Source organism: Xyrauchen texanus, chromosome 12 (assembly GCF_025860055.1).
Source record: "Xyrauchen texanus isolate HMW12.3.18 chromosome 12, RBS_HiC_50CHRs, whole genome shotgun sequence".
In the NCBI taxonomy this organism is placed as follows: Eukaryota; Metazoa; Chordata; class Actinopteri; order Cypriniformes; family Catostomidae; genus Xyrauchen; species Xyrauchen texanus.
The window spans coordinates 746,095-890,273 of NC_068287.1; the positions used below are offsets into that span (position 1 = coordinate 746,095).

The 144,179-nt window shown below is 42.1% G+C and overlaps 1 long non-coding RNA gene across 1 annotated transcript; it reads left to right on the forward strand.

Annotated features, from left to right (window-relative positions):
• Positions 1–50,409: 50,409 nt before the first annotated feature.
• On the forward strand, positions 50,410–51,689 carry LOC127653395 (uncharacterized). The gene is made up of 4 exons (XR_007971799.1): positions 50,410–50,533; positions 50,642–50,704; positions 51,089–51,194; positions 51,400–51,689. It is a non-coding gene; the product is annotated as an uncharacterized LOC127653395 (long non-coding RNA).
• Positions 51,690–144,179: the final 92,490 nt, after the last annotated feature.

Genomic DNA, 144,179 nt, shown 5'->3' on the forward strand with positions numbered 1-144,179 from the left:
GGTTTATACAACCCATCTATAAGAGTCTCTCTGTTGTGAAAAACTAGATGTTGATGCGTAGAAACATCACACTGCCCACAGTAACGGGGTTTTGGGAAACAGTCCTTGCACCTGATGACTGCTTCTTTCAAGCTGCAGTGATCACATGGACCATAATGCACACAGTCTGAAGCAAGCAAACTGTTAAGGAGTTTTGGCCTTGCTTCCTGCCAGCGTTCTTCAGACAAGGCTCGCCTCAATGCCCAATCATGAGATGCTGCTGATCTGGGTTCATCACAGTCCATTGCATTTTGGAGTAGCTGTAGTTTAAATTTAAATTACATTACAATTCCTTACATGTTACAAGCTTGTAAACCAAGAGCACAAACTCAGTTTATGTTGTTTAAAAAGACATTAAACAAGTAATCTCTCGGAAATTTGTACATTTAACATTTATCAAAAAAAGATTAAAAAAAATAATTATTCACTTTTATTCATTCAGAGGGACTTCATGAAGACAGTCAGTGATAAAGTTCCGATGGGTAAAAACATTTGAGATAAACTTACCAATAATCCGTTGTGCATCTACATCTCCAAACTGTTGTTTGGTAGTTGAGGCTTCAGGTGTGCTTGCAGTTCCTAGAATTAGACAATTTTAATGCAGTATCATGCATTCAAACAACAGAACAGATGCAAATCAACATGCAATGGGATGAAGTAAGGAATGAAGAGAGGGGAACTCTTTTCAACTGTTCAGCAGCTCATATGAACATGTATTTTACAAAATTACCTGTCTGTAAGTATAGACAGATTTCAGAGTATAAAAGTCAAAGATATGTAATAGAAATACAGTATTTGGTTGAACACACTCGTACATGAAATCAACAAAAACAATTGCTTACCGAGCTCAACTTCTTGAGGGTTACTTGCAGAGGCAATGGTTGAGGCCACTGGTCTTCCAGATCGGTCTAGAGTAAAGTAAATGGAAAAAAAATATTTGATTTACACAATACTTAGTGAAAAATCAAAGGATCTAAAACATAAAATAAAAATAAAAACATATCTGTCTTTGGTTTGCGCTTCTCATAGACCAAGAATCCTTCTTGGTCTCTTTTTTTCCACTTAAGCTTTAGATCAATCTTCTTTCTTTTTCGTTTTTTAGGTGGTGTTTTGACTGCCTCCTCACTCTGTATTACTCAAACATAAGAGGTAGAACAATGACTTTGAAATATATAAATTTTTAAGAGGTAGAACAATAACATGATTCAGAATATAATTTATGGAAGTTGCAAAAAATACAAACAGTGGTAGTACCAAATTCCAATGATTCATTTATTTTCACACATTAGTGAAATACTGCTTGATGCAGAATGCGTGCTACATACTTAATTTTATACAAATGACCTGTATCTCCTCCAAATCAGCCATTATTTCCTCAAGATCACAGTTCAATTCCTCCTCCATATTTTTCAAAGGTTTAGGCCGATCAGATGACTTTCTCAGTCATTTATTTTTTTACACCTGAGGGCCATACAAAACAAAGTACACATAAAAACAAATGAAAATATGTGGGTAGTGGTTTACATACAACTTCCTGAAGGATTTAACGTCCATGGTTACGGTGGGAAACATCATGGATGAGGTTTCTTTTCCTACCCAGGAAGGCAGTGCTTAGATAAATGTTTTCAATGCTGGGTAATTGGGTGCCGGTCATTCGTTGGTGATGCAAGTTTTTAAGGTCCGAAGCGGAGCAACCAACTAGCATTAATCAATTCACTTGTCTGCATTATACTGCAAAAGGCAGAGAGATAGTGAGATTACAGATTATCTATTTTAGCAAGGGAACTGTAACCATATTGCTATATAAACCATAGAAACTCCTGGCAAAGTAAGCTCACAAAGCCAAGAGCAACAATTTAGAGCTTGTTGCGCTTGGCTAGCGTTGCTTGGAAAGCGGAAACATCTAACTACATTAAAGCTGCTACATTAAAATGCATGTACAATACATAAATAAATTTAGTAATACACATTCATATGCAATCATGGCTATGGCACAAGTTGGTGCTACATGGAAAGACTAACCTGCTGTTCCTTGATAGGCTAAAAAAAACGTCATTCTTCTTCCTCTAATTGATGTGGCTGGTACCTGCTGCAAGCACATGTAAAATTGTTTGGTTATGTAAGGCAATTGGCTACACGGAAATGTAGTTTCTTACTGTACAAAAAAAATAAATAAATAACACCATGTTGTACATAAAAAATACACGTTTGTACACGCCGTATTATGGCAACACGAACTTAATTGGTCGACAGTTTCATGGGATCTGTAGTTCTTAAGGTATAGACGCAGATTAAGCTTATCTACATTGAAAGTAATGCAATATATCTGCATTTGTTTGCACATATTTGTTGAATGTGTGTATGTGCAAATATATATCGTTCAGACAGTAGGCCTACAGGGTTAAGTTATCTCACTAACGTTATCCACCTAACGTTAACTACAAAAGATACGTAATTGAAGGGCATTGGTTTCATCGAGAGTGCTCACACATGATTCTAACGTCACATTTACAATTACAGCAAACGTATCACTAAAAAATAACGTAGCAAGCGCTAGTTCACTAGCCACCTAGCTGGCTACAAACGTACTTTGCCGGGATTCTGGAGATGTATGCGGATGTAACTTTATGAATTTCAGCTATATCACCCAGGCATTCGCTTATCTGTCCTACTGACGTCATGAGCACTAACGTTAACATGATTTTAACGTTACATTAACCATTACAGCAAACATGATTCAGTAAAACACGTACCACTTAACATTTATCACTAAAATAACACAGTTTTCAAGGATAATGGGATATACTAGTACGTACCTCTGACTGTCACTGTTTCAAGATACTAGTACACGCTGTCGATCACAATGTCACATACAGTCCTTCTCTTTAGCGACCCCAGTGGACATTTGCATTTCGAAACTGAAGCAATACATACCAAGTGGTACATATTTGTGGCGCTGCAAAAAAGTGTGGTGAGGTACGTATTTCCTATGAGACCAGGTTGCCCATCTCTAACCTTCTTTTGCTCTCTAAGGTATTAGAAAGAGTTGTTGCCTCTCAGCTGCAAGCTCATCTATCTGCTATCAGTCTTTATGAACCATTGCAGTCTGGTTTCCATTCTCAAGACAGTAGGGAAACGGCATTACTTAGGGTACTAAATGATCTCCTGCTCTCTGCTGATTTAGGTGCACTCTAATCCTTCTGGACATTGGCTCTGCATTTGACACTGTTTCTCACCATATACCTCTTACCTGCCTTTCAGAAATAGGTATCACTGGAAGAAAACCTGAACACATTACTCCTGTTCTGCAGCAACTACACTGGCTGCCTATCACTTATTGTATACAGTATAAGATCCTCATAGTTTTACTCTCCGGTAAGTTCTTTGATATGAAGGTAAATCTCTTGATCTTGAGAGCTTGTAGATTTGAATTTGAATTTGTACTATAAATATTTTTACTTGTGTTATGCAAATGAATCTCACAGCAACAATGTGAAAACTTGTCAAATACAAATCTGAAGTTGAATGCTGCAATCTTCTCTCATAGACAATAATCAAACTTTTGTACTTTAATTCAGTTTCGCAGTACAATCACAAATCGGTAGTTACAACCTCTCAAATTTGCCACTGAAACTTCAAAACTTTCCACCTTGACTTTTACAACAACTTTTGTGAAAAACCTGTAGCAAATCTCACTTGTTCACAAGCCAGCCGGCAGTGCTTCACTTTTGGTTAATAATGCGAGTTAACACGCCCACTTTGCTTTGCTCTGGCTGCGTGGATGACAGCCTACATTCCAAGTTTCCATTGTTTAGTTTTGCTTTCAGAACAAAACATGATGTAATAAGGAAAACACCACTATTAATCCTTGAGATTTTGCATACAGGTACACCCTCCTTAAACCATGGTCACACTCAAAATTTCATTAAAGAGGCCCTATTATGCTTGTTGGGATTTTACCTTTCCTTTAGTGTGTAATATAGCTGTTTGTGCATTTAAAATGTCTGCAAAGTTACAAAGCACAAAGTCCATGCAAAAGGGAGTTATTCTCTCCCTGTAACGGTTACCCTCTCTTGTCCCTCTGTTGCCCTTTGTTTGTGATTTTGTCACTTTTGGTATTTCTTAGTTTTCACTTTAGTCCCTTATTTAACTCCACAGTCCTCTGTTAGCGTTCGTGTTCACTGTTCATTGTTTACACCTGCCCTTGTTAATTTGCCTTTGGTTTCTGTTAATCACCTCGTTATCTTGTTTGAGTTCTGTTCTTTCATTGGCCCCTTTTCCCATGTTTTGTGTATTTATACCCCATGTCTTTGTTCAGTCTTTGTCGATCGTTGTTTGATGTTTGCCTTATGTTTGCGTCTCTCCCTTGTTCCCTGTTTGTCTCTACCGTGGTTACCTTATCTAGTTTATGTTTCTTTTCCCCATTGTGGGTTGTTCTTTTGTTCATTTAGTGTTTTTGTGATCAAATAAAGTCAAACTGCGTTTGGATCCGCATCTCCTCGTCAGCCTCATTATTCAAACGTTACAGAACGATCGACCCAAACAATGGATCCAGCAGTTTTTCGGGCGAACTACGAGCTGCTCAGCCTGAAGCAAGGGGACCGACCTATAGAAGACCACATCCACGACTTTCTGGTTCTGGCAAACGTTTCAGACTTCCCTAATTACTCCCTCGTGGTCTTCTTCCGAGGCAACCTGAATGACGGGCTGAAGGAGCGGCTGCACGCTTCATGCGGTTCGTTGAGGAGACCCTACAGATCTGCGGTTCTCATTTAACAGTGGACATCATCGAGGAGAACCCCGTAGCGCCTCCCGCAGAATTGACCCTCCATTCGCCCGTGGTTCGTCCTTTCGCGCCGGTCAACGAGCCAGCGCGGTCCTCTTCGTCTGCCCGGAGAAGGAGGAGAAGACAAGCTTCCGCCTCCCGGCCCATGCCGGCCCCGGTCTGCGAGCCAGTGCCTGTAGCCCCAGACGTCAGTGAGCCAGTGCCGATGGCCTCAAGCATCAATGAGCCAGCGCCGCTAGCCTCAAACGTCAATGAGCCAGCGCCTGTAGCCTCGACCGTCCCTGAGCCAGCGCCTGTAGCCTCGACCGTCCCCGAGCCAGCGCCTGTAGCCTCGACCGTCCCTGAGCCAGCGCCTGTAGCCTCGACCGTCCCTGAGCCAGCGCCTGTAGCCTCGACCGTCCCTGAGCCAGCGCCTGTAGCCTCGACCGTCCCCGAGCCAGCGCCTGTAGCCTCGACCGTCCAAGAGCCAGTGCCAGTAGCCATGACCGTCCAAGAGCCAGTGCCAGTAGCCATGACCGTCCAAGAGCCAACGCCAGTGGTCGTGCCCATCCTAGAGCCAGCACCTCTCGAGCCTTCCAGGGCTCCTCCTCCCAAGTCTCTCAAGTCTCTCGAGTCTTCTAGGGCTCCTCCTCCCGAGCTTTCCAGAGCTCAGCCATCCGAGTTTCCCGAGCATTCCAGAGCTCAGCCATCCGAGTTTCCCGAGCTTTCCAGAGCTCAGCCATCCGAGTTTCCCGAACTTTCCAGAGCTCAGCCATCCGAGTTTCCCGAGCTTTCCAGAGCTCAGCCATCCGAGTTTCCCGAGCTTTCCAGAGCTCAGCCATCCGAGTTTCCCGAGCTTTCCAGAGCTCCGCCATCCGAGTTTCCCGAGCTTTCCAGAGCTCAGCCATCCGAGTTTCCCGAGCTTTCCAGAGCTCAGCCATCCGAGTTTCCCGAGCTTTCCAGAGCTCAGCCATCCGAGTTTCCCGAGCTTTCCAGAGCTCAGCCATCCGAGTTTCCCGAGCTTTCCAGAGCTCCGCCTCCCGAGCTTTCCAGAGCTCCGCCTCCCGAGCTTTCCAGAGCTCCGCCTCTCGAGCCTACCAGGGCTCCGCCTCTCAAGCCTCTCGAGCCTACCAGGGGTCCGCCCCTCAAGCCTCTCGAGCCTCCTAGGGCTCCGCCTCTCAAGTCTCTCGAGTCTTCCAGGGCTCCGTCTCTCAAGCCTCCCGAGCTTTCCAGAGCTCCGCCTCCCGAGCTTTCCAGGGCTCCGCCTCTCGAGCCTTCCAGGGCTCCGCCTCTCAAGCCTCTCGAGCCTACCAGGGGTCCGCCCCTCAAGCCTCTCGAGCCTCCTAGGGCTCCGCCTCTCAAGTCTCTCGAGTCTTCCAGGGCTCCGTCTCTCAAGCCTCCTGAGCTTTCCAGAGCTCCGCCCTCCGAGCTTCCCAGAGCTCTGCCTCTCAAGCCTCTCGAGCCTTCCAGGGCTCCGCCTCTCAGCCCTCTTGAGCCTACCAGGGCTCCGCCCCTCAAGTCCCTCGAGCCTTCCAGGGCTCCGCCCCTCAAGCCTCTCGAGCCTGCCAGGGCTCCGCCCCTCAAGCCTCTCGAGCCTGCCAGGGCTCCGCCCCTCGAACCTCTCGAGCCTGCCAGGGCTCCGCCCCTCGAACCTCTCGAGCCTGCCAGGGCTCCGCCTCCTGAACCTCTCGAGCCTTCCAGGGCTCCGCCCCCCGAGTCTCCTACGGCTCCGCCCCCAGAGCCTCTTGAGTCTCCTACGGCTCCGCCCCCAGAGCCTCTCGAGCCTCCTGCAGCTCTGCCTACGGGGCCTCCTACGGCTCCGCCCCCAGAGCCTCTTGAGCCTCCTACGGCTCCGCCTCTCGAGCCACTCAAGCCTTCGACGGCTCCGCCCTCAGAGCCTCCTGAGCCTCCTATGGCTCCGCCTCCCGAGACTCCTCCGGCTTCGCCTCTCGAGCCACTCAAGCCTTCGATGGCACCGCCTCCCGAGCCTCCTACGGCTCCACCACTCGAGCCACTCAAGCCTTCGACGGCTCCGCCCTCAGAGCCTCCTATGGCTCCGCCTCCCGAGCCTCCTCCGGCACCGCCTCTCAAGCCACTCAAGCCTTTGGCGGCTCCACCCTCAGAGCCTCCTACGTCTCTACCCCCAGAGACTCCAGAGTCTTCCTGGTCTCCGCTCCTAGAGCCTCCCACGGTGCCGCCTACCTCGGCTCCGCATCCTGAGCCTCTTTCAGCTCCACCTCCTGAGCCTCCCGAGCCTCTCCCGGCTCCGCCTCCGAAGACTCCATTGGCTCCGTCTTCAGAGCCTTCATCGCCCTCGCCTCCTTCGGCTCCGCCTCCTGAACCTCCTTCAATTCCTCCTCCGGAGCCTCCCGAGCCTCTCTCGGCTCCGCCTCCGAAGCCTCCATTGGCTCCGTCTTCAGAGCCTTCTTCGCCCACGCCACCTTCGGCTCCACCTCCAGTGGCTCCGCCTTCTGAGCCTTCTACACCATCGCCTCCCTTGGCTCCGCCCAACACTGTTCCGCCTCCTGACCTGCCCAAGGCCTTACCACTTGAGTCTGCCATGGCCCTGCCTAAGCCTCCTTTGGCGCCGCCTCCTAAGTCTTCTATGGCTCCGCCTCCGAAGTCCTCCTTGGCTCCGCCTCACACGGCTCTGCCAGCCTCTGTCCTGTGGCCTCTCCCCAGACCTCCTGACCTAGTCCCAGTCCCGTGGCCTCTTCCCAGGCCCCCTGACCCAGTCCCTGTCCGGTGGCCTCCACCCAGGCCTCCTGACCCTGTTCCCGTCCTGAGGCCTTCCCCCAGGCCTCCTGACCCAGCTCCCAGACCACTGAAACCTGTCCCCGCCCGGTCGATACCACCCCGGCCTCCCAAACCTGTCCCTTTGTGCCCCCATGGACTGCCTGGTTGTCCCTTGTGCCCCCGTGGACTGTCTCATCTCCCTTTGTGCCCCCCGTGGACTGTCGCATCTCCCTTTGCGCCCCCGTGGACTGTCTCATTTCCCCTCGTGGCCCCCCCGGACTTCCTGCCTGCCCTCTGTGCCCCTTGGACTGCCTCCTTGTTCTTGTGCCCCCCTGGTCTGCCTGTCTGCCCCCGGACTTCCTGCCTGCCCAGTGTTCCCCCCTGGTCTGCCTGTCTACCCATGTGCCCACTTGTACTGTCTGTTAGCCCCTGGTGCCCTCATGTTGTTCTAATGGACTTTTGTTGTTGTGTGTTATTTAGGATCGTCTGGTATCCGATCTTTAAAGGGGGGCTATGTAACGGTTACCCTCTCTTGTCCCTCTGTTGCCCTTTGTTTGTGATTTTGTCACTTTTGGTATTTCTTAGTTTTCACTTTAGTCCCTTATTTAACTCCACAGTCCTCTGTTAGCGTTCGTGTTCACTGTTCATTGTTTACACCTGCCCTTGTTAATTTGCCTTTGGTTTCTGTTAATCACCTCGTTATCTTGTTTGAGTTCTGTTCTTTCATTGGCCCCTTTTCCCATGTTTTGTGTATTTATACCCCATGTCTTTGTTCAGTCTTTGTCGATCGTTGTTTGATGTTTGCCTGATGTTTGCGTCTCTCCCTTGTTCCCTGTTTGTCTCTACCGTGGTTACCTTATCTAGTTTATGTTTCTTTTCCCCATCGTGGGTTGTTCTTTTGTTCATTTAGTGTTTTTGTGATCAAATAAACTCAAACTGCGTTTGGATCCGCATCTCCTCGTCAGCCTCATTATTCAAACGTTACACTCCCATAGACAACACTGCTCCTGAACGACATGAAACACCTGGTTTGTTTTGTTAGGTTCACAATAATCAACAGTGTACTTTTAAGAAAGCTACAAAATTAAAACTTACCATTGCGAAACATCCTGCTCAAGTCGTGCTTGCGAAGGTGGTTTGGGTCGATCAGCTTGTTCTACCAAACTTTATTATTGGACTCGGGCTCGAACTGGTGTGGCAAAAACTGACGCCACTGTTACCGTAGTTATAAGACTGATTACAGCTGCTCAGGAAGCCTGAAACTTGGTTATGGTAAGATGCCGTTACATTTCCGACACATGTGCTAAGCGGTTGACCAATCAGAGCAGTTTGGGTGTCAGCACAGCCATTGACCAGGAAAAAAGCCAAAATGGTTGCCGACCCCTGCCGTATATTTATTATTATTAATATTAGTGAGGAATATCTGGTTGAATCGTGATCCGAAGTGATCCGCACTGTGCTATCTCATCTCTGGAGCATGTTGGTGTGCATTGCGGTGGTTTCCACGAAACCATGCGTCAATCACTCAGATGGAAAGCATTTTTTGTGCATATAATTGGTTGAATGCAAGATGAAAATAATTATCAGCAGCTCAACATTCACCACATTTTCAATACAGGAAAAAACCCTGAAAACATCACCTGTCAAAGTGGCTACTAATAGTGACAGACATACACACCACAGCCATGTTCTACCTGCATTTGATATATAGGATTGTTTTTATTTATTGGTTTTATAATTGCAGCTGAATATGTAAAATATTTTAAAGGATGATTATTGGAGTATTATTTTTATGTAGGTGAGACAAGTGCTAGTTGTCATATGGGTACATTGTTATAAGGGCTATAGCTCAGTAACTATGAGGTTCTGAGTAAAAAGTCAAATTACACAAATGTGATTTCATCCACACTAAAACATAAATATCATCATATGTTTTGTAATAAGTCACATCATTTTTATTTGTATAGCACTTTTCATAATACAAATGGTTCAAAACAGCTTTATAGAAGGTAATGCATTAATGCCTCCAGTTAACAGCTTTATAGAAACTGTGCCCCCAGCGAGCAAGCCAAAGTCAAATGTGGCATTAAAAAAATGTCTCGGGTAACTTAAATGTAACCCCTGTTCCTGATAAAAGCAGAACGAGATGCTGCGCTGATTTAGTGCTTTGGGAACATCTTTAGGAGTGACCAGCTGTGAATATGTGTGCAACACGTCAATGAAATTGACCAGAATTTATAGCCTCTGCTGGTGACATCATTGGATGCACATGTAGCAGGGCTATAAATAGATGCATCACAGGTGCATCGTCAGGTATTTTGTATGAAGAGCAGTCCTGGGGCATCCTCAGTGCATCAATGAAGCGCAGCATCTCATTCCGCTTTTACATTTAAGTAACCCGAGACATGATAATAATAATCACCCACATCTAAACTATAAATCCCTCTCCACTGCCCCCAACACTCCACTCTTATATAGCTCACTGAACGTATTAACCTCCCTCACAATCCCCTCTGTCCAGCAGAAAGGGGACTTATTAATACATAACTTCAGGTTCGGCCATATGCTCGACGCAACATTTAAATAAATGTCTGAATTAAACACTCTGGACACTTTTGCCCATATTGCATGCAAATGCGAGAGAACAGTAATAACTTCTCCGATCAGTTTGATAAAAAAGGCATTGCAACGGCAAAATAGGGGCAAGAACGTCCTGTTCAATACAAAAACAGGGAGGGGCTCTCTCAGATCAAAGCAACGAATGAGCCAAATGTTTGAGACTATAGTATCAAATAGCTTGAAATAAGATATAGGTATATCTATAGGAGAGACTGTAACAGGTAATTGAATTTTGGAATACAATTCATTTTAATAGTAACCTTCACAATCATTAATAAATATAATGAAGCCCACCTGTCCACATTGCTCGAAAACTTTTTTATCCAAGGGTCAAAATGAATTCTAACTAAATCACACAAATTTGCTTGGAATAAAATACCCAAATACTTAATGCCCCTGGCTGAAAAGCCGCAGTATGCTGTCAGAGCCAAAGCTTTGGATTTAGACCAATTAACTCTGTATCCTGAGAATTTCGAAAATAAATTAATAATTTTGTGGAGGCAAGGCATCGATCTAGTAGGGTCAGAGACGTATAATAAAATATCATCTGCATAAAGCAAAAGCTTATATGCCACACCTCTGCTGCGTGCCGCTATCCAGAGTAAAATAATCTGAAATTAATCCATTTGTTTGTAACACCATTACCGGGTGTCTATAAAGTAACTTACTCCAACCAATAAAAGTATTCCCAAACCCATACATTTCCAAAATCTTAAAAAGATAATCCCTTTCTACCATATCAATAGCCTTTTCAGCATCAAGTGAGATGGCGGCAACTATGATATTGATGAAACGCCTAATGTTATCAGAAGATCTATGGCCCCGAATAAACCCCACCTGATCTATATGTATAAGAGTTGTCATAACTTTACTTAATCAGTTAGCCCAACTTTTTAACAATATATTAATCTCTATTGGAGCAGGGAAATTGGACGGTAACTCTTAAACTCGCTAGGATCTTTGTCCTTTTTAAGAATCAGAATGATCCGGGCTTGGGTCATGGTTGGCAGAAGCTTTCCATTCTATAATGATTCTGTATAAACATCTAGTAAATTTGGAGTAAATTCTGTAGCGAAAGATCTAAAAAAATTCAGTAGCAAAGCCACCTGGCCTCGGAGCCGTGCTGGTATGTAAAGCCTTAATTACATCCCCAAGCTCCTCCAAGCTTATCTCATAATTAAGAGAATTTTGTTGCTCAGCCGTCAGTTTACACAGTTCCACAAAGTTTCCAATTCCTCATAGATGAAGATATGGAACTATAGAGATCAAGATAGAATTCTTCAAAAGCATTATTAATATCAATGGCTGAGGTAAATATTTCACCACCAGCAGATTTCACTGAGGGATGGTAGAAAAAGACTCTCTCTGTTTTATATATCTAGACAGATGTTTTCTTGCTTTGTCCCCCGAGTCAAAGTATAACTTGTCTTGTCTTGAGGCCATTAGACGGCATTCAGCGCTTCAGCTCTGCTGCGGCAATTTTAACATTCCCTTCCAGTTCCATGACTTCTTGTGCTTTGGATTTTTTGGTGAATGCGGCTGTTGGAATTCAGGATTTTGCAAAAGGAATATATTAAAGTGCAAACTATATGATTTCCTTTTCTCCATATGTGGCAACACCTCTAAACACACCAGGTTGTGATCTGAGATAAAAATTTTTCCAATTGAGCAATCAACAACAGATGAAATGAGGGACTTCTATATTCTAGAATAAATCTTATGGACCCATGAAAAAAAAATTATTGTCCCTACCAGATGGGTTCAAAAGTCTCCAAATATCTGTAAGCCCAAGATTTCAATATTGCTCTAGGGGGCTTGCACACTTTTGCTTCACTATGATCAAGGACTGAGTCCATCAAAAAGATTGGACTCAGATGCGTGCAAGTAGTGTACAACACAACACAACACAATGCACTAGGGGTGCGCCGATCCGATATTCAGTATTGGTATAAGTCCCTGTTCGGTTGATAGGACAACGCTAGGTTCAATCTATCTTAAGGGCCAATGGTGGCTCAGCGGTTAAGGCTCTGGGTTACTGAGCAAAAGGTCTGGGGTTCAAGCTCCAGCACCACCAAGATACCACTGTTGGGCCCTTGACCCTATCTGCTCCAGGGGTGCTGTTTCATGGCTGACACTGCACTCTGACCCCTGCTTAGTTGAGATATGTGATAAGTTGAATCTTAATCTTAAACACTTTCGTGGCTCACACACAGGAGAGTCCTTCGCTGTAGCAACAGAGGAGATGTTAAATACATGGAAAATTGAGAAGAGTAAAGTCCATGTAATTTTAAGAGACAATGCTAGTAACGTAAAAAAGCAATGGATCGCCGTGGAGTTCCCAGTTTGGGATGCTTCGTGCATACCCTGCAACTTATTGTAAACGAGGGACTGCTAGCACAGCGCAGTATAAGTGATGCACTGGCTATCGGCTATCAAAAACTTGAGCTTTTACTGGGGCACAGCAGATTTATACTGGTGCCCGTTACATATTACATAAAACTGAGTGTTGCATTTTTAGCCTATATTAACATGTGTATGGTTCAATATTAATGTATGTACAGATAAATACTTTATGATGTTTACATTGCAAAGCATTACAATTATTTTTAAATTATGTACAGCAGGGGTCTGCAACCTTTCTGACATGAAGTGCCATTTTTATTTTTCCTTGTTAAACACTGCGCCTCACCGTTTCCAGATAGATAGATAGATGGATGGATGGATGGATAGATGACGCAATACATATAGTATATATGCACAAACAGATATTTAATACATCTGCACATGTGAAGACCACAATAAAGCACAGACTATGACATGAAATTAGACAAATGCCAACAAAGTATGTGCTGTCTGATAAGATGGATAGATTAAAGTTGTTTCTCTTTTGATAATTCAGAATTCAGAAATAGACTTCCAATAAATTGCAGACAGGAGAGCAATCAAGAGTCACAGATGCCACACTGAAAGAGTCTTTCATTCAGTCTCAGTAATATACAGTAATTGAATAAATGACTATACTAGTGGGGATGACCAGTGCGAGTGTTTGCAGATGGAAAGAACCCTGTAACTACACATTTACCATTTATCAGACTACATTCCTGTATTCATGACATTACATATAATCAAATCAAGAAGGCCTGGAATGTATTTTTCCACCCAAAATGTAATTTTGCTAATGTGAAAATGATGCCCCCTCTGCAACACGTTCAAGCCATCCAACAGGACTGAACCATACAATGAATATCTTTCACAGAACATCCTACTCGACAGATTTCAGTCTGGCTTCAAAAAAGGACACTCGATGGAGACTGCCTTATTGTCAGTAGCTGAAACCCTGCAACTGGCGAGAGCTAACTCTATATCATCTGTCCCTCCTTGACCTGTCAGCTGCTTCTGACACAGTAAACCGCCAGATTCTCCTGTCCACTTTCTCAGACTGGGGCATCACAGGAACTGCACTTGGTTTCATAAATGGTTTCTGTCATACCTCACAGGCAGATCCTTCAAGGTCACCTAAAGTGAGAGGTGTCCAAGTCACACCAGCTGAACACTGGTGTTACTCAGGGATCAGTGCTTGGACCCCTCCCCTTCTCGATCTACATTACATCACTTGGAATGATAATTAAGGGACATGGCCTTTCCTACCACTAACTACATTTCCATCCAAGGATTTTTTGCAAAAAAATTGTTTTAGCGTATCAAAATAAAGCTGATGGAAATGCACATTATCGCTAAAATGTCACAAATATCGACATCATATTTTTCCGTTTAACTCAAGTGCATAAACTCAAATGTCATGAAAAACTGGTTTGGAAACACTTTTGTCGATAAAATTGGCATTAACGCAAAAATGTAGTGTCATATGACTTTGACTTTGCCCCAATGGGTCGCCTGTGTTAATCATGACAACAGTATTGAAAGCCAATTTATTGTATGTGATTATGGATTGATCTTTATGGCATATAGAGCCGATGCTGCAAACTTGACACTTCCAGGAGTGCCAACACAAATAACTCATGCACACTGAACAAATGAATGGCCACTGTTTGCGATTAATTTAATCTTAGGAAAAAAATTAGGGACATCTGGGAGGCGAATTAGCGATAAACACACATTTCTGTATGGAAACGGCTTCAGGGCAGATTTCTTTTGCGCTAAACCAAAACTTATGCGACAAAGTGTTTTTTAGGCATGACGTCATCACATACACAATTGTTATCGATAAAAGGACATTTCAATGGTAACGGGTAGAAGCCGACAAATGTCGCAATTGTTTCCCCCGCATTTTCACTTTTTTCACAAAGGTGGATGGAAACTAGGCTACTGTTATGCAGGTGCTAGGAGGGCTGAATTGTAGGACAGGGATTACACTAAATTATCAAAATATCTCTACATTTGTATTAATTTCAATTTTCCAGAGTCTTTTCAGATAGATGAGCTTCCAACATTCAAGAACCAGCTGAAAACACATATGTTTAGAGAGCACTTAACCAATCCAAACTAAATGCACTTATTTAAAAGAAAATTAAATGTACGAGGAATTGCTTGCTATGTTCCTCATTTATAAGTTGTTTTGGATAAAAGTGTTTTCTAAAAGTAAATGTATACTTATTGTTAAAAAGGTTTGTTAGCTTATACCTATATTTAAAGTACCTACATGTAATTACAACTGTAATTACACTGTTCACTGTACCCATAACCATAATCCTAACCAACCTCAACCTCTGTATAGCAGCAAATGCAGATCTTGCGAGAGTTAATGCCTAACATAGTTAAAGATACCTAATATAAAGTGTGATCATAAGTTCCCTTTACAAAAAGCTTCACTATGATGCTGCGCTTTTGCTACGGGGAATAATCCTGCATTGTGAACAGCTGTGAATTTGTGTGTAACACGTCAATGAACATTGACCAGAATTTATAGCCTCGGCTTGTGATGATCATTAGATGCACCTGTGGCCAGGCTATAAAATAGAGGCATCACCAGCGTATCGTCAGATATTTTTCATTCAGAGCATACTGTGCTGTGTGTCTCACAAACCTGCTAAAAAACTTTCTTCCCTTTTGTTAGGAGTTAGAAATTGTTAGGCAGTGTGCAGAACTTTCTTTCCTTTCTCTCTCTGCTCTGAAAGAGATATATATATATATATATATATATATATATATATATATATATATATATATATATATATATATATAAAAGAGAATGGCGGAGAAACAGAGCAAACGATGCGTGTTTCCTTGTCAATGTTACATGACTGACAAGGACACGCATGAGTTTTGTTTTGTTTGTTTGGGGGAAGAGCACGCGGCTCTCGTGTTGGGGCAGGGCGGGTGTGCGCATTGTGACCTTCTTTCGGTCAGAATGCTTTGCGCTCGCCTCGCTTACGTCCGAGATCCAGCACCCGCACTTCATTCGTGGGGCTCTCGTATGGATCTGGCTGAGGAGCGAGAGACGGGTACGTCCCTTTCGCTCGCTCTCTCTCTCCCCAGATCCGGCTGGTCCTTCGCGTGATCTTGAAGTGCGCTCCGGCGCCTCTTCAGTTCAGGAGGGGGACCTCGATTCTCTTGGGTCTGCAGATTTCGAGTTATCCACATCCGAGCACTCAAAGCATGACACAAAATCCTCTGAAGAGTTACTTGATGTGGTTACTCGTGCAGTGGCCAGACTTCAATTAGACTGGCCACATGACCAAGAAACCCCCAAACGCTCCAAGTTAGAGGACAGATTTCTGTCTGGTGGCCAAGGGAAGGGAACACCTCATCAGTCCCTTCCCTTCTTTGATGACCTCCACGATGAGCTTGCTTGTTCGTGAAGGAAACCTTATACCTCGCGCGTTCATGTGCCCTCGACGTCGTTATATTCGACTATCGTGGGTGCTGAGGCGCGAGGGTATTCAAGGATGCCGCCGGTCGAAGAGACACTTGCGGGTTATCTCTCGCCAGGTTCAGCATCATCTTTGAAAAAACCTGCTCTCCCCTCTAAGCCATGCAGAACTACCTCCATGCTAGTGGGGAGGGCTTATCAAGCGGCAGGTTAGGCTGGTGCTGGGCTGCATACCATGGCTGTGTTACAGGCATACCAGGCTGACCTGCTAAAAGATCTGAGTGCGGGTGAAACTCTCGACGAAGAGGCCTTTTCAGAGCTTCGTCAAGCTACAGATTTGTCTCTCCGTGCGACCAAGCAGTCAGCCTGTGCCATTGGCCGGTCTATGTCCGCTTTGGTCAGTAGGGAGAGGCATTTATGGCTTAACCTTTCAGGCATCCGAGATAAAGACAGAGTTTTCTTTCTCGATGCCCCGGTTTCACCTTCTGGTCTCTTCGGAGACGCCATGAATACGGTTATCTCCAGATTCCAGGAGGCGAAAAGCCATGAGGAAGCCTTTAGGTAGTTTCTTCCTCGCCGCACTCAGGGGCCGTCGGCCACCCAGTCTTGCCCCGATTCTGCTAGGAGAGAGGCTCAAAAACAGAGTGTGGCGAGTCGTGCTCCCCCTCGTAGGGACTGGGGACGGGCTCGTCGCCCTCAACAGCCGCCACTCAACAGCCGCCCATGAAAGACCTCAGGGCTGTGATTTCTAAAAGAAAGAAACCCTGACGGTCTTGTACCCAACCTTGTGAGGGTAGTTCCCTTCAGGACGGGGCGTGTGTATCATCCACTTCGGCCCTCCCGATACCCTCACGAAACCTCTTCACTCCCGCCACCTTTGGTGTTTCGGGTGATAGAGGCTTCCAACAAAGAGTTGGGTGTACCGTTGCTTCCTGCCTTAATCCAGGACATGGAACACTCAACACCCCCTCAACAGGAAGTGTTGAAATTAGTACCCATCTCAGAGAACCTGGCAGTGTGGAAACTTCTGCAAGGTATTTCTATGTGGGTTCTAAAGACAGTAGAAAGAGGCTACAGAATTGAATTCGCTCGCTGCCCTCCACGTATCAACGGCGTGGTTCCCACTACCGTAAGACCGGAGCAGGCATGTCTACTGTGGAAAGAACTGCAAAATCTCTTGGCAAAAGGGGCCATAGAACATGTTCCCCTTCCAGAGAAAAAGTCAGGCTATTACAGCAGATACTTCCTGGTTCCCAAGAAGGGTGGGGGTTTGCGTCTGATTCTAGATCTTCGAGGCTTGAACCGCTCAGTCAGGGTGTTCAAGTTCAAGATGCTAACTGTCAAGTCGGTCGTGTCTCAGATCCAACATCACGATTGGCTGGTCACGATCCATCTCATGGATGCATATTTCCATATTGGAATTCTGCCACAGCACAGGAAGTTCCTGAGGTTTGCTTTCGGGGAAGAAGCCTTCCAGTATCGGGTTCTTCCATTCGGCCTAGCCCTATCACCCCGCACATTCACGAAATGCATGGATGCAGCACTGGCTCCTTTGCGACTCCAAGCCATCCGCATTCTGAATTATTTAGATGACTGGCTGATACTAGCACAATCTCAAGAACTGGCAGTTCAGCACAGAGATATCGTCTTGGCTCATCTAGGTTCTCTAGGTCTGAGACTCAACGTCCAAAAGAGCGTTCTTTCTCCAACCCAGGAAATTAAATATCTAGGGATTATATGGAACTCGATCATGATGTGGGCACAGTTGTCTCCCGCTCATGTCAGGTCCATCCAGAACTCCCTGAGCAATCTCAGGCTAGGTCAAAGTTGCACTGTTCGTCAGTATCAACAAATACTAGGTCTCATGGCATCTGCGTCCATGGTGATTCCTTTGGGCCTTCTCCAAATTAGACCATTTCAGCTGTGGCAAAAAGCCAGGGGATTTCATCCAAGGGCCAGTCCCCTAAGGCAAATAAGGGTTACGCGCCGAGCGCTTCATTCCCTTTCTATGTGGTTCAGACCCCGGTTCCTTACCTTGGGTCCCACTCTCGGTGTGTCATGTCGTCGCAGGATGCTAACGACAGACACCTCTCTGATGGGTTGGGTGCAGTCTTAAGTGGTCGTCCAGCCCAAGGGGAATGGGAGGGTCATCAGCTCGATTGGCACATCAACTGCCTCGAGCTGATGGTGGTATTTCTGGCCCTGAAATACTTCCTCCAACATCTGAGAGGCTGCCATGTCCTTGTGCGGGTGGACAACACAGCAGCAGTCTCCTACATAAACCATCAAGGAGGTCTATGTTCTCGCCACCTGAATTTGCTGGCACATCGGATTCTCCTTTGGGCCCAGGGCAAGCTCCTGTCACTCACGGCAATTTATATCCCTGGACACCTAAATGTGGGAGCAGATTTTCTGTCCAGACAAAACATACCGAGGGGCGAGTGGAAACTCCACCCCGAGGTAGTACAACAAATTTGGGAGTGATTTTACAGATCAGAAGTGGACCTCTTTGCCTCTCAAGAGACTGCGCAATGTCCCCTCTACTTCTCTCTGAGTCACCCAGCCCCCCTGGGTCTGGACGCGATGGCGCATACATGGCCCAGAATTGTCTGTATGCATTTCCCCTGGTTTTTCTGCTCCCGGGAGTCTTAGCCAGAGTTCGCCAGCAAGGGTCTTGCCTCTTACTGATAGCGCCTCACTGGCCGAACAGGATTTGGTTCTCAGAGATGATATCTCTCCTCGACGGCTCGCCTTGGGCGATTCCGGACAGGAGGGACCTTCTGTCTCAGGCACAGGGGACGATATTTCATCCCCGGCCCGAATTGTGGAAACTTCATGTTTGGCCCCTGAAGGGTACCAACTGAGGGACACAGGGCTGTCGCCTGAAGTTATCGAGACCATTCTTAGTGCTAGGGTTCCCTCCACCAGAAGAATCTACACCAATAAATGGGGTGTCTTCGAAAAGTGGTGCAGTTTACATGGTGCAGATCCAGTTAACTGCCAAATTGTTTCAGTTCTGGACTTTCTGCAGGAAAACTGTCAGCAGGCATATGCCCTGCTACTCTCAGGGTTTATGTGGCCGCCATTTCGGCTTGCCACGCCTTGATGGACTGGGTGCCTTTGGGGAGGCACCCTCTACTCGCTAGCTTCATTCTTGGAGCCAGGCGACTGAGGCCTCCTGTTAGGACCAGAACTCCCTCATGGGAATTAGCAATAGTCCTGGAGGGTCTGGTTGAGATCCCCTTTGAACCTCTAGAGTCAGCGTCTGACAGACTTCTGACTCTCAAGCTGGTTTTTCTTGTGGCGATTACCTCTCTTAAGAGAATCGGGGATCTACAGGCTCTGTCTGTTTTGCCGGCCTGTTTAGAGTTTGCCCCAGGTATGGCCAAAGCTATCCTGCATCCTCATCCTGACTACCTTCCTAAGGTGCCTTTTTCGACACTACACCCTGTCACTCTGGAAGCCTTCTGCTCCCTGCCGTTTTTAACGCCGGAGCAGGAAAGTCTTCACGGACTCTGCCCAGTCCGTGCCCTTCAGACTTATGTCCACCGCACTAGCCAGTGGCGTAAGTCAGGGCAATTATATGTCTGCTTTGGGGGCCGCAACAGGGGGGCGGCCGCTACCAAGCAGACTATGTCACATTGGGTGAGGGATGCTATTGCCCTGGCCTATGAGGCGCGCGGTCAAGCTTCGCCAGTAGGTGTCAGGGCTCACTCCACTAGAGGGGTCGCCACCTCTAAAGCCTTGGCTAGAGGGGTCCCTCTGCAGCAGGTTTGTGATGCGGCAGACTGGTGCTCACCGCACACATTCATCAGATTTTATAGTTTGGATGTTCATGCTACTCCGGGCTCTTATGTCCTTGAGTCGACATCCCAAGCTCATGCCTGAACAAGTTTGTGACACGGCAGGCTGGTCCTCTCCACACACATTCTTCAGTTTTTTATGGCAGGCTCATGCCTGAACACGTTCATGATGCGGCAGGCTGGTCCTTTCCGCACACGTTCATCAAACTTTATGGGCTAGATGTTTCTGCTACTACGGGCTCTTATGTCCTTGAGTCGACATCAAGCACATGTCTGAACAAGTTTGTGATGCGGCAGGCTGGTCCTCTCCACACACATTCATCAGATTTTATAGTTTGGATGTTCATGCTACTCCAGGCTCTTACGTCCTTGAGTCGACATCCCAAGCTCATGTCTGAACAAGTTTGTGACGCGGCAGGCTGGTCCTCTCCATGCACATTCATCAGTTTTTATGGCAGGCTCATGCCTGAACAAGTTCGTGATGTGGCAGGCTGGTCCTTTCCGCACACGTTCATCGAACTTTATGGGCTAGATGTTTCTGCTACTATGGGCTCTTACGTCCTTGAGTCGACATCAAGCTCATGTCTGAGACCTCTTGCGTTTTTGTGAGCACACTTCACAACCGTAGGGGTCCGGACAGCCCCAGTGCAGCGGCGTGGGTATTGTGTTCCCCGTAGCGCTTAGCAAAAGCGCAGCATCATAGTGAAGCTTTTTGTAAATGGAACGTCTCGGGTTACATGTGTCACCCTTGTTCCCTGAAAAAAGCGGAACGAGATGCTGCGCTTTTTTGCCAAACTGGGACGTCCCAGGACTGCTCTTCAGAAAAAGGTATTTGACGACACGCTGGTGACGCCTCTATTTTATAGCCTGGCCACAGGTGCATCTAATGATCATCACCAGCTGAGGCTATAAATTCCGGTCAATGTTCATTGATGTGTTACACACAAATTCACAGCTGTTCACAATGCAGGATTGTTCCCCGTAGCGCTTAGCAAAAGCGCAGCATCTCGTTCCGCTTTTTTCAGGGAACAAGGGTTACACATGTAACCCGAGATGTTTTATAGTTACCAATAATGCTGCCAGTGTACTTGACAATTTCAGGTTGCTGTCACTGTTACTAAATGCAGAAAACAATCAAAAATCTGTGTGGAAGGAGTAAAATTCATCCAGTGTCACTGCATTATACATCTGCTGATACTCAATGTTAATGTCAGTCCTCCTCTGAAACCCCATAACACAGCAGGTTCCTTTTCCTTCACAGAATGGATTCTGTGGAAGGTGCTGGAACAGTGTGAGGTGAAGAGGCCCGTTTCATCCCACTCCTGCACATCCTGTTTGTGAAGAGGTCCTTTTGAAACCCATCCTCTCACAGGTCCCATCATACACACACACACAATTTTGAATGACCACAGAGAGCCAGGACCTCGGTTTAACATCTCATCCAAAGTGCCTTTTTGCAATATAGTTGCCCCCTGCTGACAAAATGGCCATCAAACAACTTGATCAAATAAAATGTGATTTATATTTTGATCTAAAAATCAACATTTTAAGATAAAGCATTCTTATTTGGAATATTAGAATCGACATTATGTTTTAAGGGTGCCGCCTTGTGGTGGAATAATGCAAGGACATCACATATTGTGTCAGCGTGTTTGTGTTTGAATAATGAGTCGAACGAGTTCAATAATGTATAATGAAGGGATAAGATATTTCTCCTTATGTACAGAAGATGCATGGAGAAAAGGCTTAGATGGCTTGAGCATGAGGGGGAGATGTGGATAGGGGTGGGTGAGCGACTGATTTATGTTTATATTTACTGCCTAATTGGTTGAAGGTGGAGTTGATAGAGTGTCAGCTGACTAGCCAGCTGGCAACAACCGTGGTCTGCCTAAACTAATGCAAAAACTCCATGTAAGATAATTTTGTCATCCAATGTATTTAATTTATTTGTTGATCTGCAATCCCTGTCTCGATATGGCTCAGCTGAGGGAAGAAATAAATGACACAGACTCAATGGTATCAAATCCCTTCTTCCACGTTTATTGTTCCAGCATTCTGCTATATGGTCCAGAAAACCACATTCCACTGGACCCTCACAAATGAAATAGTTCTTTACCTTATATGGGGGTGACATACATGTTTGAACTACGTGTGAAACGTGAGAGAGAAAAAACACATTCCTTAGAACATCTTCAGAACAGGGAACAACTGCAGCTACCCAACAAAAGATGTTTAAAAGAGGACTTCATTATTCCACATTACATCACCAGAGAAGTTGTTGAGAAGCATTAATTATTCCACAATGCCCACTTTGATCCTGAAAGGATCACATATCCTTCTCAACCAACTTCAGTATTAGGTACATGCATATAATGGAGCATGGCGATATTATGCCTGTTTATCATCACATTCATCTTTTGCATTAGTAATTGTAGCAAACATGGGCCAAATAATAACATAAGTAGAATACATATTGCAATCAATATAATGGAAGATATCCAGGGTGCGAACCACCCAAACACATTGAAAAATGTCCCCATATTCCCTGATGTTATCAGCTAATTCTTTATTCAACTTATCCATTTCCATTCATACCTTCGTGAATTCACCATCATCATCAATGTGACCCAGGATGTATGTATAACATTTGTCACCAAATATTTTACATATTCCTCCTCCATCTTTAGCCAAGAGTTAATCCAAGCATTTAATACCTCTTGGCTGTCCAACACTGTCTAAGGCATCACATTCTATGTACATTCATTTCCAGGTGTTTACCCATACCTTCACGTACCCGTACCTTCATAACAGAAACATCTTCCTGTAACATTACCATAAAACATACACCATCATACATTATTTCTAGGAATTGGCATTACACTTGTGACTCCTTGCTGTTGTGTTGATACTGAATGGGCATAGGCAAGCATGACCACCTGCCATATGCAGAGTGTCAGTAGGAATGTTTTCATGTTGACTGTTCCGGGTCCATCCTCAGATCCTCCTAATTCTCAGATTCCCGGTTGGGCACTGGCGCTGCGTGTTCAGCTCCTCCAGTGCTTTCACCGTTCACCTTGAATCAGTAAGGCCTTCCTCTGGAGCAAGCTTCACACTGCTTGTGTGGATCCACTGTGGTTGAAGGTCAGTTAGCACCCCCGTTCTGGTCACCGGAAGTACAGTAGTTGGGCCCACTTTGGTTCACCTAACTTCGTTGGTTTCAGACACTTCACCAGAACCTGCTGATTCGGAACAAATGAGTAGGGATTTCTGTAGGCAGAGGGAGAGAGATATCATCATTTATGTCATTTAATATTTAATGAGGGAATCCACATATTCTGCAATCACCACCTCCTTGTCACCTGTGGAGAGAAAGCTAGCCCGGCCTTTGACCCCAAGGGGTCGGGAAAGGCTTACCCATTAGTATTTCAAAATGGAAAGATTAACAACAGAGGATGGTGACATTCTGAGCTCAGTCAGCCGAATCTCTGTATTATTTATTTTGCCAAATTTTCACCATTTTATAATTTTACCTCACACACAGGAAAGCTTCTGTCCGTTTAGAATGGCAGTTCCGAGTGTGGTAATGAGTCGTGCTTCGTAGGCTTGTGTCTGTTGTTCTGTGCGCACATTAGACAGAAGACATAAGACATACATTTTACTGCATTTTGTACCCCATTTATGCAATAAGTTTAATTTCACTTAATTTGAGGCCCAATGTTGTCAGATTCAGATGGATTTACCTGTAACAATTTAATGTAATTGTCTTTTACCAGTGTTGATTGTATCATGGAAAAAGTCTCTTCATCTTGATTCAGCTCTGGGCTTACCATAATTTCCCTTGCAGCCCACTTTGCTACCTCATCAGCATACTTCGAGTCTCTGTATATATTGATTGATTTAACTTTAGCCAAATGGCATGCTCTGATCAACGCAAACAACTCAGCAGCTTGTGCAGATTTATATGGGTGAATAAGCTTCAATAATTTGATTCGGAAGTTCCGTTACAGCATAACCAAACAGAACCCATCAACGTACCAATGGTTCCCCTCCTTGAGTAATTTGTAATGATAATGTCGGGCCATTAATGTACAGTGGAAGTTGGTTTAATGGTCAGATTAGCAGTAGCCAATAAAATAACTTCATACCCCGATCAATGTTGTGCTTGATTGTTCCTACATGTTGAGAGGTGTTCACAACTAATGGATGTGAGAGAACAATAAGTTCTGCATGTTGTACCATCAACGCCGCAGCAGTCACTGCTCACAAACATGCAGGGAGGCCTTTGGCGACTGCCTCTAAAATTTTGACAAGTACGCCACTGGTCTATATGTTCCGCCATGGGACTCAGCGAGGATCACTGCTGCTGTGCCTGTCGCCTTGTGCACATACAGATGAAAGGGTTCATCATGATTTGGTATCAATGTCCATTTCAGCAGTCCACTTGATAGGTTCCTCAGCCCTTGGGAGTGTTGCTTCTCTCAGGATTTTCTCATATTATGAGCAGTTTGGCACCCATGCTCGACAATAGTTCACTAAACCCAATAGGCTTTGCATTTGAGCCTTTTTTTAGGGTGTTGGATGGTATTAATCATCTTCACCCTGTCTGAGGAGAGACGTACTGTTCCTTTCTGTAGTTCATGACCCAGATTGATAGTTCAGTTCACCCATTGCATATTTTCTTTTGATGTCTTGAAGCCAGCCTTCGCTAATACATTGCACACAACAGTTGAAGCGGTTGTGCATGACTTGATGTCCAGGCCGGAAAGCAGAATGTCGTCAGCATATTGCAATAGACAGGTGGCAGCTTGGTGTTCTTCAAAGTAGCGTGCACTACAGCAGAGAACACAGCAGGCGAGTCTCTAAATTCTGTTACTATTGGCCTCCATATGTGAATGCGAACAGCGACTGTGTAATTGGCATAACTGACACTGAATTAACACAAATTAATAATAGTAAAATGAGTGTGGTCTGCTGGAATTTAGTTAATAGTAGTGCACACATCCGGCACCACTGGTGACAATAGCCATGTATTATTAGCTTTCTTCATAGGATTAATTGGTGATTTATTTGATGAGTGAATGTGTTTCAAAATACCTTGTTACAGGCAATGCTGTATTATTGGGCCAATGCCTTGTTCTTGTACTTGTAAGTTAAAGAGAGTTTGGCAATGTAAGAAATAGAAATGTTATTTCTACATCTCAGCTCTGTCCAAGAGAGATGCTGAGTTGCTGCATTCCTTTCTGTATGCATTATCAAACATCTGTTTCATATTGAGATGGAGCTGTGGAGGCCCCCTCCTCACTCTGTCTGAGCATACATCGACTGTTTGTGTACTTTATATGATTGTCTATGGCATGGTCCATCAGGCTCTCGTAGAGAGCAGCCTTTTCATATAGGTTTTGGGCTCTCAAGGTTTCGAAGGAGATTGTCATATGGAATTGTTATCTATGAGGTAATGTCTATTTCTATTGGTTTAGAGATGTGAACTCCCTTCAGTATTGTCATATATATATTTGTATGTTATCCAGGAGAAAGCGAGATGCATACTTTGCTCCCCAACGTTGGTTTCATTACTCTGTATTGATTCATTCACGACTCAATAAAAGACGGAGAGAAAAGGCACTGCTATCGTTTAGAAGACTTTTATTTCTAACAATTGGGGGCTCGTCATCGGGAATCTCCAAACGGTAAGAATCTAATCTAATTCTCCTTTTAATGAGGAGTTGATTCTTATTGTTTGTTGAGAAATTATTTTAAAGTATATGATTATAATGTTATGATAGTGCCGTATTGCGTTATTCTTCGTATTTTTAATTAATGCGGGAAGAGCGATAAAGGACATGATCAAGTTTATTTATCGTTAGTACGGTTTCCTCGTATTTTTGATAAATGCGGGAAGAGTTTTCCTCGTGTTTCTAATGAAATGCGGGAAGAACAAAGAAAGAGAAATGGATCCCCTCTTTTTTGTTATGTGAGTACCCTGTAAGTTTTTGATAAACTACGGGACGAACGTAAAGAAAACGTGATCAATTTTCTTCGTTGTGTGATTTCCTTACTTTTTTAAGAAGGATTGTTGCGAGATATTTCATAAGAAATCTCCGTCGTTTTTTGGGGGGTTTGTGAGTGAATCAATGCACAGTTTATTTAGATTTTTTTTGAATTTTTTTTTTTTTTCCTCTTTCTCTGTTCTTCTTCTTTCTTTGCTTCCTTGACTAAAATGCTTTACTAACAATTGACACTGCAGAATTTTTCTTCTTTTTTTTCTATTTTGATTATTTGAATTTTGTTTATTTTGGTTTAGAGGAGAACATTTTTGTGTGGTTTCAAAAATGGGAAATAAAATAAGTCCACCTTTATTTAATGAATCTCCGAAAGATTTTATGGATAGAAATAATCAAGCCTTTTTTTACGGAACCTTATCTATCAAATTTAGCTGGCTGGTCAGAGGACAAAATACAATTAGATGCATTTCCCCGTCAAGGATCTTTCAAAGATACAGACATGTCTGCAGCAAAAGACATGATTTATGGCAATTGGGGTGATCCAGAATGGGACTTTGATTATATGAAACAATCCTATAAAACTTGGGAAATGATGAAAAAGTACTGGGATCGCGGACCTGACATAGACAAAGCTGCTGGAAAAAATAAAAAAGATCTTAAATTTTCTACCCCGCGGGCTGATCTCAGAGCACAGTCTGACAGAGTGGTGAGTGTTACTCAGTCAGTCTCACAGCCTGAGGAGAAAGACAAAACTTTTTTGAGTTATGATTATCTTCAGGCTCCGTTAGTGTGTGAGCCCGTGAAAAATAAACTGTATCCTGATTTGAAAGCTGCGACTGCATTTCCGTTCGTGGAAACTGCAGAAGGATTTAAGGTTCATCCGTTGCCTTTTGCTGATGTTATAGCTATCACTATGAATAATTTTTTAACGATGTCAATTGATGACCTTGACAAGCGTTTACGTGAGCTTTCCTCTGCTGGAGCCTTTGCTTCCTCCAAAGGAAAAACTCTGATAATGTTACAAGTTGATGCTGCGGCTCAGAAACGTCCGTTCTTTCACACAAAAAAGCCTGTTAAATGCTACTGCTGCGGTCGCTTAGGACATGTTGCAAAGTTTTGCAGACAAAGGGCTCATCTCAGTGCACAGTCAGTCTCACAGCCGGAGGGGAGAGGAAAAAGGCAGCAGCTTAATACAAACCAGATGTGTAAACGCTCAAATGTCTATGACAAAACACCCCCTCCTTCGTTTTCTCCTACTCAGAGACAGAGTGTAACTGATTAAGGGAGATATCCAACTGAATGGAATCGCGCTTGACGGTGTGAGAGCAAAATAGTCTGAATTGTCACCACTTTCGATGCAATATCTAAATAAATCAAATGTTTTGCCATTCCTAGAATTAAATGTGGACCATAAACCATACATGTTTTTAATTGATAGCGGCGCGTCGGTGTCCTCGTTATCTTCCGATGTGTACTCAGCCTCCGTCACGGGAAAGCAAATTAATTCTGTAGGGATTAATAATGTTCCTGTGAAATGCAAATTGACGCCCACCTTACCAATTACTTCTAAGGATGTACCGACTTTGTTTAAAATGCATGCTTTTGCAATCATACCGAATTCTCCATTCTGCCTGTTAGGTAGAGACTTGATGCATAAACTTGGTATGAAATTGGATTTTGATTCTAACTCTTTGACACTTCTGTTTCCTTCAGTTTTTTCCATTACAACCGACACAGGAAGTGCTCTTGTTGAAGATTCGTCTGCAACTGTGCTGCTACCAGAAATTTCGGGAGTCAACCCTCAATTGTGGGCGGAACACAAGGATGACGTAGGGTTAATAGATATCCAGCCCTACAGGGCGAATTTGATAAATACTAAGCCTGTGTTTCAGAAACAATACCCGCTTTCGAAGGACAAAGAGGAGGGGCTTAAACCTCTCATTACTTGATTTTTGGAACAAGGCATTCTGGTTCGAACTCATTCACCTTATAATACACCAATCAATCCAATTAAGAAAGCTAATGGTACTTGGCGTTTAACGCAAGACCTGAAAAAATTAATGATTTGATCAAACCACTTGCTCCTATTGTACCAGAAGTTCAGGCTATAATTAATTTTATTCCTTCAGAACATAAATTTTATTCTGCTATTGATTTAAGCTCCGCATTTTTCAGTATTCCTGTTGATTATGAGACTCAGCCATTGTTTGCATTTTATTTTCAGAATTGTCAATACAGTTGGACACGTCTCCCTCAAGGGTTCAGAGATTCTCCAGCTGTTTTCTCCGCTGTAGTGCACGATACACTGAAAGATGTCAAACTTCCTCCAGACACCTGTCTGCTCCAATATGCTGACGACATTCTTGTCACTGGTGCCTCTGAGGACATGTGTGCTGCTGCCTCAAAGATTGTTTGCAATGTTCTTGCAGAACATGACATGGACATGAACTGTCACAAGGCCAATTTCGTCTGTATGCGGACAGGATCAAAGCCATCGCTACATTTAAGCATCCATCCACACGGAAGCAAATGCAAAGCTTCCTGGGACTGGTAAATTACTGCCGCCTGTGGGTGCCTAATTGCTCCATGTATGACAAAATCCTGCGAGAAGCTACGCTGGGTGACAAAGACGATATTACATGGACAAGTGAGATGAATCAAGCATTCAAACATTTGCAATCATCACTCTTAAGGCCGCCTGCCCTTGGCCTACCCTGTTACACACAAGACTTTCATCTATACGTGTACGAAAGTGGTGGCACAGCCGCAGCAATCCTGGCCCAAGAGCATGGGGGCACTTTCCGTCCAATAGCTTATTTATCTAAGACCCTTGATTCGGTCGCTAAGGGACTTCCGGCTTGTTTGCGTGCAGTGGCTGCCACAGCAATCATGATACAGGATGCTGAAAAGGTTGTTTTGTCACATCCTCTCATTGTACATGTTTCTCATCAGGTAGGAGCCATTATGCATAATATTTCGACTCAACACATGACTGCCCAACGCAGTTCCGGCTATGAGGCTATATTGTTAGCTACTGCTAATGTAACGTTGAAAGTAACTTCTGTTATTCATGGCCCTACTGTACATTTGCATAGGTTGCTGACACAAGGTGAATTTGAGAGCGACGACCACGACTGCCTGAACAGGATCCAAATTTCGACTGCTTGCAGGCCAGACGTTTCCACGTCTGTCCTGGAGGAGGGAATCCATTGGTATATTGATGTATCCTGCTTTAAGCCAAAGGACAGTACATATTTGTGTGGTTATGCTATTGTTGAATTGCCTAATAAAGTAATTGAAGCGTATTCACTGCCACATTAATCAGCACAAGTCGCAGAACTGATTGCTTTAACAAGAGCTTGTCAATTGGCAAAAGGTCAATGTAATATGACTCCAAATATGCGTATGGCGTAGTCCATGATTTTGCTAAATTGTGGGAGGAAAGAAATTTCAAAACCTCCGAAGGAAAACCAATTTCGCATCATAACATTGTGGCCGAGCTGATTAGTGCAGCACAGCAACCATCGAAGCTTGCTGTAATTAAAGTAGCTGGTCATAAAACAGGTGAATCTGACGAGGCCAAAGGAAACAGATTTGCGGACGAAGTAGCGAAATGGGCAGCAAAAGAAGCAATACGTAGTCCGCATGTAAATGAACAAAACAGTGAAGTGCCAATGATGAATTCATCGTTGATTAATGATTTGGATGTTAAAATCTTACAAGCGAATCCTACTCAACATGATTTGACTCATTGGGCAGCCAATGAAGTAAAACCAGATCAAGTTGGTTTTTTAAGAGATAAACAAGGTAGAATCGCGCTACCAGCATCTACTGTTGTAATGCTGTGTAGGCATTATCACGGTGTATCACATGTGTCAAAAGAGAAAGTGATACAAAATTTGAATCAATCATACTGCATTGCGAACGTTCGAAGAAATACTTTGTTGATATTGGATGCTTGCCTGGTGTGTGCACAAACAAACAGGCACAAGGCAATCAGCCATGATGCTTTACCGCATCCTGAACTTCCTTTCCAATATTTACAGATCGATTTTACACACATGCCTCCATGTGGAAATCACAAGTATTTGCTCGTGATTATTGATCGATTTACTAAGTGGCCTGAAGCTTTTCCGTGTGGAAAAGAAGATGCAAAGACAGTAGTGAAGGTTCTTGCCAAAGATATTATACCGCGTTTCGGTATTCCAACTGTTATAGCAAGCGACAATGTAACTCCATTTGCTTCTAAAGTAACACAATTATTAGCTAAAGAACTTAGTATTAATTGGCATTTTCATATCCCGTATCATCCTCAGTCTTCGTCAAACGTGGAACGTTTGAATAAAACGATAAAAGAACATCTTAATAAAGCGTGTCTAGACACGGGCAGAAATTGGGTTGATTTATTGCCTGCCGTACTGACGGAAATGAGAATGTCTCCGTCAGCCACTACAAAAATGTCTCCCTTTGAAATTCTCATGGGTAGACCTTTCCCGACCCCTTGGGTCAGAGGTCGCGCTGGCAATCTTTCCACAGGTGACACGGAGGTGATCATCGCGGATTATGTGGATTCCCTCATTAAAATATTAAATGACATAAATGATGATATCTCTCTCCCTCTGCCTGCAGAAAGCTCTACTCATTTGTTCCGAATCAGCAGGTTCTGTTGAAGTATCTGAAACCAACGAAGTTAGGTGAACCAAAGTGGGCCCAACTACTATACTGCCGGTGAACGGAGGTGCTGACTGATCTTCAACCACAGTGGATCCAGAGGAAGGCCTTACTGATTCAAGGTGAACGGTGAAAGCACTGGAGGAGCTGAACACGCAGCGCCAGTGCCCAACCGGAATCTTTGAATTAGGAGGACCTGAGGAGGGACCTGGAACAGTCAACATGAAAACACTCCTACTGACACTCTGCATATGGCAGGTGTTCATGCTTGCATATGCCTGTTCAGTATCAACACAACAGCAAGGAGTCACAAGTGTAATTCCAATTCCTAGAGATAATGTATGATGGTTTATGTTTTATGGTAATGTTAAAAAAAGATGTTTCTTTGTTATGAAGGTATGGGTAAACACCCGGAAACGAATGTACATAGAATGTGATGCCTCAAGTGACCCTGAAGTATATCTAGACAGTGTTGGACAGCCAAGAGGTATTAAATGTTTGGATTAATTCTTGGCTAAAGATGGAGTAGGAATATGTAAAATATTTGGTAACAAATGTTATACATACATCCTGGGTCACATTGATGATGATGATGGTGAATTCATGAAGGTATGAAAGGAAAGGGATAAGTTGAATAAAGAATTAGCTGATAACATCAGCTAATTACCCTGGATGTCTCCCATTATATCGATTGCTATATGCATTCTACTTATGTTATTATTTGGCCTATGTGTGCTACAATTACTAATGCAAAAGAGTGACTATTATGTTTGTACATATATACCAGAAAATGATGAAGATGGTCATATCATAGCTGATGGTATAAATAATATGACATAAATTGTTGATGAATTACAGAGAAGAGAAGTGGATGATAGAAATGGGTTTGGAGATTGGATTACAAGTTGGAAACAATTACTTGTATCTTCTTTAATACCAATTGGAGTTATACTGTTAATCCTTTCATTTATTGTTTGCTGTATTATTCCATTCATTAGGATGCTGATTTATCGTTCTATGAATACTTTTGTATCGTCTCAATATTCTTTAGCAAACAGAACTATCAAGTACTAATGACTTTGAAAGAAATATTTGATTGAAATATGTTTCATGTATCATTCTGTACTAATTGGACATGCTGAGAATAATGTAATGTGATAATTATGTTATAGTATAACTGTCATTATCAAAGGGGGCACTGTAAGAAATAGAAATGTTATTTCTACATCTCAGCTCTGTCCAAGAGAGATGCTGAGTTGCTGCATTCCTTTCTGTATGCATTATCAAACATCTGTTTCATATTGAGATGGAGCTGTGGAGGCCCCCTCCTTACTCTGTCTGAGCATACATCGACTGTTTGTGTACTTTATACGATTGTCTATGGCATGGTCCATCAGGCTCTCGTAGAGAGAAGCCTTTTCATATAGGTTTTGGGCTCTCAAGGTTTCGAAGGTGATTGTCATATGGAATTGTTATCTATGAGGTAATGTCTATTTCTATTGGTTTAGAGATGTGAACTCCCTTCGGTATTGTCATATATATATTTGTATGTTATCCAGGAGAAAGCGAGATGCATACTTTGCTCCCCAACGTTGGTTTCATTACTTTGTATTGATTCATTCACGACTCAATAAAAGACGGAGAGAAAAGGCACTGCTATCGTTTAGAAGACTTTTATTTCTAACAGGCAACATATGGTCTTAAGTCAATAAGGCCCGCCTCATCTTTGTGGGTGGCCCATAGTGCTGGGTCGACGTTGAGCATTTCCTGTTTTGCAGCAGAAGTGTTGTCAGACGTTGAGCTGCAAACTTCTCCGTAATGTCCTGTATACACAGACTGAAAATATACTGAGGGAAACAGCAATTGTAATGAGTTAGAATCATTGTTTTTTTTTTTTCAATTTTATGCATCGGATCACAGACGAGTCAGGCAAAATCATGCATTTTAAACAAGTTTGTGTTATCTGGAGATGTTACGGTTCATTTTGGTGTCATATTACACTTCACAGGAATGCCATTAATTCTCACAGATTTCAGAGTGCGTCCCGTAATAGAGCCCTCATAGCAATGCGCTGTAAATGAACTTTTAAATGCAACAGTTTCGATGATAAAGGTATGCGGTTTTTATATGGTAATTCTTTGCATATAGCCAGCGTCTCTGACAATGTTAGTGGAATGATTTTATATCCGTCTGGGCACTTGATAAAAAGGAAATGCAGATGTTGTATCTTTGCTCGTATTTTTTGTTTGAATCTGAATCGAATACATCTGCGGCTGCAGCGAATGAGTTACCCTTTAAATTGTGTTAAATCGGGATACAACAGTGCACATGGTGTCTTTGGGAGCTTAGGGGTTAAAGCTTTGTTCACGACAATATCATATTTAGGCAGCTTGTTTTGAAACAGAGACCGCTGCGTGCATTTGATTAGTCTCTTTTGTTCAGGACCTATGTCCCAGAATAGTTTTATTTTCTTCCACACCTCATATGACTCTTTTATGTATTTATAATCCCACAGAGGGTCCTTCCACCCTTTTTAACCATAGATTTTGATTCGCTCATGAATTGATCTAATTACGTTTTTCCTTTTTATTTTTTTCTCTCTTTTTCCTTTCTCCTTTCTCTGACCACCCAGCCACATTGCTGAAATATGGCTCAGTATTATAATCTTATTTATTGCAAAACATCCATTATTTTGGATTTTCCTTCGATAGAAGGCGGCTTATTTCCTGTCCCACAATTCCACACTCCATTTATCAAAAATACAATATTGTTCACTTCAACCAAAGCCAAAGTCAGGGGTTGAAAGAGTACTGAAAAATTATACTCAAGTAGAAGTACTGTTACTTCCCCAAAAAAATTGTGTGAATAGAGTAAAAGTAGCTGTCCTAAAAACTACTAATTTAAGACTAAAAGTGTAGCTCATTTAAAAGTACTCATGAGTAGTGTGTATTGAGTACCAAGTTGCAAAACCTATGCCCCATAATAATGAACAATATATGCCAACTTTTAAAATACATCACTTATCTATGATAAACACACATTAATCTAATTCCAAAAAATAAAAGAGAGACAACAGAAATGATAACAGAAATGAAAAGATTAAAAAGTTATTTTCAATACACTGATCACCATTTTAAATCGTAATGTATGTAACAATTACATTAAAATCAGTTTATGTGTGGGGACTAAATATCCCTTAATGCCAACAGAGCGTTATTGTTGTGCATAATACATGTTCAAACAATGAAAGGAATGCAAAACAAAAATGCTAAATAAGCAGGATAACTTGACACGTCATGTCCTGCACAATAGAGGAGGTAGAGCAGCGTTGGGAAAAGTTGTCATTTACTCACCCTAGTCATTTACTCACCCTCATGCCATCCTGGATGTATATGACTTTTTTCTGCAGCACACCAATTAAGATTTTTAGAAGAATATCTCAGCTCTTTTGGCCCACACAATGAAAGTGAATCAGTGCTAAAACATTGAAGCTCCAAAAATCACACATCAGAATAAAAGTAGTCTAATCCTTGTACCTCCTGTGGTTTAATCCATGTCTCTATATGATAGATGTGGTGATAAACAGATCAATATTTAATTCCTTTTTTACTATTAATTCTCCTCCCTGCTCAGTCCATCTCCACTTCAACTTTCACTCTCTTCTTGTGTTTTTGGTGATTCACTTTCTACATGCATATCACCACCTACTGGGCAGAGAGAAGAATTTCTAGCAAAAAGATTACTTCTTTTAACTTAAAACTTGATTTTGATCATTAAGTCTCCTCACATTCATTCTCTTAGTCACATTCCTTATTGATGGGCCCAGGGGAGGAATGTATGATTACATAAATATTTGTGATAGGTAATATGCGAGGAGGCGTGAACTATCAACACAAAAAGTGTCTTACAAAAGTTCAATTACTATATTGTTTTGTATGAATGAGTGATCAGGATGCTTTTCACATCATTTTGTAGCAAAAACTCTAGGCTACAAGATCCAGTTCTCAAAAGTCTTGTGGACAAATGTATAGTATGTGTTATTCAGCCTTATTTCAATGACTTAAAATTGTAGTTTTTTCAAAAACCACGCATAAACGTTATTTTGTAAAAAATACAAACCTGAACATACATGTTGCTCACATATTATTGTAGCCCAGTTTGTGCTGAATACAGTGTTGTCAGACTTTAGTCATTAATATGTTTTTAAGCAACTGACAAAAGCGCAAATGTCAAGGCATGTCAAAACTTCTCCAGGGCCCAAAACACCCAGAGGGTTAATGTGCTTTTTGGAGCATAAAACTTTTGACACCCCTTCACTTATATTGAATGGACCTACAGAGCTGAAATAGTCTTCAAAAAATGTGAATTTGTGTTCTGAAGAAAGAAAGTCATAGACAGATGGCACGAGGGTGAGTAAATGTTTTTGAATTTACATTTTTGTGTGAATTATTTCTTTAAGTAGCACATGGGGGGCCACATTGTCCTACTTTTGAGATACAATGTTCCAAATTGATTTAGTTCTTGTATCTTTTAAGCCAAGAATTAGTTGTGTTCTCATTTTAATGCATGATGCACACTTTTCTGAAGTTTGTGACTGGTGAAATGTTCTGCTGAAGTATTGCTCTGCAAATGTTGATAATTTTCTATCTTTATAAAGGCTGATCATAATTATAAATTATTATATAATCTCTACTTTCCTGGTAATTTATTATACCAATTAACACACTCTCTACATCAGGGGTCAGTATTAATAAAAAACAAACAATATTATTAAAATATATTATTATTAAAAATGTCACTGTTTTATTCTTAATATTAATTAATATTAATATTTTTAAAGCTACTCTAGTTATTCAGCCAAAAGTAGTGAGTGGTTTTCTCGTTTCCTTGTTGTTTGATTAATAGCCTTTATATGACATGGCCTACTAGACAGTGCTCAATTCGGTTTCTTGTTAACTAAAGTCCAACATTTTGATGCAAATATGCTTTTTGTCCCATGTTTAATTCATTTTAGACATAAACTACTGTGTTTACATTAAATCCTCACCAAGACGGGCACTGGCGGAATTATAAAAACGCATTAGCGCTCAAACATTAGCCGCCTGTCAATCAAACAGCATTCAGCTACAGATGTCAGGAAATAATAAGACAGTCTTTTATATTTAATCTAGATCAACCAAACAGTAGTGCTCTCGCTATTGTGATTGATGTAATGAACACCCCTGTTCTAGATGTAAAACATAGGCTAAATATAGAAAACTACTCAAAATCTGATCGAGGACATCTTTGTTTTGTCCGATAAATATCTAGATAATTTTATTGCCCAGCCCCAGCTTGAGGCATTCTCCACAGTTGGCGCCAGATCTGGAGCTGCTGTTAAAGTTTTTTATGTGTGATTTGATTTGACAGGAGTCACGAGACTCTCCATAGCCAATCATGTTGATAGATAAATATAAAATCAGGACAGGAAAATAGCAAACACAGACGGTGGGAAAATAGCACAGTAAAAGTACAGTTACAGCACTTAAAATGTACTCAAGGAAAAGTAAAAGTATAAAAAGTTTTAAACTACTTAAAGTAAAATTCATGGGAAAAAGTAGTTAATTACAGAAATGTGAGTATTTGTAATTCGTTACTTTACTCCACTGGCCAAAGTTAAGAAGCAAGTTCAACTTAATGCTTAATTGTCCCTTTAATTGAACTGTAAAAAAATTGAGTTTGAGTTTACAGGATATTCCTGGCTACTAGTTGCCAGATTTTCTAGAATTTATTACAATAATTCTACAATTTATTACAATTAAAAGACAACTGTATACTGTGACTTTGCTGTAAACAGGGACATAAATTTTTATTGCAGTGCTGTTAAAATCAATATTATCAAGTATTTTTATTTAATTACAATGTTTGTTAATTGTCACCATTGTTGAGTTTGTTTGATGTATGGCCATGGGCCCTATTTTAAGAGTGCAAGAATTATGCGCAAAGGAATACCTTAAGTTTGCACAGCTTGTGCTCGATTAGCACACAATTACCCAGGTCAGTTCGTTCAGTTTTGGAACAATGGATCCAGAGAGACATAAAGGAAGAGTTTGAGAACACCTGAGAGGAGGAGGAGGAAGAGCAGTAGGGAGTGGAGGAAGAGGTGAAGGAAGCGAAAGAATAGGAGGTGGAGGAGGAGTAGGGAGAAGAGGAGGAGTAGGGAGAGGAGGAGGAGGAAGAGGAGGTGGAGGACGATGAAGAGGAAGGGGCAGTGGAGGATGATGACAAGGAAGAGGATGGGGCAGTGGAGGAGGAGGAAGATGATGACGAGGAAGGGCAAGGGGGCAAGCAGTCTCGTTTGAAATTCGTGCCACTCTATTAGACCATGTCCTTGTCCATGGTATGACTATGACGGATGCTGGTGCAGAATTATTTTGTTGTTGTTTGGTGTATTGTACTGTACAGTACATTAAGTACATAAAAATGTGCAAATGTATACATTTATTGTGTCTTTTGTTGTGTTCATCATGTGAAAAGGTTTTTGAGGGGAGAACCAAAAGCAACATAAGTTATTACTGGATTTTGTAGTATTGTTTTGAATTTATCTCACCAGTGTGTAAGATTATGTTGTAGTGTGTGTGTTTTTGAGGGCTTGTGTGTCATATCTGAGGGCAAAGTTTGTTTTTTCAGCAAGATTGAATGGTTTTGAGTGGAGAGCTTCATTTTGACCTGAAAATAGGACGTTTGGGGAATTGGGTGAGAAGTTATGGATTTGTATTTAGAGTTTAGAGAAAAGGAGGCATCATTTCAAGAAATGTATTTAAGTTATCACATAAGTTACAGTCTTCTCTGACAACCTCTGGCAAAGTCCCTAAAGCGTGAAAAGTGTTATTTAAAAGAGCGAAGTACAAATGTACAGTGACTAGTACCCTGGAGGGTTTTACCCAGGCCCTGTAATAGTTCTTGGAGTCTCTGCTGGATTTCTGGATGATGGCTGGTGAACTTTTTTCTGGACCAAGTGGTCTCTGTGTGTCAACCTGAGCCCATGTGTCCATGAAGGCAGGCAATGAGAGGAGCCAGTTGGTTCAGAAGATCCTGGCCAATTAACAGTGGTTTGTCCGACAGGTTTGTGTGTGGGTGCCTAAGTAGTAGGGGGGATTTTTGACCATCCCACCAAGTTTGGTGTATCTGCGACTTACCGAGTTGTTTTTTAGTTGTAGCGCCCCCTATAGGCTAATTTTTCACAATTTTGTATGCAGACTCAAAATGTGCTGTTGTACATGTGTATCAAGTTTTGTAGCATTTGGCCTTTTTGTTTTGTAGTTCTTGGTGCAAGGAATTAGAGAAAAAAGTACTTTGAGATTATTTGTGAAAAAATAAATGTCCTTGTTATAGAACCTCAATGTGGCCAATTTTCATAAAACTTGGTACACAACCTCATTCTAACACTGTCTACAAATATCTACATTTTCGTAATCGTCGGCCATTCAGCTTTGATGTTATTAGCTGCTGAAATTTGATTGGCGGCTATGTTTTTTTTATTTGTCGGACTGATTGTAGGATATGTTAGCCTTTTGGCTCATACAAGATGCATACCAATTTTCAACTTCATTGATCATACGATTGCGGAGTTATTAGTGTTTTTTTTTGTAGCGCCACCTATTGGCGAAATTTGCGTGCATTCTCAGAATGTCCTGTTGTCCATGTTTATCAAGTTTCGTAACTTTTGTCCTTTTCGTTTGGTAGTTAATGGTAATACATGCAAAATGGACGACGACTGACCAATTTGTTGGCTTATATCTTCGTAATGATTTGACGAATCAAAATTCTTTTGCTAACTTTTTTAGGAGGGTTCTTAGTAGATAAACACTGATTTTTGTGAGAATTGGAAATAAGGCCTAGGAGGAGTTTTTCGAATTATGCAAATTACAGCGACAATTTTCACGACGGAAATTAAATCAGAGATATTCGTTTTGTAGAACTTGACTCAATGATTCAGTGGAAAAAAGAATTTTGATCCTAGCCCTTATGGTTCCAGAGTTCAGACCACAAATGTAAAGGTGCTTATCATAGCACCACCTAGTGTCTGACGGGTTTGTGTGTGGGTGCCTGAGTAGTGGGGGGGGGGGACTTCTGAGCATCCCACCAAGTTTGGTGTCTCTGCGACTTACGGTCACTGATGCCCAGACACTTTTAGGGCAGAATTTTTTTTAATAATTAATTTAGCAGCAAACAGCGATGTCGGGGTCAAGCCAATAATCAGCACTATGAGCAGCAAAAGAAGCTTTGCGACATGTTTTTGGTTAGAGTCCGATGAACAGTGTATGAGGAGTCATACAAAGTAAACTTTCAATCATAAAAAAAAAAACATTTATTTAAAAAAATAACAAAAACTTGCTATTTCACTTTTGTTCAGTATGTGGCACTTTTCTGAAACTGCTGAGGCACTATCTGGGCATGATGGTTATCACGCACGAAAGCGTTCAAGAGTTACAAGCCAAAATAGCTATTTTTCTATCTCCATACCAGTAAGAGACAGTTTGCCAAAACACTGTAGGTAGACTTTGGACTTAATGGTGATGGCACGTACAAAGTTTCATCCCAATCCCTTAAAGCATTGCAGAGATACAGCCTCAAGTTCAATTTTGCACATCAAGTCAAGTCAAGTCAAGTGGTTTTTATTGTCGTTTCAACCATATACAGTTAGTACAGTACACAGCAAAACGAGACAACGTTCCTCCAGGACCATGGTGCTACATAAAAACAACAAAGGACCAACACAGGACCACATGAGACAACACAACGAAATAAAATACCTATATAAAAAACCTATATATACCTATATAAAGTGCACGTGCAAACGTGCAAAAAGTAACGGGACAGTACAACAAATTTCTGACAATGAACAGGACAATAGACAGTGCAGCGCCGACCAGTACTCAGTAGTGCAAAAAGATGACAGTTTCTAAAATGTAAACATAACATACTATGAGATAGTGTTCTATGCACATAGCAGTTATTGAGGTAGCAGACAGTTATAAAGTGACAGTAATTAAAGTGCGACTCAGGACACGTGTGTGTCAAACCAGTCTCTGAGTATTGAGGAGTCTGATGGCTTGGGGAAGAAGCTGTTACACAGTCTGGCCGTGAGGGCCCGAATGCTTCGGTACCTCTTGCCAGACGGGAGGAGGGTAAAGAGTTTGTGTGAGGGGTGTGTGGGGTCGTCCACAATGCTGGTTGCTTTGCGGATACAGTGTTTTTTGTAAATGTCTTTGATGGAGGGAAGAGAGACCCCAATGATCTTCTCAGCTGTCCTCACTATCCTCTGCAGGGCTTTGCGGTCCGAAACGGTGCAAGTCCCAAACCAGGCAGTGATGCAGCTGCTCAGGATGCTCTCAATAGTCCCTCTATAGAATGTAGTGAGGATGGGGGTTGGGAGATGTGCTTTCCTCAGCCTTCGAAGAAAGTAGAGACGTTCATTCTATTCTACTACATTCTACTACATTCTTGGTAGAATGAATTGAAGCGTCATTTGAAACCGGTATTGTTTATCTAAATTTTGTGAATAATTATTTGTTGTGAGAGCCTCTAGATGATGCAGAACAATTTTTGTGCAAATCTGAGAAACAGTCTAGAAGGAGTTCGAAAAAGTAGCTTTTCAAAACATTTTAAGTGGCAGACAGGAAGTTAGCTTGATCATGACTTTATTGGTATCATTGTTCTCGGCATGAACAACAAAATCTATCAAGACCAGTCTCATTACAGTAGGCAAAAAGTCAATCGCTATAGCATTTATATAAATAGCATTATACATATTGACCACAAGGTGGTGCTGTTCCAAAACTTTTTCAGTCCCTTCAGAAGATGGTGCCAAAGACACATACCGAGTTTCGTAGCAATACACCAAGTCGTTGATAAAATACAGCATTTTATGACTTAATTCAAAATGGCCAATGTCCAAAATGTTTCACATTGTTGGACTCGCTATGCCCTACTGAATCTAATGAGAACAATTTGATGATTTTATGACAAACAGTTCAGAAGTTATAAGCAAAAATTTGCTTTTTTCATATCTCATGATCAGTTGGTAGCAGTGCAACAAAACTCTGCAGGTAACCTCAAGGCCTAATGCTGATGATGCATACCAAGTTTTGTCTCAATCCCTCAAAGAGTTACGGAGATACAGCCTCAAGTTCAATTTTGCGCATTCTTCGTCAAATTCTTTAAAGCGCCATTGGAAAATGGTTTATCAAAATTCTGTGAATAACATTTTGTCGTGTAAGTCTCTAAATGATTCAGGCCAATTTTCGTTCAAATCGGACAAGCGGCCTAGGTCGAGTTCGAAAAAGTATGTTTTTCAGAAAATTCGGGGCTTGACCGCTAATAATAAGAAAACTAACAGAAAAAATAGGGGTCTTTCGCCTCTTCGGGGCTTGACCCCTAATAAATATAGCTGATAGCAGCAATTAACGGGGTTCAAGCCTTTTAAGAACTTTTTTAAAGTATGCAAAAAATGAATGTATATGTATATGTATTTTGTAAGTTGCTGAATTTGCAAACTGGTGTTAAATATGACTGATGTCTTGTGTTCAACGATCCTGAAACAAGCTAATTGTTATGGTGGTAATTTTTTTTTTTTTAACTTTTTAACTGTTATAAAGCCACAAAGCACTCAATCTCCAAAAAGGTTTTAGAAGTTTGAATATTTTTTTTTAGGTATTATAAGCTTTTGTTTACACTTGTTCAAACCCACATGATAAATGCAACCACTAAATAACTAAATAAATAACTAAAGTTAAACTTTTCTTTCATAATTATTGACCTAGGGAGTCCTAGATGTAGTTCTTAATAACAGGTATCATTGGATAATATAAAATCATTTTAATCATTTAAAAACATTTTCGTCAGGGTAAACGATTACTTGACTCAAGTAAAACTTGATCCGACACTGAATGCTCAAGCACCATAATTTACACTAAGAAATTTCCTGATGTTGCTATAACAATACAAAAAGCACTTACCAATTTTCTTAAATTGAAAATTAGCCTCCTTTCCTGTTTAATTGATCAATCGCATCGATCATCATGCAGAACATCTCAGGTTTGTAAATCCATAAGGAGTTCTACCCAATGGCAATAACAGCAGTGACAGCCGACTCGTCAGCAAGATCTCACACTTTTCACTTTCAAATTACATCACTTAAAGCATGATTGTGTCACTCAAGGCATGGACTGGGACATATCCTAAAGACCACACCCATAAGAACAAATAAATAAGTCTGATTGGCTGATGAATCTGACAATCTGACTTTAGATGCCTATTCACTTACACTGTTGGGGGATTCTGTGTAATTCTGAAGGCCTGACGGGGAGAAGCTCAGACTCGCGCGAGGCTTCGGCTAAGGAGCATGGCTTTGGGAATGCGATTTGTGAAACAGTTGTCACACTTTGCTTGTAAGCATCGAGGAATAAATTCTGATTGGATAATTTTTTTTGTTTTTGCTATTCATTTATAGATTAATTAGGAGCCGAAAGCGATTGAAAATACAAAAATATCAATGAGAATGAAAGGATGAAAAAATATTTATTTATTCAGCATGTTATGCCAGCAGGGAAAAGCTTTGCTAGCCCTGAGAAATTGCCACTGGCCATATGTGAACAAATACAATAAGAGTTCATATATTTCAGCATTTATGTAGACATTTAAATTCCACAAGTGTTTAAAAGACATGCTACATATATGAAAATTTACATTTTTGTCATATTCTGTATATTGCATATATCTACTGTATATAATTGACATTTGTATATCAGTAAAAACATATATGAACACTTACATTCAGCATACAATTGTTCAGCACATATAGCCATTTTCAGATTCATAGCCTACTGTATTAATAGCACTTTCAATTCTAATCACATTTTATTACACAACTAATTGGGATTTTAAGTGAATGTTAGGGATTTTTTTTTGTCTCCTTGCAGCACGCAGAGGAAAGATTAAACGCGAGCTGTGATGTATTTGTGCTGCCTGCGGTTTAAAAGGATTTTGATAGTGAACACACAATGTGGAGGAGATGTTACACTGTTACTATGGATATTGTATTTAACAAGTATTTAAACCCCATGTCAATCACTGTCACCTGTCTTCTTCATTTGTGCTTGCTTCTGGTTTGTGCCGTAATTGGTATCATTGAAGCATTAATGTTTTGGTAAAGATTTAATCTTTCACCACATCAAACTCAAACACATCTCTCTTTGTCTGCCAGGAAATATCAGATTTGTTCTGATATTTAAACCAGGGATGCAAACTACTCACCTTTCAGCTAAAGTCACTTTTTCTGAAGCTAATTTGATCTAATTGTTTAGTAAAATTTCTAAATTGTCCTTATTAAAATCACTTTAAATTGTTAGATATAATACACATCAAATAAAAAATAGTAAAAGTTAGTAAATAAAATGTATATCAACAACTTTTAAATAGAAAATAAATATAGCCTACACAACCAGTCCAAGGAACACTGACTAAGTTTGTTTCTCATAATCTTAAAACCTTTTGATCTAAAGGCTTATGGTCTAATATATACATTTTACATGTACATTTATGCATTTGGTAGACGCTTTTATCCAAAGCAACTTACAGAGCCCTTATTACAGGGACAATCCCCCCCGGAGCAACCTGGAGTTAAGTGCCTTACTCAAGGACACAATGGTGGTGGCTGTGGATCAAACCGGTGACCTTCTGATTAACAGTTTACCAGTTATGTGGTTTAGACCACTACACCACCACCACTCCACAGGTGGGATGTAGGACTATGCAATTTCACAAACACCGTCAACACAAGTCGTGCCAGCTTCTAACAGAATTAAACGTATCCAGAGCTGAATACTGTAGCTGTTCACTTGCGCAAAAAATTGAATAGAAAATAAAGTATATATAGAATACATGATTAGACAAATATATATATATATATATATATATATATATATATATATATATATATATATATATGTGTATATGTGTGTGTGTGTGTATATATATATATCCATAATAAATTTTATTGGACCGACATTATTATTGAGCCAGGTAGCTCTCTTAGTGTTGTAGTTCGTTATATCATGTTAGCCACTAATGGGGTATTTTATTATGGATTGAGATACTGCTGTGCTTTCAGTTTAATTTTAGAGGTAGGAAGGACTATGGAAAAAAATTATCTTTTATGGTGGTAACAATGGCATTCTCTAAATTAGTTACTACCATGGTTTATTGCCTTCAAGCTAAGTTACAATAGTTTTCACTGTTTTTTTTATCTGATATGACTAGCAATCGTCATGTCTAATATCACTGTAGCCTAACTTTTGTAATGCTGTTTATTTTAAAACAATTGTTTTCTTTCAATAAAAAAACAGAGAAAGATACGCTACTTACCTGCTCATATGACATATTTGTTAATATCTGTCTTTTCTTCCTTTGTTATTTTTGTTGTCGTTAGTGGCATTCACTCTGATAAGATGATCAACTGTTACAATGGTTACAACGGTACTACTCAAACCATCAGATTCATCCATGGAGAAGAGCAGAGTCGAAGCCCAAATCAAGTAATTACCAAAACAATGTTCCTCTGCAAGTAAATTGCAGTTCCCCTTCTGTCGCTCTCTCCACGTTGTGTCGGAAAAGCAGTTCCGGCTGTCCTCCGGTCGCCGTGTTGTAGCAACTCCCCCTCGCTGAGACTGGATCTACCACCGCGCCACTTCCACGTGTCGCCTAAAAACACATGTGATGTATTCACCACCTTACCTCCCCAGCTGGGTAGGGGTGGTCTCCGCAGGGTCTTTTCCCCCTGAAAGAATAGGAAATTGGGTAAGTGCGTGTAAGGTGCGTGTAAGGGCCCTGGCTGTCTATTGCTCTATGCAAGAAACATATAGAGAAAAGAGGCCCAGCCAGGCTTGGCCCGTTCCCAGGTTGGCAAGCGTCGCCTTGTTCCGCTGTCAGGGTAAACAAAAGGATTCCGACGACTTTTGTGAGGCATTGGGGAAGGGTACGTGTAGTCTGATACAGCTGGTCATCTGGCAAGTAAAAAACACCTGCCCGCTCCTGTGTCAGACCACGTACACGGCTCAACGCATGGCATAATTTGAACCCCTAAACCCCTAGTGTCACTTCTCCAACACAATGTGGAGAGAGCGACATAAGGGGAATGTCTAGGTTACTAATGTAACCTCCGTTCCCCGATGGAGGGAACGAGATGTGGTGTCCTTCCCGGCCACGTCGCTGAGCCGAGCCGCTGTAGTGGCCGGACCATTTCCGGCTCCTCAGAAAAATCCTGAATGAACTCTAGTATTTGCCTCGCCTTTGTACCCGTATGTCCGGGGGTGGGGTATGCAAATACTAGCTGTCAACTTCTCATTGGCTTTTTTTCATAGATCAGAGGTATATTCAGTGCTCAAGAGAGACCCCTAGTGTTGCTTCTCCGACACAACATCTCGTTCCCTCCATCGGGGAACGGAGGTTACATTCGTAACCTAGACGTTTTATGCTTCAACTGCTAGAGAGCCAAAAGTTATATAGTTTAGTTTAAAAATACTTTATTGGTTAGTTTATGTAACCTAAGGTAATCAAGTTGATTTGGACATATTAAATGGTATTTTTGATTTGGGAAAAAATCTTTTAATTTATATGTTGCCACATGAAGCACATTTAATTTTTTATTTAACACAAGCCGACAAACATTCGGCTGAACGATCAAAAAAACTTTGAATCGGCAGGCTATTGAAAACAAAAAGAGCTCACTCTTGGATGGAAAATGTATAGGCTATCTCAAACCAAACATTAATAGCCTGCATTAACTTCTTGGCTAATTTTACAGAACTAATATTCAGTAAAAATATAACAGCAAAGAATGAGAATTCATGCATTATCTTATATCCAATGATTAGTAGAGTCTGCACTGAGAAGCATTGAGAAATGCACTTTTTTTTACCCCATATAATTTAACTTGTACCTGTCCATGTCATCTATATTGGGATATCGTCTATTTTGGCATGGACAACTCACACAATCGTCAAAGTGTGCAAATGACCTGGTATAATTTGGGACAGTTGTGTCACCCACGGACCCTGTTTTGGATGAAAAGCGCAAATTCACACAAAATCACAAGTGCTGAATGTTGCATATAATTAAAAGAAAGCTTCACTTCAAGATGCAAGCTATAATATCAAAATAATATCAAAGATCATCACCAAAAAAATATACCATAAGGGAACTTACATTACATGATGTCACAGTAAAAATTTGCAACTTGGGTGTGATGACTTGGTCACCAGGGAAACAACTGTATTTGATGAGATCATAGTTGAGCAGCTATCTTGTCTCTTATGATTTAACCCTCTGGGGTCTGAGGGTGTTTTGGGCCCTGGAGAAGTTTTGACATGCCAAACAATTTTGGTTTGACACTCAATTTTTGAGATGTGTTTCTGAAATATGCTCATGAACACAGAGACTGCTGAAAGCTCACCCTTTTTATTTTCTTTATTTTACAAAAGCACAAGGTTTTGTTGTTATTGTGAGTGTCACAAATAAAAGTAGACCCTTTATAGTCTTTAATGATGTCTTGCACTTATCTGTATACCCCAAAATTACAGAATATTTTATGTTGTTTCCGCTGTAATGACGAAAATATCCAGCAGGATGCGCCAGCGCGTCCGTCAACCCCAGAGGTTTAAACCAGTGTATTTTAAAGTGTTCATTTACACATCTACACTTTTGCTGTATGAAATGCACAACAACAAAAAAAAATTTGGTAGATGAAAAAGAAAAGGACTTTGATTTTATTAAAAAAGTTAGGGACGTGTCCCCTCATTCTCAGAAAGTACAATACGTCGAACCTTGATGCGGATGGGCCTACAATCTGTGTACCTCAGGAATAGAGATTCATCAGACCAGGCTATGTTTTTTTCCAGTTTTAACTGTCCAGTTTTGGTGAGCCTGTGCTCACTGCAGCCTCAGCTTTCTGTTCTTGCCTGACAGAAGTGGAAACCGATGTGGTCTTCTACTGTTGTAGCCCATTCACATCAAGTTTTGACATGTGTATTCTGAGATGCTATTCTGTTGCTATGTGCAAGGATTAAATATTTGATATACTCTCCTACTTCCAATCTCTAAATTATACACATATCCTTTAGAATAACAATTACTATGAAAAGTGGTGTGTGGTACTGCAACTCAAGTCAGTGGAGTGAGACGAGATACTGGGTACTGTGGCATTATAGTGCCTAATAGCTGATGGCACAAAATAACCTCCCAAGCGTTTAGAGGCACGTGGGATAAATCTGTGGCTCAACTTGCTCTTGAGCTGGCTAAACTCAGTATAAAGATGATGTGATGGATTGGCCGCAATGGCTTCTAGCTTTCTTCTCATTCTCTCCACCACATAGATTGCCTTCCTCACCAGCTTTCCCAATTTATTTACACCAATTCTCTGTGTGACCTCTCTCATCAACAAGGCATTTCTGTCCACAGAACTGCTGCTCACTAGATGTTTTTTTGTTTGTTTTTGGCACCATTCTGAGTAAATTCTAGAGACTGTTGTGTGTGAAAATCCCAGGAGATCAGCAGTTACAGAAATACTCAAACCAGCCCATCTGGTACCTAAAATCATGCCACGGTCGAAGTAACTGAGATCAACCATTCTGATGGTTGATGTGAACATTAACTGAAGCTTCTGACCCGTATTTTCATGATTTTATGCAATGCACTGCTGCCACATGATTCGCTTATTTATATTAGCATGAATATACAAGTGTACTGTTGTAGAAATTTTGATACTCATTGATCAGTGATAGTCATTGCAAGGGAATGCCCCTGTGTCTGAGGAATGCAGAGGGGGAGGATCTGCTTCTGTTAGAGACCTTGGATAAAAGAGGTATATAAAAACAAGTCAGCACTCCCCTTCAGCATCTTGCTCATGGCACAGAGTAACTCCTGTGTAATGACTGGGTCCTTCTTGCAAGAATAAATTCTTTTAAAAGACTGTTTGATTCCGAGTGTCTCTGACGCAGTGATAATGGTTGGTTAATAATTTTTTTGCCACAACAGTACCTAATAAAGTGGTCGGTGAGTGTACATATACAGTATATATACCAGGGCTGGGAAATTTTACAAGTAAATTTCTGCAATTAATAGTTGACTGTTGAACACATAAAAAAATTATGTAATTAATGGAGAATCCCTTTTTGACCCAACTCTTTTTTAATAAGCACTGCCATTTACTACTGTGCATGTATAACGAAACGCTGCTATTCGATTAAACCGTGCAGCTCGAGAGCAAATATGGACAGGACCTCCCGCGCAATGCAGATGATCCAGCTCTGCTCTCGCACTACACAGTCCCATGATAAACAGCGCAAGATATGAAAACCATAAAGGCTCTGTGCAAATCTCTTTGAAACCATATTAAACAACTCCGATAGTCTAAACATTAGTGACGAGGTAAACCGGAAAACAATGTTTCATTCACTAAGGTAATTACATTCCACACATCACCATTCTTATTATTGCATTGCAGTGAGAACCACTAACTGTTGAAATGTCTTGTTTATTCTGTTGGTTCATGTTTTTTCATGTCTTTTATTTTCAAGTTTAGTTCCTGTTCCTGTCATGTCATGCGATTTCCTGTTCCCTCATGTGATCTTGTCATGTTTTTCCCCTGTTCATGTGTTTTGTTTTCATTGGTTCATTGTTGGATTACTTTGTTATTAGTCTTGACTTTTCATTGGTAAAAGTTCATTTAGTCTTGCTATCTTGTTTATAGTTTAGTCTTGTGATTGGTTGTCTTATGTAAAACAGTTAAAGGATGGGCAAGGAGGAGGCGAGAACCGGCTTGTCAATATAAATCATAATTTAATGAAAACTCAAACCAAAAACACATAAACAAACACACATGATGGACATGCCCGTAATTCTCTCTCTCTCGAACAATCGTCACCGGGTGGGGGCACCCGCAATGAACATTTTAGAGTACATGCATGGTTTTGGTCACTTTTGAAAGGTGACACTCTGATTTTGAGTAATAGAAGTTTGAACACAATGAAATAGAAGTTTGTTTTTCCACCTGAATTTTGTTTTTGCATACAGATGCCTGCAGATGACTATAAATTGTAGCTATTAGCTTGAAAACATAATGGGATGACAGCATGAAGCCTTACCTTGTTCAAGTTCAAATTTCATAACAATACCACAAAAAATTTATATTTTACACATGTTTTTCTAAGGATACACCAGGCGTTTTACAAAAGTGCCTTTTGGATGCTCCAAAAGGACCCTTGGTAACCATGGCCATATACCTAAATAAAAAGGCTGCTACTTTTGAACGCTTCAACGTACAGTCATAATTTGGGCTCTAATGAAAGATGACACTTAGAGCTATCATATTCCATATCCAGATCCACTATTAGTTTTGCTGACACAGAGTAACTGATGCAAAAACACATTAGAGTGCCTTTTCCCTTCTTGAAACTAAACGTTGTGCATATAAAAGAGTCAAAACTAGTGCTATGGTGGAAAATGTGTTTATTCTTATATTCAACGTGTATATATCATTTTTCTTTTCGAGTATGCAAATATGTATTCGTATATGTTTATTTACTGTAAATACTGTATACTTTGGCAATGTAAAACATATATATATATACCATGTCAATACAGCTAGATCTGCAACAAACAATGAAACAAAGGTGTAATAAAACTCCACACACACAAACACAACTTATTCTTATATTCAATGTGTATATATCGTTTTTCTTTTCGAGTATGCAAATATGTATTCGTATATGTATATTTACTGTAAATACTGTATACTTTGGCAATGTAAAACATATATATATATACCATGTCAATACAGCTAGATCTGCAACAAACAATGAAACAAAGGTGTAATAAAACTCCACACACACAAACACAACTTATTCTTATATTCAATGTGTATATATCGTTTTTCTTTTCCAGTACGTAAATATGTATTCGTATATGTATATTTACTGTAAATACTGTATCCTTTGGCAAAAACATATTTTGGTAAAACATATATACATATATATCATGCCAATAGAGCTAGATCTGAAAAAAATAACGAACTAAAACCTCACACACGCACAAAACAAATACAAACAACTCCCACAAACAGTTCAAACACTCACTGAGGAAACACACGCCAAAGTTAATTACAAAATGTGTATTCATTGTTCAAACTAAAGCTTATTTATGCGGAATATACAGTAATATATGTTATAAAATACAAGAAAACACTTACTTGTCCAGAGTAATGTCTCCTCCCTCCATAAAATTTCCTCTGCCTCGGAATCAACATATGACAAATCATCCATATTTTGTTCAGAAATTTCATCTCCAGACTCATCGCTTTCACACCTTGTAGGAAATGCATTCTTCTATCACATCCTGGAGCAAAACTCTTGATTTCCTGGTCTGTTTCACCATATTTCAATCTCCAAAAGTGTAAACAGTTCCAAAATTACACTATTCAGCTTTTACACACAGACGCACAAATCACCTTGTGCTAGCAAGTAAACATTACGCACGCACTTTTTAGAAACATTCTTGAAACTTCCCACTAAAGCCGCATATCATTGTTTTCAGAATTTCATTGGCTATACGATACGCCAGTCATCCTCACACTCGGCTGTAACTGGCTTGATCTTTACACAAAGGAAAAGGGGGAGGCACTTACGTTCGACCCAGACTGTGGTTGGCTATTGAAGGCTATGGACAGGACATGGAAGCTCCTATTGGGTCAAATGAGGTGTCAATCGAAAGGTCAGAGTGCAGCATTCATTTTGATACTGGATATAGGAAATGTTTACATCTGAACTGAAGTTATTACTGATAATATGTGAAAGATTAGGCACAGCTGCCAGGTACTTTGAAATGATGCAACAAGAGTCCGTGGGTATTTATTGATGTAATAATTTGATTTCTAAAATTTTTACTTGATTTGATCATTTGGACATTTGGCAATGTAACAACACCGTTTTTGTCGGGAAGTTATGGATCAGTGGACAACTACAAGGCTTCATAGGTGAGTTGCCTAAATGTTGTTATTGTTTGTTTATATGTTGGTGGTCTGACAAAGATATAGATTGTACCTGCTGTTCTGACTGTATCTTAAAATGGTTTATATCAATAGAATCCCAAGAAATGGAGCTTTCCAAAGATATGTGGCATGTGTACCAAGCCAGGCCCGCCCGCGGTATGTTATAATCCGATGTATTTAAGCTATAGTCAAGTCAAGCTATAGTCAAGTCAAGTCATGTTATGACAAGTCTAGTTCATGTTTATATTCATGTTTTAGTTAGGATTTTTGGAGTACACGTTTGGAAAATAAACTGCAATTTCACGTCATTTTCACGGGTTCATCACGTCATCTTCATCTTCCTGTCGCTACCTGTGTCAAGCATCATTACAAGAACATGCAAATTAGCTTTTGATTCACCGCAAATGTTTGCCAGAAGTTTGCAGTAAAGCTCATTTGTATGGGAAAAAGATCAGTGGTGAATTTGCGGCAAGTTTGTAGCGAATTTGCCACGAACTCTTGATTTTCGTAAGGGTCTCTCTGTGTGGTCTGTGTTTATAGGAGGAGAAGGTCAAAGATGTGTAACATGCATAACTGTCAACATGTGGCTAACAAAATCCGGGAGACCTCTGAACCGGGGGGACAGGATGGCAGAGGCAGGCTAAATGTACATACTAAATACATACCAATTGTGCCGTTGTGATTTAATGTGCTGAGTAATGTAATTTTTCCCACCGTGTCCAATATTAAATCAGTGTGACACACTTTGCAAAAGGCTTGGCCACTGTCGATATTTCTTAGAGATATGAAATAAAATTCTTCTGTCCAGCTGTTGTTATATTAACATGTATATGTTTTTTTTTTCCCACCAGAGCACAACCTAAGTCTTCTCCTCCAATCTACCAGTGATGCTTGATTCAACTTCCCACGTCAACTACCTGTGCAGATATCAACAGCACAACTGGGTTGTTGGTTGCCAGGTTGAGGTCACAAATGGGTTGAAATTTGTATGATTGTCTATTGTTTTAGTAGGCTTCATACAAGATCTGGCAACTGGACAACCTTGGAATAATATATTGATGTGATTATTCATATAACGAGGTTTGGGCCAATCAAATTACTTGTGTTTCCCAGGAGACGTATCAAAATGGGAGGGGGGCTGGAGATAAGTGTGAAATACAGGAGACTCCCGGTAAAAAACGTGAGTGTTGACAGGTATGGTAACGTGCATGTGTATTACAGTGATGCAGCAAGTGTTTCTTGGTATGTACTGTATGTGTGTCACTTCCTTTGCGAGTGCATGTGGGTGAGCAGCTGAAGGGATCAGCTGACCTCTGACCCGACCACATGTTTATCTTCTCTTTCCTACAGTATTTTTGCCCAAGGGGTTTATCAGCTCTGTCATGAGTTGGAACAAAATCTTGTATGCTAGCTATTGACAGTATTTACGTATGTTATTGTGACTTTTAACCAGCATCCAAGAGTTAAAATTGTTTAAATTCAGACATTCAATCTTTAGACAACACTTGTATACCTCAAAATCAGTCTTTTGTCAAACATTTTTCACAAAGTGTAACAATTAGCATTTGCAGTGTCCACACTTGGTCTGATTAAATTAATGTGCCACAGTTGCCCCTGGTCTCCTCTACCCTGTGTTGCTGATATGTTATAAGAACTGTACAACTGTATAACAAATACACAATGCCTTATGTATATCGTATATTCCTTATTTACAGTTACAATTAACTTTGCATGTGCAAATATAATGTACACTTTGTAAGGGCTGTTTTATGAAAATTTCTCTTTCATAGATAATCATAATTATTATGTTAGTGATTCATCCAGGACAAATGGTTTGCATAAGCTGAGCATAAGAACATATATATTTTAGTTTTGTTTTTGTTTGAGCAACTAAATTGTTTTTGTTTTTTAAATCAACATTAACATTAAAAGTTTCACCGCATCTGAGCTGTTTTGTCAGGGCCATAATCTCTTGGAGACGCGGGCACTTTAGTCATGTGATCGGCTGGTCTTTGGTAAACCTTTAACAAGAAAATTACTCCTAAATACTGCAACAAAAATGTGCTGGGGTGCGTTTCCCGAAAGCATCGTTAGCCAACTATGGTCGCAAGTTCCGTCGTTACTAACATAGTCCAACGATTTGGTGTTTCCCGAAACCATCGTTCAAACGAACATTCGCAAACTGCATCGCAAAGTTTTGTGGTTGGAACGACAGCTCTTGACCTGTGGTTAGAAGCGTCGTTCCTTGTTAGTTTGTTGTGTCGACGTCATTGATTTCGCAGCAGCTGGGATGTGTTCTATTCAGACCTATCGACCCTATAGCCTATTTCTTTCGAAGCTTTCACCATCCACTTTAAGTGATTTGGATGACTTAAAGTCGAGGTGCTCAGGTTTTACACAATTTGCTTTCTTTATTGCAAATTATTTGAAACGATATAATAGCGTGACGATCGCAATTATTCTCCCTTCGAAGTGCACTCGAAAGGATTATTTTTGCCGGTTGGGGCGCTAGGCTTGGTTTCGTTTGTGCTGAAGAAACGGTGAGTGTGCAAGTGAGTAGCTTTGTTAAATTCCTAAAGACAAATTGTCATATAACAATATTTTACAAAAATTATTTTAGGGGTTACCCTTAAATATTAAATTGTATCTGTAGCCTACTGTAGCCTACACATATACATAACATATGCAGTGCTTAACGCTAAGGAAACGTAGGCTAATTTACATACGTTAACATAGGCTATTTAAAATATTACACACTCAAACCACAGTATTTTTTATATATAGTCAATGAATGAAGAAACATTTTATAAATAAGCAGTTTTGTGTAGTAGAATATAATATTCTCATGGCGTTATAAGAAACAAATACATATTTATTGTTTGCAAAAGTATTTAAGTGAAGTCTGCTGGGGAAACATAGGCAAATAAACAGCATTATTTATTAACACAAGTTATGTCAGATTAAATGAAACAAATAATAGAAAACACAGTATCCAAACTGTAAAATATTAGCCTACCATCCAAACATATTCTGAATTAAAAGTTCTCTGACTTCTGCTCCTGCAGGATGCATTCTGCCTTGATGTGGGTTCAAAGGATCATCATCATCATCAGAAACAGCATCTTCCTCACCATCGGCTCCAACGGCACCAACTTCCTCCTCAGGAAGCTGGACATTTTCCCTGACTGCAATGTTGTGGAGAATTGCAGTAACCACAATAACAGAACAGCTTTTGGTGGGGTTTAGCTTTAGGCCACCACTGGACTTGCTGATGCAGCGAAACGTTGTTTCCACAGTCCTATAGTCCTCTCCACTATAGAGTGTGTCCTTCCATGGGCCTGATTAAACCTTTCCTCTGCAATGGTGGCTGGATGCTGCACAGGTGTCAAGAGGTAGGGGCGAAGAGGATATCCACTGTCTCCCAGCAGCCAGCTATCACCAAAGCCACCTTCTTCAGCCATCTGGCAAATTGCAGAATTGGCCCATGCAAAAGAGTCATGTGTGCTTCCAGGCCATTTTGCCACAATGTCAGTGAACATTCCCTGGTGATCACACACTACTTGAACATTAATGGCTGGATAGCCCTTCCTGCAAATGTACAAGGGCTCATTTACCTTAGGGCTTAATACTGGGATTAGGGTTCCATCAATGATGCCAATCACTCTGGGGATGTTGTCAATATCATAGAATTGTTGATTGGCCAGCTGTATTTCCTCAGGAGTTTTGGGGAAAACCAGGATGCTCTTCATCAGCTGTAACAGCAAAGGTGTTACTGTTGTCACAGTTTTGCTGACTGAAGACTTGCTGAGCCCCAGGCCATCACCCACCACCTCCATAAAACTTCCAACAGCAAAATAACGCAGTGTAGCTAACAACTGCACCTCTGGACTTAAGGCGTAGTTTCTTCTTGTTGCCCTCTGAAGGTGTGGTTTCACTATCTGAAATAATTCAAGAATCTTGGTCCTTGGAAGACGGAATTTTCTTAAAATTGCATCATCAGATAGTGAGTCAAGAGGGGTAAAATTTGTCCTTATGTGGGCATTTATATAAACTGATTGACTTCTCAGCGCCTTCTGTGCTCCAGCTGTAAGAATCTTTGTAAAGCTGCCATTGTTGAGCACTTGAAACACACAAGTGTAACTTTTATTAGGAGAGGCATTAGTACACCTGCTTTGGATGCACCAGAGTTAATAGAAACACCTTAGCTAATAATCATTCTAAATTAATTTAATTACTACAATTCATTATTACCATCTTTGATTTGTTATAGTAATATGGTACAACATTAATATATTGTATATGTTGATTTGGTTTAAAATAGGCTTTCTGTTATTTAATATTTTTCATTCTTCTCTTAAGAGTGGTCTAAGTACTTAAGAGTGTTTTGTGTTATGTTTGGCTTATATTGTCTTTGATGATATTAATGTTGTGAATTAACCAAATTTTCATTTACTTTATGGTTTATTTATGTGATGGTAGCTTACCACTTCAAAATAAAAGTTACATTCCATATGTTTCATTATCAGGCTTGGTCACATTATTCAGGTATTTAATAAAGGATGACATGGCATGGTAAACATGCTTCAGCTTCACTCAGTAATGCCTGCATTTTTATGTGGCATTAATATACTACTTTGAGTCAAGTTACAATAGTATGCTCTTTAACTCATATTAAACTGAATGCCCAGTGTATTAGAAAAGCACTTGAAATACATATTACAAAAGAGTATATTTGGCCATAACATTTTTTATTTATTTGTATTTCAGTTCAACTGCTGAAGGGTTTTAACTTCATCACTGAAAAATAAATTGAATGCCATGCACCACACAGCTTCACCAGAGCTCCATTTGCCAGAACAAGTCTGTTTCCACCTCCCACAACAAGGACGAGGGGTTGGATTTTGGGAGGCATGAAGGCCAACAATGTAGGCAAAAAAAAAAAGAAAAAAAAAAGAGGGTTACATCTGTGGATCTGAAAAAGAAAAAGATGACATGGCTGTCAGCCACACATGATTTGACTTTCCATACTGAGTAAATAACACAATTTTCACTTACTGTCGGTTGGTAGAAACATGGTTAAAGAGGGCTTGCTGGCTTGTTGTTGCAGGAGTTCCAATTTAGCCCTCCTATAGGCCATAACCTCCTGATTATGTTGGCCTTGCTGCTCCTTCAGGGCTCTCAGTTCTCTCGTGATTCCCTGGAGTTCAGATATTTTCTTCTTCTCCGACTGAAGCAGCTTCTCACTGCAGCCACAACGTCCCCTGTTTCTCCTTTGGTGGGAGATTAATGGCTGGTTTTCTGGAATGCCAGAACGACGTTGCCCAGCACATGAGGAGGCCTCAGACTGAGGGGAGTCAGGAGAAGGGAGCAATAGCCCAAGACCAGGACTCATTGCTGATGTTCCAGGGGCAGGTTGAAGGGGGCCTGATGTTCCAGGGGCAGGTTGAAGGGGGCCTGATGTTCCAGGGGCAGGTTGAAGGGGGCCTGATGTTCCAGGGGCAGGTTGAAGGGGGCCTGATGTTACAGGGGCAGGTTGAAGGGGGCCTGATGTTCCAGGGGCAGGTTGAAGGGGGCCTGATGTTACAGGGGCAGGTTGAAGGGGGCCTGATGTTCCAGGGCCAGGGTGGAAGGGGCCTGATGTTCCAGGGCCAGGGTGGAAGGGGCCTGATGTTCCAGGGCCAGGGTGGAAGGGGCCTGATGTTCCAGGGCTCAACTTTGAATTCAAAGGCCTGGTTGACGCACATGCATCTATGCCTCCAGGGATCCCTTCCAATGCCTCAAGCCCCAGGATGGCCAAAACTTTCTCTTCCTCTGCAGTCAGAGGAGGAACGGAGTTGATACCCCCACCAGTCTTTTTTGCTTCCCTTCTACGTGCTGCAGCCCTCCGTTTTGTCACACTTGCGAAGTCCGTCCACTTTTTTCTAACTTCTTCTGGGCTGCGCTCATAACCATAGCCAGCAGCATTTATTTTTTGGGTGATTTCTGCCCAGGATTTTTTTTTATCAGCATTTGCGACACAATTTTTCAGCTTTGAAAATAGCTGGATTTTATTATTCTCCACCTCCTCCAAAAGAATTGTAACCTCATTTTTTGAAAATTGTGGTTTTCGCGTCATTTTCAGACAGGTCATATGAACACATAGCTGTATGGCAAGGGGACTTAAATAGGTAGGCTAATGATCTTAAGCAAAATATGCAACAGGTGTCCATAATATAACAATCACAGTGTTTTTAAAACCCATCATTTATTTTCATTTTAATTGTGCTGAACTATCAATATTCAATAAGAAATTAATAAATATGAAATTGTGAAATTAATAGTTATATTTTTTGGGATCAGAGAAGACAACATTGTGTTTATATATGTATATATTTTATTGTGCAAAGCATGAATGTTGAGTTGTTAACGTAATTACTCCACATCGTCACTAAGAAAGCGCAGTTGAAAAGAGAAAATAACCAAATTTACAGCAGGTGGCGATATGTGCTCATAGCACCAGTCCGCCATTAGATCGAAGAAGAAGAAGAAGAACGTCATAACGACAGCTCCAACCAATGTGGTTCAAACCATGGATCTGCGACACAGGTACCATGGTTTCGGGAAACAGTAGTGACTAGCTAGTTGATTTCTTTAAAGATGCATCGTACTATGGTAGATAAACCAGCGAGTTGCATCGTTGTATGGGAAACGCACCCCTGGGCTGTTCACTCATCACCTGCCACTTTCCAAATGAGAAATCGTTCAGTTAACAATCATCCTTCATCCATAAATGTGCTACAAAGTCTAAAAACATATGTGTGTAACTTTAAGAATTGTCACTACCAAACATATTCTCTGCAATTATATAAACAGTTTTGGGGTTTAATCAAAAATATTCTCTTTTTATGTATGTACAATTGTTCAAAGCTGCATTTGCCAGCCATGCGTTTGCTACCATTTTTGAGTTATGCTAAAAATTTGCTAAAATTGTCACTACTGAAACGTTCAATGCCGAAACAGATGATACATTTTCAGTACTGACGTGATTGTTTTGGTAGTGACTAACTGTTATGTTCAACCATTAATTTTAAGGCAATTAAAATAATTAAGGGATATGGCCATCAAAAGCTAAAATATTGTAGTTTTTAGGAAGTCATTATGATAGTCTGAAATGTGTTTCCATGTTCACTGAACACTAATCAAAATATAAAGACACCTGTTATTCTTGAGCTCAAACAGTAGAGCATCGCGCTAGCTAGTTTGATTCCGAGGGAGAGCATGAACTGATGAAATGTATACTTTGAATGCAGTGTATATCACTTTGGATAAAAGCATCTGCCAAATTCATAAAAATTAAAAAAGAAGAACAAACACAAAAGACAGTCTGCAATTTGAATATAATTGTATAACTTTATTCCACTGTTTTTATAATTATGGTTATTTATTTCCATGTACCTGTAGAATTATGTAAGGAGAAAGACACATAAAACCACCATGCCAAAACAAAAAAGAAAAAGTGAAGAAGAGAGGCTGAGAGAATACAGACAAAGATTGAGAAATGACTCAGTGAAGTATCATGAACATACACTGTAATAGATTGGTGTAATTAACAGGTAGAGATTGCCATCTCGTGGCTCAGTATTGCAAATGCAGTAATTATATTACGGTTTATTATAGAAACGAGTTTTGACGTTTCCTGAGCGAACCGGCTTCGGTAGTTTGGAAGTCTGTATTAGGATGTTGAAGAGTAAAGACGTTTGAGAACTTCTTCCTTGGTCTGATTATTGTCCTGAACACAAAACACTACAAATGGCGACGAGGATATTAAACGAATGCCATTGCGGCACTGCATTGTAAAAGGAACCGTACACTGGTCGTGGAAAAAGGAAAATACGTTTTTTTCGAAGGAACCAGGCACGTGTGGATTAACAGTTAGCAGTTAGCCTCGGAAAAAAAAAAATCTAAAATGGCTGTGCCAGTCGGTCGCGTGGATGAATACAATGACGCGAAGGAGGATTTTGAGTCATATCTGGAACGTCTGGAACAGTGGATGTTGGCAAATGAAATCAAGGATGAAAAGAAGGTGTGTGTGTTTCTCTCTGTGATTGGGGCGGATGCTTATAAATTGTTGAAAAATCTGGTGTCGCCGACCGTACCGAGTACTATGGAGTATTCTGATCTGGTGAGAGCACTGAGCACACATTACAAGCCAGCACCGATTGTAATCGCGGAACTTTTTCGGTTCCAAAAGTGTAACCAGAGAGAGGGGGAAACTGTCTCTGATTATGTGGTAGCTTTGAAGCAGTTATCAGCTACTTGTGTGTTTGGACAGTATTTGGATGATGCGCTGAGAGATCGTTTCGTGAGTGGATTACGCTCGGATGCAGTGCAGCGCAGATTGCTGTCTGAAAAGGATCTGACTTTCCAAATAGATTGTGAGATTGCAGTAGCAATGGAGCTGGCGTCAAAGAAATCAATGGAGTTTTCTGGACACAGCCAGGCTCATCAGGTAAATGCCTTGTCAAGTGCAGGTTTTTCTGAAAAGGGGAGAAAAGGACAGTTTAGACGACATGATAATAAAGCTCAAAGCAAAGGCCAAAAAGGAGAAAAAAGTAATTTTGGGACATCACAGACATGCTACCGATGTGGTGGAAGACACTCAGCACGTGACTACAGATTCAAGAATGAAAAGTGTCATTCCTGCTCCAAAATTGGACACATAGCACGTGCATGTAGAAAAGGAAAAGCCATTTCTCAAACTCAGTATGTGGAAGCTGAAGGAAATACATCCAGCGGGGATGAAGAGGCTGAACTTTTTGGAGTGTATGCATTATATTCCATCTCAAGCTGTGAAAAGGGGTACACTGTGGATGTCACACTGGTTGATAAGAGCACAACAATGCTGCTGGATACAGGGTCAGCTGGGTCAGTGATCTCAGAGGATTACTACCAGACAAATCTGAACCATTTCCTGTTAAAACCAGCCCCCAAGTTAAAGCTGAAATCATATTCAGGCCAATGTATCGCTGTTCTAGGATACATCAAGATACCAGTGCAGTATGAAACACAGAAAGTTACCTTACCTCTTGTTGTTGTGAAGGGAAGTAGACCAGCTCTGATTGGTAGGAACTGGCTTAAGGAACTACACCTGGACTGGAAACAGATTTTCACAGTGCACAGGGTGTTCACACAGGCAGAGTGGACCCCAGGAGTCAACGAGGTGTTACAGCGCCACAAGGCAGTTTTCTCTGAGAAACAAGGCTGCATAGAGGGTTTTAAAGCCAAAATCCGCATAAAACCAGGCACTACACCAATCCTTTGCAAAGCTCGCCCTGTTCCTTATGCATTAAAGGAAGCAGTAGAGAAGGAGTTGGACAGGTTGGAGAAAATGGAGGTGATTTCAAAGACTGAAATGAGCAAAGCAGCTATTACAGCAAAGTAGGGTGTTGGTGCATTACAACACACGGTTGCCACTCCGGATTGCCTGTGATGCGTCACCCTGTGGAGTAGGGGCGGTAATTTCCCATGTCATGGACAATGGAGAGCAGTGGCGGCTGCTGGTCTTTCAAAGAGGGGAAGCTCATTTTCGGCCTACATTATAAACTTATTTACCCTATTTTTTGCACTAAATCAATCTTAGGTGTTGATCTGCCCTGCTGTTTAATTCTAATTTTTTTCCTCGTAAGGAAGACTTTCAAATGGCTTCGCCAAAATCAGGTCGACAATATTAGCACCGCCTGCCATCGTGCGCAGTTTCACCCGTATGACGCTAGCCTAGCCTACTATGAATGAATGAATGAACGAACGAACGAACGCTCTAAAACAAAATATATTAAACTTGGTAAAACTGAAACAAGGAATGTGGTGTATAATTGTGTGAAATGTATTATGCAAATTGACTAGCAATTTCGCCAAACAAATATAAAGAAATAGGTTGCAGCAGTTTGTCTTTCGACTACACTTGAGAAATCTGCGATGGGACGGAGCGCGAAATAGCTTCAGTGACTTCTTATAGTACAGATTCGCTGTCAATCAAAAGGAGATGCAGTCTTTCGACAGATCCTCCAATCATCACGCGGAAGCCCGGAGTCCGGGCCAGCCCACTCCTCATTCACCCCCAGAGACGCTGAGCATCCGTGGGCGGGACATAATCGCAGCATTTATCCAATGACCATCTATTTTCGGAGCACTGAAAAAAACTGTTCAGAGCAGCCCCATTGAAGTCAATGGACGCTCGGCTTCAACAGTGAAATGCACTGACGCTACGGGAATGTATGAGAAGTAAATCGAGTCAGCCGACCTGCTATATGTAATGTAGCTGATTCTGAACGAACTCGTCTTCGAGATGAACGTGTTCTAATGCATTTTTAGTCAATAAATTGTTTACACAATAGTACATATTTGACCATTATTTTTTTGACATTATAGGGGAAGCTGAGCTTCCCTTGCAGTCTTAAAGAAATCCCCACTGATGGAGAGGAACGGCCGGTAGCTTTTGCATCAAGGACGTTAACGGAGGCTGAAAGAAAATATGCCCAAATCGAGAAAGAGGCACTGGCTATCATCTTTGGAGTTAAGAAATTCCATAAATACCTCTATGGGAGGAAGTTCACACTGATTACAGATCACAAACCGCTGTTAACTATCCTTGGACCAAAGTCAGCAGTTCCAACGTTGGCAGCATTAAGGATGCAACGCTGGGCTCTCATCCTCATGGCATACAGCTATGATATTGAGTACAGGAGATCAGCTGATCATGCAAAAGCTGATGCTCTGTCTCGCCTACCCACTGCCTCATTCGACAACACAGGAGAAGAGGGAGGTATTTTTACTTCTCACACATGGAGGAACTACCAGTGGGTGCGAAAGACATTGAGAGAGCTACTTTAAAAGATCCTACACTGAACAAAGTGTGGAGCTACACAATGAATGGCTGGCCCAGTCATGTTCAGGAGGAAGCACTGCGGCCTTTTTTTCATACGCAGGCAGGAGTTGTCAGCGGAACAAGGTTGCATTCTTTGGGGCCAGCGAGTCATCATACCCCCAGGTTATCGACAGCGTTTACTGGAAGACCTTCATCATGTGCACCCAGGTATCTGCCGCATGAAAGCTCTCGCTCGCAGTTACATGTGGTGGCCTGGCTGTGATGGGGAAATTGAAGAGCTGGTGAAAGGTTGTTCTATCTGCCAAGCTGTTCAGAAAATGCCAGCAGTCGCACCGCTGCACCACTGGAGGTGGCCGGAAAGAGTGTGGCAGAGAATTCACATTGATTTTGCAGAGAAGGATAAACAGTATTTTTTGGTGGTTATTGATAGCCATTCAAAGTGGTTAGAAGTTTTCCCCATGTCTTCCACCACATCTCAAAACACCATTGTAGTGCTGCGAAGCCTGTTCTCTGCGTATGGACTGCCAGAAGTGTTGGTCTCAGATAATGGTCCACAGCTGGTGTCGAGGGAGTTTACACAGTTTCTGGAGGGAAACGGTATCAAACACACTGCTGTACCTGCATACCATCCTGTATCAAATGGAGCTGCAGAGAGGTCAGTGCAGATTTTGAAACGTGCGTTGACAAAGGATGTGTTGGAGGCGGAGAAAAAGGCTGCAAATTTTTTGCTCATGTACCGCAGTACACCCCACACAGTGACTGGTCGGACTCCAGCTGAGTTATTTCTGAAGCGCCAGATTCGGACACGTTTCAGTTTGCTTAAACCCAAGCTTGCCAGTCGGGTTGAAGAGAAACAAGCTACACAGAAACGTCATCATGACAGTGGTGGTTCATGTCTTCGGTTTTTTCAGGATGGGGAAGCTGTCCGTGTCCGAAATTTCAGGGGAGGAGTGGAGAAATGGATTCAGGCAAAAGTGCTGCAAAGACTGGGAGCTGTCACATACATGGTACAGGAGGGTCAGAGGCAACGCACAGTGCATGTCGACCACATGTTGCCATGGCTAGGAAAAGGTGAACAAATTAAAAAAGTTTTGCCCTCACCAGTGGTTGAGAATGAACCACCAGTCATCAGGGACTGTGTTTTTCCAGCTGTTGTCCCCAGTGCACCAGTCAAGCTAATACCGCCTACAGTTCTCATTAGACCAGCTGAACAGGTTGTCAATGTGTCATCATCGCACACAGAAAGCAAAAGCTCACCTGAGAAACGGAGGTATCCAGAGAGGGTCCGGGTACCACCTAAAAAACTGGATTTATAACTGGCAGTATGTTGTATGGAAATGTTTTTTTTTATTCCAGTAAATGTTTAGCTGCCAAGTGACATTTTTGTTGTGCTAATAGAACGTTCATTTGCAAAATTTATAAAATGTTCAGGGCAGTAGATTTATTTTGGTTGAGTAAAATGAAAGGTTAGTTGTTGTTAATTATTGCTAAATAAAAAGGGGCTATGTTAAGGGAAAAGCTAAAAGGCAAGGAGTGTAATAGATTGGTGTAATTAACAGGTAGAGATTGCCATCTCGTGGCTCAGTATTGCAAATGCAGTAAAAATATTACGGTTTATTATAGAAACGAGTTTTGACGTTTCCTGAGCGAACCGGCTTCGGTAGTTTGGAAGTCTGTATTAGGATGTTGAAGAGTAAAGACGTTTGAGAACTTCTTCCTTTGTCTGATTATTGTCCCGAACACAAAACACTACATACACAAAAGTAAAGAGAAAGAAATAAGAAATTATTTTTTACATTTCTTATTTCTTTCTCTTTCCTTTTGTGTATGTTCATGAACAAAGGAAAGTTTAAATGTATCACGAACTTAGTTAGTGAAAAAACATAAAGAGATGGAGACATTTTGCAAGACTGCCAGACCACCCAGCAGTTCTAGAGAGGTTGATCAGACACCAGAGCATAGGTCTTAAGGACAAAAAAGGATGAAAAGTGCACAAATGCGCAACTACAGAAAACTACAGAGGCTTGAGCAAAAGATACCAAAATGAAGAGGAGGGAAACAAATTAGAGGAAAAGATGTCAGAGGTTAAAGTTGAAGTTGTCAGACCTATCAAAAGGTTCCCCTAAAACAAAGACTCAGGTCTGAAGTATGGAAGTATGGAAGCACAGAGTTCCTGCTCATATCAAAAGGACCCTTCTTTTTCACAACACACTTATTCATAATTTGCAGGAAAAGTACAAGTCTGCCAGCTATAAAGAGAAAAATGTATTCAGAAGTTCTCTCAAACAGGTTTATATATGTTACGATGAGCAGGAAGGCAGACGAGGGGCGAGGATCTAAGTGCAGGATTAGCTTTATTGGACAGGTTGAAAACTAAACAAACAAAACCAAAACAAAAGAAACACCCGCAATGGGAAACACAACAAAAACACGGAAAACATACAACGGTTTAACTGGCAGGATAAACATCAAGAAACACGAAAAAAAGCATCCATATACATCGACGATCGACAAGGGAATGGAGAACAAACAGGGTTTATATACACTGGAGACATGATGATGACAAACTACAATCAGGTGAGCACAATGACACAGGGCTGGCAGTGATGAGGGCCGGGGATCATGGGAAGTGTAGTTTAGACAAAGACAAGTGAAACCAGGGCAGACAACAAGGGAATCGTGACATAACCCCCCCCCCCCCTCAAAGGAGTGGCTTCCAGACGCTCCTCAAAGACAAAAACAAAAAGGGAATACCCCAAAAAAACAAAAAGCGTCCAAGGAGTGGGGGGGGGCAAACAGACAGACCAAGGGAGCACAAGGGGCAAACAGACAGACCAAGGGAGCACAAGGGGCAAACAGACAGACCAAGGGAGTACAAGGGGCAAACAGACAGTCCAAAGGGGCACAAGACAGGCAGTCCAAGGAGGCACAGGGGGCAGACAGGCAGTCCAAGGAGGCACGGAGGGCAGACAGGCAGTCCAAGGAGGCACGGAGGGCAGACAGGCAGTCCAAGGAGGCACGGGGGGCAGACAGGCAGTCCAAGGAGGCACGGGGGGCAAGAAGGCGGTCCAAGGGGACACAGGGGACACAGGGGACAGACAGGCAATCCAAGGTGGCCACAAGAGGACTGGATCAGGTGGCCTGGGAGCTGGCCACAGAGCAAAGACAGGTTCAGGAGGCCTGGGAGGCGGCCTCAGGACCACAGCCACGGGGAACTCCGAGGGTGGAGCCGAGGTAGGCGGAGCCGTGGACTGCTCAGGAGACCACATCGTAGAAGGCTCCGGAGGCGGAGCTGAGGGAGGTTCTGGAGGCGGAGCTGAGGGAGGTTCTGGAGGCAGAGCTGAGGGAGGTTCTGGAGGCTCAGGAGGCGGAGCTGAGGAAGGCGGCGCCGTAGGAGGCTTTAGAGGCGGAGCCCTGGAAGGCTCAGGAGGCGGAGACAAGGAAGGCGGTGCCATAGGAGGCTTTGGAGGCGGAGCCCTGGAAGGCTCAGGGGGCGGAGCCAAGGGAGGCTCAGGAGGCAGAGCAGAGTGAAGCTCGGTAGGCGGAGACCTGGAAGGCTCTGGAGGCGGAGCCGAGGGAGGTAGCGCTGTAGGAGGCTCTAGAGGTGAAGACCTGGAAGGCTCTGGAGGCGGAGTCGTAGGAGGCTCTGGAGGCAGAGCCGAGGGAGGTGGCGCCATAGGAGGCTCTAGAAGCGAAGACCTGGAAGGCTCTGGAGGCAGAGCCGTAGGAGGCTCTGGAGGCAGATCTCTTTCCAACGAGAGACGAGAGATTGCTGTTTTATCTGCCTTACAGAAACCTGGCTGGCTGCGGAGATTCCAGACTCGGCCATCGAAATCACGGGCTTCTCCGTGCACCGAGTGGACAGAGCGAAAGACCTCTCCGGTAAAAGCAGAGGTGGTGGTGTATGTTTTATGATCAACAAATCATGGTGTGATCAGAGGAACGTACATTTAATCAAGTCTTTCTGCTCTCCTGATCTGGAATTTCTCATGCTTCTGTGTCGACCATTCTGGCTGCCAAGGGAATTCACAGCAGTCATCATCACAGCTGTGTACATCCCCCCACAAGCCAACACAGACCGGGCACTCAGGGAACTGTATGGGAGTATAAGTGAGCAGGAAACCGCGTACCCTGAGGCTGCGTTCACTGTTGCCGGGGACTTTAACAAAGCCAACTCCAAAACAATCGCTCCAAAATACCACCAACACATAAAGTTCAACACACGAGGGGACCGGGTTTTAGATCATTGTTACTCTCCTTTCTGGGAAGGCTACAAATCCCTCCCCCGCCCCCCATTTGGCAAATCGGACCATTCTTCCGTTCTACTTCTACCTGCTTACAGGCAGAAACTAAAACGGGAAGCACCCACTCTCAGAACGATCCAGTGCTGGTCGGACCAATCAGACTCTGCGCTACAAGACTGTTTTGATCACGCGGACTGGGAGATGTTCCGGTCCGCCTCTGATGACGACATCGAGGTTTTCGCTGACAGCGTAACGTGTTTCATCAGGAAGTGCGTAGAGGACGTTGTTCCGACCAAAACTATACGGATATACCCCAACCAGAAACCATGGGTTAACGGCTCTGTTCGCGCGGCACTCACTGCGCAGACCTCCGCTTTTAATTCTTCTAACACAGAGGAGCGTAAACAAGCCAGTTATGCCCTCCGTAACACTATCAGTACAGCCAAACGCCAGTACAGGCACAAGCTTGAAGGTCAGTTCAACACCACTGACTCTAGCAGTATGTGGCAGGGAATTAACACAATCACGGACCACAAACGGAATAAAGTTTCCGCCATGAACACCGCTGCATCTCTCCCGGACGAACTTAATACATTTTATGCTCGTTTTGAGGACAATAACACCGCCCTCGCGGAGAGAGTATTCGCGGCTGACGCTACAGAGGTTGGTTCACTCTCCGTCTCTGTTGTGGATGTTGTGGAACCCGATCCTTCCGACGGGTGAACATCCGTAAAGCCGCGGGTCCAGACGGCATTCCGGGCCGCGTCATCAGAGCGTGCGCGAATCAACTGGCTGGTGTTTTTACGGACATTTTCAATCTGTCCCTCTCCCTGTCTGTAGTCCCCACATGCTTCAAAACATCAACCATTGTGCCTGTTCCAAAGCAAGCTATAATCACTTGCTTAAATGACTGGCGTCCTGTTGCTCTGACCCCCATCATCAGCAAATGCTTCGAGAGGTTAATCAGAGATTACATCTGCTCTGTTCTGCCCACCTCTTTGGACCCATTGCAGTTTGCCTACCGCAACAACCGCTCCACCGATGATGCCATTGCATCTACAATACACACTGCTCTCTCCCATCTGGAAAAAAGGAACACATATGTGAGAATGCTGTTTGTAGACTACAGCTCAGCATTCAACACTATAGTGCCCTCCAAGCTTGATGAGAAACTCCGGGCTCTGGGCTTAAACAGCTCGCTGTACAGCTGGATCCTGGATTTCCTGTCAGGCAGACGTCAGGTGGTTAGAATGGGCAGCAACACCTCCTCATCACTGACCCTCAACACTGGAGCCCCGCAGGGCTGTGTTCTCAGCCCACTCCTGTATTTCCTGTACACACATGACTGTGTGGCAACACATAGCTCCAATGCCATCATTAAGTTTGCTGACGATACGACGGTGGTAGGTCTGATCACTGACAATGATGAAAGAGCCTACAGAGAGGAGGTGCACACTCTGACATGCTGGTGTCAAGAGCACAACCTCTCCCTCAACGTCAGTAAAACCAAGGAGCTTGTTGTGGACTTCAGGAAGAAAGACGGAGAACACAGCCCCATCACCATCAATGGAGCACCGGTGGAGAGAGTCAGCAGCTTCAAGTTCCTCGGTGTCCACATTACTGAGGAACTCACATGGTCCGTCCACACTGAGGCCGTTGTGAAGAAGGCTCACCAGCGCCTCTTCTTCCTGAGATGGCTGAGGAAGTTTGGAATGAACCACCACATCCTCACACGGGTCTACACCAGCACTGTAGAGAGCATCCTGACTGGCTGCATCACCGCCTGGTACGGCAATAGCACCACGCACAACTGCAAAGCCCTGCAAAGGGTGGTGCGAACTGCCAGGAACATCATCGGAGGTGAGCTTCCTTCCCTCCAGGACATATATACCAGGCGGTGTGTGAAAAAAGCTCGGAGGATCATCAGAGACTCCAGCCACCCGAGTCATGGTCTGTTCTCACTGCTACCATCAGGCAGCATCAGGACCCGCACCAGCCGACTACATGATAGCTTTTTCCCCCAAGCAATCAGACTGTTGAACACTAGCTTTTTCCCCCAAGCAATCAGACTGTTGAACACTTGATCTATCAGGATCAATAATTAGCACTGCACTTTATTAATCTATAATCTCACACCGGACTGTCAACATATTCTCCTCAATATACTACTTCATATATATATATATATATATATATATTTCATATACTCCTTACTTATTGTATTGTATATAGTGTATTCTATATTGTGTGTATTGTATATAATTATCGTGTTGTGTAAGTATGTGTACATTTGATATGTAAATTGTGTTGTGTAATTATGTGTACATTTGATATGTAAATTGTGTTGTGTAAGTATGTTGTTTATTGTAATTGGTATATGTCTCGCTCACTGTCATGACTGCTATGTTGCTCGGAACTGCACACAAGAATTTCACCTACTGTTGCACTTGTGTACATGGTAGTGTGACAATAAAGTGATTTGATTTGATTTGATTTAGAGGCGAAGACGTGGAAGGCTCTGGAGGCGGCGCCGAGGGAGATGGCACCGTAGGAGGCTCGAGAGGCTCAGGGTGCTCGGGAGGCGGTGCCCTAGGAGACTCGGGAGGCGGACCCCTAGAAGGCTCGGGAGGCAGAGCCCTGGGAGGCTCGAGAGACTTGAGAGGCGGAGCCCTGGGAGGCTCTAGAGACTCGAGAGGCGGAGCCCTGGGAGACTCGAGAGACTCAGGTGGCGGAGCCCTGGAAGGCTCGAGAGGCGGAGCCCTGGGAGGCTCGAGAGGCGGAGCCCTGGGAGGCTCGAGAGACTTGAGAGGCGAAGCCCTGGGAGGCTCGAGAGGAGCCCTGGGAGGCTCGAGAGACTTGAGAGGCGGGGCCCTGGGAGGCTCGAGAGGAGGAGCCCTGGAAGGCTCGAGAGGAGGAGCCCTGGAAGGCTCAAGATGCGCTGGCTCTTGGAAGGTCATGGCTACAGGTGCTGGCTTTGGAACGGTCGAGGCTACAGGCACTGGCTCACTGACGTTCGAGGCTACAGGCACTGGCTCACTGACGTTCGAGGCTACAGGCACTGGCTCAATGACGTTCGGGGCTGCAGGCATTGGCTGGTTGACTGTGATTGGCGGAGGCGTGAGAGCAGAGGCCTTTCCTCTTCTCCTCCTCCTCCGGGCGGATGAAGTTGGCAGCGCTGGTTCGTTGACCACGGCAGGTGTTGGGGTTGGTTCACTCACCGTGGCTGGAGAGGAAAGCCCCGAGGCGGGAGCCGGGATCAGGAGAGGTGGCTCCCCGGCAGCGAATTCCTCTATGATGAGTCCCACATATTCTTGCCAAGTGTAGTCTCTGGTGTCCGGTAGTTCCCACCATCGGTGTTTGGGTACACCGAACCGGTATGCCACCTTCAAAGTGTGGTCATCCCAGCCTGTGTAACTGGCCACGCTGGCGAAGAAATGGGAGAACTCCCGGACAGACAAGTCCGCCTGTGTCAGCACAGTGAGGAACCCTGCTAGATCCATTGTTAGTCGATCATTCTGTTATGATGAGCAGGAAGGCAGATGAGGGGCAAGGATCTAAGTGCAGGGTTAGCTTTATTGGACAGGTTGAAAACTAAACAAACAAAACCAAAACAAAGGAAACACCCGCAATGGGAAACACAACAAAAACACGGAAAACATACAACGGTTTAACTGGCAGGATAAACATCAAGAAACACGAAAACAAGCATCCATATACATCGACGATCGACAAGGGAATGGAGAACAAACAGGGTTTATATACACTGGAGACATGATGATGACAAACTACAATCAGGTGAGCACAATGACACAGGGCTGGCAGTGATGAGGGCCGGGGATCATGGGAAGTGTAGTTTAAACAAAGACAAGTGAAACCAAGTCAAGTCAAGTCAAGTGGTTTTTATTGTCGTTTCAACCATATACAGTTAGTACGGTACACAGCAAAACGAGACAACGTTCCTCCAGGACCATGGTGCTACATAAAAACAACAAAGGACCAAGATAGGACCACATGAGACTACACAACGAAATAAAATACCTATATAAACTACCTATATATACCTATATAAAGTGCACGTGCAAACATGTGCAAAAAGTACAGGACAGTACAACAAATTACTGACAATTAACAGGACAATAGACAGTGCAGCGCCGACCAGTACTCAGTAGTGCAAAAAGATGACAGTTTCTAAAAATGTAAACATAACATACTATGAGATAGTGTTCTATGCACATAGCAGTTATTGAGGTAGCAGACAGTTATAAAGTGACAGTAATTAAAGTGCAACTCAGGACACGTGTGTGTCAAACCAGTCTCTGAGTAAGGGCTGGGCAGACAACAAGGGAATCAATATATATATATATATATATATATATACAAATTTTATTTATTTCAAAATGGTTCCCCCTCCCACAATACACACATCCAGTGGTCCGACACAAAATGAAAGTAACACACATAAAAAAACAGACAAGACTTCAGAATATCTATATATACTGATATATATATATATATATATATATATATATATATATATATATATATGTATTTTTTTTTTTTTTAAGTGTTTCCTCTTGTCTGTTTTTATATATACACAGTGTTGACACAGTTACTTTGAAAAAGTAACTTAGTTACTTTACAGATTACATGATTTTAAAAGTAACTGAGTTAGATTACAATTTACTTTATTAGTTACATTCAGCAGCTGCCGACAACACCCCTGCCGCCTCAACATAAAAATGACAACCTGTTTTGCCAACACTCACTTTATTGGAAGTGCATTTTTAACAGTAACGTCAACAATGTATCTCCTGACTATTTCCTGAAAAAATACATGTTTATTATTTTTATTTTTTTTATGTTTTAAAGTTTTTATTGAGCATTTATATCTTGTACACTTTTCAATCAACAATATAAAATATTTTTGTATTATTATACATATAAACCAAAATAAAAACAAAAACAAACAGAGTGGAAGTAGAATACAGTTTTGTAGCAGGAAGTACAATAGGAATTTATACAAGTAAATGAAAGGAAATAAGTATTTATACAGATACTGATTGTAAGAACTCTATAAAGGGTTGCCAAATCTTATAAAAACCTGAAAGATTATCCTTCAACAAATATCTAATTTTTTACAAATGTAAGGTATTTGACAGATCCCGAAGCCACATTTTGTTAGTGGGTATCGCTGGCCCTTTCCATGACATCAGAAGTAACTTTTTTGCAGTAATGAGAGAGTAGGAAAGGAACCGCTGCTGGGTTGAAGTCAAATTTCTAAAAAACTGTGATGAGCCAAGGATAAACAATGTAGTCTTATAAATTCTTGACAGTATATTAAATACATCAGACCAGTAAGTGGCAACTTTAGGACAAGAAAAAAAAGCATGAAAAAGTGTCGCATTGAGGGACTGACATTTATCACAACTTGGTGAAGCGTTCGGGAAAATGCTGTGGGTCTCTACCTTTGAAAAATGAAGCCTATGTATAATTTTGAATTGTATAAGACAATGTCTTGTGTTATTGGAGCAGGAGTGTATGTATTCCACAGTTTCTTCCCAGATGTCATCGGGAATATGGATACCCATGTCCTTCTCCCAACTATCTTTATATTTGTTGGACGAGGGTGAAGACATTTTTTGTAGTTTGTTATATATATTAGAAATAAATGTATCTTTATATGGGGGTATAGTGAAACATTCATCTAGCATAGATTGTGGTTGTGTCTCAAAATCTGGCATAAATTATCGGATATAGTCTCTGACCTGTAGGTATCTAAAGAAACTATTGTTATGTAGTTTGAACTTTGTCTGTAGTTGTGCAAAGGAAGCAAATAAAATACATGTTTATAAAAAATAAAATAAAGACAGTCTTTCTTGACTTCACTTAACATAAATACTTGTTCCCTTTACAAAAAGCTTCACTATGATGCTGTGCTGAAGAGTGCTTTGGGAACATGTGTTGGGAACACGCAAGAGCGGCCACCCCCAATTAGACTATGTCGCCTTGGGCGAGGGATGCTACACCCTTCGTGGCGCGCGGTCAAGCTTCGCCAGTAGGTGTCAGGGCTCACTCTACCAGAGGGCTCGCCTCCTCTAAAGCGTTGGCTAGAGGTCTCCCTCTGCAGCAAGTTGGTCCTCTCCACACACATTCATTAGATTTTTACAGTTTGGATGTTCTTGCCACACTGGGCTCTTATGTCCTTGAGTCAACATCTCAAGCTCATGGCCTCTCACGCTCTTGTGAGCACACTACACAACTGTAGGGGGTCCAGACAGCCACAGTGCGGCAGCGTGGGTATTCTCGTTTCCAAAGTGCTCTTCAGCGCAGCATCATAGTGAAGCTTTTTGTAAAGGGAACGTCTCGGGTTACATATGTAACCCTTGTTCCCTGAAAAAAGCGGAACGAGATGCTGCGATTTTCTGCCACACTGGGATGCCCCGGAACTGCTCTTCAGACTAAATACCTGATGATGCACCGGTGACGCATCTATTTATAGTCACTGTGCCAGGTGCGTCCAATGATTACATCGGCAGAGGCAATAAATTCCAGTCAGTGTTCATTGACGTGTTGCATACATATTCACAGCTGGTCACAACTGAGACGTGTTCCCAAAGCGCTCTTCAGCGCAGCATCTCATTCCGCTTTTTTCAGGGAACAAGGGTTACATACGTAACCCGAGACGTTTTTTATACAAAATAAAATAAAGACAGTCTTTCTTGACCTGACATATTTAACTGTTTACACTGTAATGGCAAAACTTACTATTTATAATCTACCTTGTTTTTAAATGTAACTATTAAATAATTTTTAACATGTTTTATGAACATTGAACCTGTTGTTCACAGCATTAGAGCAGCAAGGAGTGGTTTTACAAAACAAAACAAGTATATAACACCACATGTAGGTTGATATCATGTCTAATTTTGTTACTTTGGCCTAATTTTAGAAACCTAAAATCACAGGACTTAATGACTACAGACCTGTCGCCCTGACATCTGTGGTCATGAAGTAATTTGAGAGATTGGTGTTGGCCCACCTGAAGGACATCACTGGACCCTTTCTGGACCCCCTTCAATTTGCTTATCGAGCAAACAGGTCTGTGGATGATGCAGTCAACATGGGTTTGCATCACGTCCTGCAACATCTGGACAGACCGGGGACATACGTAAGGATCCTTTTTGTGGACTTCAGCTCGCCTTTCAACACAATCATACCAGATATACTCCAGACTAAGTTAAACCAACTCCCTGTTCCCACCTCTGCCTGTCAGTGGATTACCAGCTTTCTGACGGACAGGCAGCAGATTGTGAGGCAGGGAAAATTAACTTCCACCACCTGTACCATCAGCACTGGTGCCCCCCAGGGATGTGTGCTCTCCCCACTACTCTTCTCCCTGTACACCAATGACTGCACCACCAAGGACCCCTCTGTCAAGCTCCTGAAGTTTGCAGACAACACCACTGTCATCGGCCTTATCCGAGATGATGATGAGTCTGCATATAGAAAGGAGGTTGAACGGCTGGCTGTCTGGTGCATTCAAAACAACCTGGAGCTGAACACGCTCAAAATGGTGGAGATGATTGTCACCCCTCACCATTCTAAACATCACTGTGGCAGCAGTGGAGTCATTCAGGTTCCTGTGAATCTCACAGGACCTGAAGTGGGAGATACACATCGACTCCATTGTGAAAAAGGCCCAGCAGAGGTTGTACTTCCTTCGCCAGCTGAGGAAGTTTAACCTGCCACAGGTGCTGCTGAAATAGTTCTACACAGCAGTCATTGAGTCTGTCCTCTGCACTTCAGTAACTGTCTGGTTTGGTGCAGCTACGAAATCAGACATCAGAAGACTACAAAGGACAGTTCGGTCTGCTGAGAGGATTATTGGTTGCCCCCTGCCCCCCCTTCAAGAACTATACACTTCCAGAGTGAGGAAAAGGGCTGGTAAAATCACTCTGGACCCCACTCACCCTGCCCACTACCTTTTTGAACTTTTGCCTTCTGGCCGGCGCTTCAGAGCTCTGAACACCAGAACCGTCAGACACGGGAACAGTTTTTTCCCTCAGGCCATCCATCTAATGAACAATTAAATTGCCCCATTGAGCAATAATGATGTGCAATACACAGTTTAATTTTAATTTAAATTTATATTATCCAACATATCCACTTCTGCCATTACTTACATTGCTCTGTACATAATATACTGTTTTTTGTTCTTCATATAAAAATTGTATTAGATTTGCACTACGTGTGTGTATGTGGGTATGTATGAAGGTGAGTGTATGTACGTATATGTATAATTATTTATTTTGTGTTCTTTTTTGTTTTTAATTACCTATGTCTTGCTGCTGTTTTTGGTATTGTTTGTATTGTTGTAAACTGGAAGCTCCTGTCACCTAGACAAATTCCTTGTATGTGTAAGCATACTTGGCAATAAAGCTGATTCTGATTCGGATTCTGATCTTATGTTGTAATCGCATGTTATGAGTGAAACAGTGGAGTGGGGCGAGTAAACCAGTGGTTGTACCTCATTAACTGTAGGGGGTCCGGACAGCCACAGTGCGGCAGCGTGGGTATTCTCGTTCCCAAAGCGCTCTTCAGCGCAGCATCATAGTGAAGCTTTTTGTAAAGGGAACGTCTCGGGTTACATACGTAACCCGAGACGTTTTTTATACAAAATAAAATAAAGACAGTCTTTCTTGACCTGACATATTTAACTGTTTACACTGTAATGGCAAAACTTACTATTTATAATCTACCTTGTTTTTAAATGTAAATATAAAATTATTTTTAACATGTTTTATGAACATTGAACCTGTTGTTCACAGCATTAGAGCAGCAAGGAGTGGTTTTACAAAACAAAACAAGTATATAACACCACATGTAGGCTGATATCATGTCTAATTTTGTTACTTTGGCCTAATCTTATGTTGTAATCGCATGTTATGAGTGAAACAGTGGAGTGGGGCGAGTAAACCAGTGGTTGTACCTCATTAACAGAAGCTTCTCAAACCTCTTCAGAAAGTCTATTTCTTCTAGGCGTGAGCACCAAACCTCCCAGACTGAAAAGCCGCTCCACAGGAGCACTTGATGGGGTTGGAATGTTCTTCAAGAAAATGTTCTTTATGTTTGAAAACTGATGCAGAATCTGAAGGTCATAGGCTGACCTCAGGTAGTCCATGACTTCATTTCTGCAGAGTAGGTCTCCTTTGGCTCTGCCTCAAAAGTGAAAAAGTCCATCTCACCTTGGCTGGCAGATGTAGTGGGCACACTGGCAGGGCTCTGTGCTGCAGGAGCAATTGTGCGGCGGCACTCTGCTGTCAGAAGCTCTTTTACTCGCTCTCTCCTACCTGCATCTCTCAGCCATCGGAGTTTGAATTTTGGACAACTGACAGCTGTGAGAAGAGCATCTTTGTCGTCCAGCACACTGGCAAAACGAGTCTGGATAGCCTGAAAAATATAATTGATTTGTTTATGCCTACAAGGCCTACTATTGATTATGTCATTGAATTACTTGCAAACCATGCTTAACCCTCTGGGTTCTGAGGGTATTTTGGGTCCTGGAGAAGTTTTGACATGCCTTGACATTTGTGCTTTTTTCAGTTGCTTAAAAACATATGAATGGCTAAAGTCTGATAACACTGTATTCAGCACAAACTGGCCTACAATAATATGTGAGCAACATGTGTTTACAGGTTTGTATTTTTGAGAAAATAATGTTTATGCATGGCTTTTGAAAAAACATTTTTTATGTCTCTGAAATAAGGTCATATAACAGTTCCTAAACATTTGTCCACAAGACTTTTGAGAACTGGATCTGGACTGTAGCCTAGAATTTTTGCTACAAAATGATGTGAAAACCATCCTGATCACTCATTCATACAAAACAATATAGTAATTTAACTTTTGTAAGACAATTTTAGTGTTGAAAGGTAATATACAAGGAGGCGTGAATGATCATGAATATTCATTGTAATTCACATATGAGAGACAAAGACCTTCCCCTGGGCCTATCAATGAGGGATAGAGAATGAATGTTAGGAGACTCAATGATCCAAATCAAGTTTTAAGTTAAAAGAAGTAATCTGACTATATATTTTCTTTACATAAAGACTTTACTTAATTTTAGACCTATACTACCGTTAAAAGAAGTCTCTTCTGCTCACTAAGACTGGATTTATTTGATCCAAAATACAGAAACAACATTGATATTCTGAACACTTTTTACAATTTAAAAGAACAAATGCAATTTGTGATCAAAGCTGAATTTTCAGCATCATTACTGCAGTCTTCAGTGTAACATGATCCTTCAGAAATCATTATAATATGCTGATTTTCTAATATGGGCATATTTAAAGTGCATTTTACTCATTTACACCTGAACAGATATTTGCAAGCACAAGCTTTGTTGATGACAATGTGGCAGCATAAACACTATTTAAAATATAATCTAAACATTCATATAATTTTATATCATATTACATATCATATTTATATTATACAGCATACAATTTAAATACCTGCTTTAGCCAAAACAGCATTTAAATGTAACTAAAACTTGCTTATTAGGAGTCTGTAACAAATTTCTTACAAGGAGGGAAGGAGGACACGGGGGGCTTTGAATTCACCAACTCTCACGCTTTACAGCTTCCAAAATAACAACAGCTTTTTAACTGGTCTCTATGTGTCAGACACTCTCTCTCGACTGGAGGCTCTGTGGCTGTCTTTATGCCGCTCTTCCCTTGCTCACTGAAATTAGAGACAGGTGTTAGACATAATTTAGCTCAGGTGCAAGCGCCCTTACCACTTTCTCCCCCGGACGAGCGCTTGACCACGCCCCCGCTCCCACAGAGTCATATTTCAAATGTCAATACTCTGAATCCTGGCTGGCAAGTCTGGAAACAGTCCCACTAGTAAAATATGTACATGTTTATATAAAATAGCATGTAAACTAATGAAAACTCAATGACTTACTTGTCTGAAATTGTATCCTCGGCTGGATCAAGTCTCTCTTCAAAACACAAATATTCATCGGAGTCCCGCTCTTCTTCTGAGAGAAAAAAAAAGTATACTGTACTGGAGCTTTCTCGTCTGTGTATTGTTGCAAATGTGCAGAAAAATTTATGAAATGTGTTTAAATCAAACCTCACAGTCGCCTGTGTATCGTTACAAACACGCAGAAAAGTTGAGTTGTGTTTACAATAAACCTCACAGTCGGAGGCGTTTACATTTGCTGCTTGTTTTATTTAAAAGTAGACATTTTAAGCTTTCTTTAGACATGTTTCATGTTTGTGTGATAAGTTATCGCGGAGTTTCAGTTAATTTTTGTGACGTGTTTCTGAAATATGCTCGTGAACACAGAGACTATAAAGCTCACCCTTTTTATTTTCTTTATTTTACAAAAGCACAAGGTTTTGTTGTTATTGTGAGTGTCACAAATAAAAGTAGACCCTTTATAGTCTCTAATGATGTCTTACACTTATCTGTATACCCAGTATTTTAAGTTGGTTCTGCTGTAATGACGAAAATATCCAGCAGGACGCACCGGGGCGTCAGTCGACCAAAGAGGGTTAAGGAGACAGTGGTATGAAAAGTGCCATACTACAAAGTTTCACTAACATCAGAATAGTATTTAAAACAGATTAAAGTGCAACAGAATTTTGTTTTAAAAAAATTTTTGTGACTGGTTACGTGCTCATGGAAAAGGTGTGTATTAAGTCATTTTTTTAAGACAGAAAGTGAGTCAGCTTCACGGATGGAGTTGGGAAGGTCATTCCACCAACGTGGTATGATGAAATCGAAAGTCCGGGAAAGTGTTTTGGTGCCTCTTTGTGATGGTACAACTACCTCATTATCATCAACAAAGCTTGTGCTTGCAAATATGTGTTCAGGTTAAATGAGTAAAATGCATTTTAAATATGCCCATATTAGAAAATCACTATCTTATATTGAATTCTGAAGAATCCTGTGACACTGAAGACTGCAGTAATGATGCTGAAAATTCAGCTTTGATCACAAATTGCATTTTATAATATATTCAAATAGAAAACTGTTCTTTTAAGTTCAAAAAAATGACTGTTTTTACTGTATTTTGGATCAAATAAATGCAGCCTTGTTGAGCAGAAGAGACTTCTTTCAAATGGTAGTGTAGGTCTAAAATTAAATAAAAAGTCTTTATGTAAAGAAAATGTATAGTCAGATTACTTCTTTTAACTTAAAACTTGATTTTGATATTTAAGTCTCCTCACATTCATTCTTTTTCTGTCACATTCCTCATTGATAGGCCCAGGGGAGGGGTCTTTTGTTTCCTCAGGTGTGAATTACAATCAATATTCATGATAGTTCATGCCTCCTTGCATATGACCTTTCTAACACTAAAAGTGTCTTACAAAATTTTAATTTCTGTATTGTTTCTATAGTGATCAAGATCCAGTTCTCAAAAGGCTTGTGGAGAAATGTTAAGTATGTGTTATATGGCCTTATTTCGATGACTATAAAATGCTTAAATGTTATTTTCTCAAAAATACAAACATGTACACACATGTTGCTCACATATTATTGTAGCCCAGTTTGTGCTGAATACAGTGTCATTAGAATTTAGCCATTAATGTGTTTTTAAGCACAAATGTCAAGGCATGTCAAAACTTCTCCAGGGCTCAAAACACCCTCAGACCCCAGAGGGTTATGTGCTGCTGTATTCTGGATCATCTAATTGCACATGCAGGGAGGCCTGCAATGAGAGAGTTAATGTAGTCCAGTCTAGTTATGACAAGTGACTTAACAAGCAGTTGTGTGGCATGTATATTTATATTCCTGATATTGTTGAGTGTAAATCTACATGATCTTGCAGTCTTTGAGATGTGGTCAGTGAAATGGTGAGTGAAATTTTGGAAGGTGATACTGTAGTTGTATCCAGCTGCATGGTGATGTTGTGTTCAACATCAGGGTTGGCTGGAAAGACAAGGAGTTCGGTCTTGGCTGGGTTGAGTTGCAGGTGGTGTTCCTTCACCCAGGCCGAGATGTCTTCCAGGCAGGGAGTGATTTGAGCAGTCTCTATTGTGTCGTTAGGCTGGAAAGACAGGTAGAGTTGCATGTCATCAGCATAACAGTGGTAAGAGAAACCATGTGACTGAATGATGGGTCCCATTGATGTTGTGTATATAGAGAAGAGAAGTGGCCCAAGAGAAGTGGCCCAAGCACTGATCCCTGAGGTACCCCAGTAAGTAACTGGTGTGGCTTGGAGACATCATGAAGGACCTACCTGAGAGATAAGAATTAAACCAGTAAAGCACAATTCCTGTGATGCCCAGTGAGGAGAGGTTGGAGAGTAGGATCTGATGGTTGACTATGTCAAAGGCTGTAGAAAGGTCCAGCAGAATCAGGATGGATGATCTGGATTCAGCTTTCGACCTGTCTCAGCGACTCAGTGACAGACAGCAGGGCAGTCTCGGTGGAGTATCCACTTTTGAAGCCTGACTGATTGTCATCCAGCAGCTTGTTCTATGAGAGATTTGATTGAAAACTGACCTTTCAATTGTTTTTGCCATGAATGGGATAAGAGAGACTGGTCTGTAGTGTTCTATTTTTGTGTGGTTAAGTGTGGGTTTCTTCAGCATCGGGGTTACTCGAGCCTGCTTAAATGTAGTGGGAAAAGTGCCTGTAAGTAGAAACATGTTGATTATGTGTGTGAGTCCAGGTAGGATGGACGGAGAGATGGCCTGGAGAAGGTTAGAAGGAATGGTGGGGTGGTTGAAGAGGAGTTTAGAGAACTCATTGTCAGTCAGAAGAGAGAACATAGAGACAAAAGAGTTGCATGCAGAAGACAGAAGAGAAATAGTTTAAGTAGAATATTTATATTTTCTGTTATTTCATCAAGTTCTTCTTGACTTTGGGGCTTACTGAATGTATGATATTGATCTGGAAGATTATTAGTTAAGCTATCTTTATTGGTTGAAAGAAATTTTATGATAGCATGGTGTAGATTGAGTAACATTAGCTGATCGCAGCATACAAGAGACAAGATAATGATCTGATATGTCATTGCTCAGCGGTAGAATTTCTAAAGTATCATTATCAACTCTTCAACATTTTGTCAGACTCCAAGTGAGTGAAATATAAATGCTTATCACAATGTGTCATTTTATCTATGTAAATGTTGAAGTTACTCAAAATTAAAGCTCTATCTACAGTAACTACTAGATCTGATTGAACATTTTAAATTCACCAAGGAAATGCCAGGGTGATCTATAAACTATAGCAAGGGCAGAAGACAACAGATATTTTGTATTTATTTATGACGGGGTTCATTAAATATTATTGATTCAAAAGACTTAAACTTATATCCTGTCCTCTGAGTAACACCAGAAGTAGAAACATGAAACCAGAAACCAGAAAACTTGGTCATTTATCTTACAGTTCAAACACAATCGATGTTTAAACACTGACCCTTAACACTTACTTAGTTTAATCATTTTAAACCATGACTTTAACTATAAATAAGTAAAATTTACATTATATTCATGATGTTAGTCAGAGGGGAACTGACCCCCACAGTGAGTCTGGTTTCTCCCAAGGTTATTTTTCTCCATTATTCTACATCTTATGGAGTTTTGTGTTCCTTGCCACAGTCGCCTACAGCTTGCTCACTGGAGTTATTAATACAATTATTATTTAATTATTTTTAAACACGATTAAGAATCGTATTTTATCTAATTACACAATGATGATTCATCGACTTTATAGACATTACAGTTTTATCGTCTGTTAATGCTGATCTTCTGTAAAGCTGCTTTGAAATGATGTGTGTTGTGAAAGGCGCTATACAAATAAAATTGACTTGACACAAAAAACATCACTGTAAATTGCAGCAAAATCTCCTCCTCAACCCTTCAGATGAGGCTCATTTTTATAACAATAACCTAGTGGAGTAGATTAATTTAAAATCATATATTCATCCGGTTGAAAATAGTCTCAGACTGTCCCTAATCTTGATATTTAAAGTCTGATTTCCAGAAGGAAATAGCTAGTCTAGGCCTAAGAGAAGGAATAACTTAAACCTGGCCAGAGGCAGGTTTAACTTTCGATTAACTGATGTTGGCCTCCAGGTTGACCTTGGCAACAGATGAAAATCAATTACCTGGACTATTTCAATGATGATGAAAGAGCACCACCAAGACCAGACAGAAGGGCAATTATAGACAGGAGCAACCCACTGAATGATTTTGATGAAATCAACTTTCGTGACCGTTTTCATAAGTACAAACAAAATGCATCTGACATAATTTGTTTGCTTGAACCAAAGCTTTCATCTCACTCTTTTGGGGAAGGCTTATTCCTCCTTCCCTGCCAGTAGTGATCACATTGAGTTATTTGGCATGTGGAATATTCCATAGTGAAACAGAAGATTTGTGTGGCATAAGTGAACCAACTGTGGGCAAAAATAGTCCACAAAGCCTGCAATGCTAAATGTGAACTGAAAGATAACTACATCAAGTTCCATGACACTGCTGCCCAAGCCATCTACAAGGTGACATGCCTTGACATTTGTGCTTTTTCAGTTGCTTAAAAACACATTAATGGCTAAAGTCTGATAACACTGTATACAGCACAAACTGGGCTACAATAATGTGTGAGCAACATGTCTGTACATGTTTGTATTTTTGAGAAAATAACGTTTGTATGTTTAAAAAAAATAAAATAAATTTAAGTAATTGAGATAAGGCCATATAAGACATACTTAACATTTGTCCACAAGCCTTTTGAGAACTGGATCTTGTAGTGTAGAGTTTTTGCAACACAATTATGTGAAAACCACCCTGATCACACATTCATACAAAACAATATAGTAATTTAACTTTTGTAAGACACTTTTAGTGTTAGAAAGGTCATATGCGAGGAGGCGTGTACCATCATGAATATTGATTGTAATTCACAGCTGAGGAGACAAAAGACCCCTCTCCTGGGCCTATCAATGAGGAATGTGGAGAAAGAGAATGAATGTGAGGAGACTTAATGATCAAAATCAAGATACATTTTCTTTACATAAAGACTTAACTTAATTTTAGACCTACACTACCGTTTAAAAGAAGTCTCTTCTGCTCACCAAGACTGCATTTATTTGATCCAAAATACAGTAAACAGTGATATTGTGAACTATTTTTACAATGTAAACAAACAGTCTTCTATTTGAATATATTCTAAAATGCAATTTGTGATCAAAGCTGAATTTTCAGCATCATTACTGCAGTCTTTAGTGTCACATGATACTTCAGAAATCATTATAATATGCTGAATGCATTTTACTCATTTAACCTGAACACATATTTGCAATCACAAGCTTTGTTGACGATAATGAGGCAGCATAAACACTAGTTAAAATATAATCATATTACATATCATATTTATATCATACAGCACACAATTTAAATACCTGCTTTTGCTGAAACAGCATTTAAATGTAACTAAAACTTGCTTATTAGGACATATTTCAAATTTCAATACTCTGAATCTCTGAATATGTACAATTTACATATCAAATGTACACATAATTACATAACACATTAATAATAATATACAATGTACAGTAAACAATACACATGCAATAATAATAAAAAATAAAAAGTATATAAAAATATATATATATTTATATATATGCTCCTCCGCATTCCAGGAATTAAAAGTGGAGGTCTGCGCATTAAGTGACGAGCGAACTGTTAACCCATGGATTCTGGTTGGGGTAGATCTGTATTGTTTTGGTCAGAACAAGGTCCTCTACGCACTTCCTGATGAAACAAGTTACACTATTAGTGTAAACCTCAATATCGTCATCAGAGGCGGACCGGAACATCTCATAATGCTGATGTGTTGGTGGTATTTTGGTGTGATTATTTTAAAATTGGCTTTGTTAAAGTCCCTGGTAACAATGAATGTGGCCTCAGGGTGAGCGATTTCCTGCTCACTTATATACAGTTCCTAGAGTGCCTGGTCTGTGTCGGCTTGTGGGGGATGTACACAGCTGTGATAATGACCACTGTGAATTCCCTCGGTAGCAAGAATGGTCGACACAGAAGCATTAGAAATTCCAGATCAGGAGAGCAGAAAGACTTGATCAAATGTACGTTCCTCTGATCACACACATGATTTGTTGATCATAAAACATACACCACCACCTCTGCTTTTACCTGAGAGGTCTTTCGCTCTGTCCGCTCGGTGCACGGAGAACCCCGCAGGTTCGATGGCTGAGTCTGGAATCTCAGCAGACATCCAAGTTTCCTTAGGAAAATTATCCCAATAAAATATCCTTACATATAACAGTGGTAGAATGTGTGTAAAATACCCTACATAATGTCCACATCTCTAAATTATATATGTAATACACAAGGATTTTACAAAACTCTGTACGCTCCAAACTTTGTATGCTCAGTTGGAAGGAGGCCAATATAATGGAATCATGCTTAGTGACAGTGGGTATGCATAGACCAACACTTTCCACCATTGGGGGATGCGGCCAATTTCAGTTCAAATAGTTCCAAACAGGAAGAACATGCTCAATCTCTCTTCACTCTTCTCTGGTCTCTTCTCTTCTGCTTCATCTTCTGCTCCACTGACTGCTCAGACTTTGCGCTTACTCTGCCATGCCACGTGAGATCCACGGAAGCTCGGGACTCGACGTCCCGAGAAGGAGTGAGGAGGCCTCTTCACAGCTAAACTAATTCATACAGACAATAAACTTCGATCAGACAGAGATCAAAACATAGACGAAACCAAACTTTCAACCAAAAACCAAGCAACACAAAGAACGCAAGCAAACACCCCCAAGACAAGCAAGTACATCTCCAATATTGTAGACTCAAAGAAGGATAAATGGTTCTTATTTTCAACAGACTCCATAAAGTTCATTTTCACTGTACTGATGATTTATTTCACATTCTGTCACTCTTTTCACCAACCTGTCTCATGTATATGTGTGTTAGATTAGATTTATGTTCAAAATAGTAATAAAGTTTGTCTGTGTTCAAAGACGACTTGACTGTGGTATATTTTGATAAATAATCTCATTACTGTTTCTGAAAGATTTCAATTCAAAGCTGTAACTAAATACATGTGATATTATTTTCAATAAGCTATGAGAATAATATCACTCCAATAAGTGAATTAATCATAATTCACTTATTAAAGCTAATTCTTTACAGTACAAATTGTGAGCCTGTAACACTCCACAATATAATAAAGTTGAGTATAACAAAATAATGGGAACAAATGTCCCGTTTCTATAGGTTCATTGTTTATTCATCAGTGTTGTGTAATACTTTTTTCTACTCTGTAGCCCAAGTGTATTTACAAACCAAAATAACATTTACAATAATACAAGGCAAGGTGTATGTGAGTGTAAAAGTGGAATCCAGCGTGCACAGAGTTAATGACAGCGTTCAGATCAGCCTCACCGGGAAATTGTGTAGTCTGTGAGCAGGATCAAGTGAAGCAGATGACTGGCTTATGTCCTCTGATAAAAGTAATCCAGGCTACGAGCCAAACGAAAATACTCCTAGAGGAACGGCGACCCAGCGCTTCCAGGTCAGTCAGCATTAATAATCCAACGAATGAAAGTTTTGTGAATGGTAGTACGCCTCCCGAAGACCGGCATACCGGTTCCTTATATAGAAAGTCACCGTCTCTTCCTGTTTACGTGGCAAGTAATCACGTGATGTGAATTCACGAGAAGTTCTCGCACGAACAGAAATCGGGGACAAATACACAACAGCTGATGCAAATACAGAATACATGGGAAAACAATACCACTAATAGACTATAATGACTAAACATACTTAGTTTTTTGTCATTAACCTTTTTTAAAAGCTTCCCCTTATGTGGCCAGGCTACATAGATTCCCCCAGCCATCGGCATAGGAGGAGATCGTCCGTACCAGCGTTTCAGGTTAACCACATTTAAAATATCTGTTTTATATGGGTCACCCCAATGAACTGTGTAATTTATTGGCCCCGTTTTTTTTATTATTTCAGCTGGTCCCTCCCATTTGGGCGCTAGCTTAGCAGAGTATTTATTCGAGGAAGACGAGAGAGGGTGAGTTTTAATCCAGACTAGATCACCCGGCTGAAACTGCGCATCTTTCCATCAGGCATTATAATATCTAGCTTGTCTGGCTTGTTGCACCCCTACTCGGAGCTTTACCTCCTCTGCCATGATGTTCTGTCTTTCAATTAGATTATACGATGTTTGGTCAGGAGTGGGGGGTTTGAGGATTAACCTCTCTAGTGGACCGTGAAGCTGTCTGCCCAGCATTAGTTCAGCCGGAGCTCTACTTGTGGTTTCTTGGTGTGCCGTGTTGATAGCAAACTTTAGCTCAGGTAACCACTGGTCCCATGTTTGATGATATTGTCCCACATATGACGCAATCATAGTTTTCACTGTCCTGTTTATTCTGTCTGTCAGGTTTGTTTGGGGGTGATAACTGGTAGTGAGTTTTTGGATGCTTCCCCAGGACTTGCAAAGCTCTGACAGTACATTGGAAGTGAATTGTGCTCCCCGGTCAGATATGATGTATTTAGGGACCCCCCATCGGGTGAAGATTTCTTCCCTGAGAATTTTGACGATCTTCTGTGTTTTACTATCTCTAAGGGGGAACATCTCTACCCATTTGGTGTAATAGTCGACTATCACCAGAAGGTAAGTGTTCTGTTTCTTACTGAGAGGAAAAGGTCCCATAAAATCCATCCCCAAGGTGTGACCCGGTTCTGTCACTTGCGTATGCTGTAGGAAGCCGCTGGGTTTTGTATTGTCATGTTTATACTTTTGACAGGTATCGCATCCTTTGACGTATTGCCAGACATCCTTACGGACAGTGGGCCACCATGCCACCTCCAAGAGCCTCAGCAGTGTTTTTAGTCGTCCCAGATGTCCTCCCAGCGGGTTATCATGAAAGTAATGTAAGAATCCGGGAATTAATGCCTGAGGAACAACCAATTGGAATTTATTTCCGTTGTTCTTGACAGGAACCCTGCGATATAACACCCCCTGGTGGACCTCAAAGGTAATCTGGTGATCTTGAACCTTTCTGGTTTTTTTGTGCCAGCTGGAGGAGAGACACCGTATTGTCATTACTTTGTGCTAGAGAGATTTCCTCTAACGTGTGAGGTATGTCTGATGCACATTTCGATGTTGTTATGGCCATACAGTGCACACTTTCTCTTTCCTTAGATTCACAGGCTCGTGACAAGGCATCTGGTCCCAGGTTCAGACATCCTCTCCTGTGATGTACTTGGAAGATGAATTGCTGCAGCCTAAGAGTCCACCGGGTCAGCCGAGAGGAGGTTTTAGGGCTATTGAAGGCCCAAGTTAAGGCAGCATGATCGCTGTAAATGTCAAACTGTCTTCCTTCAAGGTAATGTCTCCATTTTTCCACCGCCCAGACCACCGCCAGACACTCTTTTTCAGCCGTTGAATAATTCACCTCAGGTCCACGCAAGGTTTGTGATGCATAAGCTATTACCCGTTCCCCCTCAGGAGTTTGCTGGGTGATAATGGCTCCTAAGCCCACATCACTGGCATCTGTATGTACCTGGAAAGGTTGATTGAGGTCAGGCTGCATCAATACAGGTGGGTCTTGTAATATTTGTTTGATGTTCTCAAGGCTGGTTTGGCACTCAGGAGTCCAATCCCACTTTACTCCTTTCTTTTTCAGGTTATTTAACGGAGCTGTGATGTCGGCAAAATAGGGAATGAACTTGTGGTACCACCCGGCTAATCCCAAGAAGCGTTGGAGGGCTTTAATGTCTTTGGGAGGAGGGTAGTCAGCATCCGCTCTGTCCTTGGGAGGTGATGAAGGCTGTTTTGTCTTTACTTCTTTCCTCCATTTCTACCTGCCAGTATCCTGACTGCAAATCCAATGTACTGAACCAGGAGGCGCTTTCCATGGATTCCAAGATGTCGTGGATTATTGACATCGGATAAGCGTCAGGTATGGTCTTACTATTAAGCCTCCTATAATCTACACAAAACCTGTAGGAACCATCAGGTTTGGGGATCAGGACTACAGGTGATGACCAAGGAGAGAAAGAAGGCTCGATGATATGGTCTCGTAGCATTTGTTCTACTTGCCCATTGATAATCTTTTTCTTGAACGGTGAGACCCTATAAGCTCTGGATCTCATGGGCATTTCGTCAAAGTATAATTTTGTGCTGTTCCACAGATGTTTTTCCCAGGACTTGAGAGGTGGTACGAGGCCAATTATCCATCAGCTTCCTTAATTCCTCCTGATTGTCGGAGTCCCAGCTGGGAACAACTTGTGTAAGTCATATATGGGTGGATTCCAGGTTGGAGGTAAGGCATAATAGAGACTCACAGCAGCAGTCGTGCCTATGCTTTCACCCATCAGACGTGAAGACAGCACCGGATTTATCAGTGCAGTTAGGAATGGATGATAAATATATCCTTTGCCTATTTTCAGTCCATATCTCCATTGTCCTACATCCACTATGGCTTCAGCGGCTCTCAGGAAGTCCAGACCAGCTATAAGGGGAAAGGCCAGGTGAGCATCCTTCATTATATAGGTATCCAACCTGCATACCTTGTCATGCCACTCATAACAGACTGTTTTCTTGTTAATCGCCTGGTGCATTTTTCCATCAGCCATAATGAACCGTTGAAGAGGGCCTGGAGGGTCAGGTTTCGCTTCCCCTCCTAACTGTCTCCACAGGCTTTCCTGAATAAGGGTGTATGTGCTCCCTGTATCCAGCAACGCCTTCACCTCTTGTCCTTTTATAGTTATTGGCACTACTATTAGGGATGTCATAGGGTGGGGTTGTGCAATGGATAATCCTGCTAGATTTTTAGAGGTATTCCGTTCAGGTGGTCTTTTAGTCGCAGTTTATTTACCGTTCAATTTGCCCACTTTCTGCCAGTAATCTTTTGCTCCCATCCAGTCCTTCTCCACCATAGATCCCACCTTCACCAACTGTTCCACAGATTACACCGTCCCTCTCAGACAGCCCGCCACCCTTGGGTTGATGTTATTAAGGATTCTGCTCACCATCTCCTCTTCTGTGATAGCTGGCTTCCATTTGAGGCAGAGGGCTCGGTAATCATAGGCGAAATCTCTCAAACGCTGACTGGGTTGCTGCACCAGTGATCTCAATTTGTCTTCCACTTCCGTGAGGTAATCCTCTGGGAGAAACGCAGACATAAAAGCATTTTTGAAAGATTGCCAATCATTTATCTTGTTCTTTTCAGCCATCCACCAGCTCTGAGCGGGTCCTTTGAGCACTGTACTCAGTATGCCAACGAGCTCCACACAAGGCAGGGGTCTAATAGCCAGATAATTTTCAACTTGTTCGACAAAATGGAGTACATCTGACGTCTCACAAGATTCACCGAAGGAAGGAAATTCCAGACGGATCGGGGGTCTCCCACAGAAAGATGATATACTGGGCATACTTAAAGGGTGAGCCATGTTTGATAGTTGAGCTCCAGCCGTGACATCATAGGTAGCGTTGACTCTGGTAGCAGGGGGGACTTTAACTCTTGTTGCTGGTACGGGAGTTTTCACATCATTCACCGTAGATAGGGAAGGGGCAGGGTAAAAAGTCTGCATTTGAGAACGTGATGGGGTACTGGTGAATCTTAACTTTTTCATTTGATTCTCCCATCTGGCATCTCTCCGCAGGAAACAGTCAACCACCGCTCTCTCCAACTTCTCTATAGACCTCTGGAAATGATCTTCTAAATCTGCTAAGCCAGCGTCTACTGCCTCCCGGAAACTGGTTTCTCTATTAAGGGAACTATCTACAGACTGTTTTAACTCCTGTTCATTATGTTGCATTTTTGCACTAAGAGCCAATAAATCCACCTTAAGTTTATCAACCTCTGTTTGCATTGTTTGCACAACATTTACATTCACTACCTCTCTTTCATCATAATCATCATCATTAGCATCATCATCATCAGAAATATACATTGAACTCAGCATAGATGTTATTTCACCTGTCGGATTACGTCTGGTAACAAATGGGCCTGCAGTGAAATCAGCCGCTTGAGCTTCATCAGAGCTACACCTTAACTCATTTACATCAGTATCAGTTTCATCAGTATTTAGATTCTGATTAATTACTCCATTTACATGTGTCTCTTCCTCCATATTTATGGACAAAAAAAACACTATAACAAAAAGAAACAGAACGTAGTCCCCGTACGGGCCACCACTATGTAACACTCCACAATATAATAAAGTTGAGTATAACAAAATAATGGGAACAAATGTCCCGTTTCTATAGGCTACAGAGTAGAAAAAAGTATTACACAACACTGATGAATAAACAATCAACCAAGTGTATTTACAAACCAAAATAACATTTACAATAATACAAGGCAAGGTGTATGTGAGTGTAAAAGTGGAATCCAGCGTGCACAGAGTTAATGACAGCGTTCAGATCAGCCTCACCGGGAAATTGTGTAGTCCGTGAGCAGGATCAAGTGAAGCAGATGACTGGCTTATGTCCTCTGATAAAAGTAATCCAGGCTGCGAGCCAAACGAAAATACTCCTAGAGGAACGGCGACCCAGTGCTTCCAGGTCAGTCAGCATTAATAATCCAACGAATGAAAGTTTTGTGAATGGTAGTACGCCTCCCGAAGACCGGCATACCGGTTCCTTATATAGAAAGTCACCGTCTCTTCCTGTTTACGTGGCAAGTAATCACGTGATGTGAATTCACGAGAAGTTCTCGCGCGAACAGAAATCGGGGACAAATACACAACAGCTGATGCAAATACAGAATACAGGGGAAAACAATACCATTAATAGACTATAATGACTAAACATACTTAGTTTTTTGTCATTAACCTTATTTAAAAGCTTCCACTTATGTGGCCACGCTACAAGCCGATACAACTAGGTGTTGTATTACGATTTTAATGGTGGAGAATCTATTAATACAAATAATCTAGTTATTTGTCATTTATCTAATATATAATGGTTGTCCAACACGACTAATTCCTTTATATATTTCATTACCTAATAAGGTACAATAAGGACAGTTTAATTTAGTTCATAGCTCACATATTTCAAGAACCTTCTAAATTTATCATACCAAATATCCTTACATATAACGGTGGTAGAATGCGTGCAAAATACCCTACATAACTGACGCCGTCCACATCTCTAAATTATATATGTTATACCCAACACAAGGATTTTCCAAAACTCCTCCAAAACTTTGTATGCTCAGTTGGAAGGAAGCCAACATAATGGAATCATACTTGGTGACAGTGGGTATGCACAGACCAACTTCTTGTTCACCCCTATCTTCACGCAGTCACACCTGAGCAATAGCAGTACAACCAAGCACACATCCGCTAGAGGTCTAGTGGAGCGTTTGTTTGGTGTATGGAAGAGCAGTTTCCAGTGTCTCAGAAACACATTGTGCTTTGAACCAAGAAGATGCTGTATTGTGATAATTGCAACAGCAGTGCTTCACAATTACATCAAACAGCGTGGCTGGCCAGATCCTGAAGTAGAAGATGACAAAGACCCAGAGATTCCCATAGTTGAGGCCAACAATGACAGATATGGGCTTGCCTGCAGAGATGCTTTTGCTTTACAGCATTTCTCACAAAGAAACTCAAATAATTGAAAACAACATTTGTATTTATTATTTCAGAAACAGACATGCCAGGACCCTAAACTGTCTTGACACTGGTGCTGCTTCATGTTTCTCTCCTCCTCTTTCATAGCTAACTCAACATGAAGTATTTTCATCTTCATTTCATGTTCTTCTTTTAAATACTTTATTTTGAGCTCATGAAATTCCATGGCCAGTTTCTCATGTATGGTCAGCATCTTGGTCCTTCAGCCTGGATTAGTGACACCATCTTCTTTCTGGCTGCTTCAGATGTGGTGGGCTGACCTGCATCCTGCCTCAGGCCATCCAAGCTCTGGTGATCAACTTGAAACCATTGTATTGATGCATTAATGAATATATATTTAAGTTGTATTTTTTGTTTTACATAGGGAGTATAAGAGATAATGGAGAGCATTACATATTCCCTGAAGTGTGAGGATGGCACATGTTGAATGAACGTTGCCTACTGGACCTGTGCCACATCTGAACTGTCCAGATGGTCATCATGGGGATACCTTCCAGGGGTTGCTGGCTATCAATGAGTAGTCAAAAAGTATTCTAGGTTATTAGTCTCTGGTCTTTCTGGAGGTCCACCACCAGTCTTGAAATGCTCCCTATGAGCAACAGCATTTGTCTTCTTTAACTGTATTTTTATGTTTTTCCAGAGGATCTTAAAAAGATGACTATTTTGAAATTATGTTAGTATTTATTATACTGTTTGTTACATTTCTGGATAACAAATATATTTAGGTCCCACTGTGTTGTGTTACACAAAACAAACTTTTCAAGGTGACTTATTTGTAAAAGTGGGCCAACTTAGTAAATACAGTATCTTACCTGAAGTTGTTGGACTGTCCTTTCACTAACTTTTACCATTTTAGTTGAATTAATTGCAAATTTTGCTCCAGGCATTATTTTTCTTATTTTCAGTTGATGAGTCATGCTGATTGTTCTCAATAAATGGGTGGTTTGACACAATTTGCTTCAAGAGATTGTTTTGAAATTCAAATCAATTATTTGAACGTTATCTTTTACCTTTGTCCATTGTTTGGTTGGATGATTTACTCCAGATCCACACAACGATACTGTCCCTTAGGGTTCCATCCCTGGTTTTTCAAGTGTCCTTACGTCAGCACTATGTGCATATCATTAAACTAATCCGGCTTCACAAAGAGTATCTGATTAGTCCTTATTTATCTTAGTCTGTTACTCCCTAGTCTAGAAGTAATTAATCTCAAATTAAGACATTTCTCAGAAAGCCATTTTTGTTTGTTCAAATTTTTTCTAAATGATTTAGTGGGGGTGGTTTGGTAGTTCGAGAAACAGACAAATCTCTATATGAAATTTAGGTGATACAGTCTCTATTTGTTGTAGTTTATGTGGAGTCATGGCATGTGGAGTCATGTGGGCCAGGAAAGTGACCCACACGCTCTACCACCTGAGCCAAAGCCACCCCTAATAGAGGAGATTATTTCATTACTCTAGAAAGGTCATGGCTAAAAGTACATTTCCAAGGCACTTCAATTTCCAATAGACAAAGTTCCATTCATAAGTTTTTTTTAAATATGGTACAACAGCAACCTTCTTGGGTTGTGAAAGAAAGCAAAACTTCTCCATGGGAAATGTTGATTCCAGATGACTGAATTTTCAAGAATTAGGAAAGACCTGTGGAGTCCTGGAAGATGGTTTTATAGATGCATGACTCTAAACTGAAAATGAGTTTTAGACCCATGGTCAGCAGTACGTCAGGATTAAGATGACATGGTGATGTAAAGAATGACACCATCCCATCAGTCAAATGGTAGGTCAGTCCTGTTATGGGGGTGTATTGCGGCTGTAGGAAACAGATATCCTGACTATGTGACTGACACCATGGATTCTTTCAGGTATCAGGTAATTTTGGCATGAAAAATGTGATGCCTTCAATGTGTAAATTGAAGCTCATGATCACTGGAATTTCCAGCAAGACAATAACACCAAGGATACATCCAAGTTGTCCAAAATCTGGTTCAGGGATAGGTCGTGGTATGTCCTTAAATAGCATTGCAAACCTTTGTTGGGATTTCAAGAAAGCATGGCAGCACAGAAACCAAAGAATGTCAATGAGCTGGAAGCTTTTTCTCATGAGAAATGTGTACAAATTCTAATAGAGAGGTGTCCAAAGCCTGAGAACACTTACCTAAAGCATTTATTTGCTGTTATGAAGGATAAAGGATGCTCCACAAATTATTGACTTTGGGGGTTGAATATTTTTTGAAGAGTTATTTTTTATAAAAAAATTTGGATAAACTGAACTCTTTGTTCTCAAAATCACTCTAAAATGTGTATTAAAAACTTACTTTGACTGTTTACTGAGGTTTTAGTTGATGTATTCCCCGTCTGTCGCTCTCTTCGACGTTGTGTGGGAGAAGCGACACTAGGGGTCTCTTTTGAGCACCGAATATACCTCTGATCTATGAAAAAAGGCCAATGAGAAGTTGGCAGTCAGTATTTGCATACCCCGCCCCCGGACATATGGGTCTAAAGGTGAGGCAAATACTAGAGTTCATTCAGAAATTTTCTTCGGAGCCGATGGTTGTGCATGCTGTTCGTGTGAAGACACACCCGTTCCTGTATTCCTCTGACACTACTGCATGCTGTTGGATTGAGGGCGCATTACAGCAGCAATTTCTCCGTGCACGGCAGTGCATATTGCCCCTGGGCGCTTCGACAGCGGAGTATAAACCAAACTCGAAAGAGTTACTTAAAAGAGTGATTTCCTCTAAAAGAGTGATTTTCTCTAAAAGAGCAAATACACAGCGGCGTTGAACGTCCTTTTCAGGATGCGTCTTTATAAAGATGCCCTTCCGCCCCTGTGTAGTTCCTGGATGCGGTAGAGTGCTCTCCGCTTCAGACGGCCACAGGCGTTGTCTCGTGTGTCTGGGTAGCGATCACACCGAGGCTGCCTTTGTGGATTGCTCATGCTCTCACTGCGAGAGCACGACCATGACAACGTTGCGGTCGCGGCTCGCTTTCAACCGAAAGCAAGCCACTCCAGCTGCCCCCTGCATTGCTCCTCCTTCCCACGGGATTGAGGACGATGCAAGTGGTGCTGGAAGCGATCTGGGGATGGCAGCGGGTGCGGCTCCGTCGGATACCTCCCCTCGGACCACCTGTCCCCCGGCACGCTCATCGAGGCAACAGCGGCTCGCCTCACAGCCAGCTCGCCTATCCTCTAGAGCTCGAAGTGGATGAGCTCGCCGCTGCATCGGAGAGCACGGTGTCTGACGTGGATGACTCCCTTGGGCTGCCGCCTTCAGGCCAGCACGCCCAAGCTGAGGCTGACGATCAGATGTCCGACATGCTTTCCAGGGCCGCTGCCAGCGTGGGCTTGGACTGGAACCCCTGTCCTCCCCACAGCCATCACGGTTGGATGACTGGTTCCTGGGGTCCGGCTCATGGCCATGCCCCCCCGCCGGTCCCATTTTTCCCGGAGGTGCACGATGAGCTGACGTTGCTGTGGAGGGCACCGTTCACCACACGACATCACAAAGCCACACGCTCATCCGCTCTCGCTACCCTCGACGGCGGAGCGGCCCACGGGTACACGGCGATTCCCCCGTTGGATAGGGCTGTTGCGCTCCATTATGCCCCAGAAACCCTACCACCTGGGGTGGTCACCCTGTAATCCCTTCCAAGGCCTGTAGGACAACATCCTCATTGACAGCGAAGGCCTACATTGCCGCCAGAAATGCCGCTTCCACCCTGCACACCATGGCCCTCCTGCAAGTCCACCAGGCCAAGGCGCTTAAAGAATTGCACGTGGGTAGCCCTGATCCCGATGTGCTGCAGGAACTGTGCTCAGTGACCAACCTCGCCCTCAGAGCCACGAAGGTCACGGCGCAGTCATTCGGGCAGGCGATGGCCACCCTCGTGGTCCAGGAACGACACCTATGGCTGAACTTGGTCGAGAGGCGTGAGACCGACAAGGTTCGCTTTCTCGACGCCCCAGTTTCCCAGTTCGGTCTCTTCGGCGACACCGTCGAGGACTTCACCCAGCAGTTCTCCACGGTGAAGAAACAGACGGAGGTGATATCACATGTCCTGCCCCGCCGCAAACCTGCCGCCTCGGGCCCTCCCCCGTCTGCTCGCCGAGGGCATTCCCCTGTGAGGAAACAACAAGCTGCTCCGCCTCAACCTGGGCCCAGCTCTCAGCCCACGTGTAGAGTGCTCCGCAGGAAGCAGACGCCCCCATCTCACGGACCCCCTCGAGGACCCGAAAGGCTACCAGGTGCTCCTGAGACGGACGACCCAGAGCCCAAGACGTTAGTTCCGGAGATGGTAAGACCGCTCCGCCCCCCCGGTGGAGGGCCGGGAGGAAAATCTTTCTTTGAAAACTTTTCATTTGCCGCTCCTCATAACCGGGCAGCGGTACCCAAATTCTCAATAAAAGAGCTATTTCCTTTGTCTCTGGGTCATCTGGCCCCCAGATCTCAACAGTCCCAGCACGCTGGACGCGGCCCCAGATCCACCTTCAGCTATTCGACTGTTCCCCGGCCGGCCGGTTCTGATGAGTCCAGAGGACGCCATTACAAGACCTCCTCCTCAGTCACTAACCCGCCCTGTGCCAGATGTGTGGAGCAAGGTAAGTGCTTCGAGTCTTTTCTCAGCACCAGAGCCTGATTCGCTCCGAGAAGCCGACATCCGCATACTCAATTACCTCGATGACTGCCTCATACTGGCCCACTACCGAGAGTTACTATGCGCTCACAGAGACCAGGTGCTCAGGCACCTCAGCCGATTGGGGCTTCAGTTCAACCGAGAAAAGAGCAAGCTCACCCCGGTTCAGAGCATCTCCTTTCTCGGCATGACTCAGTCTCAATGTCCGCACATCTCACCAACGAGCGTGCACAGTCGGTGCTGAGATGCCTCGCCAAATTCAGGCAGGGCACAACGGTCCCTCTAAAACTTTTCCAGAGGCTCCTGGGTCATATAGCATCCTCCGCCTTCAGCACTGGCTTCAGACTCGAGTCCCGAGACGAGCATGGCGCCATGGCACGCACTGTGTGACAATCACCCCCGCCTGCCGAAAAACACTCAAACCCTGGACAGACCTCTGCTTTCTAGGGGCAGAAGTGCCCCTGCAGAACACGTCCTGTTCACTACCGACGCCTCCATATTGGGTTGGGGCGCCGTGTTCATAGGGCACGAATCTGCGGGCCTTTGGAGAGGGGCCCCGTTGCGCTGGCATATCAATTGCCTAAAGTTGTTGACTGTCTTCTTTGCCCTGTGGAAGTTTCTCCCATTAATTTGAGACAAACATGTCCTAATCTGGTCAGACAGCACCACTGCGGTAGCATACATAAATCGTCAAGGCGGTGTATGCTCCCGCCACATGTCACGACTCGCCCTTTGTCTCCTTTGACTCAGGTCGCTGCGTGCCACTCACATCCCGGCAAGCTCAATGTGATAGCGGACGCACTGTCACGACAACGCTTGCCCAGCGGAGAGTGGAGGCTTCACCCCCAGGCTTCACCCCCAGTCGGTCCAGCTGATTTAGGGAACGATTCGGCAGAGCCCAGGTAGACCTGCTTGCCTCCCGAGAGACATCCCATTGCCTGCTCTGGTACACCCGAACAGAGGCTCCCCTTGGGGCAGTATGCATTTCTCCCAGTGAGCCTTCTTGCACAGGTGCTGTGCAGGGTCAGGGAGTACGAGGAACAAGTCACACTAGTGGCTCCCTATTGGCCCAACCAGGCCTGGTACTTGGACCTTGTGCTCCTCGTGACAGCCCCTCCCTGGCAAATTCCCCTGAGGAAGGACCTTCTTTCTCAGGGGCAGGGCACGCTCTGGCATCCGCGTCCAGACCTCTGGAAACTTCACGTCTGACGTGGAAGATCTAGCTGGTCTTCCACCTACCATCGTAGACACGATCAACCAAGCCAGAGCCCCTCCCACCAGGCAGCTCTGGTCCCGTGTTTTCTCAGGTCCGAGCCAGTAGAACACTGTAACACGCTGATGGGCTGGCTGGGTAAATCGCTTGCATATAGTGCCCTTTCCCTCGCTTGAGGTAAAATTGTGCATCATTTTTTCCCAGGAGATTCCACATCTCGAATCACTGGTCGATTCCTCCCTGGCCCTCAAGGGTCCGCAGTTCAGCGGAGAAACTCGCCAACCCAATCCACTATGGGTACGCAGTCTACTCTGTACTGGAATAGGTGCTCTGCAGGGTGAGGACTCCTACTCGGACTCCCCCTGTGTGTATTTTCCGCGATACGGTCCCCTTACGAGCGGAACCGCATTTTCCTTGGGTAAGTTTCGGCTGCCCCCAGGTCGCCGTGTGTAGTAATTCCCCCTCGCTGCGGCTGGATCTACCACCGCGCCAATTCCACGTGTCACCTAAAAAATACATGTGATGTATTCGCCACTTTACCTCCCCGCCGGGCAGGTGTTGTCTCCGCAGGGTCATTTCCCACTGAAAGAATAGGAAATTGGGTAAGACCCCCTTCCCTTGATGCATGTAAGGGCCCCGGCTGTATATTGCTTTATGTGAGAAACATAGAGAGAAAATAAGTCCGACCAGGCTTGGCCCGTTCCCAGGTTGGCAAGCGTCGCCTTGTTCCCCTGTCTAGGGTAACCAGAAGGATTCCGACGACTTTTTCGGGGCATTGGAGAAGGGTACGTGCAGTCTGACACAGCCGGTCGTTTGGCACGTAAGAAATACCTGCCCGCTCCTGTGTCAGCAGAACACGTACACGGCTCAGCGCATGGCAGATTTAAATCGGACCCCTAGTGTCGCTTCTCCGACACAACGTCGAAGAGTGAGACAGACAGGGAATGTCTAGGTTAACCTCCGTTCCCTGATGAGGGAACGAGACGTTGTGTCTTCCCGGCCACGTCGCTGAGCCGAACCGCTGTAGTGGCCAGAACCATTTCCTCAGAAAACTCCTGAATGATCTCTAGTATTTGCCTCGCCTTTATACCCGTATGTCTGAGGACAGGGTATGCAAATGCCTAGTGTCGCTTCTCCGACACAATGTCTCGTTCCCTCAGAGGTTACATTCGTAACCTAGACGTTTTAATTAGGGCTGTCTATTTAATGCGTTAATTCAGTGCGTTTAATTTTACAAAAAATTATGCGTTAAAAACATTAAGGCAATTAATCACAATACCCCCGGTCCGTAATAAGGAAGATTCCTGAGAAATGCAAGCTTGTAGTACCACCTGTTTACTCCAGAGGGCAGTAAGTGAAATTTCAGCTGTTTGGTCAACGCACAATTAATACAGTGAAGAAAACAACACTTCAGTAGGCAGAACAGCACAAACATGCATTACGTTCTTGCGTTCAAAACACTTGTAGGACTGCAAAAGCGAACTAAGGGATCTCAAAATGTGTTTAAAGATTGAGTATTAAACTATATTTAACTTGACACAGTGACCAAAACATTTGCTGTATATGATGCAACGCAGGTGTAAATTGACATGTCCTGAAACAAGCCCTCATAATAAATCTCCAACTGATTGACAAATTCACTTGTGAAATGGATTGCTGTGAACTGTATGCCAATGACTGACTTATGATCAATAATATGGTAGTAAACAATACATTGTATTCTAAAGCCACTTGTTGTATTGTCTTATTAACTCTTCTGCTACAAGAATGTAATGCATTTTAATTATCTGAATATTTTTTATTTTTTATATATATATAGGATATATATAATCCATCATGCTATGTTTTCTCCTTTAGCAAATGTTACAAAATACCTTGTCTCTTGGTGAAGACTAACCATCAGAACAAAACAAAATACAGGGTAGCCTCTGTCAAGCTTTTAGGAAGCTTAATTTAAAACATCACTTTAATTCAATAATAGTTTCTCTGTAGTTTTAGAACCTACATTTATTCTTTCAGATGAACATTCAACCAAATCTCTTATCTTTAGTATGAACACTTCACTTCAAATTGCCCTCTGAATATATAAAATCTTTAATCATGATGAGGAAAGCTGTTTTAAACATTCCTTCATATTACTGTATCTAACATTATTGTCAAATCACATAATTTTCCATAAAAAATAAAATCAAAAGAAAATAAATCAATTTAGAGATATGCTTTTAGTCCACTTCAAAAACTTAAACTGAAAGAGAAAGGGAAAGAATTTGGAGGGAGAGATTCCACTCCTTCACACTGTTGTTACAGTTATTTCTTTTTTTTCTAATTTTAGAATCTCACAATAACATATTTATGTAATTCTACAACAGTGAGAATAGTGATAAATATAATTTAATATTTCATTATATGAACTGCTTTCAACCATTCCCATTTTAAACCATCTTCAAGAAAACTACTTCTAGAATTTCTACTTCTCTTAGCCCTTCCCCCCTCGCGCAATGAAAACCATGTGCATCTGTATAAAGACCATTGAGAAACGTATGTTTTTGTTTGAGTTTTTAAGTCAATTAACTCTCTTATGATTACTTTCTCCCTTTTCTTACTCTTTCTCAGGAGAAGGAACTTTCATTATGTCTAATAAAACAACATAATTCACCTTTTTAAACTAACAGAAAAAAATGAAAGATTTTTAACAAAATAAAATAGTAAAGAGGCACAATGGAAGTTCAGACAAATCTCTTGTGTTTTACAATAATTGATCAGTAAAATACATTAAATCCTTTTAATCTCTCACGAGTCTCATTGTTATATATCCTAATGTTATCATAATTTAACAATACGATTTTTCAGTTATTATCCTCTTATATTTATCAGCATTTCATGATAAATTATTCAGTTAAATAGCAGAGCCAGATGTCATTGTGCAGAAACTGTATACCTCTAAAATTTTATTTTCATGGATTTAACTCAAAATAGAAATAGCTTACTAGAAATAGACACTTTATTAACTCCTTGTAGCACTCATTAATCTTTTTCTTTAAAGTGAGGGTAGTCTGTGGAAAATTTAGGGGAGTAACCAATCCAATATGCAACTCTTACTTTGCCATTAAGTTTTAATATTTAACATTCACATCAACAAATTAGCGGTTAGATGCTGGATTTAAATGTATACCCTCAGAACAATTTAGACATGGGTATTGAAACTTTGGATGGCAGTTGGAGAATCAAACATCCAATTAGTCATATATGACTGAAATCAACTTATCCATATAAATTTGAATCCACAATTGAAATGTCAATTCAGTAATGATTACCAGCATTCATGATAGTAGGAGGGCCAATCATATAATAGCCCACATACTGTATTTCTCAGTCTTGTTTCTTTTCTCCGGACTTTCTCCTGCAATATATGCATCTTCAATAAATCATCTGGCTCAGCAATCTGCAATGGTGAGAGACTGGTTCCAGAATGAGTTATTGAAACGACTTACACAATGCTGACGACAGAAAGAGTAAAACATAGTTAGCATCAACACAGAATAGACACATGATCATGAAGTTATTTATGATATTCAATTTAATCTTAATGTTTCTCCATGGGTTTCACCTAATACCAATTACCAGTTTTTCCTTAACATTATCAATATTTTTACAATCAAATACACCACATATTGGGACTTTATTTCAATTTTATCTGGCATGATTACTTCTCAAAGCAAATTTGAAAAGTAGAGAACATTAAATGATCTAACTCATTCTTAAATGTATTTTCTTTAATTCTAGTCTCAGTGGCAGCTCTCAGTGTACACATGATCAACCAATGCTTACACTGTATATATAAAACAAGAAATTAAAGTAAAATATCTAATCTTAAAAGAATCTGCTATCTTTTCTAAATTTGGGGCATCCCTTTGTTTGAGTGGAGACATAAAAAGAGATGAGATTTTTTTAGTACAGGGTATAACCCCTCCTCCTCACTCTCCTTACAGAGTGCAGGATCTGTTTCTATTCAGGGCACTAACAAGTCTCACTCAATCTCTCCATTCAGACATTCCCTAGCAAAAATAATAAACACTACCAGTCTTATTTTTGTTGGTTGATCAAGTTTACACCAATAAAGTTGCACCTCACATGTAAATTGTTCTCCAGACATATTTAAACACATCAAAAAACAAAACATATAATCATGGGTTCTTATATTTAAATATCAAGACTCTATAGTGTGTTTAATTTAATATTGTTAAAAATGTTATTCTCTCATAAAATGGACTAGACAGAACTTAAAACAGACACATGAATGTGAAATTTTCACATTTAAGATTAACTTTTCATACTCCAGTTACAAAAGCTTTCTTTTTAATTTCTCTTTCCCTTTTTCTTGACATGTTAGCATTTCCATTGTGGCTTTGATAACTACTGGCCTCAATAAGAGAAGTACACAACAAAAGAATAGCTATCCTGTTCATAACAATCTAAAGGCAGGTTTCTCTAATTTCTCCTATGCTGTCTCTTCACCCTTGCTTGTCTTTCTTTTTATAAGTCCACCATCCACATTCTTCTAAACCTTCTACAGTTCCCTTGAGTATTGGGAGCTGACCTTTGGGGTCACATATGGAGGTATTTTAAAAAGGACCCCGTCATTTAACCTGTCAGGGCTGCCTCTGCGATCTTGGTGAAGACAAGAGGGGACAGGGACCAACTGGCCGAAGGGGAGGACCTTGTATTGATACGCCTGACCATCGAACACGAACCGTAGGAAGGGTCAATGTCGAGGCAAAATGGAGATGTGGAAGTACGTGTCCTTCAGGACTACCTCTGCGAACCAATCTTGATATCGAACGCAGGTTAGAATCTGTTTCTGCATGAGCATTTTGAATGGGAGTTTGTGTAAAGCCCAGTTGAGAAATCGCAAGTCCAAGTGTAGCGTGGCCACATAAGGGGAAGTTATAAATAAGGTTTATGATAAAAAAAACTAATTATGTTTAGTCATTATAGTCTATTAGTGATATTGTTTTCCCCTGTATGCTATATTTGCCTCAGCTGTTGTGTATTTGACTCCGATTTCTGTTCGCACGAGATCTTCTCGTGTATTCGCGTCACGTGATTACCTGCCACGTAAACAGGAAGAGACTGTGACTTTCTATATAAGGAACCGGTATGCCGGTCTTCGTGAGGCGTATTCTCAATCACAAACTTACCTGTTCATTCGTTGGATTATTATTGCTGACTGACCTGGAAGCGCGAGGTCGCCGTTCCTCGAGGAGTAATTTCGCTTGGCTCGCAGCCTGGATTACTTTTATCAGAGGACATAAGCCAGTCATCTTCTTCTCTTGATCTTGCTCACGGACTACACAAATTCCCAGTGAGACTGATCTGAACGCTGTCATTAACTCTGTGCAAGCTGGATTCCACTGTTACACTCACATACACCTTGCCTTGTATTATTGTAAATGTTATTTTGGTTTGTAAATACACTTGGGTTGATTGTTTATTCATCAGTGTTGTGTAATACTTTTTTCTACTCTGTAGCCTATATAAACGGGACATTTGTTCCCATTATTTTGTTATACTCAACTTTATTATATTGTGGAGTGTTACACAAGATTGGCCACAACCCACCGGCTTTTTTGGGTGCGATGAAGTAAGGGCTGTAGAAACCCTTCTACAGTGCATCCCGAGGCTAAATAAAACTGTAAATTCTATTAAGTCTTAGTCATCATTGAGTAGATTGATTAACTATGTATGCAAATTGTGTATAAAAATAAATTATTAAATAGTTAAATAATAATTGTATTTATAACCCCAGTGAGCAAGATGAAGGCAACTGTGGCAAGGAACACAAAACTCCATAAGATGTTGGTTAATGGGAGAAAAATAACCTTGGGAGAAACCAGACTCACTGTGGGGGACAGTTCCCCTCTGGCTAACAGCATGAATATAATGCCAATATTACTTATGTATAGTGCAAGTCATGGTTTAAAATTATTAAACTATGTAAGTGTTAAGGGCCAGTGTTTTAAAAAATATTTTATATGAACTGTAAGATTAATGACTAATGTCTTTGAAGTTCATCCTGGATTCAGGGGTTAAAGTGTTTGGAGAGAAACTGCACAGATGGACTTATCTTCAAATATTGACAATAATAACAAAAATACAGTAACAAGAGCTTAAAGTGCTTAAAAAACTGGTAAACTGAGACTGAGATGGACAGATTCACTTCTCTTCAATGATTATGCTTTGCACCATTAATTTAAAAGTACTATGTCAAATAAAGTGTTTTAACATAAGAGTAAATTGGGATTTTGGTGCCGGGTTGCCTTGAGAACGGCACACACCGTTGATGACCCAGGAAGTGAGGAAATTGCTCTTTTATAGACAATGTGGGTACCGCAGCCCGAAGGGTGTGCGGCAAAAGAAAATAAAGAAAACAAGGATTTTCCTCCTGGTCCTCCACCGGGTGATGGAGTGGTCTTGGTACCAGCTCCGGAGCGCACATCTGACTGCAATTCTTCCATCTCAGGAGCGCTTAGAAGCATTCCGGGTCCTAGAGAGGGTCCTGGAGACAGGGGGCATACGCCGCCTGTGAGACACTCAACGCTGGGGCTGAGAGCTGGGCCCGGGTTGAGGCGGAGCTGCCTGTTGTTTGTTTGATGAAGCTGCAGGGGGACGCCCTCGGCGGGCAGATGGGGCATGGGCTGCACTGGGGTGGCGCCGCGACATGATGCGAGAGTTCTGTCTGCCTCTTTAAAGCCGAAAACTGCTGGGGGAAGTCGTTGACAGTGTTGCCGAAGAGGCCAAGCTCCTGGACCACAAGGGTGGCCATCGCCTGCCCGAGTAACCTTAGTCATTCTGAGAGTGAAGTCAGTGGTAGAGCGCAGTTCCTGCAGCACGTCAGGGTCAGGACTACCCAAGTTCAGATCTTTAAGTGCCTTGGCTTGGTGAACTTGCAGGAGCGCCATGGCATGCAGGGCAGAGGCAACATGACCAGTGGCACTGTAGGCTTTTGAGGTCAGTGATGACGTCATCCTACAGGCCTTGGAGGGGAGTACCAGATGATCCTGCCAGGTGGTGGCGTTCTCGGGGCACAGGTGGATCGCAACCACTCTATCCACCTGGGGGGCCTCCGTGTACCCGTGGGCCACCCCACCATCAAAGGTGGTGAGAGCGGACGGGCGAGGAGGTAGGTTCCGGGTAGTAAAATGTTTTATGTTCAGTAGTAGTTTTATGTTGCATTTCTTTCTAAATGTTTACTTAAATACTTGAGCCTACCGCTGTTAAAAATGTTTAAACCACTGAATTTTCTTAATTGTATTTTTTTCTATTATTTTTAAGCTATTTCTGTTCATTGCTGTTTTTTTATTACTGGATGTTTACTAGTTTTGAATAATTACTTAAGAACTTGAAACCATTCCTCCATAATTAACATATTAATTAGTGTTATTATTTGTAGCAAAATTCCAAAACACATTGTCATTATATTTTGTCTGAAATGTGTGATGAAATAAAAATCAAGAAAGAAAGATTGTATTGGATAGGAGTCACTGTGGGGCAAGTCGAGTCAAGTCATTTTTATTTGTATAGTGCTTTTCACAACACATAGTTTCAAAGCAGCTTCACAGAAGATCAGGCATTAACAGAAAATAAAACTGTAAATTCTATTAAGTCTTAGTCATCATTGAGTAGATTGATTAAATATGTAGTATGCAAATTGTGTATAAAAATAAATTATTAAATAGTTAAATAATAATTGTATTTATAACCTCAGTGAGCAAGATGAAGGCAACTGTGGCAAGGAACACAAAACTCCATAAGATGTTGTTTAATGGAGAAAAATAACCTTGGGAGAAACCAGACTCACTGTGGGGGACAGTTCCCCTCTGGCTAACGGCATGAAAATAATGCCAATATTACTTATGTATAGTGCAAGTCATGGTTTAAAATTATTAAACAATGTAAGTGTTAAGGGCCAGTGTTTTAAAAAATGTTTTATATGAACTGTAAGATTAATGACTAATGTCTTTGAAGTTCATCCTGGATTCAGGGGTTAAAGTGAACAAAAATCCTGAGCCTGAACTTTTTTTGGTGGGGGGGTGTTTGGAGAGAAACTGCACAGATGGACTTATCTTCAAATATTGACAATAATAACAAAAATACAGTAACAAGAGCTTAAAGTGCTTAAAAAACTGGTAAACTGAGACTGAGATGGACAGATTCACTTCTCTTCAATGATTGTGCTTTGCACCATTTATTTAAAAGTACTATGTCAAATAAAGTGTTTTCTTCTGAACAATAACAAGTGCTTAAAGTGCTTAAATAACAAGTGCTCAAAGTGCTAAAGAACTGAGCTGTTAAACTGAAGATTAGAAGTGAAAATCAAGGCCATTATCACTTATTTTTTATTTTTTTCCGGGTTGTAAGCAAAGTCCTGCAAACTCTTTCTTTTTAAGACATTTGGACCAGAAGATGGAGCTGGTCCAGTGGAGGAGGCTGAGGGTCTGGCTGGTCTAGAGGAGGAGGTTGAGGCTTTGGCTGGTCCAGAGGATGAAGATGAGGCTTTGGCTGGTCCAGAGGATGAGGATGATGTTTTGGCTGGTCCAGAGGTGACTTTGTCTGGTCCAGAGGAGGTTGAAGAGGGTCTGGATGGTCCAGAGGAGGTTGAAGAGGGTCTGGCTGGTCCAGAGGAGGAGGCTAAGGGTCTGGCTGGTCCAGAGGAGGTTGGTGAGGGTCTGGATGGTCCAGTGGAGGAGGATGAGAGTTTGGCTCGCCTAGAGGAGCCTTTGGCTGATCCAGCGGTATTCTTGGCCTGCCGTATGAGTTTGTTTGCCATCTCTGATGGCCGAATCCTTGCTGCCTCACTCACCCTTTTCTTCTTTTGTGCTTGTTGTGCCTCTTTCTTTTTCGGCAGATGTTTTTGATATCGTATCAAACATGACAGGCAAGACCACCTTAATGGCTGGTCTATTGTCATTGTCGATGCTGTCCACTCCCTTGCTTTAATCGTGGATTTTACAATTGCAAGGCTCTCATAAGTTTCCACATTCATGGAGCATCTGTCTGCTTCAAGAATATCATCCATGAGATTAAATGATCCCTCAACCAGGGGGCATGTGAAAATGCTAAGTAGTGCTTTGACCAGCTGACCCAGAATGGGAAATCTCACACCTCTCTCTGGATTTTTCATGGATACAACTATGCTCCACCAGTCTACATCAACTCGGCATTCCTCTTCAATGTAGTTCTGGGCACACGTTACCAGGTCCACCTCTATTTGGTATGCCCGTATCTCTTCCTCTAGTTGACCAATCTCTTCTGGTGCGACCACATTAGGCAAGGCCTCTCCTAATGTGATAAAAGCCCCACAGATGGAGTCATCTTGAATCAGAGAGGGAGTGAGTGAGTGCAGAAAGTGAGGTGATTATCTTGTTGTCCAGAGGAAGGTTTTTGAGAAGGAACTCTGATGACTTAATGTATCCTTCTCTGAGAGAGTTGTAAATGTTTCTCACCCATATCTTCCTCTCCACACGGGCCTTGTTCAGTGCAGAGTAGCAGTATCTTCCAACAGACAACCTTTTGTCTGATAGTTGCAAATCTCTACTCCGGACATCAACCTTGATGATATCCTTTGCACTCAGTGGGATGGCTTCCGGCTTCATAAATTTGCTGAGGAGCTCTCTAACTAGGGCCACCATCTCCAAGTGCAGCAAGTGCGCCATTGGTTTTTCATGTTGCATTTTTTTCAAAAATCCCTGAAAAGTTGAAAGTACGCCTGCAAACATAAAACAAAATGTTACTTTGATTTGACATTATTTTCACATGCGTAAAAAAAAAACTTGTCACAACAAGAAAACAGAATTAAAGACAACAGTTACATACAGTTCAAATAAATAGCAGTGCGTTTTAAAAACGTGAATAAAGTATAAATAATTTTAATAGCTTTTATTTCCATATATCATATGTAATGGAAAAATTACTCCAAATCAAATATTAACCAGGTCTGCATTTTTTTTTTTTACTGGAAGCAAAGGAAATGGAATATTAATCTGTTCCAAAAATAAAAAATAAATAGCAGTGTTGAGATTTTTCTCTTCAACCTCAAACACTTGACATAAACTTAAGACTTTTTTCAAGATTTAACTTAACTTTAAATGACTGAAGTAATATTTTGGTGCATAATCATTGTTTTTGTCAGATGTTGATCATAATCAGATGTTATCAAACCAATGGTTATGCAACTACATATTAGTTCAGTGAATTAAAGTTGAATTAAATCTTTAAAATGTTTTAAGTGTATGTCAAGTGTTTGTGGCTGAAGAGAAAAGAGAAAATTCTCAACACTGCTATTTTTTTTTTCTTAAGATAAATATTCCTTTTCTTCATTTCCTGTTAAAAAATGCAGACTTAATAAAGTATGTTAATATTTTGCCTTGGAATTGAATGTCTAATCTTTCCATTACATTTGAAATATGGAAATAACATACTGATTAAAAATAATTTCACTTTATTCACTTTTTTTTTTTTTACAATAAACTGCTATTTATTTGAACACTTCTATATAACTCTGTATAACTTCTAAAGCTGGTTATGATTGCTGTAGTAGAGACCTGGGTGTTCCCCTTGTAAAAAACAACAACTGTTATTAACTTTCATTACATTTAGCCTAAAGTATTTGCCTACTACAAGATACCTCTGAACATGTCGATCATGACTTTGAATCGGTCAAACTCTGTAAAGAGCACAGAGATTCGTGCCCTCCGGTTAAGGTTGACTTGTGTTCCTATTCGGGATGCTGTGGCTTGTTCTTGTTGAAGAATTTCTACTCTGGTCTTTTCCTCAACTGTTAGTGCATATCTTGTCAGCACTTCGTTAAGAAGCCTTCTGTATCACACACACACACACACACACACACACACACACACACACACACGTGGCTATTTTCATTGCTTAATCCTTCATAAAACCTAACCACACTCTAAACTAGCACATCACTCTACATGCAATATAATACAATAAAAATGGTTCACTGCAGAGACAGCACATTAAAAAAATACTTAATTTATACTACAAAATGATTAGCATTACCTGTATTTGCGTTCTTCATTTGGATCCAGCACATAGTAGTAATGCACCACCAGTACATCCATGAGTTCATTCAGCCTGGTGCACACCTCCAGCATCTGAATAAATCTGTTGCTAATTGGTCTTATCAAGCTCTTGGAAGGAAGATTTAGCAGACTCTGAAACTCTGAGAAAATCTCCTTCTGTTTTGGTGACTTCTCAATATCATAATAGACATCGGAGCAGACATTTTCCACTTCTGAGCTGAACGGACTCATGAGGGCCTTGGCAGCATTGGAAACAATGTGCACGGTATCTCCAGATACGTCAAGGAGGTATGGGTTCTCCTTCCTTGAGTTTCAAGGCCAGACTTTTTTCCTCTCATGACTGCACAGTTGTCAAGGAGGATGCTGGTAACTTGTCTCCACTCAAGACCATAAGTCTGCATGACATCTTTAAGTTCCAGCATAAGTGCTGGGGCATTGGCAATGTTGACTTTTCTGCTTGCCAGATGTTGTGTTATTACTCTGTTGCTTTCATTATCAAAAAACCGAACAAGCACATTGAGTATTTTATCCATATTCAAGGTCGTTGCTTCATCAACATTGAGTGAGAACATGCATTTTTTTAGCTTCTCAGACAATTTTTTTTTAACTGTAGTGCAATGCCATGAGTGTTCATGTAACTCGCATGTTGATTTGAAACCGACAGGCTAGTTAACGCTTTTTTTGTCTTCAGCTAGTTTTCTACACAGAGTGACCAGTGGCTGCAAAATTTTGAATGACAAATCATGTTCTGCTATAAATGTGCACACACGTATTTTTAAAAATCGCAGACACGGTCAGTCATAGACAACGGTGTGTCAGCTGTAACAGTTGCTCCCGGCAACGTCGTGGTAAGTTTGAGTGCACGGGCAGCGGCTCTATGACCGGAGTCTAAATCATGACGAGCAAGCACTTTCTTACCGCTGCTGGCATACAGTAGCTTCCTCGAGCAAATCGTGCAGAAACAAGCCCCGGGCTCTCTCAGTTTCTGGCACCAACTGCCAAAAGGCTCACCATCTCTACTTTCTTCAATCCACGCCCAGCGCCATTTATTTTTGAGTCCTTTATCTATTGCTAGGACATCATCCCCAGGCTTCATAAACTTGCGCTCCATTCTTTCACCGACAACGCTAACGTGACATTGACGTATGGGTGTCAATCATACTGTGTTGCCAGGACCCGCCCTTCTCTGCTTCTGATAGGCTTGTTATGTTAGTTAGAGCTGCGTTCCTCTCAGATGATTGGTAGGTGAAATAAATTGACTCAAAAATATTAAACCGCATGTGCAGGTTCCCAAATATTATTTAATTTCTTTTCCCTCACGGCCGCACACTGGAGATCCGGCACGGTGCCGGAATATTTTAAGCCCTGAGATTAAATGCAGAATTTCCCATATATGCTGTAACGAGATTGCCTTTGGCAGGATCAAACCCAGGTCTGCAGTGCCCAGGAGTAAGGTGTAAATTCAATTTACACCTAAAACTCTCCAATAGTTAAACCCAAGAGATGAAGAGCAATGAGAAAAAAAGTACCATCTGCAGGCCTGGAGGGAGCATGGCAGAGAAATCTCAAGGAAAGCACCCCTGCTGGTCAGGAGGGAAACAGCAACCCAAAGATGAGATCTTTACAGATGCATTGTTCTTTGCTAGTTGGCAGATGTAGGCTTTTGTTGGCAATTAATTGACAGTCTTTTATTCCATTTTAAGAGTGTAGTCCATCATTAGACCAAGGTGATGCAGGCAGCTATCAATGAGACGCATTGCAATTCAACCGGCAGTACATTTCGTTGAGATCTATCTTAAGTCCAAGGTTCAGGCAGTGGCATATGAAGTATCCCATGTCTTATGGTTGGAGTTGGCATCAGTTCATCTCCTTAAGTCCATCATAATTTGGGATGGGATAAGGAATTTAGTGATTCTGGTTCCAATTCCTCTTAATGATTCCGGTTCCTTCACAGTTCCAGTAACGATTCCAGTAATTCTTTAATTACCTTTTTTTTTAAAAAAATAATTATTTGGAAATGAGAATTGCAATTTTTTTTGTATTTACTACCCTCTGCAGTTGGTTACCAAATAATTAGGTCATTTCAGATTTCTTCAGCGCATATATTACCAATCAAATATAAAATGTAATACCGTTCGTGTAAAAGGTGTGTTTGCAGACTTTTTAGACACAATTACAATCCAATAATAGATCCTAACTATATTTTAAATAAACAAACCTAAACTAACATGAAATATGTGGCATATTTCATTAATTTGTTTATTATTTTATAAAATCACACTTATTAAAACAATGTCACACCTGAGACTTTTGCCCAAGCAGCCACCAGAGGTTGAGAGACTTTTAGTTTGGAGTTTTGTTTTACCTTTTTGTGTCTCTGTTCCTTGTTCCCAGCTGTTTCTCATTTACTTTGTTTGCCCCAATATATTTAATGTCCTTGTGTTTGCTTGTGTTTTTGTCAGTTGTTGTTTCCTGTTACCCCCATGAAGTGTAAGGAAAGGAGGTCCCTGGGACAGGAAGGTTCAGGTCGCAGGTCGCAGGTGAGCTTTTTAATCACAAACTTGGGGGTAACACAGTCACAACTGGCACAGTAACTTCTTCAGCTCCACAAACTCTTTAGCATCACAGGCTCTTAGTCACAGTCTCTTAATCATCACAAAGTCTTTATCCCAACTCTTTAGTAGCAGCTTCACCGTGAGACTCTCGTGCCAGGCTCTCTCTCCCCATTCTGGCAGTGGTGTGGCTGTTTATATGCGGTCTCCTCAAGCTCACTGGAATTAGAGACAGGTGTTAGACATAATTTAGCTCAGGTGTAAGTGCACTTACCACTTTCTCTCTCTCCAGAAGGGTGCTCGACCATGCCCCCGCTGCTACACCGAGTTTTAGATTTGTTTTGTTCCTGTGTTTTCCAAGTTTTGAATCTGGACTCGTTTTCTAAGTTGCACTTAGATCCTGCTCTCTTGACTCTTCCTGCATTCATTACAGAACAACTGACCCGCAACCATGGATCTAGCGGCTTTGCAACTGCTGCATCTCAAACATAGAAGCCTAACCATAGAGCAATATATGGAGCGTTTCTGATACAGTGCAATAATTTATTCTTGAAGTCATGAGTGCGTGAATTAGTTTTTAGGCATCAGCAACAGAGAGCATATGTCGTAACTTTTCTGAGGTGGAATAATGCTGTTCTACACTATTGGAAATGTGATTTTCAAGGACATATTGGTATCAAATATAACATCTAAGTTCTTTGCTGTAGAAATCGGTGTATCATATCTCTCAGGGGAAGCATACATGTATATAAGGAGAAAAGCAGAGGCCCAAAAACTGATCCCTGTAGAACTCCATACTTTTGTTTGATTTGACAATCCTTCATTTACACTGTCAAAGTGGTAGTGGTGTCCTGTTTAAGACCTAAACCATGCTAATGCAAGTCCACAAATGCCAACATAATTCTCAAGCCTGTTTAACAGAATCTATGGTGTCGAAGGCTGCACAAGATCTAGTACAAGTACTAAGATACAACTTTTTTTTCCGCCCCCATTCATTTTCAATGGCCGGTCATTTTTGACCGGAAACACCACAAGTGTGACTTTGTGCCATTTTGTAAAAAATAAAAGCATTTCACAACAAACTTCCTTATGAAACATTTAAGCACGCTAGTGCGATAAATAGTACAGAATGTTTTCATATTTTATTTAATATTGCCAACATTTTCTAGAAATAATATATTATTTTTTTTTCACTCAAAAACTGAAGTGCATAAGCTCAGGTCAGTGACGTCTACAATCAGTAAGTTCCAAAAAAACAGTAAGTTCTGTGCTTATCCAATATTTGTTGATAATATAGGGGTATTCAATTAAAATTCTAAGAGGTCCAGTTTAGAGAAAATGTCATCAACCAAAGGTCCGCAACATCACAATGACTAACTTGCGTTATCATTCAGTGCCACAGCCTAGTAGTTGTATGAAAATATGTAAGTAGCCTAGTCAACAGACGACTGTCAAATAAAATAAAAGTACAATTCAATAATATTTCAACAATATTTATTGTCAGTTTATATATTGTGCTGTAGGGATCATAAATAATAAGTACTCTTATCAATTTAAATAAAATAAAGGCTGCATTTAAAAATTAATTATAAATAAATAAAACACAACAGAGAGCTTTTGAAAAATGTGCATCTCAAAATAAAGTGCTTAATTTTAGAAAAATGAAATAAAAAGTATAGTTTGAGTTTCCCTTTTACTTTTTAGTTCATTCCTTCACATCTTAAGTTTAAACACATTTTATAATAAACAATCTCAACACATATTAACAATTGAACAGCTTTAACACCTCCTTTTCTCTTTCTTTCCCTTTTATATCCCACTTCCACACTTTCTCTTGCTTAGTGAGAAAAGTGAGCCCTTGCTTTTCCTGCCAGGATTTTAAATCTGGGCTGGAATGGTGTCAGTGCCATTCTCATACAGATGTGTAGGTGCTCATTGGTGATCCTGGATCGATATTTGCATTTAATAATGTTCATTGTGGAGAAAGCTCCCTCACAGTTGTATGTGGAGCCAAACATGGTAAAGACGTACAAGGCTACTTTCCTCAGACCTGGGAAAGTGGTCTCTGAGACCATTTTAAGCCAGAAAGTGGCAGGATCAGTTTTTCCAAAATGCTCTTTCAAGGCCACATCTGCTTGGAGATCGACCAGTTGCATCTGGAGAGGCCCAGCATTTGCCCACTTGAAGAGCAGTGTGACTTCCTTTGAGAACCCCCTGACATCTGTGATGAGGAATGGGGTCTGAAAAAACAGGGTGAGCTGCTGTCCAAGGCTGAAGTTGTCAAAACACTTGCTGAAGTTTACAATCAGCTTGTCAACAAAGTCAACAAAAGACACATCTCTCTCACCCTGAACCTGTTCCTTCACAGTTGGGAAGTGTGCACAGTCTCCCTGCAAGTCTTCCCTAAACAACACAAGTTTCCTCTGAAAGGAGCGAACAGCTGTCATCAGATCACAAACTGAATTGTCCTTGCCCTGTAGCTTTAAATTCAGTTCATTCAGGTGTGAAGTGATATCAACCAAAAAAGCCACAATATCCATCTTCTTGTCATCCTCCAAAAAGAGAGAAAATGTTGTTGCCTTCTGGCTCTTCAGCTGTGTCAAGAAAGCTACGATTTCCCCTCGGATGGATCAAAAGCGCTCCAACACCCTACCTTTGCTGAGCCATCTTACATTGTTGTGTAGCAGAAGGTCATCAGCATTTGCATCAACATCTCTGAGGAATACCCTGAGCATGCGATGCTGATGGGAAGAGGAAGCTCTGAGAAAGTTTATCATTCTCATCATTGTGTTCATCACCTCAGCATACTCGTCTGACAGGGTGGAGCACAGGACTGACTGATGAATTATGCAATGGTAAGAGATGAGTTTAGGATTGTCCTCTTTCATTCTTGCCACAGCTCCTCTCTCTCTCCCTACCATGGCAGGGGCTCCATCTGTGGTTATTGAAACCACTTGTTTCAGCTCTATTGCCCTCTTCGTTAACATCTCCTTTATGGCCAGGTAGATGTCCTCTCCTCTTGTACTGGTCTGAAGGGGTGTGACACCTAACAGGTCTTCACAGAACTCTTCCTTGTCTTTGTTGAAGAACAGCTGAGCATTGTCAGACACATCAGTGGACTCTCTACAGCTAAGCCTATGCATGGTGCCTTGTGAATTTCTTCATACAGCTGAGCTAGCACATCATGGGTTAATATTTCTGTTTTCTTTGTGGCTGATGATGCTGACATAGGTATTTGCTTGATTTTTACACACATGTCGTCTTTTTGTTTTCCCTCAAATAAGGTTTCAGCTACCACACTCATGCACTCCTTGACAACCCCTCCATCAGTAAATGGTTTTTTATGTTTGCCCAAAATCCAAGCAACTTTAAGGGAACATTCGTTAGCACGTTGTTGGGCAGTGAATGAATGTGTTAGGATTCTGCTGGATCGATCATATTGGGCTTTTAGATCGTTTATTTTCTGTGCCCTCAGTTCGGATTTAAGTGGGTATGTTTGGTCAAAAGATTTGTGCTTTGTCTCATAGTGGCGCTTCACATTGCCGCTTTTAATAATCGCGACAGTCTCTGAACATATGAGACATACTGGTTTTGAACTGCCCGTGGGAAGAATGAACATGTAAGAATCTGTCCATTCTTGATTAAAAGCTTTGATTTTTCGCTGTCCACTTTTCTTTTTTTCTTAGAGCACGCCATGTGAAACGTCGTCTCTCTTTCGTCTCGTCTCTCCCTGTGTGTGTATCTCTCGCTGACTCGAGTAGCATCACATGACATGATTTACAATGCATGCTATTGGTCTGTGAGTTTCCTGGGCCGTGCTAAACCAGTACCATAAATGCTAGAAAAGCTATCAAAAGACCATGTGATTGCAGAACGTCACAAATTTTGCCAGAGAGCACAGAGGCCCGATGAGACAATTACGTAGTTTCTAGCGTTGCTACGCGAGCTAGCTGCAGTGTGTGAATTTGGTGACATGGAGGAGCAAATGCTTCGCGATCAACTCAGTTGCCAATACGTGAATACGGGACAGATTTCTGCTGGAATCTGATCTGACCCTGGCTAAAGCTTCTACACTGGCTTTGCAAATCGAGGATGGATTACGGAATGCTAACGTCCTCTCCAATGCTACTATTGCTGCTGCGTCAGTGAGAGCAATAAACAAACAGCCGAGGAATAATAGCCAATGGGAAAAGAGAAAGGCGGGTACAGCGACTACACCTGCCACAGTTCAAACAACCGGGCACGGCTCTACTAGGTCTAGATTTCATTGCTACACTGCATATGCGTATTGAGGGTAACAAAGTCATTACTGTTACAAACACTAATAACCTTCCTACTGTGCAGAGGGCATCTACAGTACCAAACACAATACCACAGGCTGTCCCAGAGATTCAGGTTCGAATTCGGATTTGTGCACAAAATACAACTCAAACCAGATGCTGTGCCAGTACAGCAGAAGCTGAGAAGGCTTCCCTTCTCTGTGAGGCAGGCTGTGACTGATGAGCTCAAAGACTTACAGGAAAAGGGAGTCATAGAACACATTGATACATCTCCATGGGTCTCCCCCATAGTTGTGACCCAGAGAAAGGTACTACATGCACTGAATAATGTGGGACTCAAACTGAACATGCAAAAGTGTAAGTTCAATCAGACCTCTCTGCGCTTCCTGGGTCACACAGTCTCCAAAGATGGACTTCACCCTGACCAAGATCAGGTCAGTGCAGTGGCCAATGCACCTGCCCCACATAACACCTGCTCCCTGCAATCCTTCCTGGGCCTTGCATCATGGTACAGTAAGTTTATACCCGACTTCTCTACTGTTGTCAAACCGTTATGCGACACTCCGGGAATCTACAGATTTGAAGTTTAAATGGACCAAGGAGGCTGAGTCCAGTTTAATTGAGATTAAGAGACTGATAGCTGAGAGCCCTGCTTTAGCACTATATGACCCTGAGTTGCCTATGTACGTGACTCCTGATGCTTCTGACTATGGACTGGGGGGGTGTGCATACCTAACTTCACCCAGACAACACCGAGAGGATCATAGCTTTTGCATCATAGGACTCTTTCTCCAGCTGAAAGAAAGTATTCTACAGTTGAACGTGAAGCACTTGCATGCGTTTGGGCAGTAGAAAAGTGGCGAACCTATCTGTGGGGACATCACTTTGTGCTGCAAACAGACCACCAAGCACTCACATTTTGGTCATGCAGGACTGCGAATCATGAGATGGTCAGTGCGACTGCTATGTTTTACATATGATGTTGCTTACCGTCCTGGGAAACAAAATGTGACAGCCGATTGCTTGTCTAGGCTTCCACTGTCTACCACAGGCAATGCTGTAAAGGAACCAGACATGGTAGCGACTGTTTTTATGAATTCCTTACATGCCATGTCTTTGCCAGCATTTACTGCCGCCTGCAAGACATGTCCAGAATTAACACAACTAAGACTTAAGATACAGAAAGGTTGGCCAAGATGCAGAAAGAATGTGGCAACTGACCTTGCTCCGTATTTCAATGTACGAGATGAACTGGCTGTAGATAACGTATCGGTTACCTAACGTAACCTCGGTTCTCTCTAGATGAGGGAACGAGTATTGCGTAAGCTAGCTTACGCTATGGGAAAGATTCATCTTTTCTGAGATATTGAAGCCAAAAAATGATCCTTAATTTTTGTATCCATTGTCAACGCAGTGCGGCAGCTGCAGACCTTGAGCGGGCTAGCTAGCGAGCTCATAGGTTGCTCTGCGGCAACTGCTGCAGCCTATAGACGAGCTTGGGCGAACTCGCATCCAATGAGAGGCGTCCGCGCGCTCACTGCAACAAAGCCCGCCAAAATGGGCGTGACTATAGTGCATATAAGCGTAGTTCGTAGGCTGGAACCCTGGTTTTCATTGACTGAAGCGAAAAGTCGCCGTGGCGCTGAAGCACGGCCGGCTACGCAATACTCGTTCCCTCATCTAGAGAGAACCGAGGTTACATTAGGTAACCGATACGTTCTCTTACGAGAGGTTCTCTCGTATTGCGTAAGCTAGCTTACGCTACGGGAACCCATTGTCAACGCCGTGCAAGCATCCACTGTATGAGCCCCAGGGAATTAAGGGGGGACCCGTGGGAGCCCTTATGAGTGGGGAAATAATATTTGGCCGGCAAGAATGCGGGTCATTGATTGTGTAATACATAAGCACATAGTGGGAAGGGAACGACAGAGCGGCGGTGCCGGTCTGTGTGGAATGTGTCCCATCAGTGCAGCTCACCAGGGGAGCTGTAGCGTATTAAACCGCTAGTAGTTTTGCCTGCAGAGCGGGCACTTCCATATTGTAAAATCTGACAAAAGTGGAGGGGGAAGTCCATCCCGCTGCCACACATATGTCGTGAATGGAAATCCTGCTGGACCATGCCCACGAGGATGCCATGCCTCTAGTGGAGTGAGCCCTAATGCCCAACGGGCATGGCAGGTCTTTTGATGCGTATGCAGCAGCAATAGCGTCCACTATCCATCTAGATAGTGTCTGTTTCGAGGCGGCGAGACCTTTGGTGCACCCTCCGAACGAAACGAAAAGCTGCTCAGAGCGTCTGAAAGTGGCGGAGCGCGCAGTATACAATCTCAGTGCTCTGACCGGGCAAAGGAGATTGGCGTCGCGTTCGCTAACGGGTGCTGGCAGCGCCGATAGGGAAATGACCTGTGCTCTGAAAGGAGTACCGATCACCTTGGGAACATAGCCGTGTCTAGGCTTTAAAATGACCTTGGAGTCACTTGGTCCAAACTCAAGACACGCAGCTGACAGACAGCGCGTGAAGGTCTCCCACACGTTTGACTGATGACAGGGCAGTCAGAAAACGGTTTTGAGTGAAAGGTATTTCAAATCCACGGATTGAAGTGGTTCGAAAGGGGGGGCTTTCATAGTTTCGAGAACTATAGAAAGATCCCAGATAGGAACCGATGGGGGGCGCGGCGGGGTTCATCCTTCTAGCTCCCCTGAGGAAGCGGATGACCAGCTCGTTTTTACCCCATGACTGGCCGTGCAGGGGTTCAGGGAACGCCGCAACGGCCGCCACATACACTTTGAGCGTGGATGGGGATCTGCCCTTATCCAGCAGCTCTTGTAGAAATACGAGCAGCGACGACACCCCACATGTCCGCGGGTCCAGGTCTCGGTCGGTGCACCATTTTGAGAACACAGACCATTTTGACGCATAGAGTCTTCTCGTGGAAGGGGCTCTAGTGTGTATGATGGTGTTTATTACTCCTTCTGGCAGAGCGACGGGTAGTCGTTGATCACCCACGCATGCAGCGCCCAGCGCTCTGGGTGGGGATGCCAAATTGTGCCGTGAGCTTGAGAGAGGAAATCTGCTCTCACTGGGATGGGCCACGGCGCTGTCAGTGACAGCTGCGTAAGCTCCGGGAACCATGTCTGATTCACTCGGTGCTCTATGAGGAGCACCGAGTGACGCGTTTCCCTGATCCTCTGCATTACCTGTGGCAATAGCGAGACGGGAGGGAAGGCGTAAAGCGGGCGTCTGGGCCAGTCCTGGGCCAGCGCGTCCTCGCTTTTCGAGAAAAATATTGGGCAGTGAGAGTTCTCTTTGGACGCAAAGAGGTCTATCTCCGCTCTGCCGAATAGGTGCCATAATGTCTGGACTGTTTGAGCGTGCAGGGACCATTCCCCTGGGGGAATATTGTCTCTGGACAGTCTGTCCGGGCCGTCGTTCAGGTGGCCTGGCACGTGCGTCGCCCTCAGCGAGCGCAGGTGGCACTGGGACCAACTCAGTATGCGTTTCGTCAGATGGAAGAGGTTCCTGGATCTGACACCGCCCTGACGGTTTAGGTAGGATACCACAGATCTGTTGTCCGAACGGACCAGGACGTGGTGACCCTGAATGACCGGGAGAAAGCGCACGAGCGCGTACTCGACCGCTATCATTTCCAGACAATTTATGTGAAGGAGCTTTTCCTGAGCTGACCATAGGCCGAAAACCGGAGAGCCCTCGCAGACCGCGCCCCAACCCGTGTTGGACGCGTCTGTCGAGATGACTTTTCGGCGAGATACAGCTCCCATTGTCACTCCCCGCTGATACCATTCGGCCACTGTCCAGGGCTGCAGAGCTGAAATACAGGTCTGAGTCACCTTGATGGGCTGGCGGCCTGTGGCCCAAGCCCGGCGAGACGCCGGGTGTTTAGCCAATGCTGAAGCGGGTGCATGTGCAGTAAACCCAGCTGAAGTACTGCTGCGGCTGAGGCCATGTAGCCTAGCACTCTCTGAAATTTCTTCAGAGGTGTGAGGCTGTTCATCTGAAATGACGCGGCTAGTCGCTGCACACGGCGGCGCTGTGTAGATAAGCGTGCCGTCATTGCCACTGAGTCTAGTTCTATTCCAAGGAAGGAAATTGCCTGACTGGGCTGTAGTGAGCTCTTGGTCCAATTGACTGCAAGGCCCAAACTGTTCAGATGACTGAGGAGAACTGTCCTGTGAGACAGAAGCTCCGTATGTGATTGTGCCAAAATCAGCCAATCGTCCAAATAGTTCAGAATTCGCAAACCCTGACTCCGCAGGGAGTGCGAGCGCCAGCGTCCATGCACTTCGTGAAAGTACGGGGTGCTAAGGACAGGCTGAACGGAAGGACGGTGTATTGATAAACCTGGCCGTCGAGGCGAATCTCAAGAATGGCCTGTGACGGGGATTTATCTGAATCTGAAAGTATGCATTTTTCAGATCGAGAGAAATAAACCAGTCCCCTGGCGCACATGCGCGAGGAGTTTGCTGGTTGTAAGCATTTTGAGCGGTCTTTTTGCAAGCGCTTTGTTCAAAACCCTGAGATCTAATATTGGTCTGAGGCCGCCGTCTTTCTTGGGGACAAGAAAATAACGGCTGTAAAACCCCGACTTCGCTCAGGGAGGCGGCACTCTCTATGGCCCTTTTGCACAGAAGGTTTGCTATTTCTGAACGAAGCATGCACGCTGCTTCCGTGTTCAAAGTAGTTTCGAGCCAGCTCTGAAGCAAGGAGGACGGCGATCGAACTGTAGCAAATAGCCCTGTTTTATTGTGCTTAACACCCATTCGGATATCTCTGGAATATCTTCCCACGCTTTGAAGCGTAATGTTAGAGGGTGAATGGCCAAATCGCTCTGATTGCCGCACACAGCAGCTGAACAGAGTGTGTGGCGCGCTTACTGTGCTTATGCTGGACTGCTCGCGAGACAGCATGGACAGGCTGTTCTGTGAGTGACTTCCCGACTGAGGTGAATGGGGAAAGAGTCACGTCTGTTAAGTGATGCGCAAGCATAGCCACGAGCACGGGACTTACATACAGAGAAGTGTTTGCTGGCCGTGTGACAGAGCGGGCAGAGAATGGGCAGCGCGACGTATTCGTGAGCGCATTTATTGACTCTAACACTCGAGTGGTTCAGTAACCGCTTTTGAGTGTGCTCTGATGGGGACACGGAGCGTGTAATGCTTGTGTGTAGAGCTGAACACTAGATTGTGGGCACATTTTCTACACATAAGGCTGGTCGTGTGACAGAGCGGCCAGAGAATGGGCGCGCGACGGATTACGTGGGTGCGTTTATTAACCCTAACACTCGAGCGGGTCGTAACCGCTTTATGTGAGTGTGCTCTGATAGGGACACGGGACGTGTAATGCTTGTGTGTAGGGGTGAGCACTGAATCGTGGGCACATTTTCTACACATAAGGCTTTATTTTGGGTCGCCGTGGAAACGGCGTTTGAGTGCAGGCAAGCGGGTAATATCACCGGCTTGTTGGCTGCTGAATCCACCACTGCAGTAGCCTGAGAGAAGGGGACTGACAGGGGGCGTACGGGACTTACATACAGCTGGCCGTGTGACAGAGCGGGCAGAGGAGGTGCGCGCGCACAGGCTCGTGGATGCGTTTATTAACTCTAACACTCGAGTGGGTCGTAACCGCTTATGTGAGTGTGCTCTGATAGGGACACGGGATGTGTAATGCTTGTGTGTAGGGGTGAGTACTGGATTGTGGGCACAATTTCTACACATAAGGCATGTTTACTCTTTACAAGATTTCTTTGGGTCGCCGTGAAAACGGCGTTTGAGTGCAGGCAAACGGGTAGTATCACCGGCTTGTTGGCTGCTGAATCCACCACTGCAGTAGCCTGAGAGAAGGGGACTGACAGGGGGCGAAGCTTTGACGGTGGTCCGGCCGTGGCGGGACTGAGCCGTCGTTTTCTCAACAACGCTAGGAGGACATCGGTTGCTCAGGTTTCAGTACAATCTTAGGCCGAGGCCCGCAGGAGGCGGCTGTCTGAGCCTGATCGAGGGCGGCCGCCCTGTCGACGCTGAGAAGTCTGGCTTGTTGAGCTGGGCGCTGTGAAGAGGCTCGTGCAGGAGGCTGGTCACGTGGGCGGCCTGCAGAGGAGCTAGCGCGACGAGGCAGAAAGAGATTCATGGCTTGGGCTTCGACAAGCGGTCAACAATGCCACTCACCGCGGAACCGAAGAGACCGGACAGAGAGAGCGCGCGTAGTGCGTTCAGCTTCTCCCAAGTCGGCTAGTCAGATCTGAAACAGCCTCTGTCTGTAAGACGGCCATGGAATGCAGAGCAGATGCGGCTTGGCCGGCGGCAGTATAGGCGCGCCAACACAGGCGGAAGTAGTTCTGCAGGCCTTAGGCGGGAGCACCAGCTTAGACCGCCATCTCGCGGAGGGCGGGCAAAGGTGCGGCGTGGAGTCTGTTGGGAGCCTGTTCAGGGGCGGTGACCACTCGAGCCCGAGGCGGTCGACAACCTGTGTGAGGAGGCGTTAGTTCCCCGTCGACTCCGGCGCGGGTCCTGCTGGATTCCTGGGCCGAGGAGGAGGCGTGTGAGCCTGACCACTCCTCGCTGTCCGAAGCCATGATGGAACAGCCCTTATCCTCCGCTTCTTCGTCCGAGATGGCAGCAGAGCAGCCGCTCGGCGGCAACTGCTGGCGTCCGAGTGGGCAGGGAGGGTGAAGGCGATGCTCGAGGGAGGGGCTCCGGCGAGGCAATCGCTTCTACCACTGGTTCCGGCAGCCTTTGAGAGCGGGCGCTTTTACTGCGCGGCTGAATGGAAGGCAGCACGGCGGCTCGGTCCTGAGCGCTGAAGTCGAGCCCGCAGGGTCGACATCGAAGCTCCTCGCAGAGATCGCATCCGCCTTCAGCGAGGAGCTCTGCATGCCCCAGTCCCAGGCAGAGAGCGCAGATGACGTGGCGGTCTCCGGTGCTGAGAGGGGCGCGGTGCAAGTGGAGCGAGGCATCTTTAAAAGACGCTCGTACTCTTTTGTGAAGTTCATAAGAACTAGCTTGCTTTAAAAGGATACGTCGCCGGATGGCGTAGCTTCGCAGGACGGCTGAAGGTGGCGAAGACGGCCGGCTTCTTCGACGCTGTCCACGCTTGCTTGATGCCCCTCGAACAGCGACGCGGCTTCCAGTTCAGAGATGCGAAGAGCTTCAGCTGAAGAGATGAAAATCAGGGTTCCAGCCTACGAACTACGCTTATATGCACTCTAGTCACGCCCATTTTGGCGGGCTTTGTTGCAGTGAGCGCGCGGACGCCTCTCATTGGATGCGAGTTCGCCCAAGCTCGTCTATAGGCTGCAGCAGTTGCCGCAGAGCAACCTATGAGCTCGCTAGCTAGCCCGCTCAAGGTCTGCAGCTGCCGCACTGCGTTGACAATGGATACAAAAATTAAGGATAATTTTTTGGCTTCAATATCTCAGAAAAGATGAATCTTTCCCGTAGCGTAAGCTAGCTTACGCAATACGAGAGAACCTCTCGTAAGAGAACTCACGTGTCATGAGAGGCACTGATCGTTTGGTCGTTCCCACTTCACTGCGTTCTAGAGTGGTGGACTTAGGACATGAGGGGCACCAGGGAATAGTGCGTACTAAGCAGAGACTGCATGAGCTATATTGAAATGGACACAAGGACAAACTATGATAGCTTCATGTGTGTCATGTCAATACAATGACAAAACTGCAAAGACTGCGCCTGCACCACTTAAACTGGTGGAACTGCCAGATGGACCATGGGAAAAAGTGGCCATAGATATAACAGGTCCTTTTGAGTGCGCTACTTAGGACTGCCGTTATGCCATAACTCTTACAGATTACTACAGTAAGTGACCATTTGTGGCATTTGTGACTGGGGCAAAAGTGCCCATGTTTCAAGTGAATGACACTCTACGTGTCCGGAGATCTGAGCATGTCAATAAAGGATCCTTCAGATCTACAGAACCTCTTACAGTCATTCTGAAATTGGGACTGAGTACGTATCTGCTTAGCGATGGTCGGAAGTGGAATGTGTCAAAACTGGCACGTTTTCCATAGGAGGATCTCGCATGCACTAGTAAGGACAATGAGAGTGTGTTTGATGGGTTTATAGTACCTGTTTGATGGGTTTATAGTACCTGAAAATATGCTTCATAATGCACAGGAACCAGGTCCAAGACGGAATCTGAGAAACCAGAATCCACCACGGTGGTTGACAGGTTTTGTAAGATAAGAGAAAGAAACAGGACTTACTGACTGAGAGTACTGTCATAACTGAAAAAAATACTGATACTGTTGAGTGAGAAAATAATTTCATACTGTTCTGAGGACTGCGTTGAAGAAACTAAAAGCAGAATTTCATGCAACGTGAATACTCAAATGCATAATTTCATTTTCAATTCCTTTTGTACTTAATACTAAGTGATAAATGCTTGTTTTGCATACAGGTTTGGACTAAAAAAATTATTATCAGGTATAGGAGCCAATTATGGTTATGCTGTTATGCATTTTGTGGATTCATATTGTTACTTTCTGTTACCAAGTTATGCAACACATGTTATTTCTACTATATGCTGCCTCAAACAAAAAAAAAAATGCTTTGATTTACTGGGTTTACAAAAGAGTAATTCCTTCAAGAAAGGGGGACATGTTGTGTTAATGCAATGAGAAACCGTTTGAGGGTGCTTAAGAATAAAAGCTGAAAGAAGACAGTCGCATGTTTCTCTGACAAATACTTTATTTCCTTTTTACAAGTGTAGTATACCACACACCTGTTTGCTGTTTTGGAGTTGGTATTTCACCTTTTTGTTTTAAAAAACTTCCACAAATGGATTGTAATCTGACAGCCTCCTCCAGTTCCTTACAGAATACTTCACCTGACATGAATCCAGCGGAAAATTACCCAATTACAAGTGGCCCTTTCGTATCAAGGTGAAATGCTCAAAAGCTATACACTCACCTAAAGGATTATTAGGAACACCATACTAATACTGTGTTTGACCCCCTTTCGCCTTCAGAACTGCCTTAATTCTACGTGGCATTGATTCAACAAGGTGCTGAAAGCATTCTTTAGAAATGTTGGCCCATATTGATAGGATAGCATCTTGCAGTTGATGGAGATTTGTTGGATGCACATCCAGGGCACGAAGCTCCCGTTCCACCACATCCCAAAGATGCTCTATTGGGTTGAGATCTGGTGACTGTGGGGGCCATTTTAGTACAGTGAACTCATTGTCATGTTCAAGAAACCAATTTGAAATGATTCGAGGTTTGTGACATGGTGCATTATCCTGCTGGAATTAGCCATCAGAGGATGGGTACATGGTGGCCATAAAGGGATGGACATGGTCAGAAACAATGCTCAGGTAGGCCGTGGCATTTAAACGATGCCCAATTGGCACTAAGGGGCCTAAAGTGTGCCAAGAAAACATCCCCCACACCATTACACCACCACCACCAGCCTGCACAGTGGTAACAAGGCATGATGGATCCATGTTCTCATTATGTTTACGCCAAATTCTGACTCTACCATCTGAATGTCTCAACAGAAATCGAGACTCATCAGACCAGGCAACATTTTTCCAGTCTTCAACTGTCTAATTTTGGTGAGCTCTTGCAAATTGTAGCCTCTTTTTCCTATTTGTAGTGGAGATGAGTGGTACCCGGTGGGGTCTTCTGCTGTTGTAGCCCATCCGCCTCAAGGTTGTGCGTGTTGTGGCTTCACAAATGCTTTGCTGCATACCTCGGTTGTAACGAGTGGTTATTTCAGGCAAAGTTGCTCTTCTATCAGCTTGAATCAGTCGGCCCATTCTCCTCTGACCTCTAGCATCAACAAGGCATTTTCGCCCACAGGACTGCCGCATACTGGATGTTTTTCCCTTTTAACACCATTCTTTGTAAACCCTAGAAATGGTTGCGCGTGAACATCCCAGTAACTGAGCAGATTGTGAAATACTCAGACCGGCCCGTCTGGCACCAACAACCATGCCACGCTCAAAATTGCTTAAATCACCTTTCTTTCCCATTCTGACATTCAGTTTGGAGTTCAGGAGATTGTCTTGACCAGGACCACACCCCTAAAGGCATTGAAGCAACTGCCATGTGATTGGTTGATTAGATAATTCCATTAATGAGAAATTGAACCGGTGTTCCTAATAATCCTTTAGGTGAGTGTAAAGACCAACTCATGAATTTATGAGCAGCCAACGAACATTCAACACAATACATTCAGTCATTGCCTCCCCCTCGAGCTGAACCGGTAAGATTAGCACATCCTGACAAATCCGATGGCTCTGCAGATATGTGTAAACGGTTCCATCGTAAATGTTCCATATACTATATAAGTTAAGTCATTTAAATATATGTCACTTCTTACTGGAATTACTAATTTTCATATTTTCCACAGCAAATCAGAGAAGATTTTGAATATCCTGCTGGAGGTAAAGATGTTTCCATTCAGCTATTACACATACACCGAGGCAACCAGACTGCCTTGGATTATGCTGTACACTTCCGTACATTAGACACAGAGTAGATGGAATGACAGATCATTAAAATCTGCCTCCCGTGAAGGGTGGAACCCTGCTTTACAAGCTGAACTAGCTTGCAAGGATGATTCTCTGGTGTTATCCTCATACATTATTATGGCCTTCAAAATTTACAGTTTGATTCAAAACACTCCACTCCCGTTTACCACCATTTACAGCCTCTAGTAGTTCTCATGTCAAGCCAGTGGAAGCAATGTATATCGAATGCACCAGAGATTCAGAGGAGTGCACGAGAAGACTACAAGAAAGGCTATGTTTCTACTATGGCCAGCCTGGTCATCGTTGCAGTCCATGTCCTAATAAACCCAATGCTACTTATACTCAAGAAGTTAAAGTAAGCGTAACTTCATCTACCATTCGCACTAATCAATATTTCACGCTCCCAGCAACTTTGCATTAAGCTAATCTGATCCACTCTGTTACAGAATTGGTAGATTTTGGATCAGCCGTTAATCTCATCCATTGTGAAATTGAGAAAGAATTCAACATCTCCACTGTACCAGAGTTCACTTTATTTTGTCTAACCATGAAGGAAGAAAGCCCTTCATCAACTCAAGCAATCAAAATACCTCAGGAATACTCAGATCTCATTCAAGTTTTCAGCCAAGTTAATGCAACTCGACTGCCACCCAACAGACCTTTGGATTCTGCCATAGACATTTTACCTATTTTACGCATCACCCTCAGAGTAAAATTTACCCCTTATCCATTCCAGAAACACAAGCTATGGAGGATTACATAGAAGAGGCTTTGGCATTAGGATTCATCAGACCCTCAACATCCCTTGCAGCTGCTGGCTTTTTCATTGAGAAAAAAGGACTTCGACCTTGCATTGACTACAGAGGTCTGTACGCCCCCTCTTTTTTCAGTCTTTTGTCAATGAGATTTTCAGGAGCCTGCTCAATCAGTGTGTAATAGTCTACATTGATGACATTTTGATTTACTCCCAATCCAAGGAAGACCATGTGCAACATGTTAGAACTGTACTAACCAGACTTCTTGAGCACCAACTGAATGTTAAGGGAGAAAAATGTGAGTTCCATACTGCTACGACAACTTTTCTAGGATATATTGTTAGTCATCAAGGAGTTGAAATGGATCAGACTAAGACCACAGCAGTTACAGATTGGCCACCCCCCACAACTGTCAAAGAATTTCAGAGGGGGGGCCTGGGTAGCTCAGTGAGTATTGACACTTACTACCACCCCTGGAGTCGTGAGTTCAAATCCAGGGCGTGTTGAGTGACTCCAGCCAGGTCTCCTAAGCAACCAAATTGGCCCAGTTGCTAGGGAGGGTAGAGTCACATGGAGTAACCTCCTCATGGTCGCTATAATGTGTGGTTCTCTCTCTCAGTGGGGCACATGGTGAATTGTGCATGGATGCCATGGAGAATAGCATGGTTTTGTAGGGTAATTACATATATAATTTAGAGATGTGGACTCAATCAGTTAAAATGGGTATTTTGCACGCATTTTACCATCATTATATGTAGGGTAATTTGCATGCATGCTAAATGTAGGAGGGAATTTAGGGTCTCGAAATATGTGAGCTATGAACTAAACTAAACTGTCCTTATTAGGTAAGGAAATGTATAACGGAATTAGTCAAGTTCGACAACCATTATAAATTAGATAAATTACAAATAACTAGATTATTTGTCTTAAGAGATTCTCCACCATTTAAAACGTAATACAACGTCAAATTTTATCACCTCACAATTTCCACTGTAAGGAATTAGCTTTAATAAGTGTATTATGATTAATTCACTTATTGGAGTGATATTATTCTCATGGCTTATTGAAAATATCACATGTATTTAGGTACAGCTTTGAAGCGAAATCGTTCAGAAACCGGGATGAGATTATTTATCAAAATACACCAGTCAATCTTTGAACACAGACAAACTTTATTACTATTCTAAACATAAATCTAATCTAACACACACACACACACACACACACACACACACACACACACACACACACACACATATACATATATATATATATATATATATGTGCAGATTTTACCTTAAGGAAGGCCTGTTGACATGACTTTGTCCACTGGACCAGCTCGGTGGCCCCCTTTTTAGTAAGGTCATTCAGCTGGCTGGTGACATCAGAGTAGCTAGGCAAAACCTTCGGTAGTAGCCAGCCAGCCCCAAGAACTGCCATACCATTTTTGGTCTTGGGTGCCGGGCAAGCAGCAATCACCACGGTTTTGTCAACCTGTGGACACACCTGCCCGTGCCCCAAGTGGAACCCCAGATACCTAACTTCCACCTGCCCAATTGTGCACTTCTTCAGGTTGGCCGTGAGTCCCACCTTTCTCTATGCTTTCAGGACAGCCCTCAGATGTTGCATATGCCACATAATTGCTGTAAATTATGATATTTACATTTACATTTACATTAATTCATTTGGCAGACGCTTTTATCCAAAGCGACTTACAAAAGAGGAGGAACATCAGCGAATCATCTTAGGGAGACAGTGGTACAAAAAGTGCCATATTACAAAGTTTCACTATCATCATAATAGTATACAAAACAGATTTAAGTGCAACAAGAAATGTAAATATTTTTTTTTTATTTTATTTTATTTTTATTTTTTATTTTTTTATTTTTTTTAGTGACCGGTTAAGTGCTTTTGGAAAAGATGTGTTTTTAGCCGTTTTTTGAAGATAGAGAGTGAGTTAGCTTCCCGGATTGAGTTGGGAAGGTCATTCCACCACCGTGGTATGATGAAATTGAAAGTCCGGGAAAGTGTTTTGGTGCCTCTTTGTTTTGGTACAACAAGGCGATGTTCCTTAGCCGACCGCAGGCTTCTGGTGGGAACGTAGCTCTGCATAAATGTTTTTAGGTATGCTGGAGCAGACCCAGTGACAGTTTTATATGCCAGCATTAGGGCCTTGAATTTAATACCTGCATGAACTGGCAGCCAGTGGAGAGAGACAAAGAGTGGTGTAACATGTGCTCTCTTAGGTTCATTAAAGACCAGACGTGCTGCTGCATTCTGGATCATTTGGAGAGGTCTAATAGCACATGCAGGAAGGCCTGCAATGAGAGCGTTACAGTAGTCCAGTCTGGTTATGACAAGTGACTGAACGAGCAGTTGTGTGGCATGTACAGAGAGGAATGGTCTTATCTTCCTGTTATTGTAGAGTGTAAATCTACAAGATCTTACAGTTTTTGAAATGTGGTCTGTGAAATTTAGCTCATCATCAATGGTTACCCCTAGATTTCTGACCGTTTTGGAAGGTGAAACTGTGGTTGGACCCAGCTGCACGGTGATGTTGCGTTCAACAGCCGGGTTGGCTGGAAAGACAAGGAGTTCGGTCTTGGCAGGGTTGAGTTGAAGGTGGTGTTCCTTCATCCAGGCTGAGATGTCTGCCAGACAGGCAGCGATTCGAGCGGTCACTTTGGTGTCGTTGGGTTGGAAAGACAAGTAGAGTTGCGTGTCATCAGCGTAGCAGTGGTAAGAGAAACCATGTGACTGGATGATGGGTCCCAGTGATGTTGTGTATATGGAGAAGAGAAGTGGCCCAAGCACTGATCCCTGAGGTACCCCAGTAAGTAACTGGTGTGGCTTGGATACTTCCCCTCTCCATGCTACCTCAAAGGACCTTTCTGAGAGATAAGAGTTGAACCAGTCAAGCACAGTTCCAGTGATACCCAGTTTAGAGAGGGTGGAGAGAAGGATCTGATGGTTGACTGTGTCAAAGGCAGCAGAAAGGTACAGCAGAATCAGAACGGATGATTTCGATTCAGCTTTCGCCTCTCTCAGCGACTCGATGACAGACAGCAGGGCAGTCTCAGTGGAGTGTCCACTTTTGAAGCCTGACTGCTTGTCATCCAGCAGCTTGTTCTGTGATATCATCTAGGTATGCAGCGGCATATGCCATGTGTGGTCTGAGGACCTTGTCCATAAGGCGCTGAAACGTGGCTGAGCCTCCGAACAAACCAAACGGAAGAGTCACGAATTGGTGTAATCCGAACAGTGTGGAAAAAGTCATCTTTTCACAGGATATTGGAGTTAAAGGGTTCTACCAATAACCCTTTGTTAAGTCCAGTGTTGAGTAAAATTGAGCCATGCCCAACTGATTGAGTAACTCTGTAATTTGTGGCATTGGATACGTGTCAAATTTGGAACCGGACCGAGCCATCACTCTTCGGTACCAGAACTACCGGGCTGGCCCAATCACTGTGCGACTCTTGTATTACATCCATTTCCAGCATTGCCTCTAATTCTTCCTGAAAAATCTTTTTCTTGTGTTCAGGAAGACGATAGGGGCGGCTACGAACTACCACCCCGGGGTGGTCTCGATATGGTGCTCTATGAGGTTCGAGCAACCGGGTAGGGGTGAAAACACATCTGTGAATTCTGCTTGCAACCTGGCAATATCTGTAAGCTGTGACAGCGAGAGGTGATCGCTGCAAGGAACCGGGGTGGATTAACTTGATTTTGGAAATACCTCCAGCCCGAGCTCCACCCTCTCCAGAGCAACTGTCGCCAAGGCTATACCTCATAATCGAGATCTCCGGCTCATTGTGTGACCTCGAAGGGTACTTGCCACTTGGCGAGTAATTTGGAGCTCGAAGTGGGCAGCAATACAAGCATTTTATCTCCTTGTGTGAATTCCCTGTCATACAGTCGCCTTTGACACTTCTGAGCTTTGAGGAAATTCTCCTGTGTTACCCAAAGTGTGGAGTTTTGCTCAAAGGTCAATTAGATTTAGATTTTTACTATTCGAAGGTCCTTCCTCCCAGGCTTCCCATATAACGTTGAGCACGCCGCGTGGCCACCGCCCATACAGTAGCTCAAACGGGGAAAATCCGGTGGAGGCTCGCGGGACCTCTTGTACTACAAACAGCAGGGGTTCGAGCCACTTATAACAGTTTTTAACATCAACATGTACAAACTTATGAATCATGATTTTTAAGGTCTTATTAAATCGTTCAACCAACCCGTTGGTTTGCGGGTGGTAAATGAGGTGTGAATCGACTTAATGCCAAATAATTCATATAGTTCGCAAACTGTACATTACATGAATGTTGTGCCTTGATCAGTGAGGATTTCCTTTGGAATCCCCACCCGGGAGATAATTTTGATAAGTGCCCCATTGCGTGCAGAGATGTTGTGCAGGGGCACTGCCTCCAGATATCGCGTTGCATAGTCCACCAGTACCAATACAAAGCGATGGCCACGTGCAGTCCGCTCTAATGGTCCAACAAGATCCATGCCAATTCTGTCTAAGGGGATCTTGATCAACAGCAGTGGGCATAATGGCGCTTTTGGGGTGGCCGTTGCATTCACCAACTGAAAAGAAACGGGCCGTTACACTGTTTTTCCGGGACCTAAGTGGCCAGCCATTGGATTATAATGAGCCACCTGGAAGAGTTTTTCCTGACTGCTCTTTGGTACTAACAACTGAGTTGTATTATCTTTGGTTTGAGTGTCCTGCGTCACTCGATACAACCGCTCTTTAATAATATAAAAGTACGGGTATGTGAGCACAAGACCGGGCTGGAACTGTTGACCATCAATTACTTTCACTTGGTCAAAGGCATGCTTAAGGTACTCGTCACGCGACTGCTCCAAAGGGAAGTCCCCCTCAGGGAAGCCCCTGAGAATGGGAACTCCCCCATCTGCGTCATCCTGATGCGGAACCGATGTTGACAGCCCTGACAATGCCTCACCAGCCATAGTATCGCACGTCACACCACGTCTCGCTACTTCGCAGTAACCCATCCAAACATATTATCCTCAATAGATTTTTAAAACCGGGCCAATTGGTTCCCAGAGTTAGCGAATGGGTGAGATGGTAATTAACGCTGCCTCAATTCTATGACTTTTTCCCCTGAATCGTATCTCAATGGTAACCAACGGATACTTGTTAATTTCACCATGCACACACCTCACCCTCACCAGTTTATTTGTATCCAATGCCCCGCCTTTCACCAAGCATTGGTGGATCGAAGTTTGAGAACAACCTGTATCAACCAAAGCTTGATGTGTATCCCCTTTTACTCTTACCGGTATCTGATACAGCCCTGCCCGATCGGGGGCATCCTGTGGAGCGTTGGGGATCCCAGACCAGTGTCCCAGTCTCCATAACTGGACACCGCTCCTGGGTGTGTCTGGCTTCCCCGCAGCTCCAGCAGAACGGCCCAGGTCTTCATTCCACACTCGTGGGGGTAGTCTCGCCAACCTGGAGGGGATAGAGGAGGGAGACAGGGAGGTAGGAGAGACAAACAAGGGGAAGGGTCCTCTGGACCGAGAGCGGGGTTTGGGTGGGCTTCCCTTCTCCGAGGAGCTGTAAATGGGCAGGAGTGAGGGGAACGGGTGTAGGGGAAGAGAAGAGAGAAGAGATAAAGATAGAGAAGAGTGAAGGAACTGCTTCGCAGTCTCCTGGGAATGCCACTATGAAGTCCTGCCAGCTGGACGTCTTCCTCCAACGATGCTGGGCAGTGGCACTGGACCCACTCGGACATGCCTCTGGGAAGTTGGGAGATGAACTGCTCCAGCACCACCAGATCAACGACTTCCATGGCGTTACTACGTTTTTCCATAGTTTTCTATGTAAACACATGCTGGATGAACATCCTTGACTGCTGCATTGCGTCTCGCTGTTTCTTCAGTGTCTCACGCAAGACTGAAACATTTTTAGAAACTGTGTCAAGTTAAAAAAAAACTTCAAAAACGCATGTCGAGACACCTGCATGTCTAGATTGTTTTTAGCGCATGTGTCTCAAAGATTTAACATTCCGAACATGTTCAGGCTGCAAAGAGGTGACCGTTACAATGTTTTTAACATTATTCATTATTAACATTATTCCAGATTATTCTGCATCATGCAAAGTTTCAATGCTTGATAAATATCAACCCCCAACCCCCCAGTGTTCTGAGGGGGGCCATCATGCCTTGTACGTTTTCGGTTACAATACTGTAACAATTGTTGCCTACGATGCCTTTTGCAACATGGTGAACAATACACTGCAGCATCAGAATATAAGCTCTAGGTAAAAGTAAAGTTAATAAAACAGAAACATGTTATTATTGTATACAACAAATCCTCAAAGTAATAATAATATTACTATATCATATTATAATGACAATCTGGACAACAATAAATAATTGTTGGGTTATAATATGAATATATATACTGTAACAACGGAGTTCCAAAATGTGAATGGGTGAAGTAGTTGTGCACCCCTGCTCACAAAAGAAAAACTGTTTTGTAAAAAATACATGTAGGTAAATATTGCTTTTTTATCACTGTATTGTGGAAAAACTGGAAAACATGCATTCATCATCTTTCACAAGATTATTTCCAATTTAAGAGAAAGCGCATAACCCTAATTATGCAAACTTAATGACACAGTGGTTTCTTCTTGGTTCCAGCTAGTATGCTTGAAGCCTGGATCCACAGCTATCACTTAGCTCAAGCTATCTTTGTAGTGTGCACACTTTTGAATTCCAGGAGTTAAATTAATACAGTTTAATTACCCTCCATTGTGCTGTTTACATTGCTTCATTGTGTGGAGCTCTGGCAACCTGGCATGTTTTGGAAGATTTATGAGTCTCTTTTCGGTCCTTTTTAAATCTGCAAATGCCTTTGGGTTGATGACAAGAGTGAAGCTAAAAATCATTTAATTGCAGATCTCTTTCTCTCTGTCTCTCAGATCCCAACAGCACATCTGAAAATTATTTGTAGTCTGCAAGACAGTGGTGGGCTGTTTTGTCTTGAGAAAATTGCCAGTACTCTGCATGTTGCTTGGCATTCACTCACAATCACAGCTTTAGCTAAAGTCGTCTTTTTTTATAGGGCTTTTCACAGTCCACATTGTTTCAAAGCAGCAATACAGAAAATCATACTTTCATCTCTTAAATGTGTAAAAGCCCCTCAGTGAACAGCTTTATAGAAAAAAGGGTAAAGATTTGACTCTTCAAGAGCACTCTAATTCTGAAAATGGCCTCAGATTGAATCCCATCTTTTGCCCCAAATGTGTCTCAACACAATCGCTTCCCAACAGTGTTAGTCTTGATCTTGTGGTCTTGGTCTGGGTCTGATTACTCTGTGCTTTGGTCTGGATCTTAAAACTTGAAATTTGGAGTCTGGATATGGGTCTTGCTTATGGTCTCAGACAAGACAACAGTCAGTTTCAATCAACATTCAAGACAACAGTCATGTACTAAATGTGATGATTAGCTCAACCACAGGTCGTAGGGAATCTTCACCATTAATGAGAAATAAGGTCAAGTTAATAGAGCTACTTTTATTGCAAGCTGTCTGCTAACACATTATATTTGTTTCAGTAAAAACAAGTGGCTCAACTTAATCAGACTGTTCTGTTCATTTTGCCTCACAAGTCCCCTTACAAAAAATATAAACTTGCAGCAAATTTGCCATATATTTTCTGCTCGTTATTTTCAAAAGCATGTGTTTTGCCGCAAAAGTTTGCCAGAAGCTTGCAGCTCTTCACCAGTAGTGGGGAACCTCTGGAAAACCTTTGGCAACAATGGACAATTTGCTGCAAGTTTGCTACAAAGCTCATTTGCATGTGAAAATTATCTGTGGCGAATTTGCAGCAAATTTGAGTGAACTCTCATTGTTTGTAAAGGCCTTTTCCTCATACAGTACAGATACTTTCCCCTTGAACTTTCAAGATGACACACATAAAGGAACCCTCATAGTGACGCCATCTAATGTTGACCATTTTTCTTCTGATGTTGTCTGCACATGCAACAGCAAAAGCAGTTCAGTTGCAACAAGACCAATGGACACCAGGATCAGAGCTAAACTTTTGTTTGGCCTGTTTTACACAAATGGTGTCTTCGGGTTATAGTCTCATCTCTCCTCTCACTGCGGCTTCAGGGACACAACAATGCTCACAAGCCCATTGCTGCGTCCCTGAAGCCACAGGGAGATGAGAGATGAGATGAGATGGTTTAACCACTCAACACATGCTGAGCTCTGTGGAAACATTTTTGTAAATGTACTATAAAAATGTATCAACCCAATCTTTTACAATAAATTATTTTATGATTCAACATAAAATACTGTGCTGAACTAATGACCTATTTAGTGAATTTTGTTTTGTCTTGATGCAAGTTAACCACGAAGTAACAGGCACGCAACACTTTCCTCATGTAAATGAGATTTTATGATGGTTAAGTTAATAATAGATTTCATCAGATCTTATTGTAACAGGCTAGCAGCTACGCTTTGTTTACTTGTAGTGGCTGCCAACTCCTCGCATTTCTCATTGCTTTGTACATCATATGTGTTTGACCAATCACATGTTGCAGCAACTCCCATAGTCCCTCTTCTCCCAAAAAATACCTACCCCGGAGTAGGAGCTAAAATGTATCTCTAAATGGCTTAGAGGAAATATATATATATATTTATATACTGTAAATATATTGTTCCTCGTGTGCATAAACAATGAAAAGTAGTCAATCCGAGTAAAAGTACCTAATACAGGCTTAAGCTAATGCAGTGGGAAAGGGCCTGTAGTGACCATTTTGGGAAAAAACACCTTCCTTAGTACTTCAGGGCTATTATTCTAATTAATATGTAAAAAAAATAAAAATGACATACCTATTTTCCCACGTGATTCTCTTCACAGCCAGACAGAAATAATGGATACTCCCTGCTTACAAGGTTACAAGACAAAAAAAATATGTACATTTGCCTAGAAACAGGAGGTGGGTCAACCTACCCACAGGTTCATTTTACCCAACACTTTTGAAAATGTATCTTTCAAGTATGTGTAGACAAGACTGAAACTGATTGAAAATATGATATTATGCAGACAGGGTTGGGGAGTAACGGAATACATAATGGATTTGCGTATTTAAAATAATAAATATTAGTAACTTTGCGTTTTATTGTCAATTTGTTCATTTAATATTTAGTCTATTCAGTTGGAAAACAAACATATCCATATAAATGATGCTATCAGATGAGCTTTTGAACAGCGGTGAAACAATTTCTTATAATTTATACGAGCACTTACACACTGTTGTAAGTGAAAAGGTGAATATGACATCACTGAAGAACTTTCCCTAGGGAGTTTAATAGAGTAGTTTTTGAAGCTTTAAAAAAAAAAGTTAAAAAGCTTTGAAAGATGAAACATAAATCCAATAAATATGCTATTACATGCCTTGATATTTTTACAAGAAAAGCAATGTAGAAATGCATACTCAGGAAGTATTTATAATCATGATCCCTTTAACAATGTAAAGAAATCTTCAGATAATATATTTTCTGTCTCATTCTACGAACAGAATTCACATACGATAATAAAAAGATGTTTTTGTACGCTCTGTGGTGTTTTGAAGTTCAGAGCAGCAAAAATAGTTATAATCTTGTGTTAAATGTCATGCGAACATTTAGTTTTATGCTAAACTAAAATGGTATTTCTTGCCATTACATGCACGTTACATGGTGCAATTATATTTTATAATAAATTCTATGAAGAACATTCAAGTTAGAGCATACATTTTTCTCTAATAAGACCTTTGATATTAGGACAAAGGTGGACTGCAAAAACTTTATACTTAATGAGAATTTAAATATTGTTTTCCTGTAAAATCTAAAGATGCATTTAGCTGAGTAGCAAATCTGCACAAGATAATTTGATTTTTTTACTTTATTTACTCGTTTATAGTCAAAACAAGTGAAAAAATCTGCCAGTGCTGAAATAATCCAAAATATTTCATTACATTTCTGACCTTGAGAAATCTAACGGAATACATTACAAATGACATTTTACAGCATTTATTATGTAATCTGTAGCAGAATACTTTTTAAAATTAACCTTCACAACCCTGTCTGCAGAGATCATGATGAGACTGGTCCATATCAACAGAACATGGGTGTGTTTTCTGTGAAATTGCAGCAGGTGGAATGCTTGTCACCTTTGCTCAGAGATATCAAACACTTGTCCTCTCCTCCTCTTCCCCTGCTTGTCTTAATTTCTATGGCCCATGCTGGAACAGACAGTAAAGAGTATATGGAGACAGGTGGAACCTTCCATGACTCTGGAAATATTTATTCCATGATTCCATTGTGACCCTGGCCTACTTTGATGGCAATCGGATGGGGTAGAAGGGAGTGGTGGCGTGACCTCTCTTTGCAGCTTTTCCTGCCTCTATTGGCAGGAAGGATGCGGTTTGCTGTCCTCAGGCACCTCTGTGCATCCCAAAGAAAGATGAGGCAAGACACTATTAGTTCCAGGCGCTCTCTTCCCAAACCCTGTCTCTCTCTCTCTCTCTCTCTCTCTCTCTCTACGCATGTGCGAGTGTGGTAGGGTGAGTGAGCGTGCTGGTTAGAGCAAGCGTGGATTTTGAGTATTTTTAAAGTTTTTTCCTAATTCTCTTCTCCCTTTTTTCTGGTCTTAATATTTTTCTCTTGGTTTAAGTTCATTAAGTATTAAAGCCGCTCGTGGCTTTTTGTCGCGTGTCGGTATGGCTTCTGAAGTTAGGCAGGGAGTCTCGCACCTGTCGATTCGTAATGGTTGCAGGTGTGTGCCTGATATTGGCGTGAGCGTGGAGGATGTTCTCGTGGTGGTGGAAGGAATTATAGGGTTCGACAATATTCTCTCAGCATCGCGTATGAACAAAGCTGTTATCGTGTTTTTAAAAACAGAGCAGTTAGTTAATCAGATGAGTGAGAATGGATTATGGATTAAGGAAACCTTTGTGCCCATACTCCTTTAATGGCTCCGGCAACTAAAGCAAATATTTCCAACGTACCGCCTTTTGTCTCAAATGACGTCAAAGAGTTAACCCGATACTGTAAAGTCGCAAGTCCTGTTAGGAATATCCCATTGGGATGTAAAAATGCTGATCTCAAACACGTTTTGTCGTTTAGGAGACAAGTGTTAATGTTTCTGACTTCAACAGAGCGCACATTAGAGATCTCGTTTCGAGTAAGTCATGGAGATGGATCATATATGCTGTATGCAAGTACAGATAATCTAAAGTGCTTTGAATGTGGAAATATAGGCCATAAACGTTTCTCCTGTCCTAATAAAAAAGCGGATGTTGAGCAGCAGCTGCCTGTTAATGTTACTGAAAATGGATCAGTTCATCATAATGATGCCAGTGATACCGAGGATAATACGGCAAAAACACAGGACAAACAAGTACCTAAGAAACCAAACAAAAGGCCGTTGGAGGAGGTCTATGGGCACAATGAGGTGAGTAAAAGCGATGCTGGTATGGATGTGTAGAGAAGTGAGCAGGCTGAATGCAGTTCTGTGCTTGTCATAAATGATGATGTTGAGGAAGTAAAAGAAAATGAGTTTGTATCTCAGACTGTTATAGAAATAGCTGAGAAATGCTCGGTGGATGATATAGATGGGCTATCTCAGTGTACAGATGATAGTATGAAAGATGATGGACATTGGTCTAAAGGGTCAGAAATATCAAAAGTAGATACAGAAGATTTGTACACTGTGGGACAAATTAATGCTTTTCTGGATGAGACAAAAGGTAAAAGCGTCGAAGTGAGTGATTTTTTCCCAGATTTGGAAAAGTTTATCTCATCTGTAATGTGGGCAAGGAAAAATTGCAGTAATGATGAGTTATCAGAACAGAAATGTTTTAGGTTAAGGAAACATATAACTGGAATTCGGAAAAAGTTTGAGAAAGGGAAAGGGAAACCAAAAAGAGGAAAATATAACTAATCGCTATGGCTAATACACATCTCTGTCTGATTGGTTTTTTCTAATCTTCTTCTTTCTTATGGAAACCCTATGTGTGGGATCCTTAAATGTCAATGGGATGAGGGATAAGAGTAAAGCTGATACAGTGATTAATTTTGTTAAGTTAAAGAAGTTAGATGTTATTTTCTTACAAGAGACTCATAGTGACGCAAACAATGAGGTTGACTGGTGATTGTGGTGGAGGAATGAATGTGTGCTCACACGTGGTACTAATGAGTGTAGGAACTGCTATTCTTTTTTCTCCTTCTATAAAAGCAAAAGTTTTGGAAAAAAGTGATATAGAACCAGGAAGATGTTTAGCAGTTAAGGTTGATTTAAATGGTCTTGTTTTTATGTTTGTGAGTGTATATGCAACATAGGAGCTGAGAGAATAATTTTTTTTGATAAATTAAAAGGTTTTTTAGGAAAGCAGAAAGGTAATTTTTTTACTATCTTAGCTGGGGATTGGAATTGTACAATTAATGCTTTGCTTGATAGAAATGGAGAAGAACCCCATTTTCAGTCATCTGCAGCAGGGTTTCCCGCAGCACTTTGAAACTAAGGCGGCGGCCTAAGCAACACACGCCTGCCGCCTTAACTACGTCGTCAAAACAATATATATGAGCGATATTCGGCGTGTTACTCTGTCCTGTTTTCTCCCTTTCCATCTTTAAATATGTGATAAGCCTTCGTGTTCGCTTCAGTCTTGTTATCAGCGCGTTCTTCCGAAGCGGCGCCGAGCGTGTGTGTGTGTGTTCATCTGAGCCTCATTGGTCTGTCACTGCTCGTCAATGTCAGAATATTTGAGATGACCAATCAAATCAAAGTAGGCGGGCTTTATGTTCACAGCCCGAATTTTAGCAGAGCGACTCGACAGTAAAGGAGCGACTCGACGCGCTTCAGTTTATGGTCGGTCAAGTGCGAGATAAGATGTAAGTTGCTAAACTAAACATTTGCTATTTGACAGTTTTTTTTAGGTCATAAATGTTAAACGAATCACAAAAATAATCAGGCAAATTAATAAACTTTTGTCTATTTTCGCCATTTTGAACTGAAAATAGACCACTATGTGACGTGACTGATGTAATGTAGCCTAAAAATTAATTTACTGTCATTGTGAGGGGACAAGACACATTAACCAGGGTACCCACAGGATCTTAAAAGCATTGAACAGTAATCTCAAATTAAGGCCTTAAAAGCCTTGGATTTGGTATACAAAGTCTTGGATTTCGTTACAAAGATATTATATATTTTTTGCCTTTACTAGGATTAAGTTCATACCATAACAAAATTAACTGTTACTAATGCAGGCTAATTAAAAATTCATGCAACGTTGAGTGCATCCCGCACTCCAAGTCATAGCAGAAAGCGCGAAAGCGTGCGCACCGTTACTATGGTTACAAGTGAATTGCAGAACAAGATAGTAGCCAAGCAAGTTTGTCGTCTGAAGTGGGAACGTTTCAGTTTAATGCCAGAATTCAATAATTTAAACCCCAAATCAGAGCTTTTCTGTTAAAAGAACACGTTTTCTACCCGGTCTTTTCAATAGTATCTGGCAATCATGCACGCGCGCTCTCTAACGCAAGAAGCGCGGATGATCTGAAAACACAGACGAGCTGGAGTTCAGCAATCTTCATTTGAGATTGTCAACTTAAATTGAAGTGTCATTCAGTCGGCCTGTGTTCTGTCACGAGCCGCTTGCGCCGTTTGTGCGAACAAAATGCAGGCTGATATCCCAGCAGTGTTTTTAATGTTGATGCAATGTTTCCCGAATGTCCACACGATTTCAAATGTGACATTGATTTTATACAACAGTTAAAAAACAAAACAAAAGGGTAACATTAAGTGATTTACTACATTTAAAACAGTATAGTCAGGCTTATTGCTCTATTTTGCAATGAAATCTGTGGCTTTGAACGAATCGTGAGATTCAATGAATGACTCGATGACTCACACATAAAGACAATGAGTTACCGCCACCTACGATTTTAATATACTTTTATATAATAATTTTTATTATATAAAAGTATATTATTTACGGAAGCGTATTGCATTCACTTGAGAAAAAAAAATCTACTCTGTTTTTCTGAATTAACGACTTAATTATTTCAAAATTATGAAATAATTTTTCATTAAAAAAAATATTTTGTTCTGTTTTTCTGAATTAATGAGATCCCTCAAAATCCTGCCAGGAGCTCTATTTTAGCTGGATTGCATGGAAGTAAACATGTCCCGCCTTTCAAGTTTAATCCGGTTTAATTTTACTTTGGGTCTGAGACATTGGGAGATACTATGGAGCCCCCGAAGTGACCTGTGCAAAAAAAAAAAATCTAAGAGACTTTCGCGTGCTCACGATAAACTATCGCGTGCGCACGAGATACTATGGCGTGAGCACGAGAAACTATCGCGTGCGCACGAGATACTTTTGCATGCGCACGCGTTACAGTTTCCGGTGTGTGTATAGCTCTTTTCCGATTGCGTCATTGCCATCATTCATTTACTCAAAGATACTGAGAGCATGGATGCGCATTAATTTATAGAGATATATTTTAAACTTGGCCTTCAATACAAAGACATTACTGTCTATGACATTTGTAATACTGTCATGGCTGAGACACGCTTTGATCTTCCATAGGATACTAATCAAGCAATAGACTTGTACTTGCATTTAACACTAGAACTACCGGAATTCTATAACTACTAGAATGGCCATAGTGGTCATTCTGACCGTTCATACTAGACTGTACCAAATGTCATGTCATATTTACATTCGAAACTTCTATTGAGGTTTTAGAATGAAGCTTCTAATGTCTGTCGTCATATTTTATATCGTCATCACCCTAAAAATGTATTGAATAAAATAGAATAATATGGATTAAATGGAGCGCAAGCTGACATGAGATAGTCCTACATAATACTGATCTTTTTTGTAATATATAATAGTGCTAGACTATACAAATACATAGGCCTATATATATTATATATTAGCTGCTAGACTGCCCGGAAGGTGCGTGCCTCGCTTTGTGTACAGCAAGTTTTTTCCACCACAGTGAAAATGTTTTCGAAAATCTAAACGCCAACAAACATGGATTGAGGCGGAATATTTCGTTAGATAAAAACATGTTGTGAATTTTGGAAATTATTACATCTATCCTTTTTCAAAACATGTTGACTTTTGGACTTTACAACGCTCTGGAGTTATTGTAAATTGGAAACAATCCTATGCAGCCACCACTGGAATCAAAATCCATGAATAAATGAATCTGTTATATTAATAATAAACACCAGGACACAAAATTTTAATTCTAATGAATGTGAAAATTTATTAGTTCATCGACAACCACAGAACTTGCTATTGTAGCTAATTACAGATACAAATTTGATTATTTATATTAAATTATTCTCCTAAAAGGGGGCCCCCTTTTTTGTTCAAGTGAGCCCACTTTTAGGAGAATTCGTTCATAATGATTTTACAGCATACTATTTTCATTATAGTTTTACAGCATGATATTTTTGCTCACAGTAAAACAAATATTGCTTTCTAAATCAGTTTTCCCTCAGTTTATCAAATGTTCATATTCTTTATTAACCGCTTTGGCCGTTTTGGGTTAGGCCTATACATGTCTAAGGTTTTTACTATGCATTGAAATACACTTTGGTGATGTTTTTATAAGCTGTTGTATTGATTTGTTTTTATTTTACAAAGAGAATAATTTAATATAAATAATCAAATTTGTATCTGTAATTAGCTACAATAGCAAGTTCTGTGGTTGTCGATGAACTAATACATTTTCACATTCATTAGAATTAAAATTTCGTGTCCTGGTGTTTATTATTAATATAACAGATTCATTTATTCATGGATTTTGATTCCAGTGGTGGCTGCATAGGATCGTTTCCAATTTCCAATAACTCCAGAGCGTTGTAAAGTCCAAAAAACATGTTTTGAAAGAGGATAGATGTAATAATTTCCAAAATTCACAACATGTTTTTATCTAATGAAATATTCCGCCTCAATCCATGTTCAATCAATGAATGATGGCAATGACGCAATCGGAAAAGAGCTATACACACACCGGAAACTGTAACGCATGTGCACGCGAAAGTGTCTCGTGCACACGCGATAATAGGCTTGTTTGAGATGAGCAAAATCTGCGCAGAACCGATCACCGGTGATCAGCGCGTAATGCATGCCGGTTAGAAATGTGTCTGAGAGCGGTCCGCCTTGCTCTGATGTCATGCTGACGTATGTCAAAAACTCTCATGGCGCAAAGGCGCGCGTGTCGGATTCTGCAGTCATGCGCAGTTGCTCTCCACCGACTGCGCTGATCAAAAGCATGATGGGAAACGACTTGCTGACGACACAACTTAATGCTCATTGGCTGCGATTGTCAGCTGATATTTTTTTCCCTTAATTCTAAGAAGTCCATTACCTATAGCCTAATACTATTTACTTTTTCTATAGTACTTTATTAGTAATTAGTACATGTGCTTTATTTACCCTTTTATTTTTACTTTGTTTGAAGTCCTGTTTGTTGTAATTTTCTCTTTATTGTATTGTATGCTTGTGTTAATTTTGTACATTGACATTTTTGTACCACATTATTCCATTAAATAAATTAGTCAATCCATCAAGACATGCATACATACATCCAATGTGACGGTTTTACAATTAGGCCTCATGTTTGTGTTTTTTTATCTGATATCTTTATGTCTTATTCCTGGAGTGCAGTAAACAAAACCCACACATGCATGCTAATTTCTTAATTTAGAATGTGTTTTTGTTTCATATTATTTTTGAATAATAATTTGCTGTACACACTTTTCCTAATCATTAAACATGAAATTCAAACTTACATTAAGGTGACAAACAATTGTGTAATATATTTATGTAGAATATTTTTCATGTAAAAAACGGATAGTTCACCCAAATATTTTTTCTTTTCTTTGGGTAAACTATCCCTTATGTAGGATACACATCATTAGGTTAATCAGCTGTGCCATATCTGAAATGTTTAACCTATAATTAGGGATAACAATGTAAATTTAGTGCAGCATCTGTATGCTCATCATTTCTCATTATGGCTTTGATTACAAGAGGCACCCACAAAGTTAACAATTGTAGCAAGATGGAGAATGTGTTATTAACACTATCAGACTCCCAGGGAGCAATAACAGTAAACAAAGAAATAGCTGAGACAATAAAGAATGGTGAGTACAAAAAAAAAAAAAAATTGGTTGCTTGATGATGGAATTAATTTTATTTTATTGATTGAAATTCCTTTTTACAGATAAAAAATATGCAGCATATATAATGCAACAAGTGAGAAATGCAGAACAGAAACAAGGTAAGGCATTTTTTTAACCATAATAACATTTAAAATGATCATGGTTATTTTTTATAATTTTTTATTGTGTTCTCTTTGGCAGATACTATCCACTGTCCATCATCTCTGTCTCAGTGTCCCCCTCCACATCCAGCATCTCTGTCTCAGTGTCCCCCTCCACGTCCAGCATCTCTGTCTCAGTGTCCCCCTCCTGTTACTACTCTGTCTCAGTGTCCCCCTCCACGTCCAGCATCTCTGTCTCAGTGTCCCCCTCCACGTCCAGCATCTCTGTCTCAGTGTCCCCCTCCACGTCCAGCATCTCTGTCTCAGTGTCCCCCTCCACGTCCAGCATATCTGTCTCAGTGTCCCCCTCCTGTTACTACTCTGTCTCAGTGTCCCAATCCAGTGATTACTCATCCAGCATCCCTTGTCGAGTGCCCTGTTGAAATAAGGAAAATAAATCTCACAACAATCCTCACATACACAAAATCTTCAATCCCCTTCCATGCAGTCAGAATGTCAAGAAACCCAACAAGGTATGCACAGTTTCAAAATATCCTATATATATATATATATATATATATATATATATATATATATATATATATATATAAGTTTATCTCTCACAATTATAAACTGCTGTTTTCATAGAATTCACACACAGGACCACACTGCTGCTGCTTGACCTCACACAAATGTATCTGCATTTGTACTATAGAAATAAAATTGCATTCTACAAAAAGCTTGAGCAAGTTTTCAAAGAAAAAGGTTACAACATCAGCAATGAAAAATTGCGAAAAAAACTTGGCAACATGATAACTACCTACAAAAGGTGTAAAGACCGGTGTCGGTCAACAGGAGAGGGAAAAGTTACATGGTAGTATTACAAGGTTGGTGTGCTTTTTGTATCGAAATTACTGCAGAATCACTGGGTTTATATTTAAAATAATTTCTAAAGCATCTCTATTTACATTGTTTTACATGTTTTCTCAAAGCAAATGGAAGACTTATTTGGGAAATGTGGAGTTGGGAGTGCACCATCAGGCACAATGTGCTCAACTCCCCTGTTCAACACTACCTCATCCCAGACTACAGTGCCGAAGTCCTCAACTGCACAGGCCACAAGCTCCCAAGAACAGCCTCTCCCAGAAGAGCAACCAGGTCCCTCCACTGCTATGCCCTCCACAGAAATACACAGAAGGAGACAAAAAAGATCCACATTCTGTGAAGTTTTTGAAGCGCATTCAGAGAGGAGAACAGCTGCTCTAGAGTCACTAGTGCGGCCTGACTTAGAGCGCCGAAGAAGGCTTAAAGAGAGGCGGAGAAGGGTGTTTGAAAACAAATCTCTTACCTGTCTTGGAGAAATAATTGAACAACTCAAAAAAATCTGTAAATCCTAAGAAATGATAATCAATCTATTAAAAAATAAAGTTTAACTATATAGTCAATTCCCATGTGTATCACATCATTTTTATTGCTCATCACATCATTATTACAGAGATAACAACACAAAACATTC